This window comes from Scyliorhinus torazame, chromosome 5 (assembly GCF_047496885.1).
Source record: "Scyliorhinus torazame isolate Kashiwa2021f chromosome 5, sScyTor2.1, whole genome shotgun sequence".
NCBI lineage: Eukaryota > Metazoa > Chordata > Chondrichthyes > Carcharhiniformes > Scyliorhinidae > Scyliorhinus > Scyliorhinus torazame.
In genome coordinates, this window is record NC_092711.1 from 168,177,149 (window position 1) to 168,321,327 (window position 144,179).

General features: G+C 47.9%; 2 protein-coding genes and 6 long non-coding RNA genes across 10 annotated transcripts; 4 read left to right on the plus strand and 4 right to left on the minus strand.

Annotated features, from left to right (window-relative positions):
- Positions 1 to 221: 221 nt before the first annotated feature.
- On the plus strand, positions 222 to 76,431 carry LOC140418030 (uncharacterized). The gene is made up of 5 exons (XM_072501460.1): positions 222 to 643; positions 4,678 to 5,765; positions 6,474 to 6,568; positions 28,620 to 29,216; positions 74,814 to 76,431. Exons 2-5 carry the CDS (start codon positions 5,069 to 5,071, stop codon positions 75,852 to 75,854), a joined length of 2,430 nt encoding a protein of 809 aa, XP_072357561.1. The 5' UTR covers positions 222 to 643; positions 4,678 to 5,068; the 3' UTR covers positions 75,855 to 76,431.
- LOC140422314 (uncharacterized) lies at positions 21,012 to 25,569 on the minus strand. Its single transcript, XR_011947379.1, has 2 exons — positions 24,737 to 25,569; positions 21,012 to 21,379 (listed from the first exon to the last, which is right to left on the minus strand). It is a non-coding gene; the product is annotated as an uncharacterized lncRNA (long non-coding RNA).
- Positions 41,218 to 45,850, minus strand: LOC140422321 (uncharacterized). Its single transcript, XR_011947385.1, has 2 exons — positions 45,770 to 45,850; positions 41,218 to 43,357 (listed from the first exon to the last, which is right to left on the minus strand). It is a non-coding gene; the product is annotated as an uncharacterized lncRNA (long non-coding RNA).
- On the plus strand, positions 51,838 to 58,595 carry LOC140422311 (uncharacterized). Of its 2 annotated transcripts, none has more exons than XR_011947375.1 (2): positions 51,838 to 52,168; positions 52,447 to 58,595. It is a non-coding gene; the product is annotated as an uncharacterized lncRNA (long non-coding RNA). The 2 variants fall into 2 exon arrangements; XR_011947376.1 differs by lacking the exon at positions 51,838 to 52,168 and adding an exon at positions 52,177 to 52,357.
- LOC140422310 (uncharacterized) lies at positions 69,931 to 71,584 on the minus strand. Its single transcript, XR_011947374.1, has 2 exons — positions 71,349 to 71,584; positions 69,931 to 70,297 (listed from the first exon to the last, which is right to left on the minus strand). It is a non-coding gene; the product is annotated as an uncharacterized lncRNA (long non-coding RNA).
- Positions 76,432 to 81,061: 4,630 nt separating the features above from the next.
- LOC140420528 (uncharacterized) lies at positions 81,062 to 88,850 on the minus strand. Its single transcript, XR_011946427.1, has 3 exons — positions 88,634 to 88,850; positions 85,189 to 86,218; positions 81,062 to 82,656 (listed from the first exon to the last, which is right to left on the minus strand). It is a non-coding gene; the product is annotated as an uncharacterized lncRNA (long non-coding RNA).
- Positions 88,839 to 92,987, plus strand: LOC140420530 (uncharacterized). The gene is made up of 2 exons (XR_011946428.1): positions 88,839 to 88,937; positions 89,827 to 92,987. It is a non-coding gene; the product is annotated as an uncharacterized lncRNA (long non-coding RNA).
- A 31,401-nt stretch (positions 92,988 to 124,388) lies between these two features.
- On the plus strand, positions 124,389 to 135,522 carry LOC140422721 (uncharacterized). 2 transcript variants are annotated; one of them, XM_072507674.1, is made up of 2 exons: positions 124,389 to 124,469; positions 133,531 to 135,522. In XM_072507674.1, exon 2 carries the CDS (start codon positions 133,889 to 133,891, stop codon positions 134,813 to 134,815), a length of 927 nt encoding a protein of 308 aa, XP_072363775.1. In that variant the 5' UTR covers positions 124,389 to 124,469; positions 133,531 to 133,888; the 3' UTR covers positions 134,816 to 135,522. The 2 variants fall into 2 exon arrangements, 1 of the variants encoding a protein (XP_072363775.1); XR_011947564.1 differs by lacking the exon at positions 124,389 to 124,469 and adding an exon at positions 125,651 to 125,826 and having other exon boundaries at positions 133,531 to 133,549.
- Positions 135,523 to 144,179: the final 8,657 nt, after the last annotated feature.

Sequence of the window (144,179 nt, forward strand, 5' to 3'; positions counted from 1 at the left end):
TCAGAATGAGAAAAGAAATGGAAAGGGGGAGAAAAGAAAGTGTTTTACTCACAGATGTTGGAGACAGGAGGCCGTTTCAGCCTGTGTGAAGCTCAATCTTCATTAACACAAAGCTCGTGCTTCGATTGGCTGGAGCACCAAAGTCCTTCCGGTTGTTAGCATATTCCCATTGGTCAACATCTCAGCAGGAAGTTCAAGGGACGGGTTTTCCACTGCCCATGCGCAACTTCCCCTCTCTCTCTCTCTCTCTCCCCCCCCCCCGGACATGCGCAGTCCCGGGGGGGGTGAGAGATCTCACTCTGGCCGAAGTATCAGCCGATTGCCTCGAAACCTTGTCTCGAGAAGGTGCAGGAAGAGGGGACACAATCGGTGGGGGCGGGGTTCCCGTGTCCGCGCGCCCGGCCTGGAACCCGGAGACATCAGGGCGCAGCAGACTAATTGTTATTGGATGATTCAGGCACGGCGTCATTGTGACGTCACAAAGACTGCCCAGCACATGGTCGCCCATTGGGAACAATATCACTGATCCCGGTTGCACGGAGCTTGTCCACTGTCTGCCCAGCAAAGCTGCTGCTCCTCTGTCGCTGAGTGAAGATTGAGCTGCACCCAGACTGAAACATCCTCCTGTTTCCATCATCTATGAGTAAAACACTTTCTTTTCTCCCCCATTTCAATTTCTTTTCTCATTCTGACCTTCAATTGTTTAAATCCCCAGGCCCAGATGAGATGTATCCCAGGCTGCTGTGGGAGGCAAGAGAGGAGATTGCAGAGGCTCTGACAATTTTCAAATCTTTTCTGGTCACAGGAGCGGCGTCAGAGGACTGGAGGACAGATAATGTGGTTCCATTGTTCAGGAAGTAAAGTAAGGAAAAAAATGAAATTACAGGCCAGTGAGCCTAACCTCACTGGTAGGGAAACTTTTGAAAAAATTCTGAAGACCAGAATTGATCTCCACTTGGGGAGGAAAGGATTAATCAAGGATAGTCAGTATGGTTTTGTCAGGGGAGATCATGTCTCACAAATTTGACTTGACATTTTTCAGGAGCTGTAGTACAGTACGGTAGTACAGATCATGTAGACTACAGGGACTTCAGTGAAGCATTTGACAAGGTCTCACATGGGAGACTGGTCAAGAAGGTAAGAGCCCATGGGATCCAGAGCAATTGGCAAATTGGATCCAGAATTGACTTAGTGGCAGGAAGCAGAGGGTGATGGTTGAAGATTGTTTTTGTGACAGGAAGCCCGTGTCCAGTGGTCTTCAATATGGATCAGTGCTGGGGCCTTTGCTGTTGTAGTGTACATTAATGATCTGGATGTGGGGGGAAGTTAGGGCCTCGGCGTGGACCCCATTACGGGGGAACCACCGGTTCGCCCCAGGAAGAACAGGTGGAGGGTTTTCGGGGTGGCACAGGGCAGGCATACGTAAGTTAGGGGACCTGTTTGTGGACGGGAAGTTCTTGAGCTTGGGTGAGCTGGAGGAGAAGTACGGGCTCCCCCCGGGGAACACCTTCAGGTACGTACAGGTAAGGGCGTTTGCCAGACGGCAGGTGGTGGAATTCCCACGGCTACTGCCACACACAGTACAGGACAGGGTGCTCTTGGGGGGGGGGGGGGCTGGGATTGGGGAAGATCTTGGAAACTTACCAGGTGATGCAGGAGGAGGAGGAGGCCTCGGTGGTGGAGTTGAAAGGTAAGTGGGAGGAGGAGTTGGGAGAGGAGATCGAAGAGGGGACGTGGGCAGATGCCCTAGGGAGGGTGAACTCTTCCTTTTCATGCGCGAGGCTCAGCCTCATACAGTTTAAGGTGCTGCACAGGGCACACATGACCGGGACTAGGATGAGCAGGTTCTTTGGGGGTGAGGACAGGTGTGTTAGGTGCTCAGGGAGCCCAGCAAATCACACCCATATGTTCTGGGCACGCCCAGCACTGGAGGAATTTTGGAAGGGCGTAGCGAGGACGGTGTCGAGGGTGGTAGGATCCAGGGTCAAACCGGGCTGGGGGCTCGCAATATTTGGGGTGGCAGAGGAGCCGGGAGTGCAGGCGGCGAAAGAGGCTGGAATTCTGGCCTTTGCGTCCCTGGTAGCCCGGCGGAGGATTCTCCTTCAGTGGAAGGATACGAGGCCCCCAAGTGTGGAATCCTGGATCAGCGATATGGCAGGGTTCATTAAATTGGAGAGGGTGAAATTCGCCTTGAGAGGGTCGGTACAAGGGTTCTTTAGGCGGTGGCAACCGTTCTTAGACTTTCTGGCAGAACGCTAGACATTGGTCAATGGCAGCAGCAGCTCGGGGGGGGGGGAGGGGGTATACTTTATTTTTGTTTATGTTATTTACAGTGGAAGGGTCTGAGGGGGTGTATACACCTGTTGTCTTAAGTCGGGGTGTTAATGTTAATTTATTATTTAGGTACGGGGGGAGGGGTTTGGGGGGGGGTTGCTTTTTTAGATTGTGTTTTGTACTTACCCCTGTTGGGTTCTTTTTTCTTTCTCATTTTGTTATTGATATTTTATGAAAACCTTTAATAAAAATTATTTTTTTAAAAAATGATCTGGATGTGAATGGAGGAGGTATGATCAAGTAAGTTTGCAGATGATACAAAAATTGGTTGTATGATAAGTAGTGAGGAAAGATTAAAGGGTGATATAGTCGGGCTGGTTAAATAGACAGAACAGTGGCAAATGGAATTTAACCCTGAAAAGTGTGAGGCAGTGCATTTTGGGAGGATGAAAAGGCAAGGGAATATACAATGAATGGTAGGACCCTAGGAAGTACAGAGGGTCAGAGCGACCTTGATGTGCCTGACATAGATCCCTGAAGTCAGAAGGGAAGGTAGATAAGGTGGTGAAGACGGGATATGAGATACTTCTATTAGCTGAAGTATAAAATTTAAGAGTACGGAGGTTACGATGGAGCTGTATAAAACACTCGTTAAGCCATACCTGGAGTACTGAGTGCAGTTCTGGTTACCACACTAGAGGAAGGACATGATTGCACTGGAGAGGATGCAGAGGAGATTCATAAGCATGTTGCCGGGGCTTTTCAGCGATGAAGGGACCCTGGTTAGGAGTTTTCTGTGAGCAGTGGAGGCTGAGGGGATATGTGGTTTGGGCAGCATGGTAGCACAGACCTATGAAGGACATAGCTAGAGTAGATAGGAATAAAGCTTTCCCCTTAGTTGACAGGTCAGTAAACAGTGGGCAGAAGTGTAAGGTAAGGGGCAGGGGATTTAAAGATGTTTTGAGGAAAAGCATTTTACCAGAGGGTGGTGGGAATCTGGAACTCGCTGCCTGAAAGTGTGGCAGAGGCAGGAAACCTCACAACATTGAAGAAGCATTGAGATGAGCACTAGATAGGCCATAGCACACAAGGTTATGGTCCAAGTGATTGGAATTCATGCGTGCTTGATGGCTGGTGCAGAAATGATGGGCCAAAGGGCTTCTTGCTCTGCTGTAAAACTCTCTGTTTTCATCGAATCCCTACAGTGCAGAAAGAGGCAATTGGGCCCATCGAGTCTGCACCAACCCTCCAAAAGAGCACCTCACCGAGGCTCAAGCCCTCACCCTATCCCCATAACCCCAGCTAATGTTTTTGGACACTAAGGGGCAATTTAGCATGGCTAATCCACCTAATCTGCACATCTTTGGAATGTGGGAGGAAACACGAGCTCCTGGAGGAAACCCATGCAGACACGGGGATAAAGTGCAAACTCCACACAGACAATCACCCAAGGCTGGAATTGAACCTGGCTCCCTCATGCTGTGAGGCAGTAGTGCAAACCACTGTGTCTCACCATGTGTTATATGCTACAGATTAGATATATTACTGATGGTTCTGAAATAAAATACATTAATTATTCTTGTCTAGTACTGTAGCTACATTATATATTTCCAGTCAGATTTATAAAAGAAGAGGGCAGCACAGTGGCCCAGTGGTTAGCACTGCTGCCTCACGGCGCTGAGGTCCAGGTTCGATCCTGGCTCTGGGTCACTGTCCCTGTGTAGTTTGCACACTCTCCCCGTGTTTGCGTGGGTTTCACCCCCACAACCCAAAGATGTGCAAGGTAGGTGGATTGAACACGCTAAATTACCCCTTAATTGGAAAGAATGGATTGGGTAGTCTAAATTTTAAAAAAGAAAAAAAAAAGATTTATAAGAGAAGGAGTCCATTGGACATTTTGCGTCGAGGCCAACTCCTTGAGCAATTCTGTCAGTGTCGAGTGGATCCCATTCTGTAACCCTGCAGCACCCATCCAATTTCATTTAGAAATTACTAATCATCTCTGCTTGACTCCCCTCAGAGGCAGCAAGTTCAAGAACATGATCAGTCACAACCCCCTGTATCTTAACCAACTGGAACAATCCTAAACATCAAAACATTTTTAGTCCAGTAATATTGACATATATCTGCCTGTCAGCCTGCATGAAGATTTTCAGGTCTTCATGTCCAGGACAGGAAGCAGTGAGCAGGGATCTGTCAATCAGCCTGAATCAGCACCTTCAGGAGAATTGGGAGGGTGAATATTAGATACAGCAGAGTGAGAATGGAGGGTGAGTGTGTGGGATGGAGATTTACAGATTTGGGAAATGAGAGAGGAAAGAATGTTCCATAGAGACTAGAATTGTCTGTTCTTAATTTCTATCCTGTACTGACAGTGATGATTTTTGTAAACTCCTTTTACAGGATATTAGAAGTGTTCCAGAGCACTGACTGTGGAAAGAGCTTTAACCAGTTACACAGCCTGAAAGAACATCGCACCATTCACAGCGGGGAGAGAAAGTACCCGTATCCTGTGTGAGACTTTAACTGATTGTCCGACCTGGAGAGTCACAAGGACACCAGCAACTTGGAGAAACGGTGGAAATGTAGGGACTGTGGGAAGGGATTTAGGTTCCCATCTGTGCTTGAAACCCATCAACACAGTCACACTGGGGAGAGGCCGTTCACCTGCTCCGTGTGTGGGAAGGGTTTCACTCAGTTGTTTCACCTGCAGCGACACAATTTCACTCACACCAATGAGAGACCCTTTAAATGCTCCGACTGTGGGACTGGCTTCAAAAGCTCTCAAGAACTGATGTCCCACCAACGAATTCACACTGGGGAGAGACCGTTCAGCTGCTCTCAGTGTGGAAAGGGATTCGCTCACTTATCTAACCTGCGGAGACACAGTGTCACTCACACCAATGAGAGACCCTTTAAATGCTCTGACTGTGGGAGTGGCTTCAAAAGCTCTCGAGAACTGATGTCTCACCAGCGAGTTCACACTGGGGAGAGGCCGTTCACCTGCTCTCAATGTGGGAACGGATTCTCTCAGTTATCCACTCTGCAGAGACACCAGCAAGTTCACACTGGGGAGAGGCCGTTCACCTGCTCTGACTGTGGGAAGGGATTCTCTCGGCTATCCATCCTGCAGACACACCAGCGAGTTCACAGTGGGGAGAGGCCATTCACATGCTCTGATTGTGGGAAGGGATACACTCAGTTATCTGGCCTGCTGGCGCACCAGCGTTTTCACACTGTGGAGAGGCCACTCACTTGCCCAGACTGTGGGAAAGGATTTACTCTGTTATCCACCCTGCAGAAACACCAGCGAGTTCATACTGGGGAGAAGCCATTCGCCTGCTCTCAGTGTGGTAAGGGATTCAGTCATCCAGCCCACCTACGGAGTCACCAACGAGTTCACACTGGGGAGAGGCCTTTCATCTGCTCTCAATGTGGGAAAGGATTTTGTGTTTCATCGCACCTGCTGAGACATCAACAAATTCACAAGTGAACAAGGGGTTGGATTCTTCTGTTAATATTTCTGCTCTTAATTACAGCCAGGACTGCATTGTGGTCATTCTGTCAGTTGGTCAATGGGGAGGGTTGGAGGGTTTCTTTCTGCTGGACTGGCCGGTCTCACAACTTTGCCTCCAGTTGGTTGATGTCCTTTGAGCTTTGTTGTGAATACCTGGTTCCAAGTTTCACGAGGACCAGAGTGTTAGGGTATTTGGACGTTGGAAGATATTTTGTTCCCATTTCTGTTTGGAACCCCCAAAGCCAATGCCACATTGCCATGAAGATGGGCTATGGTGTTTACATGGTTCTTTTGTTTAATTTATCTGGGTGTTTCTCACAGAAGGAAACTGTCAACGTATGAGGGACAAGTTGTCTGTGGGCACATTGTGAACTTAAGACAATTGCTAGCATTTAAAATATTATTACATATTTACATCAAATATAAATTCCTTTAAGAAACAAAAATCCAACAGGAAACGTGAAGGAACCGTGGCAAGCAAAGTTTAAGATTCCCATTAGTTCAAAGGAAGAGATTCATAAAGTGGGTACGAGCATAGTAAGCCTGAGGATTGGGGACTTGTTTAGAATTCAGAAAAGGAGGTCCAAGAAACTGATGAAGAGAAATTAGAATATGAGAGCAAACTCCGAATAGTCAACATGGAGTTAGGAATAGGAAATCCTGTTTGAGCAACCTTTTGTAGTTTTTGAGGATGTTACTAACAGAATTGATGAAGGGGAGTCTGTGGACGAAGTACACTTGGATTTTCAGAAGGTTTTGATAAACACCCCACAGGAGGTTAGTTAGCAAAAGGAAAGCACATGGGATAGGAGGTAATATACTGGTGATGCAGTGGTTAGCCCTGCTGCCTATGAAGCTGGGGACCCGGGTTCGATCCTGACCCCAGGTCACTGTCCATGTGGAGTTTGCACGTTCTCCCCGTGTCTGCGTGGGTTAGGTGAATTGACCATGATAAATTGCCCTTAGTGACCACAAATGTGAGGAGGGGTTATTGTGTTACGGCGATAGGGTGTAAGTGAGGGCCTAAGTGGGTCGGTGCAGACTCAATGGGCCAAATGGCCTCCTTCTGCATTGTATGTTCTATGTTCTAAACCCCCGCAACCCAAAGATGTGCAGGGTAGGTGGATTGGTCACGCTAAATTGCCCCTTAATTGGGAAAAATAATTGGGTACTCTAAATGTAATTTTTGTTTTTAAAAAATGTCAATTTAGATTCTCTGCCATTTCTCTATTCCCCCTACTATGGCGAGAAACATAAAAAAACGACTGGTAAAGCTCCTATAGGAATGTGAAAAGGGGGGAAACGATTCGCAAAGACCAATGTGGGTCCATTCCAGGCAGAGACAGGAGAGTTTATAATGAGGAATAAGTAAATAGCTGAGAATTTGGAAATATTACATTGACTCTCCACACCCAAATCATTGTATAAACGGTGAACAGCTGGGGCCCAAGTACTGATCCTTGTGATACCCCACGAGTCACAACCTGTGAGAATGACCCATTTATTTGTGCTCTCTGTATTCTGCTGTTAGCCAATCCTCAATCCATGCCAGTATATTACCTCCCATCCCATGTGTTTTCATTTTGCTGACTAACCTCCTGTGGGATGTTTATCATAAACCTTCTGAAAATCCAAGTGTGCCACATCCACAGACTCCCCTTCATCAATTCTGTTAATAACATCCTCAAAAACTTCAAAAGGTTCGTCAAACCTGATTTCCTATTCCTAAATCCATGTTGTATTTTCCCAATACTGATGTCAGGCTAACAGGTCTGTAGTTCACCATTTTCTCTCTCCCTCCCTTCCTGAATATAGGGCTGACATTTACCACCTTCCAATCGGCAGGAGCCATTCCAGAATCTATAGAATTGTGGAAGATGATCACCAATGTATCCACTATCTCTATAACAACCTCTTTCAACACTCTGGGATGTAGAATATCAGGTCCTGGGGCTTGTCAACTTTCAGCCCCATTAATTTCTCCAATACAGCCTTCTTCCTAATACTCATTGCCTTCAATTTATCATTCTCCCATGTCCCTTGGATCACTAACTCTGGGAGATTTCTTGTGTCTTCCTCAGTGAAGACAGACACAGAGTAATCATTTAGATTCTCTGCCATTTCTCTATTCCCACTTCTATAAATTCTCCTGTCTCTCCCTGTAACGGACCCACGTTTGTCTCAGCCAAATATTTCCTTTTTACGTACCTATAGAAGCTTTTACAGTCCACACAAAACCACTACTGTTTGCAACTCATGTTTGCTGCCCTCTGCTGTTTCTTACCTCCACCTAAACAGTTTCCACATATTGTATTCCTGTTCTGAGATCCTCCCTTACTAATGTACTGACGCCACCCCTTGTTTTCGGCGCAGCATCACCTCTTTTTCCTTTTTGCCGCAGTATTAGCAAACGTAACGATCAGGCCTTCAGTCCCTTCATCAAAATCATTTATATAAATTTTAAAACGTTGAGGTCCCAGCACTGATCCCTGTGACACCCCACTCGTTACATCTTGCCAACCAGAAAATGACCTATTTATACCTACTCTCGATTTTCTGGTAGCTCACCAATCATTCGCTGTGAAAGACAGTTCTGGGGTTAAAGCATGCAGATTGGGAAAAGAAAAGAACGGAAACCTCGGGAATGAATAATCACTTTGGACTGGTTCTGAGACAATTAAGTTTCGACTTCCGGGGTAGAGTCGAGAATAATTGTGGAGTAGAATTTTAGATTGCGTAAAAGGGAAAAGTTATATTTTATACTTTAATGTATAGGTTTCCTTCAAAAATAATGTTTAGTTAATGTTGCTTCTATTTTGTTTGTTGCAGCAAAATCATCAAGGAGCCTTGTCATGTAATCCTTTAAATTGTTGACTGGGAATTAGATTTTTTAATATTAGTTACTGATCTTTACTGAGAACCTAATCCACAAGTTTTGACATCCCATTTGAGCCTCGGGCACTTTTCTGTCTCTCTATTGCTCACATCAGTGACTGTCAGGCAACGGAGCTGAGGACTGAATTTAGCTGGGACCTGCATCCCAGTTGGGAAATTGTCACGGGTGTGACACTAATAAAGAGACAGGAAGGTGCTGGAGGACAGACTGGAGAATGGACCCTCCAACCAACCTGGGTTCAGTGCTGGGGTAACTGGAGCTGATGGGGATGTGACCCCCCAGGTGCAGTGCCCCTGTGTCCAATGTGAGGAGTCACGGGAACAGAGTACAGGGGAGTTGAAGAGAAACATTTGGGTCTAGAACATTGTGAACATGTTTTTATTCTGTTTATTCTTTTACTCTGGTTGTCTTGGATCCTCAAGTCATTTTCTGACTTTTTTTAAACCCATATTCTGTTTAATTAATAAACTTGTTTCATTAAAAATAAATGTTTTTTTTTGGTCTTTTTCTGATTAAATTCATTCACTTTGGGGAAAGTGTGTGAGAGGGGTTGGCAGGCTCTTTAACAGAGAGTGAGCCCCTCAAAGGTAATTAGCAAAGGAGCCAGAGGGGTGGAGGAGACCTTTTCTTTTGACACACAATGTTTAAAAATGAGATTCAGGGATGAACTAATTTATCCAGGCTCTTTGAGGAGGTAACAAGGAATGTTAATAAAGGGAAACCTTGAGATGTGGTTTATCTAGATTTCCAGAAGGTATTTTCCAAGGGGCCGCATCAAAGGTTATTACACATAATACAAGCTCATGGTGTAGGGGGGTAACATATCAGCATGGATAGAGGATTGGTTAGCTCACAGGAAGCAGAGAGTAGGTATAAATGGGTCATTTCTGGGTTGGTAAGATGCGACAAGTGGAGTGTCAGAAGTGCTGGGCCCTCAACTATTTACAATCTATATTAATGAGTTGGGTGATGGGATTGAATGTATGGCGGCTAAATTTTCTGATGACGCAAAGATAGTTCAGAAAGTAATTTGTGAAGTGGACATAACAAGTCTGCAAAGGACGTTGAGTGAATGGACAAAACTCGACAGATGGAGAATAACGTGAGAAAATGTGAATTGTCCACTTTGGCAGGAAGGATTAAATTAAACAATATTATTTAAATGGTGAGACATTGCAGAACGATGAGGTACAGAGGGATCTGGGTGTCCGTGTACAGGAGTCACAATAAGTTAGTTTGCAGGTACAGCAAGCGGCTCGATCGAGTCCTTGAACAGTTTCATCAGGCTTTATCGAGTGAGTTGGAAGCAGTTCAGAGGAGGTTGGCCCCCGGATTCCTGGAATGAGGGGGTTATCCTCTGAGGAAAGGTTTGACAGGTTGGGACTGTATCCATTGCAGTTTAGAAGAATGAGAGGATTTCATGTGTTTCAATAAGATCATGAGTGGAATTGACAGAGAGATTGCTGAGAGAATGTTTCCCCCTTGTGGCAGAGACTAGAATTAGGGGATACTGCTTAAAAATTAGGGGTCTTCCATTTAAGATGTGGATGAGAATGTTGTTTTTCTCGGGAGGACTGTGGGTCTGTGAATCTCTCTTTTCCCAGAGGGTGCTGGAGGCAAGGTCAGTGAATATGTTTTCGGATTGAACTTAAAAGATTCTTTTTTAAAAAATTCTTTTTATTCAAGTTTTTCTTAAACAAAATGTTACATAACCAATAACAAAAAGGAGAAAATTTAACAAACAAGGTGGTTATAGTCCATTTACAAAAGAAGGGTATGCATTCCATACACAGTCCTCCCCCCCTCCCCCCAGATTGCTGCTGCTGCTGACCTTTCAACGTTCAGCCAGAAAGTCAAGGAACGGCTGCCACCGCCTGGAGAAACCCAGCAAGGACCCTCTTAAGGCAGACTTTCTCCTCTCAAGACTGAGAAACCCAGCCATGTCACTAACTCAGGTCTCCAGACTCGGTGGCCTCGTGTCCCTCCACATTAACAAGATCTGTCTCTGGGCTACCAGTGAGGCAAAGGCCAGGACGTCAGCCTCCTTTGCTTCCTGCACTCCCGGATCTTCTGACACCCCAAATATCGCAAACTCCGGACTTGGCTTTACCCGAGTGTCCAAGAGGGGCTGTTTAGCACAGGGCTAAATCGCTAGCTTTGAAAGCAGACCAAGGCAGGCCAGCAGCACGGTTCAGTTCCCGTGCCAGCCTCCCCGAACAGGCGTCGGAATGTGGCGACTAGGGGCTTTTCACAGGAACTTCATTGAAGCCTACTTGTGACAATAAGCGATTTTCATTTTCAAGACCTTGGACATAGCCTTTGCAAAGCCCTGCCAGAATTCTTTAAGCGCCGGGCACGCCCAGAACATATGGACATGCTTTGCTGGGCTCCCTGAGCATCTCGCACACCTGTCCTCCACCCCAAAGAACTTGCTCATCTCGCTGTCGTCATGTGTGCCCGTTGGACGACGTTAAACTGAATTAAGCTGAGCCTGGCACATGATAAGGAGGAATTAACCCTGCCTAGGGCATCAGCCCACAGGCCCTCATCCAGCTCCTCTCCCAGCTCCTCCTCCCACTTGCCCATCAGCTCCTCCGCCGAGACTTCCTCTGCCTCCTGCAGTTCTTGGTATATGTCCGAAACCTTCCCCTCTCCTACCCAGATGCCAGAGACCACCCTGTCCTGTATCCTGTGGTGGAGTAGTAGAGGGAATGCCACCACCTGTTTCTTCAGAAAAGCGCAGGCTTGGAGGTATTTAAAGGCATTCACGTGGGTAGACTAAATTTCTCCTCTAGCGCCTTCAGGCTAGGAAAAGTCCCATCTATAAACAGGTTCCCCATCGTTTTGATACCCATCCTCTGCCAACTTTGCTCAGAACAAATCTATGATTATGCTGTATCGGGGTCCAGACTGAGGCCCCTTCCTCCTTCCTGTGCCTTCTCCACTGACTCCAGATCCTCAGTACCACCATCACCACCGGGCTTGTGGTGTACTGTGCCGGCAAGAACGGCAGCGGTGCCGTTATCAGTGCCCCTAAGCTGGCGTCCTCGCATGACGCCGCTTCTAGCCGCTTCCATGCCGCCCCCTCCCCCATTACCCATTTCCTAATCACCACTATATTAGCAGCCCAATAATAACTGCAGAAGCTCGGCAGCGCCTGCCCCCCCCCCCCCCCCCCCCCGCCCCCGGCTGCGCTCAAAGAGCAGTCTTTTAACTCGCGGGATCTTGTTTGCCCACACAAATCCCGTGATAATCTCGTTCACCCGCTTGAAGAAAGATTTGGGGATGAAGATGGGAAGGCACTGGAAGACAAACAGAAACCTGGGAAGGGCCGTCATTTTCACGGACTGCACCCTACCCGCCAGGGAAAGTGGGAGCATGTCCCACCTTTTGAAGTCTCCCTCCATCTGCTCTACCAGCTGAGATAGATTGAGCTTGTGTAGGGCATCCCAATTCCTAGCCACCTGAAAACCCAGGTACCGAAAGCTCCTCTGCACCCTCTTGAGTGGGAGCTCCCCCAGTCTCTCCTCCTGGCCCCTCACATGGATCACAAATAGCTCACTTTTCTCCTGAGGATCTGCATGACCTCCCCCGTCCTCTCTAGTGGGTCCAAAATATACAGGAACAGGTTGGCTTGCTCCCCCAGCCACCCCCCCCCCCTCCCCCGAACCAGCCCCCTCCAGTTTCTTGAAGTCCTCAATGCCATGGCCAATGGCTCAATTGCCAGGACAAATAGTAGCAGGGACAGGGGGCACCCCTGCCTCGTCCACCGGTGCAGCTGAAAAATACTCTGACCTCAGTCGGTTCGTGGACACACTTGCTACGGGGGCCTGATACAGTAGTTTGACCCACCCTATGTATTCCTCACCAAATCCAAATCTACTTAACGCTTCCCACAGGTACTCCCACTCCACCCGATCAAAGGCTTTCTCTGCATCCATTGCAGCCACTACTTCTGCGTCTCCTCCTTCTGAGGGTATCATAATAATGTTTAGGAGCCTCCGCACGTTCATGTTCAATTGCCTGCCCTTGACGAACCCTGTCTGATCCTTGTCAATCACCCCCAGGACACAGACCTCTGTTCTGGTGGCTAAGATCTTAGCCAGCATTTTGGCATCTACATCTAGGAGCGATATCGGCCTGTAGGACCCACACTGCAACGGATCCTTGTCCCGCTTAAGGATGAGCGAGATCAAACCCCCGACATCGACGGGGGGAGGGTTCCCCTCTCCTTGGCCTCGTTCAAGGTTCTTAGCAGGAGTGTGCTCAGCAGCTCCGAGAATTTCTTGTAGAATTCTACAGGGTAACTGTCCGGTCCCGGGGCCTTGCCCGACTGCATATTCTCCAAGCTCTTAACTATCTCCTCCAACTCAATCGGGGCCCCCAATTCCTCCACCAGCTCCTCGTCCACCCTTGGGAACCTCAATCGGTCCATAAATTGCTTCCTCCCTTCCCTCCCTTCCAGGGGCTCTGACTCATACAGCTTGCTGTCGAACTCCTTGAAGACTTCATTGATCTCTTCCGGGCTCAGGACTATGTCACCCCCCTTATCCCTAACTTCCCCAATTTCCCTGGCCGCCTCCCTCCTTCGAAGTTGGTGTGCCAGCAGCCTACTCGCTTTCTCCCCATACTCATAGACTGCCCCTTTCACCTTCCTCAGCTGTGCCTCTGCTTTCCCTGTGGTCAGCAGGTCAAACTCCGCCTGCAAACTCCGGCGCTCCTTTAGCAGCCCTTCCTCGGGGGTCTCCGCATACCTCCTGTCTACCCTGAGTATCTCCCCCACTAACCTCCCTCTCCGCCCTATCCTTCTTCTCTCTGTGGGACCTGATAGAGATTAACTCCCCTCTGATAACTGCCTTCAAGGCCTCCCAGACTGTAGTCACTGTTACCTCTCCCGTATCGTTTGCTGTCACATAGTTTTGGATGCTCCTCCTAATCTGACCACAGACCTCCTCATCCGCCAACAGTCCCACGTCCAATCTCCAGAGAGGGCGCTGCCCTCTCTCCACCCCCAGTCTCAAGTCCGCCCAGTGTGGAGCATGGTCTGAGACCGCAATGGCCGAGTACTCTACCCCCTCCACCCCTGGGATTAGCGCCCTGCTCAACACGAAAAAATCAATCCAAGAGTACACTTTATGCACGTGGGAGAAGAAAGAGAACTCCTTCGCCCTTGGCCGAGCCAATCTCCACGGGTCCACTCCCGCATCTGGTCCATGAAACCCCTCAGGGCCTTGGCCGCTGCTGGCCTCCTCCCCGACCTGGACTTGGACCTGTCCAGTGCCGGGTCCAGGACTGTGTTGAAGTCACACCCAATTATCAAATTGTTTGACTCTAAGTCCGGTATTTTACTCAGCTTGCGCTTCATGAATTCCGCGTCATCCCAATTTAGGGCATAAACGTTCACTAGCACCACTCGGGCCCCCTGTAGCTTACCACTCACCATAATGTACCTGCCCCTATTGTCCGCCACAATACTTCCCGCCTCAAATGCCACCCGTTTGCTTAACAGGATTGCGACCCCCCTGGTCTTCGCATCCAGCCCTGAGTGGAACACCTGGCCCACCCATCCCATCCTCAGTCTAGTTTGGTCAGCGAGTTTTAAATGCGTCTCCTGTAGCATGGCTACGTCTGCCTTTAATCCCTTTAAGTGTGAAAACTGGCCCGTTACATTCCCGTTAAGGCCCCCCCCTCCCCGCCGACTAGCCATCTCCTTTTTCGCCCAGCCACGTGCCCGCACCCCGCGCTCACTCAAGCCCTCCCACCGGAGGCTCTCCGTCCCGACTCTCCGTCTGTTCCCGAAAGTTGGCTCCCCTTCAGCCAGCAAAGCAGCATCCCGCCACCGCCCCCCCCACCCCCCAATCTCAATCCCCCATGTCAAGCCCCCGCTTAACACTAACTCTCTCCCCATTGCGCTTCCGTAAGTCAGCTGACTTATGCTGACCCGGCCGCTCCCGTCTCTCCCTCCAATCCTCCTGTTGTCTCCTTCTTCAGGCCCCCAACCACCCCTCCCCACAGGGTAAGAGGGAGAGAGCCACCCCATTCTTCCCGTGCAACAAGAAAAAACAACGAACAAACTCCGGGCTTTACCCCGAACAACGAACGACCCCCCCCCCCCACCTGGCGAGCTGCCCTAACTGACGGGCCCATCTCCCCCTCCTGCGGCATGGCTCCGCGAAAGCAGAGGACTGGCAAAGGACCCCGAGGGCAAAAACAAAGAGAGAACGGGGCAAACCAACATAACATAGCTCCTCCAGCCGCCTCCCCAGCCCCCATGCAACTTACACTCTGCTTCCAATCTTACATTAGGGCAGCACTCGGTTACACCTCTTCACCCGGGCGTTCCAACAATGTGCAGCTGCCCATTAGTTCAAGTCCAACTTCTCATTCTTAATGAATGTCCATGCCTCGTCTGGCATATCGAAGTAGTGGTGCCGGCCTTGGTACGTGACCCACAGCCTCGCCGGATGTAGCAGCCCGAACTTCACCCCTTTGTTGTGGAGGGCTGTCTTGGCCCGGTTGAATACCGCACGCCACTAAACCAGATATGCTCCCCTGTCCTGGTCAATTTGAATCTCATAGTTCTCCCATTTATTGCTTCGCTCCTTCTTTGCCCACCGCAGGACGCGTTCCTTGTCTGTGAAGCGGTGGAATCTTATCACCATAGCCCTCAGCGGTTCGTTCGCCCGAGGACTCTGCGCACCCCATCCAGTTCCAGGGGCTGCGGGAAGGCCCCCACGCCCTTCAGCGACCCCAGCATCATGGTCACAAATGCGCTCGCATCCGATCCCTCCGCACCTTCGGGGAGGCCCAGGATTCGCAGGTTCTGCCTCCTCTACCTATTTTCAAGGTCTTCCAGTTTCTCCTGCCATCATTTGTGCAGGGCCTCGTGCGCCTCCACCCTGACCGCCAGGCCCAAGATCTCATCCTCATTTTCAGAGATCTTTTTTTCCACCTCTTTGATCGCCTTCTCTTGCATCTTTTGAGTCTCCACCATCCTTTCCATGGAAGCCTTCATAGGGGCCAGCATCTCCGTCTTGAGCTCTGTGAAGCAGCTTCTCAGGAATTCCTGCTGCTCCCGCGACCACTGGGCCCCACGCCTCCTGGTCCGCGCCGGCCGCCATTTTGTCGTTTCGCACCCGTGCCCCTCGTTTCACCGATCCAGCCTTCTTTACTGCCCCACTACTGGTCCACTCCATACAGCGCTGGGGGGAACCTCACCAGCGTTTACTGTCCCACCGGGGATCGCCGCCCAAGTGCCGCCAAATGTCCGATCTCGGCGGGAGCTGACGAATGTGCGACCACGACCGGAAGTCCACCAATTCCCTTTTCACTTGGCGCAGTCTTATCAACTGGTTGAACTGTTGATTACCAGAGGCAGCAGCAACACATCCAGCTCTACCTGGCCCTGCTTTCCTCTGCCTAAACTGGTCACTATTTCTGGATTGTTCCTGGAAGCAAGGACAACCCAGATTCTGTTCTTCATGATCATCTTCTTAAATCTCTCTCCTGACTTCAAACAAGTGCAAGGAGCTCATTGATTTCTTTGTCACCGACACTGAGATCATCCGTTCAGCTGAATCTACTTCCAAAAATTATTTGTGAACTCGCCTGTGTCTCATTAGGTTTTGTGACTGCGTGAATCTCTTCCCACACATGGAGCAGTTGAAAGGCCTCACCCCGATGTGAACTCGCTGGTGTGTTAGAAGGTCAGGTGAATTAGTAAATCTCTTCCCACACTTGAAGCAGATGAATGGACTTTCCCCAGTGTGACCACGTTTGTGTTTCAGCAGGTGTGATGAACTGCTGAATCCCTTCATACACACAGAGCAGATGAATGGCCGCTCTCCAGTGTGAATTCGCTGGTGAGTGCGAAGGTTGAACAATCGATTAAATTGTTTCCCACACATGGAGCAGGTGAAAGGTCTCTCCCCTGAGTGACTACGCAGATGAGTTTCCAGTTGGGATGGAGATATGAATGCCTTCCCACAGGCCCCACATTTCCATGGTTTGTCTGTGGTGTGGATGTCCTTGTGTCTCTCCAGGTTGGATGATTTCACACCTGTAGATTCCAAATTTCTGATAAAAAGAGTTTATAAACATCATCATTGTCAATACCGAATAAAAATGAAGGAGAGACAATTCTAGTTTGTTTGGAACAGGTTTTCTGCACTTCTTTCTGCGAAACAGTAAATCCTCATCACATCCATTCTCCGTCCTCCCTATGCTGGAATCCAAACCCCAGGGTGACAAACCAGCCCACATTTTATGGGCCATATTTGAATCCACTGAGATTTGCTGCTTGGGTGTCTGACTCGTCAACTGGACCTATGTAGAACTCTGTTCCAACCGTTCTGGCAGCCAACCACCCCCTCCCTGGCCTCACATTTCTGTCAGCAGCCCACCCAACACCGCCCACCTCTTCACACAGACCCGTGCAGGCTTACCTTTAATTTTCACCATGAGAGTTTGTCAGTCTGCCAAACCTTTCAAACCACCTTCAAAATTCCTTTCCTTACAGTTTACCCGCTCCTTCCACTCTGGCTGGGTTCAGTTCTCAAGTCCCTCTGTGTAGAGTGAGAATAAATCGGTAATTTTCTCTCCTGGTCACTGGAATCCTGATGCCCCGCCCACTCTGTTGTTTCACCAAGATGGCCGCAGCTGAAGCAAACAAGCCCCGGGAGCTGCAAAATCAGGATCTGTGGGCTCTTCTTGGCGGTTTGGGGCCTCCAGCGGGTGTTTGTGAATCCTCCCCACCCACCTCCCAGGGCTCCCTTCCTTTCCAGAGATCAGAGTCCTCATTGATTTGAGTGCAAAGTGTCAGCTCTTATTTATTGTCCCCCTCCCCCATCCTCTGATGTGAACCATCCTCCAGTCGCTGAAGCAGGATGGTGACCTTTAACCTGGGCCTGTTCCTAGGAGGGAGAAGCCCCGCAGCTGCAAATCAGGGAGCTGACAATGATTGTGAAGGGTTTACGGATCCTCCCTCCCACCGCCTGATGCTAACTTTGCTTCCGCGGGACAAAGGACTCTCCTCCAGACGAACAATAGCATTGCACCTGTGCGCTACTGTCTCACCTCATCAACCGCACTCCCTCCGTGTCCCGATCAGGCAGCAGAATGTGGCGACTTGGGGCTTTTCACTTCATTGTAATGTTAATGTGAGCTTACTTGTGACAAGAGATTATTATTATGAAAGACAGACCTTTCAAATGTCTAAACTGTGGGAAATGCTATAAAACGTCCAGTGAACTGATGTCCCATCAGCTTGTTCACACTGATGAGAGACCGTTCAGGTGCTCTCACTATGGGACTAGATTCAAGCGATCGGAGCAACTCACTGTACACCAGCGAATTCACACTGGGGAGATCCAATCTTTCCTCATAGTTAAAATTCTCCATCCCTGGTAGCATCATCATAAATCTCCTCTGCAGCGGGCAGGACCATGGCACAGTGGTTACATTGCCTCATGGCGCCGAGGTCCCAGGTTCGATCCCGGCTCTGGGTCACTGTCCGTGTGGAGTTTGCGCATTTGCCCCGTGTTTGCGTGGGTTTCGCCCCCCCACAACACAAAGATGTGCAGGGTAGGTAGATTGGCCACAATAAATTGCCCCTTAATTATGGGGAGCTGGTAGAAGGGCTGGGGGCCCCACTCGGGCTGGAGGGTTTGAAGGCCATGCAGTCGGGCAAGGCCTCGGGACCAGACGGGCACCAAGCCGAGTTCTATAAAAAATTGTCTGGAATATTGGGGCCGGTGCTGATGAAGGTCTTTAACGAGGCCAAGGAAAGAGGGGCTCTGCCCTAGACAATGTCACAGGCCATGATCTCGCTCATTCTGAAAAGGGACAAGGACCCGGGGCTATGTGGGTCTTACAAGCCGATTTCCTTGCTGAACGTAGATGCCAAACTTCTGGCCAGAATTTTGTCCTCCAGGATTGAGGTCTGTGTACCGGACGTTATAGTGGAGGATCAGACTGGGTTCGTTAAGGGCAGGCAGCTAGGGGCCAATGTAAGAAGGCTGCTAAACGTGATCATGGTGCCCCCGGAAGGTAGGGAAGTTGAAGTGGTGGTCGCGATGGAAAAAGCCTTTGACCGAGTCGAGTGGGATTACTTATGGGAGGTGCTGGAGTGGTTCAGGGTTGGAAGGGGCTTTGTTGACTGGGTTAGGATGGTGTACCGGGCTCTGGTTGCAAGTGTACGGACAAACAGGACGACTTAGGACTATTTCACACTGCACCGGGGGACAGGGATGTCTCCTCTCCCCACTGCTGTTTGTGCGGGGGATAGAGCCGCTGGCAATTGCTCGGAGGGCCTCAAGGGGCTGGAAGAGGTTGGTCCGGAGGGGTTGGGGACCGAGTCTCGCTGTATGCGGACGACCTATGTGGTAGCCACCACGCTCGACTGTTGTATGTCTCAGACCCAGAGGAGGGGATGGAAGAAATTATGGGAATTTTAGGGGAATTCGGCCGGTTTTCGGGGTACAAGCTTAATATGGGGAAGAGCGAGATGTTTGTGGTCCAGGCGAGGGGTCAGGTGAGGCGACTGGGGGAACTGCCGTTTAGAGTGGTAGGGGGCAGTTTTAGGTACTTGGGTATTCAGGTGGTGAGGGATTGAGGCAGGCTTCATAAATTGAACAAGGCCCGGTTGGTGGAACAGATGAAGGAGGATTTCCGGAGATGGGATGCGCTCCCGTTGTCTCTGGCGGGTAGGGTGCAGTTGGTAAAAATAATGGTCCTCCCGAGATTCCTATTTGTTTTCCAATGAACCATGTCCATATGTTCTGGGCATACCCAAAACTGAGGGGGTTTTGGCAGGGGTTTGCCGATGCCATATCCACGGTATTAAATACGAGGGTGGCAATGAGTCCAGAGGTGGCGATTCTTGGGGTGTCGCAGAATCCGGGAATCCAGGAGGAGAAAGAGGCGGACGTTCTGGTCTTTGCTTCCCTGGTAGCCCGGAGGCGCCTATTACTAGCATGAAGGGACTCAAAGCCCCCAAAATTGGAGACCTGGCTTTCGGACATGGCTGGCTTTCTCTGCCTGGAGAAAATTAAGGTCGCCATGAGAGGGTCTCTGTTAGGGTTCGCCCGGAGATGGCAACCATTCGTCGACTTCCTCGCAGAGAATTAATCGTCAGCAGAAGGGAAGGGGAGTTAGGCTCGCGTAGATTAGGGAGGTAAGTAATTGTAGGACCTGTGGGTGTGGGAGGCAGTATTTGTACTATGTTAATATTTTCCTTGTTATGTACATTGTTGATTTTGTTGCTGTTACAATGACAAAGAAATATCTCAATAAAATGTTTATTAAAAAAAAAAACCTTAATTGGAAAAAATTAATTGGGCACTCCAAATTAATAAAAATAAATAAATAAATCTCCTTTACTGTGCCTCTAGTGTAATCGCATCCTTCCTGTAATGTGGTGACCAGAACTGTCTGCAGTGCTCCGGCTGTGGTCTAACTGGTGTTTAATGCAGTTCCAGCACACTCTCCCTGTTCTTATATTCTTGGCCCTCGGCTATCAAAGGAAACTGTCCCACCTGCCTTCCTAAGCACTAATAACAGAGAGTGAGAGGCAGGTGAGAGTGACAGAGGGAGAGGAGGTAGCAGAGGGAATGAGAGGCACCAGAGAGAGAGAGGAACACCAGAGGCAGAGAGAGGCTGGAGCGAGAGGAGAGAAAAGAGAGAAATAGTCCAGTAAGTAACAAAAATAAGTAATGGAATTGAGTTCAGACACGGATCTGCATGAACTGACACCACTTTATTGACAGATTGCCAAGGTAGTCACTGTACTTGAATCAATGTTATTCACTTTTGGAATTGAATGAATTAAGGGTCAGATTAACTATATCACCCCAGTATCAGATAGGCCTGTTTAATACAGAACAGGGTTAAACCCAGTGTCCAATATTAGAGGTCTCTGTGGCTGTTGGATGCCTGGTTTCACTGTACAGCTGACAACCCACAGCTTCAGTGAACTCGTCGACCCAGGGTCTGTTTCTAAACCCTCATCACAATAGATTACCTGGTTAGCTATTTATATATGGTCATCATGGTCAGACAGTTAACACAAAGCTCAACCAGAAACGACGGTTCTTCTTTCTACTGATTCCAGTTCCGACAAGGGGTCACAGCATCTCCAGCCCTCAGCTCTGTTACTAGGCTGTCATTGACATGAGCAACAGAGAGACAGCAAGTTGCCTGAGGCTTAAATGGGAAGTTGAAACTTGTGACTCAAAACCAATTGTGTAAGATCTCTGAAAAGATCAGGAATTTTAAAAGATAAATTCTAACCCCAGTGAACAAATTAATGAGTCATAAGACAAAAACTTCAGGTTTTATGACTTTTACTGCAACAAACTAGAAACAACAATGCCTAAACACTATTTTTATAGGGAACGTATCCCTTAAACTATAAACAGAATGATGCCCTTTTACTTTTAACACAATCATAAATCACACTCCATGGTTACATCGCTGAAGTTGTCACTCAATTCTCCTGGAACCAGCCCAATGTGATTCTTCGTTCCTGTGTTTACTTCCATTCTGTTCCTTTGCCTGACAGGCAAACCTTCACCCCAGAAGTGTCTTTTGCAGTGATGGTTCTCCTGATGATATTCAGGTCCCGATAAGCCAAGTGACTCTTCCAAATCCTGAAGTGTCGTTCGGTTTTTTTCTGCAAGTCTTCATCTAATATCCTGTAAAAGGAATTTACAAATGGAAATTGAGAACAGGCAATTCTAGTTTCCATCCAACACACTCTCCCTCCATTCTCACTCTGTAATATTCATCCTCTTAATAGGACTTTAAACTAAAGATTGGGGGGGGAAGGGAAAGTCAGGGAACCAAGAGGTGAAGTAATCAGTGGGAAGCGTAGCTGCTTAGGAATACAAAAAAGCACGAAAAGACAAAACTCAGGAGAGGTTATGATAGTCCCCATCCCACAAAATATGACACAGTGTATGGAAAGGCTCAGTAAACCAAGGTCCACCACACTAAGAAAACAAAAAGGGACGGTCAATAGAGAATGAAAGGTGCTATATTTAAATGCGCGCAGTGTACGGAACAAGGTAGATGAGCTTGTGGCCCAGATTGTGACTGGCAGGTGTGATGTGGTAGGCATCACAGAGACGTGGTTGCAGGGGGTTCAGGACTGGCATTTAAACATCCAGGGATTCACAACCTATCGAAAAGACAGGGAGGTGGGCAGAGGGGGCGGGGTTGCCTTGTTAATTAGGAATGAAATTAAATCAATAGCACTAAACGACATAGGGTCAGATGATGTGGAGTCTGTGTGGGTAGAGTTGAGGAACCACAAAGGCAAAAAAAACATAATGGGAGTTATGTACAGGCCTCCTAACAGTGGCCAGGACCGGGGGCACAAATGCACCACGAAATAGAAAGTGCATGTCAGAAAGGCAAGGTCACAGTGATCATGGGGGACTTCAATATGCAGGTGGACTGGGTAAATAATGCTGCCAGTGGACCCAAGGAAAGGGAATTCATTGAATGTTTACAGGAGGGCTTTTTGGAACAGCTTGTGATGGAGCCCACGAGGGAACAGGCCATTCTGGACTTAGTGTTATGTAATGAGCCAGACTTGATTAAAGATCTTAAAGTAAGGGAGCACTTAAGAGGCAGTGATCATAATATGGTAGAATTCAATCTCCAATTTGAAAGAAAGAAGGTAGAATCAGATGTAAAGGTGTTACAGTTAAATAAAGGTAACTACAGGGGCATGAGGGAGGAACTGACGAAAATCGACTGGGAGCAGAGCCTAGTGGGAAAGACAGTAGAACAGCAATGGCAGGAGTTTCTGGGAGTAATTGAGGACACAGTACAGAGGTTCATCCCAAAGAAAAGAAAGGTTATCAGACGGGGGATTAGGCAGCCATGGCTGACAAAGGAAGTTAGGGAATGCATCAAAGCAAAAGAGAAAGCCTATAATGTGGCAAAGAGTAGTGGGAAGTCAGAAGATTGGGAAGGCTACAAAAACAAACAGAGGATAACAAAGAGAGAAATAAGGAAAGAGAGGATCAAATATGAAGGTAGGCTAGCCAGTAACATTAGGAATGATAGTAAAAGTTTCTTTAAATACATTAAAAACAAACGGGAGGCAAAAGTTGACATTGGGCCGCTCCAAAATGACGCTGGTAATTTTGTGATGGGAGACAAGGAAATAGCTGAGGAACTAAATAAGTACTTTGCGTCAGTCTTCACAGTAGAAGACATGAGTAATATCCCAACAATTCCGGAGAGTCAGGGGGCAGAGTTGAATATGGTAGCCATCACAAAGGAGAAAGTGCTAGAGAAACTAAGAGGTCTAAAAATTGATAAATCTCCGGGCCCAGTGGACTACATCCTAGAGTTCTAAAGGAGATAGCTGAAGAAATAGTGGAGGCGTTAGTTATGATCTTTCAAAAGTCACTGGAGTCAGGGAAAGTCCCAGAGGATTGGAAAATCGCTGTTGTAACCCCCTTGTTCAAGAAGGGAACAAGGAAAAAGATGGAAAATTATAGGCCAATTAGCCTAACCTCGGTTGTTGGCAAGATTCTAGAATCCATTGTTAAGGATGAGATTTCTAAATTCTTGGAAGTGCAGGGTCGGATTAGGACAAGTCAGCATGGATTTAGTAAGGGGAGGTCGTGCCTGACAAACCTGTTAGAGTTCTTTGAAGAGATAACAAATAGGTTAGACCAAGGCGAGCCAATGGATGTTATCTATCTTGACTTCCAAAAGGCCTTTGATAAGGTGCCTCACGGGAGACTGCTGAGTAAAATAAGGGCCCATGGTATTCGAGGCAAGGTACTAACATGGATTGACGATTGTCTGTCAGGCAGAAGGCAGAGAGTTGGGATAAAAGGTTCTTTTTCGGATTGGCAACCGGTGATGAGTGGTGTCCCGCAGGGTTCGGTGTTGGGGCCACAGCTGTTCTCTTGATATATTAACGATCTAGATGACGGGACTGGGGGCATTCTGGCTAAGTTTGCCGATGATACAAAGATAGGTGGGGGGGCAGGTAGTATGGAGGAGGTGGGGAGGCTGCAGAAAGATTTAGACAGTTTAGGAGAGTGGTCCAAGAAATGGCTGATGAAATTCAACGTGGGCAAGTGCGAGGTCTTGCACTTTGGAAAAAAGAATAGAGGCATGGACTATTTTCTAAACGGTGACAAAATTCATAATGCTGAAGTGCAAAGGGACTTGGGAGTCCTAGTCCAGGATTCTCTAAAGGTAAACTTGCAGGTTGAGTCCGTAATTAAGAAAGCAAATGCAATGTTGTCATTCATCTCAAGAGGCTTGGAATATAAAAGCAGGGATGTACTTCTGAAGCTTTATAAAGCATTAGTTAGGCCCCATTTAGAATACTGTGAGCAATTTTGGGCCCCACACCTCAGGAAGGACATACTGGCACTGGAGCGGGTCCAGCGGAGATTCACACGGATGATCCCAGGAATGGTAGGCCTAACATACGATGAACGTCTGAGGATCCTGGGATTATATTCATTGGAGTTTAGGAGGTTGAGGGGAGATCTAATAGAAACTTACAAGATAATGAATGGCTTAAATAGGGTGGATGTAGGGAAGTTGTTTCCATTAGCAGGGGAGACTAGGACCCGGGGGCACAGCCTTAGAATAAAAGGGAGTCACTTTAGAACAGAGATGAGGAAAAATTTCTTCAGCCAGAGAGTGGTGGGTCTGTGGAATTCATTGCCACAGAGGGCGGTGGAGGCCGGGACGTTGAGTGTCTTTAAGACAGAAGTTGATAAATTCTTGATTTCTCGAGGAATTAAGGGCTATGGAGAGAGAGCGGGTAAATGGAGTTGAAATCAGCCATGATTGAATGGTGGAGTGGACTCGATGGGCCGAATGGCCTTACTTCCGCTTCTATGTCTTATGGTCTTATGGACTTAATTCTCTGAAGGTGCTGATTCAGGCTGACTGACAGATCCCCGCTCACTGCTTCCCATCTTGGAGAGGCCTGAAATTCTCCATGCAGACTGCCAGATATAAATATGTCTATATTACTGAACTCAAAATGTGTGGAACATACTGACCAGATTCACTTCCTTTCTCTTCAGTTGCTGCAAGTTACCAATGACCCCTCAGAATGAGAAAAGAAATGGAAAGATAAAGTAGGCTTGGAGCGGCTGCTGCCTCTTGTGGGGCATTCCAGAACGAGAGGCAATCGTCTTACGAAAAGCGGTAGCAAATTCAAAACAGTTGCAATTTAAAACAATTTTTTTAAAATTCCAATTAAGGGGCAATTTAGTGTGACCAATCCACCTGCTCTGTACATCTTTGGGTTGTGGGGTGAAACCTACGCAGACACGAGGATAAAGTGCAAATTCCACACAGTGACCCGGGCCGGAATCGAACCCAGGTTCTCAGTGCCGTAGACAGCAGTGCTAACCACTGGGCCACAATGCTGCCCTATTCAAAACAGAGTTGAGGAAAAACTGCTTCTCCCAAGGGCTGTGAATATGTGGAATTCACTACCCCAGAGTGTGGTGGAGCTGGGACAGTGAGTAAATTTAGGGAGGAGTTAGACAGATTTTTAATCGGGTTGAAGGGTTCTGAAGAATTTTCAGGACGGTGGAGATAAGGCCAGGATGAGATCAGCCATGATGGAATGGCAGAGCAAACTCGATGGGCCAAATGGCCTAATTCTGCTCCTATATCTCATGAACTTCTGAAAGGGGGAGACATTGATTTGCCCCCAGATGTTGCCCAGAGGAGGAAGTTTTCGTCTGAAACCCATTGTTCAACCTCCACATTGTGACATCACAAAGGAACTCATCCTCTAAATCAGCCAATAGGAATCCATCCGCTCCGCGGTGACGTCACTGCTTTAGAGCACATTCGCCCCCACCCTCTGTTTCCTCTCCCCCAACACTTCCTTGAGACGGTTTCCAGACGGCTGACAGTTCCGGCCGTCGGTGATCTCCCCACCCCCAGACCCGGGACTGCGCATTTCTCAGGGAGAGGGGAAGCTACGCATGCGTAGGGAGCTCACTTCCGCTGTCCTTACCTCTCAGGAGTTGACCAATGGTAAGACTTGGAGGACCGGAAAGACTCTGCCCCTCCGCCAATCAGAGCTCCCCCATTGTCTCAATCCGGAAGTTGGACATGGAAGTTTCTGCCGAGCAAAGCTGTTGTTCCTCCAACCCTGAATGAGCTTGAGCTGCACACAGACTCCTGTCTCCAACATCTGTGAGTAAAACACTATCTTTTCTCCCCCTTTCCATTTCTTCTCATTCTGATCTTTAATTGGTCACTTGCAGCAACTGGAGGGAAAGGAAGTAAATACAGGGAGGGTGCAGACTCTGCAAAGCTTGGCCCAGGTCTCTCTCTCTCTCTCTTAAAGACATTGACATCCTTTGTTCCCTCAGCTTGACACATTTATTTGGCTAAAAGGATGGTCTCTTTCCTAATTTTCATAATTAAAGGACTGGTTTCTCCAGGAGATGGCTGACATTTAAGGGGTCAGTAAACAGGCCAAATCCAACTCAGCCAATTACTTCCCTGTCGGAATACTCTCCATCATCAGCAAAGTGATGGAAGGAGTCATCAAAGATCCTATTAAGTGGCACTTATTCTGCAATAACATGCTCCTGGATGCTCAGTTTGGGTTCCGCCAGGGTCACTCAGCTCCTGACCTCATTACAGCCTTAGTTGAAACTTGGACGAAATAGCTGAATGCCAGAAGTGAGGTGAGAGTGACTCCCCTTGACATCAAGGCAGCATTTGACTGAGTATGGCATCAAGGAGCCCCAGCTAAACTGGAGTAACTCATAAAGGTTCCTCAGACAGCACCTTCCAAACCTACAACCACTACCATCTAGAAGGACAAGAGCAGCAGATACCTGGGAACCCCACCACCTGGAGGTTCGCTTCCAAGTTGCACACCACCCTGACTTGGCAATATATTGCCGTTCCTTCACTGTCCCTGGGGCCCAAAATCCTGGAATTTCCTCCCTAACAGCACAGGGGATGTAGGACAGCATGGTGGAGCATTGGTTAGCGCTGCTGCCTCACGACGCCGAGGTCCCAGGCTCAATCCCGGCTCTGGGTCACTGTCCATGTGTAGTTTGCACACTCTCCCCGTGTTTGCGTGGGTTTCGCCCCCACAACCCAAAGATGTGCAGGGTAGGTGGATTGGCCAGCTAAATTGCCCCTAAATTGGGAAAAAATGAATTGGGTCCTTTAAATTTATAAAAACAATTTTTTTTAAAAAACAGCACAGGGGATGTACCTACACCTCAAGGACTGCAGCAGTTCAAGAAGGCAACTCACCACTACTTCGGAAGGGCAACTGGGGATAGGCAATAAATGCTGGCCTGACCAGCATTGTCCACATCCCATAAATTAATTTTAAAATATTTAATATCGGACAGAGATATGTCCAGTGTTGTTATATAGTATGTATTATAGATATTATTGATGGTGCTGTAATAAAATACATGTATTATTAGTTCTAGTTTTGTAATATAGTACTGTACCTACATGATATATTTCCAGTCATACAGACATTGCAGCACTGACAGAATCCATTTGGGAACTCAAGTCAATGCTGACTCTCTGTACAGCAATCCAGTGAGTCCCATTCCCCCTCGATATCCCTGTTCACCTGCAAGTTTATTTTCTTCAAGTGACTATCCTATTTTATTTTAAATTATTGATCATCTGGACTTCCACAACCCTTGTGGGCAGTGAGTTCCCTGTCATGACCACTCCATGACTAAATAAAATTCTTCCTCAGAATTTCCCTATCTCTAATCAGTAAATGTACTTATATGGAGATTCTCTACTCTTGTACAGGTTTTAGTGAGTTTAGAGTTGTTGATCACCTTCAGGAGAATTGGGAGGGGCAATATTAGATACAGCAGAGTGAGAATGGAGGGAGAGTGTGTGGGATGGAGATTTAGAGCATTTCAGGGAAAGAGAGAGGAAAGAATGTTCGCTAGAAACTAGAATTGTCTGTTCTGAGTTTCTATCCTGTACTGACAATGATTACTATTGTAAAAGCTGTTTACAGGAAGTTCGAACAAGAGGAGTTCGAGGGCAATATCTCAAACTAAATGTCACGTCAAGAACTGACTGAGTCACTCAATTCGTGGGATCATCAGCCTCTGACTCTAGAAGGAGAAATGTTTGTCTATTCTGTCTGCTTCAAGAGATTTTAATCATCAGTGTGTCTGCAAAAGCACTGAGACACACACCCGTGTGAGACTGTTACAGAGCACTGACTGTGGAAAGAGCTTTAACCAGTGACACACCCGGAAAAAATAATACACCATTCATAACAGGGAGAGACTGTATCGGTGTTCTGTGTGTGGATGAGGCTTCAACTGATCATCCAACGCGGTGAGGCGCAAGATCACCCGGACCATGGAGAAACCATGGAAATGTGAGGATTGTGGGAAGGGATTCAAAGGCCCGTGCGGGCTGGAAAGGCATCAATGCAGTCACACTGGAGAGTGGCCGTTCACCTGCTCTCGGTGTGAAAAGGGATTCACTGACATTGGCAGCCTGTGGAAACACGAACGAGTTCACACTGGGCAGAGACCATTCACCTGCTCTCAATGTGAAAAGGGATTCACTGACATTAGCAACGTGCGGAAACACGAACGAGTTCACACTGGAGAGAGACCGTTCACTTGCTCTGACTGTGGGAAGGGATTCACTCGGTTATCCCACCTGGAGACACACCATCGAGTTCACACCAGGGAGAGGCCATTCACCTGCACTGTGTGTGAGAAGGGATTCACTCAGTTACCCAGCCTGCAGAGACACAAGAGAGTTCACACCGGGGAGAGGCCATTCATCTGCACTGTGTGTGATAAGGGATTCACTCGGTTACCCCACCTGCAGAACCACCAGCGAAGTCACACAGGGGAGAAGCCGTTCATCTGCTCTGTGTGTGATAAGGGATTCACTCAATTATCCAGCCTGCTGAAACACAATGTCACTCACACCAAGAGCAGGCCCTTTAAATGCTCTGACTGCAGGAGGGGTTTCAAGAGCTCTCAGCTACTGATGTCCCACCAGCACGTTCACTCTGAGGAGAGACCGTTCAGCGGCTCTCACTGCTCAAAGAGGTTTAGAACCTCATCCAACCTGATGAAACACGAACGAGTTCACACTGGGCAGAGACCATTCACCTGCTCTCAATGTGAAAAGGGATTCACTGACATTAGCAACGTGCGGAAACACGAACGAGTTCACACTGGAGAGAGACCGTTCACCTGCTCTCAGTGTGAAAAGGGATTCACTGACATTGGCAACCTGCGGAAACACGAACGAGTTCACACTGGGGAGAGGCCATTCACCTGCTCTGACTGTGGGAAGGGATTCACTCGGTTATCCCACCTGGAGACACACCATCGAGTTCACACCAGGGAGAGGCCATTCACCTGCACTGTGTGTGAGAAGGGATTCACTCAGTTACCCAGCCTGCAGAGACACCAGAGAGTTCACACCGGGGAGAGGCCATTCATCTGCACTGTGTGTGATAAGGGATTCACTCGGTTACCCCACCTGCAGAGACACCAGAGAGTTCACACCGGGCAGAAGCCGTTCATCTGCACTGTGTGTGATATGAGATTCAATCAATTATCCAGCCTGCTGAAACACAATGTCACTCACACCAAGAGCAGGCCCTTTAAATGCTCTGACTGCAGGAGGGGTTTCAAGAGCTCTCAGCTACTGATGTCCCACCAGCGCGTTCACTCTGAGGAGAGACCGTTCAGCTGCTCTCACTGCTCAAAGAGGTTTAGAACCTCATCCAACCTGATGAAACACGAGCGAGGTCACACTGGGGAGAGCCCGTTCACCTCTCCGACTGGGAAAAGCTTCACTCAGTCATCACTTGCTGAGCCACAATGTCACTCACACCAATGAGAGACCCTTTAAATGCTCCGACTGTGGGAGTGGGTTTAAAAGCTCTCAGGTACTGATGGAACACCAGCGCATTCACACTGAGGAGAGACCGTTCAGCTGCTCTCACTGCACAAAGAGATTTCAAACATCATCCACATTGCAGAGACACCAGCAAGTTCACACTGGAAAGAAGCCATTCACCTGCTCTCTCTCTGAGGAGGGATTCACTCAGTCGTTCAACAGGCTGAGACACCAAAGGGTTCACAAATGATAACAGGTTAGATTCTGCTGTTATTCCTGCTGTTAATCACATCCAGGACTGAACCTGGAATGGGTGTAGGGATTTGCCTCCTCGTCAACTCCTCCTGGTGCTCGGACGTGGTGATCCTGGTGAACTACTGCTGCCCGGACCAGGAATACCCGACTGTGAAGTACCGTCCAGACTACCTTCCACGGAGTTCACGTCGGCCATCATCACGGCGGTCTACATCCCACCCCAGGCAGAAGTGAAGAAGGCGCTTGATGAATTGTAACCGCTATAAATAACAACAAAGCAGAATACCTGGCGGCCATGTTCATCGTGGACGGTACTTTAACCAGGTCAACCTCAAGTGTACTGCCAAAATTCCACCAACACACCTCCTGTCCTGACAGGGACCCCAACATCCTTGACCACTGCTACACAAACATCGAGGGCGTCTGATGATCCATCCCCTGACTGCACTTCGGAAAATCGGACCACAATACGGTGCTCCTTCTCCCGGCATACAAGCAGAAATTTAAGCGGGAGAATCCGTTTAAGAAGGTTGATGCAACGGAAGAGCTCCTACGCGACTGCTTGGAGTCAGTGGACTGGACCATATTCAAGAACAAGGGAAGCACGGTAGCAGAAGTGGATAGCACTGTGGCTTCACAGCGCCAGGGTCCCAGGTTTGATTCCCTGCTGGGTTGCTGTCTGTGCAGAGTCTGCACATTCTCCCTGTTTCTGCGTGGGGTTCCTCCGGGTGCTCCGGTTTCCTCCCACAGTCCAAAGACTTGCAGGTTGGGTGGATTGGCCATGATAAATTGCCTTTGTGACCAAAAAAGGTTCAGAGGGGTTATTGGGTGACAGGGATAGGGTGGAAGTGAGGGCTCAAGTGGGTTGGTGTAGACTCGATGGGCCGAATGGCCTCCTTCTGCACTGTATGTTCTATGTTAACTCCGCAGCCAACCTAGACGAGTATGCCAGCACCGTCACAGACTTCATCAGTAAATGTGTAGAAGATTGCGTGCAAAAGAAGGTAGTCTGTACATTACCCAACCAGAATCCATGGTTTAATTGGGAGATTCACTCCCGACTGAAGGTGTCCAAGGCAGGCAACCCTGACCTATTCAAGAAATCTATATATGACCTCCGCAAAGCCAACAGGGACTCCCAAGTGACAATACCAAACTAATCTAGAGTCGCAGACTAACGACTGGGACTCTCATTGGTTGTCCCAGGTCGTGCACCCAGATCCTGCGCTGACCCACTGGCAGGTGTGTTTGCGGACATCCTCAATCTCTCCCTCCTCCGTTCAAAGGTTCCCATCTGCTTCAAGAAGACCACCATCATACCAGTTCCGAAGAAGAACCAGGCAACGTGCCTCAATGGCTATCATCCGGTGGCCTTGACATTGATCATTATGAATTGCTTCGAGATGTTGGACACATCAACTCCATACTCGCAGCATTCCTTGATCCACTGCAATTCGCATACCGCCACAACCGGTCCACAGCAGATGCCATCTCCCTGGCCCTATACTCGCCCCCGAAGCATCTCGACAACAAGGACTCCTACGTCGGACTCCTACGTCAGACTCCTATTCATTGACTACAGCTCTGCCTTCAACAGGGGCAGCACGGTAGCCTTGTGGATAGCACAATTGCTTCACAGCTCCAGAGTCCCAGGTTCGATTCCGGCTTGGGTCACTGTCTGTGCAGAGTCTGCACATCCTCCCCGTGTGTGCGTGGGTTTCCTCCGGGTGCTCCGGTTTCCTCCCACAGTCCAAAGATGTGCAGGTTAGGTGGACTGGCCATGCTAAATTGCCCTTGGTGTTGGGTGTGGTTACCGGGTTATGGGGATGGGGTGGAGGTGTTGACTTTGGGTGGGGTGTTCTTTCCGGGAGCCGGTGCAGGCTCGATGGGCCGAGTGGCCTCCTTCTGCACTGTAAATTCTATGAAAAACCATAATCCTAGCCAAGCTCATATAAGAACTCCAAAACTTCGGACTAGGCTCCTCCCTCTGCAACTGGATCCTTGACTTTCTGACCCATAGACCACAATCAGTAAAGATAAACAACACCTCCTCCATAATGGTTCTCAATTCAGGAGCCCCGCAAGGCTGCACTGCCTATACACACACACGACTGCATGGCAAAATTTGGCTCCAAATCCATCCACATGTTTGCTGATGACACAACTGTAGTGGTTCGGATCACGAACATCTCCACGATAGTCCTCTATACCGGGGCCCCACAAGGCTGCGTACTTAGCCCCCTATTACACTCGTTATACACACACGACTGTGTGGCAAAATCTGCTCCCGCTCCATCTACAAGTTTGCTGATGACACGACGTCATGGGTCGGATATCAAACAACGATGAGTCAGAGTCCAGGAGGGAGATAGAGAACCTAGTGGCATGGTGTAATGACAACAATCTCTTCCTCAATGTCAGCAAAACTAAGGAGTTGGTCATTGACTTCAGGAAGCGAAGTATCGTACACACCTCTGTCTGCATTAATGGGGCTGAGGTGGAGATGGTTAGCAGCTTCAAATTCCGAGGTGTGCACATCACCAGCATTCTGTCCTGGTCCACCCACATCAACGCTACAACCAAGAAACATATACTTAGGAAACTAAGGAAATTCAGCATGCCCACACTGATTGCCACATGGGCGGCACGTAACACAGTGGTTAGCATTGTTGCTTCACAGCGCCAGTGTCCCAGGTTCGATTCCCGCTTGGGTCATTGTCTGTGCAGAGTCTGCACGTTTTCCCCGTGTCTGCGTGGGTTTCCTCCGGGTGCTCCGGTTTCCTCCCACAAGTCCCGAAGGACGTGCTTGTTAGGTGAATTGGACATTCTGAATTCTCCCTCAGCGAACCCAAACAGGCGCCAGAGTGTGGCGACTAGTGGATTTTCACAGTAACTTCATTGCAGCGTTAACGTAAGCCTACTTGTGACAATTATGAAGATTATCATTGACTTTTACCAATTATTACAGGTGCACCAACTTTTACAGGGGCACCATAGAAAACATCTTATCTGGCTGCATCACAGCTTGTGTTATGGGCCAGGGTTCACAAAACTCCAAAGTATATCATAGAGTTCACCTGACCTACAATTGTTCATTGACTTTGGTTCCGATGAGCACAAGGGCTGCCTTTCAGGTGTTATTCAACAGAGGCCTTCACCACTTTTAATCAAAACAAGATTTATTCTACGAATTTAGTTAACATTTTTATAAACACACACAGTAAGCATTTTTATAAATTACAAACATAAATACCCCACACAGCTACAGTAATCTATGTATAACCCTTAATAAATTCCCCCCTTTAACTGTTCCAATTTAATAACAAGATCCCATAAACCAGTACCGCCTTTTCAAAGGTGTGTCCCAGCGCACAGCACTCACTCTTGTTTTCTTTCCAAAACAGCAGGTTTGAATTCCTTCCAGAAAGCAATTATTTATTTTCAAGTTATCAAGCAGTCTGGAAACAGCTTTTAAAATGAAGATAGAGAGAGAGGCCAAAATACTCCTCTTTCTGAGTACAGCAGCCAAAAATGTGAAAGCGAAAGCAAAACACTCAGAGCCACAAAACAGCCCCAAACCAAAGCGAAAGTAAATCCAACTCCCAGAGCCACAGCCCAGCTCCACCCACACAATGACATCACTGAAGCCATGTGATAAGACAAAAACATTTCTTAAAGGGACACTCCCATGACACTTGGTATGGCAACTGCTCAGCCCAAGACTAAGAAACTACAGAGAGTTGTGAACACAGCCCAGTCCCTTACACAAACCCGCCTCCCATCCATTGACTCTGTCTACACCTCCCGCTGCTTTGGGAAAGTGGGCAGCATAATCAAAGACCCCCCCACCAAGGTTATTCTCTTTTCCAATCTCTTCCATTGGGCAGGGGTTACAAAGTCTGAGATCTCGCAATAACAGATTCTAAACAGCTTCTTCCCCACTGTAACCAGACTCCTGAATGACCCTTTTTTTGGACTGAACTGATCTCTCCACACATCTTCTCTACTGAGTAGCACTACACTCCGTATGCTTCACCCGATGGCTATGTGTTTATATTGTGTATTTACCATATGTCCTATGTTTTTTCATGTATAAAATGATCTGTCTATATTGTACGCAGAACAATACGTTTCACTGTACCTCGGTGCACATGAATAAATTTAATCCGATCAAACTTTCTTCATTCTGACACTTGGTGAAGTGGGAGGGTCGGAGAGCTTCTTTCTGCTGGATTGGCCGGTCTCACGACTTTGCTTCCAGTGGGCTGATGCTCTTTGAGCCTGGGGGAGAGCACATTTCCACTGGAATGATCCACAAAGGCTGAAGTACATTTATTTTATCCTGGATAGTAAATAGTGTTATTCCCCCACTACAGGTGGATCTAAAAGAAACCAACTGGGTATTTACAACTATCGACAATGCTTTCATGGTCATCAATGACTTTTAATTCCAGATTTTTAATTAATTTACATTTCACCATCTGCCGAACCTGGATCCCTATTGCATTACCCTGGGTCTCTGGATTACTGGTCTGGCTATTGTTTTCCGAGATGTGTTTTGTGAGAGATGAAGTCACTATAGCCAATAAGTGAGCTGTTTTCGAGTTGTTTCCTTGACGTCCTGTACTTTCCCACTAACTTACAGACAAAACAGCTGCAACTGTACTGTGTATAAACGTGTGTTATTGTAACTACTCCCAGAGAATCTTCGGTTCGCTGAAGCATTCCCTGCATGTTTGTAATAAAGATTCCTAAACTTTAACCAACTCTAGACTCCGAGTGACATTTGTCCCAAAACAACCTGGTGTCAGGAACAGGATCCACTGACGGCTCTGGTTAAAGGAAAGTCCCCGTGGACAGCAGATACCGGGGTGAGTATTGTTTGTTTTATACCACCCGTGTTTAGTTCAGTCAGACTGACCACTGGGGACTCCTCAGAACCTCAGGGATCTGTTTCTGGTCTGTTTCTTTGACATCCATTCAATGTAATTTCAATAACTGGAACATTTCAGGCAGGGAATTGGCGGTTTTACACCAAGGATATGTTTGGGGGGGATGCTGAAGTCCCTGTGACCGAGAGGGTTTTGTAGCTGCTGAAAAATGAGGGGAGAAAGGCATACGGGAGGCTAAACAGAAAGATTTGGCAGTTGGACAGAGTTTGGCGTGTGTTCAGAGGTCCCAGATAGGGGTCAGCCAGCATCATCACATCAATGGATCTGCATAGAAAAGGTCCAACCAGATGGCGCTTATAAGGCCCAAGGTGAGGTTAGTGGCGCGGGGATTTGAAGAAGCTTTGGGCGATAAAGAGGTCAGAGTGGACTCGCCCACAGTGGGAAAGGTAATTTTGAAATTTCTTTGGCCCTTTTCGTGACATTTTCCCGGAACTTTCAGTCAAGAAACATAAAAGCTGCATTTGCGCTGGGGGATCACCTCCAGAGGGCAGTGTTTCTGCAACCCCCCAAGGTGCCAGATGCATGGAAGACTGAAGAAGTTCAATAAGTTTGTCTATGTTTTGAACGATGTTTTGAACAATGTTTCAGAGTGTATGGCACTTCTCAGTTAGATCAGTTTTGTTCAAGTCGGGTTGTCTCTACCTGAAGGCAGGAGCTGCCGTGCTTTATTGGTACCATGGCAGGAAACTCTCGGGCATCTTTATGATGCATGTTGATGACTGCCTATGTGGTGGTACTAGTGAGTTCCAAAATAATGTTACTGACAGGATCAGAACAACATTTAAGGCTGGAGTCAGGCTTCTGGGACCTTTAAATAAATTGGATTGGAAATCGGGCAGTGTGGGTCTGACGTGGCTTTACATCAACAATCTCACGGAGACAGTATGAACCCTGTCACAGTCAATGGGGCCGGGGCCTCACAGAAAGATGAAGATGTTTCCAAAGCTGGGACTGAGCTGCTGCAAAGTTGAATTGACGAATGGGGCACACAGGCAAGGCCGGATACAAGTTTTGATGTCTTCGAGCTGAGTTCTGTAATGAAACGTCCAGAAGTCGAGGATATTTAACGGGTGAACAAAACATTAAAAAATACAAGATGGAGAAATGTGTGTTGAAATTTCCATCTTTGAGTGAGCTGCAAAATATAAAATGGATTTTTTTAGTGATGCCTCACTCGGATGAGCCTGGCTCAGTGTCTGTACACTGAGTGATGTTTAAAAATCTCTTTCAGCAGAAGAACAGACAAACATTTCTCATTTTAAATTCAAAGGTCGATGATATTCAGCTCCCATGAATCGAGTGACTCTGTCACATCTTGATATGATGTTTGGTGTGAAATTTCTGTCTGTAACTCCTCCCCTTCTAATATCTTGTAAAAGGAGTTTACAAAAGCCATCACTTAGTGCAGGAATGTGAAATTTGATCCTATTGTAAGATCCGGGTTTGGATCCAATCTCAATTGTAACACTCAAATCAATTACACGTCAGACTGTGTTGTGAAAGTTACCTGCAGCTCCTGACTAGTTACAGACCATTCCGGGTACAAGAATGTTGTCACAGAATTTATTAAGTTAATTGTAATAAGTACAAAATCACAATAATTAACAAAGGCAGTGGATCAGTCCGTTCACTCTGGATCACCAGCTCTCAGCTTCCAGGTGACTGTGGAGCTGTCTCTTGTTCTATTGGCTGAAGTCTATCCTCTTGCTTCATGTTGTGTTGTGCACCGAGCTCCAGAAAATTGTAGCTCATTAACCCTTTCTAGTACCTACCTCTACGCATGGCTGGTAGTATCCTGTGGTTCTGATTGGCCCAAGCAGCCCATGATCAGTCCCTGATTGGTTAAATGGGGTACGATCAATGTCTGATTGGTCTCTGAAGGATATCGGTCACCTTGCTGATGTGTGATGTCACTTTCTCATTGTGGTGTCACTTTCTCATGATTAATATTCGTCAGGCTCATCGTCCTAACTGATACCATAGCACCACTGAATCTCTAGAGTGCAGAAAGAGGCCATTCAGCCCACCAAGTCTGCACCGGCCCTCTGAAAGAGCACCTCATCTAGGCCCACTCCCCCACCTTATCCCCATAACCCCACCTAACCTGCACATCTTTGGACTGTTGGAGGAAACTGGAGCACCCAGAAGAAACCCACGCAGACACAGGGACAACGTGCAAACTCCACACAGACATTGACGCAAGGCCAGAATTGAACCCGGGTTCCTGGTGCTGTGAAGAGGTTGTGCTAGCCATTGTGCCACTGTGCCGAGATGATACATCTTCAGGTGTCATGTGTAACTTCTTCGTGATTGTCAATGACTGAAGCAAGTTACTTAAATACAAATAACTGAAAGTGCACAAGATACACAAACTTAAACTAATACAGCAATTCCTACTGAACACAAAATAAATTTGTGAAGGTGATCGGTGTGCTAAAGTTCGAGCAGCAAGATACACGTTACAAAATATCATTTTCTGTTCATAAATTACATGTTCACAAGAAATAAAAGTCACAGAAAAGACATAACTACAACACCATTACAGGAACTGATAAAACCACAATAATGCAGAAAATCTGTTGTACAATTTGAAGGAAAGTCACTATTTTGCAATAAGTTAAAAAGCAAATACAATTTAAGACAGCATTTCTCTAGCATCGACACGTAGTAATAATAATAATAATCGCTTATTGTCACAAGTAGGCTTCAATGAAGTTACTGTGAAAAGCCCCTAGTCGCCACATTCCGGCACCTGTTCGGGGAGGCCGGTACGGGAATTGACCCCGCGCTGCTGGTCTTGTTCTGCATTACAAGCCAGCTGTTTAGTCAAATCCTGCAATAACAGAGATTCTCATTCATCATTAGTCTTGTGGTAAAACCATAAAATTAAACCTACTTTGGCCGAAGACAATATGGCACAAGTCACTTGTCAAGGACGAGTGCACCTGAATACAGAGACTCAGAGTGAGATACCGTATTGAGTGAATTGATTCATACACTTTGATTCTGCGATAACTGAACATAACTAAAACAAAACTATTAAAATGAATAAACATTGACTTACATAATAATCTTTATTGTCACAAGTAGGCTTGCATTAACACTGCAATGAAGTTACTGTGAAAAGCCCCTAGTCGCCATATTCCACCGCCTGTTCAGGTACACAGAGGGAGAATTCAGAATGTCCAAATTACCTACCAGCACGTCTTTCAGGACTTGTGGGAGGAAACCGGAGCACCCGGACGAAACCCATGCAGACACGGGGAGAATGTGCAGTATTATGATCACTGTTACATAGATGCTCCATCACCACATATTTATTGATTAAGCCTGTCTCACTGCACACGGAGGTCTTGGATAGACTGCTCCCTGGTTGGCTCCAGAAGGAACTGCTCCAAGAAATTCTCCCCAAAAATCTTTATTAACCGATGTTCCAGGCTATCTCTGCCTATCTGACTCTCCCAATCTATATTCGATTAAAGTCACCCATGATTATTGTGGTACATTAATTACAAGCCTTATTTAATACTTCCTGTACACTCTAGCTACAATGTAACTACTGTTAGGAGGCCCATTAACTACTCACATGAGACCTTGTAACTTATTATTTCTTATCTCGAGCAAAGCTGATTCCACACCCTGAACCTTCAGGCTAAGTTGATCTCTCAGTACTGAACTAATGTAATCCTTAATGAACAGGAGCAATCCCATCATCTTTTCCGAGCTTCATGCATTCCAATATGTCAAATACCCTTCAACATTTAGATTCAGCCTTGGTCACCTTTCAAACAAGTCTCTGTAATGTCTATCGGGACACACATTTATCTCTCTCTGTGCTGACAATTCTTTTTTTATAATTTAGAGTACCCAATTCATTTTGTCCAATTAAGGAGCAATTTAGCGTGGCCAATCCACCTAGCCTGCACATCTTTCAATTGTGGGGGTGAAACCCATGCAAACACGGGGAGAATGCGCAAACTCCACATGTCAGTGACCCAGAGCCAGGATCGAACCTGGGACCTCAGCGCCGTGAGGCAGCACTGCTAACCACTGCGCCACCGTGCTGCCCCATCTGCGCTGACAATTCATCCAAACTCTGTCAAATGCTGCGTGCATTTTCAATCCATTTTCAGGGGTTCAATAATCCAATAGGGATTTCAACTGAAACCTCTTTACCCAGCGAGTGGTGAGAATGTGGAACTCGCTACCACAGCGAGTGGTTGAGGTGAACAACATGAATACTCCTGTATCTTGACAAGGGAGAAAGGAATAGAAGGATATGCTGATGGGGGAGATGAAGAGGGGTGAGTGGAGGCTCATGTGGAACATAAATACTAACAGAGACCAATTGAGCCGACTGGCCTGGCCCTGTGCTGTAGACTCAATGGAACAGAGACAAATGTATTTATTTTAGATCTACCTGTAGAAGTATGATTTTAAAAAATTCTTGGGATGTAGGCATCACTGGCTGGGTCAGCATTTGTTCCCCAATCATAATTGCCCTTGAACTGAGTGGCTTGCTAGGTCATTACAGTGGGGGACAGTTAAAAGTCAACCACATCTGTGTGGCTCTGGAGTCACATGTGGGCCAGACCGGGTAAGGATGGCAGATTTCCTTCACTAAAGGACATTAGTAAACAGATGGGTTTTTACAACAATTGATAATAGTTTCATGGTCATCATTAAACTTTGAATTCCAAATTTTTATTGAATTCAAATTTCACCATCTGTCCTGGTGGGATTCGAACCCCAGAATAATACCTGGGTCTCTGGATTACTCGTCCAGCGGCAATACCACTAGGCCACTGCTTCCCCCATACTATCCAGGATAAAATAAACACAAAGCCGTGAGACTGTCCAGAATGTACCTGTTGTATAGAACATTGGTCAGACCGCAGCTGGAGGACTGTGTGCAGTTTTACTGCCCTGGTCGCCAGAGGGAAAGGGCAACAAAGGTTCACCAGACTTGTTCCGGGGATGGCAGGACTGCCCTTTGAGGAGAGATTGGGGAAACCTGGCCTGTGTTCTCTAGTGTCAAATAATGAGAAGTGATCACAATGAAACCTACAAAATCCATAAAGGAATAGACAGGCGAGATGCAGGTGAGATGTTTCCCCTGGTTGGGGAGTCTGGAACCAGTGGACACAATTTCAAAATAAGGGGGAAGCCACTTAGGATGGAAAGTGAGTGGGAAAAGATCTGGGAAATGGAGAACATTGTGGGAAAATGTGAAATTGTCCATGTTGGCAGAAAGAATAAAAAAGCTTATTATCTGAATGGTTAGAGATTGCAGAGCTCTGAGATTCAGAGGGATCTGGGTGTCCAAGAGCATGAATCACAAAAGGCGAGTATACAGGTACAGCAAGTAATTAGGAAAGCTATTAGAATGTTATTGTTTATTGTGGGGGAATTGAATACAAAAGTAGGTTATGCTTCTGTTCGCATGAATGAATCCAAAAGAATCCCTCGACATTCAGGTCTGCTTCAAACATCACAGTTTATTGTTGTAACGCCGGCGGGGAGTAATTCTCTGGGCAAAGGCAGATACCTCTCGACTGAACAAAGGGAATCATCATTTTTTATACAATTTCAAATAGTTAGTCAGCCCAACTCAGCCGGACACGATCCAATCACAATGATTGTAGGTTGCACACATTGACTGGTAGATCCAATGAAAGTGGTTACTGGGCAGCAGGGAACTGAGTGATCAGCTCATGGACAGCTAGGGGGTTACTCATGAACTCATGATGCCTTCCAGACCCCCTCATCGACCGTCCTTGGGTCTTGAGTATACATAACTCCCTTATCTTAACCTTGTTACTGGCTGGTACCACTGTCAGAATTTCGTAAGAGCATCCCCCTTTGTGAGAAAGAGAGAGAGAGCTGACTGGTGGTGATTTAATCTGAGGGTCACCACACCTCAGACGAGGGGCAATGTTGAGGAGGCAGGGCCTTCTTGGATGACCTCAGCTGGTATGGAGTAGAACCCACGCTGTTGGTGTCGCTCAGTATCACAAACCAGCCATCCAGCCAACTGAGCTAACCAATCCCCTGTAATATTAGTTATTGCCTGTCTCCCATCACACCATTTAATGTTGTTTCTCAGTCCATGTCAGACAACCTGCCCCATAGCTTGATAATTTTCTTCTGCGAGAAACACCGAGATAAATTAAACAAAAGATCCATGTACCCTCCATTGCCCATCTCCATGGCAAGGTGGCATGCTTTAGGGGGATCCAAACAGAAATGGGAACTAAATATCTTCCAACCACTGTTGCTATATTTACTTGCTATAAATATGGCAGCTAATAAGGTTGCCCTTCTTAATCTAGATATGAATAGGATATGCTTTCAGAGTCACCAGGTATCAAATGATACCGCCACAAGGTTCAATCGGATATCGATCAAAGACCCAAACAACCAGTTAGTTAGTTCAAGATCAATAATACTTTATTTACACACAAGATTAACTTACGCATGCAACATAAACACTACGAGCTAAATTACACCTATCACTATGACAACCTGTACTTAACTTCAGGCATCCGGCTTAGGTCAGAGGAACAGTGGTCTTTGCTCGAATCTGGATCTGCTGGGTCTGGAGAAGTAACTGTGGTTCAGCTCGGCTCATCCGCATGGTAGCGAGCGTTGAACTTGAACTTGCTTCTGGTCGTGGTGCTACAGATGGAGTCCGACGTTGCCGGAGCGCCAGGTCCAAAAGAGACCGAACACATGGCAGTGTCTCTCTTTATCCTTGGGGGGGGGGGGGGGGGGGGGGGGGGGGTTCGCACTCTTTTGGGCGGTCCTCCAGTTTGGACCCAATAATTCGGCAGTCCTCGATCACTGCCTTCGATTTGAGCCAATAAAGGAGCGGGTGCTTTGATGGCTGGGCGGGTCCTGAGTTTATGCTTCCCGAGTAAAGGGAGTGGCACCGAAATGTCTGGAATTGTATTGGATACCTGAGTACCAGTTCCTTTATCTTAGGGAAATGGGTCATTAGCATGCAAATCGGCTGGCGGTTTCGATCCCGTCTGCTTCTGCTTACAAATATACATTTAGGCTCTGAGCCTGCCTGAATCTTACATTGGCCATATTTCCCTTGAGGCTTTGCAAATGTCCATGTTTCTTTGTAAGTGGCCATCCCAGATGGCTACACCACCAAACACTATTTCGCTCTGTGATCCTCGTGAAAGTTGAAGCCAGGAATTCACAACATGGCTCAATGATCATCAGCCGACTGGAGGCAATTTTGTGAGACAAACCAGTCCAGCAGGAAGAAACCCTCCGCCCATCCCTATTGATCAACTGACACAATTAACAAAATGCAGTCCTGGATGCGATTGAGAGCAGACCAGCGGAATCCAACCCCTGTAATCAATTGTGAACTTGGTGTGTGAGCATGTGCGATGAAACACAAAGTCTCTCCCACACTGAGAGCAGAAGAACGGCCTCGCCCCATTGAGAACTTGGCGGTGTCTCCATAGTTGGGATGGATCACTGAATATCTCACCTACTCAGAGCAGGTGAACGGACTCTCCCCAGTGTGAACTCGCTGGTGTGTCCGCAGGCTGGATAACCAAGTGAATCCCTCCCCACAATGAGAGCAGATGAATGGCCTCTCCCCAGTGTGAACTCGCTGATGGCGCTGCAGGGTGGATAACCGAGAGAATCTCTTCTCACACTGAGAGCAGGTGAATGGCCTCTCCCCAGTGTGAACTCGCTGGTGTGCCTGCAGGTGGGATAACTGAGTGCATCCCTTCCCACACTGCGAGCAGGTGAACGGCCTCTCCCCAGTGTGAACTCGCTGATGTTTCTGCAGGTCAGATAATTGAGTGAATCCCTTCCCACACTGAGAGCAGGTGAACGGCCTCTCCCCAGTGTGAACCCACTGGTGGCTCCGCAGGTGGGATAACTGAGTGTATCCCTTCCCACACTGAGAGCAGGTAAACGGCCTCTCCCCAGTGTGAACTCGCTGATGTTTCTGCAGGTCAGATAATTGAGTGTATCCCTTCCCGCACTGAGAGCAGGTGAACGGCCTCTCTCCAGTGTGAACTCGCTGGTGTCTCTGCAGGTCAGATAATAGAGTGAAACCTTTTCCACACTGAGAGCAGGTGAACGGCCTCTCACCAGTGTGACTGCGTCGATGAATTTCTAGCACAGACGGTGCTATGAATCCCTTCCCACAGTCCTCACATTTCCATGGTTTCTCCATGTTTTGGGTCGTCTCATGTCTGTCCAGTTCGGCCAATCAGTTGAGGCTTCGTCCATACACAGAACACGTGTACAGTCTCTCCCCGCTGTGAATGGTGCGATGTTTTTTCAGGCTGTGTAACTGGTTAAGGCTCTTTCCACAGTCAGTGCTCTGGAACACTCTCACTCGGGTGTGTGTGTCTCGGTGCTTTTCCAGTCACAATGGTGTTTAAAATCTTTTCAAGTTGACAGATGAGGCAAACATTTCTCCTTTAGATTCGAAGGCCAATGATATTCAGGTCCCAAGGAATTGAGGGACTGTCAGATCCAGACGACATGTATTAGATTTCTGTCTGTAATTTGTCCTCTTTGAATCTCCTGTTAAAACAATTTACAAAAGACATCACTGTCAGTGCAGGATAGAAATTCAGAACAAACTATTCTAGTTTCTCTGGAACTTTCTTTTCTCTTGCATTCCGCAACATCTGTAAATATCCGTCCCACACATTCTCCATCCATTCTCACTCTGCTGTACCTAATATTCACCCTCCCAATTCTCCTGAAGGTGCTGATTCAGGCTGATTGACAGATCCATGCTCACTGCTTCCTGGCCTGGACACAGGGACCACAACAAATCGGAGCTGCAGTCGGCCATTTGAACCTGCTCAACCATTCAATGAGAGCATTGGCCGATCTACCTCAGCATCATTTTCCAAAACTATCCCCCATATCTCTCGATACCTTCACTCCCTGGTTCTGGGAGAGAGGAGTGAGGGGGAGGGCAGAGGTGTGGGAGATGGGTCGGTCACGGTTGAGAGCCCCGTCGACCACAGTGGGTGGGAAGCCACGGTTCAGGAAGAATGAAGACATGTCAGCAGCACCGTTTTGGAAAGTGGCATCATCGGAACAAATGCGACGGAGGTGAAGGAACTGAGAGAATGAGATGAAGTCCTTACAGGATGTGGGATGTGAAGTGCTGTAGTCGGCGTAGCTGTGGGAGTCGGTAGGTTTGTGGTGGATATTAGTGGACTGTCTATCTCAGAAATTGAAATAGAAAGGTCAAGGAAGGAAAGGGAAGTGTCGGAGATAGACCATGTGGAGGTGATAGAGGGGTGCAAACCGAAGCAAAATGAATATATTTTTCCAGACTTTGCAGAACACCTCCGGTCCATCCGCAAGCAGTTCTCAGACCTTCCTGTCGTTTGCCATTTCAACTCACCGCCCTGCTCTCAGTCCTCATGTCCGTCCTTGGCCTGCTGCAATGTTGAGGTGAAGCCCAGCGCAAACTGGAGGAACAGCACCTCATCTTCCGATTAGGCATGTTCCACCCTTCCGGACTTAACATTGAGTTCAACAACCTCAGACTCTCCACCACCTTTACCCCATTTTTATCTATCAATTTATTTTTGTTTTAATTTCTTCCATTGATCGTTTTTTCCCTCCCCATTATTCTCCTCCCCTCCCCCCATTCGAATTATTTCAAGTTGCCCTTTGCACACTGCTCACCTTTATTCTGCCATTCACACATTCTAACCTTTTTATGTACCACTATCAGCACCCTACTTAGCCTTAATTACCACCATTTGCATTCCTTTTATCTTCTGTTCTCGACATCTTTGTCTATATCTCCACCTATTGCTGGTCCTTATCCAGCCCCACCGCTCTATTCCACCCCCACCGCTCCATTCCACCCCCACCGCTCCATTCCACCCCTCCCCCACTACAGTACAAATCTGACCCCATTTCCAGTTCTCTCTAACTGTCACAAAGAGTCATCCAGACTCGAAACATTAGTTCCCTTTTCTCTCCACAGATGCTGTCAGACCTTCTGAGATTGTCCAGTATTTTCTGTTTTTGTTTACGATTCCAGCATCCACAGTAATTTATTTTCATAATATATCTAATCTGTACCATGTAAAAACACTCGACATATCTCTGTCCGACATGTATTTACTGTTCCTTTAAATTTTAGCCATCTCCAATAATAATAATAATCTTTATTGTCACAAGTAGGCTTACATTAACACTGCAATGAAATTATTGTGAAAAGCCCCGAGTCGCCACATTCCGGCGCCTGTTCTCGAATTTACAGTGCAGAAGGAGGCCATTCGGCCCATCGCGTCTGCACCGGATCTTGGAAAGAGCACCCTACCCAAGGCTATACCTCCACCCTATTCCCATAACCCAGTGACCCCACCCATCACTAAGGGAAATTTTGGACACTAAGGACAATTTAGCATTACCAATCCACCTAACTTGCACATCTTTGGATTGTGGGAGGAAACCGGAGCACCCAGGGGAAACCCATGCATACACGGGGAGAACGTGCAGACTCCGCACAGACAGTGACCCAAGCCGGGAATCGAACCTGGGACCCTGGAGCTGTGAAGCAATTGTGCCAACCACTATGCTACCGTGCTGTTCCGGTACACAGAGGGAAAATTCAAAATGTCCAAATTACCAGACAGTACGTCTTTCGGGACTTGTGGGAGGAAACCGGAGCACTTGCAGGAAACCCGCATAGACACAGGGAGAACTCTGGGGAAACCAACCCTTTTAATTGTGAACATTAGGAAAGAAACCACCCTTTTAGCCAAACAAATAGATGTGTCAAGCTGAGGGAGCAAAGGATGTCAATGTCTTTAAGAGAGAGAGACCTGGGCCAAGCTTTCCAGAGTCTGCACCCTCCCCGGATTCACTTCCTTTCCCTTCAGTTGCTGCAAGTGACCAATTGAAGGTGAGAATGAGAAAAGAAATGGAAAAGGGGAGAAAGGAAAGTGTTTTACTCACAGATGTTGGAGACAGGAAGAGGTTTCAGTCTGTGTCATGGTCAATCTTCATTAACACAACGTCTGCCTTCTGATTGGCTGGAGGACCAAAGTCCTTCCGGTCCTCCCAGTTTCCCATTGATCAATACCTCAGCAGGAAGGCCAGGGGCGGGCTTTCCTCCACACATGCGCAGCTTCCCCTCAGCCTTGGACATGCGCAGTACCTGATCACCCGCCCGTGCGGTGAATAGAGCGGTTTCCCTAGCGCGGGGGATTGTGGGAGCTGCGGCCGACACTGTCCAAACTCCTGGGACTGGGGTGAAAAGTGGAGGAGGGGCAGTGACCTCACCCTGACACAAAGTACATGTTAGTCGTCACGGGGATTGATTGTGACGTTCGCCCTCAGCACCTGGGGAGGGCAATAGGTGAGTGTGAAACTGAATCCGAGAGTCAGCATCTTCACGGGAGGAGACTTGGGGGAAAGCAGGAGGACAGAAGGATAAATTAGTGTCAAAATCAATAATGAGGAGAGCATGGGTGGGGGTCAAATATTTATAGTTTGAGAGGAAGAAGGATTTTCCGTAACAACTAGAATTGTCAGTTGTGAATTTCTATTCTGTAATCACAGCGATGACTTTAAAAAAAAACATTTTTTAATATAGATTTCGAGTACCTAATTATTTTTTTCCAATTAAGGGGCAATTTAGCATGGCCAATCCACCTAACCTACACATCTTTTTGGGTTGTGGGGGTGAGACCCACGCAGACACGGCGAGTATGTGCAAACTCCACATGGACAGTGACCCAGGGCCGGGAGTGAACCCGGGTCCTCAGCACCGTGTGGCAGCAGTGCTGACCACTATGCCACCCTGATGATGTCAATCCTATCACACCCATTAAAGTCTCTATCAGGTCAGTCTTCAACCTTCTCTTCCCCAGGGGAAATATCCCCAACCTGTTCAATATCTCCTGAAACTTAAACATTCTCAGTTCTGATATCATCCTTGTTAATCTTTCTTGCACATCCTGGAGACCCTATCTCTGTTTTAAAGGGTATATAATTAATATTTAGATTTGGTTTAATTTGGTTGAAGGTGCCTTATTTACTCAGCTCCAAACTGACCCTCTAAAATGCTTCAATTCGAAAGAGGCTTAACAATCAGGCAAGAGAGGACTCTGAAATGTCAATGTTTATTTTTTTAAAGCAGTATACTGATGAAGTACACAAGTGACGTTCACCACCAAAATTGGGTGACCTGTTCTGGTAGAAGTGTGAATCTTCTTCAGGTTCCTGAACCAACAGTGTTTTCCTAAATTCCTGCCCAGGAGCACTCAGTGTCTCCACGACTAGAGTCCAACTTACAAAACCCAGGATCACTCACAAATCCCACTTTTACCTCTTGAATTAACATGACCTCATCTTGAATAAGACCTGTTGTAATCAGACAATTGGTCATGATTGTCACTGGGTTAATTTTATTGGATTTAACCATTGATGTAAATTGTTCCATGGAGCAGAATAATGGGACTGTTCAGGATCTTTCTAATATCTGAGTTCAGACAAAATCATGAATGGTTTGCATAGAGTACATAAAGAGAAACTGTTTCCACTGACAAAAGGATTGTTAACCAGAGGACAAGATTTAAGGTTATTCACAAAAAAGCCAGAGGGGAAATGAGGACGATGAATCTGTACACAGTGAGGTGCTGTGATCTGGAATGCACTATCTGACAGGCTGGTGGAAGCAGATTCAACACCAGGAGTTGGATAAATATTAGAAAGGGACTAGTTTTCAGGGTTCATGGGGAAAGGGAGGATAGTGGGACTAATTGAGTACTTCTTTCAAAGAGCCAGCACAGGCACGATGGGCCGAATGACCTGTGTGGTGAGATTCTGTGATCAAAGATGAATAAATGTGTGTCTGCAATATGTATAGTGATGTCAATAATGTCTGGAATTCCCCTTTCCCCGTTTCAGTTGTCTCCCTTTCCTTCCAATTTGATTTTAGACAGAGAACAGAAGCAAATGGCTTTCAGTACATTGAGCAGCCCCGCTCTCTATTCTCAGCCAGCGTTACACAGAGGGGGAAGGGGTGGATTCTCAGACCAGCGAGTCAAGGCAGCCTCTTTAAATGGGCAGTTCCCACAATGTATTCATTGACCACACTGGGAGCTCCTGTCCTCTCCAGTCAGCTGGCTCGTGCCAAGGACCCGGGTTTGATTCCCGGCTTGAGTAACTGTCTGTGCAGAGTCTGCACGTTCTCCCCATGTCTGCGTGGGTTTCCTCCAGGCACTCCAGTTTCCTCTCAAAAGTGCAGAAAGACGTGCTTGTTATGTGAATTCGACATTCTGAATTGCCCCTCACTATACCCGAACAGGTGCCGTAGAGTGGCGATTCGGGGATTTTCACAGTAACTTAATTGCACTGATAACGTAAGCCTACTTGTGACACTAATAAAGATTTTTATTATTAGGTGGGATGAAGTATTGAATCTCTTCCCACAGTCAGAGCAGGCAAACGGCCTCTCGTCAGTATGAACTTGCTGGTATGTCCACAGGTTGAATGGAACACTGAATACCTTTCCCACACAGAGCAGCAGAATGGTCACACCCTGAGTGTGAATGTGTCAATGAGTTTCCACTGTAGACGGACAACTAAACCTTGCTGGTGTCTCCGCAGTGTGGATGACCTTCTAAACTTCTTTGTGCAGTGAGAGCAGCTAAACGGTCTCTCCCCAGTGTGAACGCACTGGTGCATTTCCATTGTTTCTCCATCGTGCGGGTGTTTCCTGCTGTCCCTCCAGGTTAGACAATCAGTTGAAGGCTCACACAGGATACGTGTATGGTCTCTGCCCGCTGTGAATGGTGCAATGCTGTTTCAGGCTCTTTCCACAGTCAGTGAACTGGAACACTCTCACTCGGGTGTGTGTCTCTGTGCTTTTCCAGTCACACTGATGTTTAAAACATTTTGAAGCACAAGGAACAATCAAACATTTCTCCTTCTGGATTTAAAAGCCGTTGATATTCAATGAATTGAGTAACGTTGTCAGATTTTGAAGTGAAGTTTGTTTTTAAAACAAATATTTTTATTCAAGTTTTCAACATTTTAACATTTGTACAACACACAAACAAACAAACCCAAACCTCAACACCTCTCTCCCCAACCACAAACTGCCCCCCTACTCTTCGAAGGCCACCAGATCCCCAAAATATAACACAAATAAAACCCATCTCTGGTGGAACCCCTCATCTGCCCCTCTCAGAGCAAATTTCACCTTCTCTAAATACAAGAACAAGAACTCCATTGGATCCTCCAGCCACGTCGAGGCACCGGTGCAGCGGGAGGGGAGCAAGTTGGTCTCCACCTCAACAGATCCTGCCTGCAGGCAATCAACAAGGCGAAGGCTAAAACATCTGCCCACTCACCCATCTGCAGCTCCGGCAGGTCTGACACCCCAAATACGGTCACGAAGGGACCCGGCTCCAAATGCTCATGCAGAACTTTAGACATGGTGCTGAACACTGACCCCCAAAATTTCTCCAACTTTGGGCAGGACCAGAACATATGGACTTGATTGGCTGAACCCCTCCCACACTGCTCACAGCTATCCTCCCACCTCCTTGAACAACCATCTCATCCTCACCTTCATTAAGTGCACCCTGTGCACAACTTTCAATTGAATCACCCCCAGCCTCGCACACGAGGTTGAGACGTTAACCCTCTGCAGCACCTCACACCATAGTCCTCCCTCCAACACCATCCCAAACCCTTCCTCCCACTTGGTCTTAATCCTTTTCATGGACTCCTTGTTCTCTGCCATAATCCTACCATAGATCGCCAAAACAACCTCACTCTCCAGCTCCCCCCACCCCCACCCCCCCACCCCAACCCCCCCCACCCCATCCCCCCACCCCACACCCCCCCCCACCCCCCACCCACCCCCCACACCCCCCCTCACCCCCCCAGACAGAGAGACTGTGCAAATAAACAGTGGATCAGTCGACATCAATAATTTTAAACTGCCTGTGATAAAGGAAATCTATGTGCTGTGTGTGATGGGAGGAAGTGGGCTCTGTGTCTGACCATCACCAAACTTGTTTCCCTCAAATTGGCAGATAGTGACATCCTGACAGATGTAAACAGATGTCCTTCTGGGTTTAATATGACTGTCAGCTATGCTCCGACAGACGAACTGTCAGTCTCTGCCTGACTCTCCTACAGCTTCCTCTCATGGTTGAGTTGGACAAGGAACACTCATCACTTGAGCTGGGAAAAGCCATTGACTGCTGAGCAATGGGTGAACATGGATTCAGATCCGCTTCTAAGTTTTGTGTCATCTGCAAACTTTGAAATTGTCCCCTGCAACCACGATCTAGATTATTAATATGCACCAGGAAAAGCAAGGGTCCAAATACTGACCCCTGGGGGACACCACTACAAACCTCCCTCCAGCCTGAAAAATATCCATTGACTGTTATTCTCTGCTTCCTATTATTCTGTCACTTTTTGTGTCCACCGTACCACTGTCTCTTTTATTCCATGAGCTATAATTCTTCCCACAAATCTGTTGTGTTGCATTGCATTGAATGCGCACTGAAAGTCAATGTACACTACATCAACGGCATTACCCTCGTCAACCCTTTCTGTTACCTCCTTAAAAAATCCAGCAAGTCAGTTAAACACGATTTCCCCTTTAGAACTCCATACTGGTTCTTGCAAATCAGTCCATATTTTCCATGTGGCATTTAATTCAATCTGGAATAATTGATTCTTGAAGCTTGCCCACCAATGATGTTCAACTAACTGATCTGTAATTGCTGGGGCTATCCTTTTTGAACAAATGCATAAGATTTGTAATTCTCCAGTGCTCTGGCACCTTCAGCAAAGACTGGGAAATTATTGCCAGCTGCCCTGTAATTTATATTCTTACTTTAACACTTCCACCTTATCAATTTTGAACCCATCTAGGGACAAAGTTTGCTAGTCTGTCTCCATGGCCTGGGTAGCATCTATCTCCTTGGTAAAGACAAACAGCAAGTTTAGTTTTATTTTGAATAGGGTGTCAGTTACTGTTTCTCATTCTTTAAAAGCTCCTTCTTCACATTTAAACAGGTAATGGTAAGAGGGAGAAAACTGATACACAGTGACCCAAAAACAAGATACTGTAAACATTCAGATAAAAGCAAGTTACTGCAGATGCTGGAATCTGAAACAAAATCAGTAAAAACTCAACAATCTCAGCAGGTCTGACAGCATCTGTGGAGAGAAAGGGAGCTAATGTTTCAAGTCTGGATGGCTTTGACAAAGAGTCATCCAGACAAAATATTTGCTCCCTTTTCTCTCCACAGATGCTGTCAGACCTGCTGAGATTGTCCAGTACATTATGGTACTGTAGTCATTCCCTGTCTACCCAGCTTTATTTTGAAGTCAGCCCCTGAATTGTGTGGACACAGTTTCAGATTTCCACATTTGAGGAACAAACATTGAAATATTTGCTCCAGATCCACAGGGTTTCATCTGTTTAAAGCCACAAACAGGAAGGTCCAGTTTTCTCCTGGAGTTTGAGACAAATCAGCTCAAAATGATGCAGAGCTCCAGCCAATGTGGGAGATTCCAGCTGATCCCCGCCCCTCACGCACTCCGACTGGTTGGAGGACCAGCTGCTCCCGTTGAGTCATCCAGGTCCGTCCCCTCTTTCTATTGGTCGGGGGCTGCCGTCAGTCAACCTGGCATTGTGATGCAGTGCATGCGCAATGTGGCTGCTATAGTTCGACATCAGTGCGCAGGCGCGGGAACGGAGTTTGGAGCATGCGCAATTCCAGTGTAGGCCTCGGGAAGGGACTCCTTTGTCCCGGAGAAGCGGAGTCAGCGTCAGGTGGTGGGTGGGAGGATCTGCAAACCCTTCAGAATCATTGTCAGCTCCCTGATTTGCAGCTGCCGGGACCAGGCCCAGGTTAACCCTCCTACTTCAGCAACTGGAGGATGGTTCACACCAGAGGAGGGGGACAGTGAATAAGAGCTGACACTTTGGACTCAAATCAATGAGGATTCTGATCTCTGGAAAGGAAGGAAACCCTGGGAGGTGGGCGGGGAGGATTTACAAACACCCGCTGGAGGCCCCAAACCCCCAATAGGAACCTGCAGGTCCCGAGTTTGCAGCTCCCGGGGCTTGTTTACTTCTTGTCTGCCCAAGTGAGCGGGCATCAGGGTCCCAGTGACCAGGACAGAAAATGAGTGGTTAATTGATTTTATTCTCACTTTGCAAAGAGGCTTGAGAATTGAACCCAGCCAGAGTGGAGGCAGGAGGTAAACTGTAAGGAAAATAATTGTGACGGTGCTGTGCTGGGTTTGACGGGCTGACCAACTCTCATGGTGAAAATTAAGGGTGGTGTTTGCCAGAGCTGTTGGAACATAGAAGCGGTAAGGAACATGGTTTTGTGCATTGATAAAGATCCAATTTATAGTACAGCCAGCATCCAGGCAGCATGCAGACTGGGACAGTGGACTCAGATACATTTCTGTAACATATGGGACTATTAAACACCCTGGGATTTGCATTCAGCACAGTGAGCAAGAGAGTGTATGGGAGTAGGATTTACTGTTTTGCAGGTACAAATGAGGAAAATATGTTGTATAGAAAATAGTATTGTATGTTCAGGATTTCTCTCTGTATAACGTTTTGTAAACTTCTTTTCCAGGGCACTAGAATGGGTGGATTTACAGACAGGAAGCTCAAACTGAATATCACAGCATGATCTGACAGAGTCACCGAGTCGCCACGGCCAGAATATCATTAGTCATTGAATTTGGAAGGAGCAATGTTTGTGTGTTCTGCCTGTGTGACACCATTTCAAACATCATTGTGACTGGAAAAGCATCAGGACACACACTGGAATGAGAGTATTCCAGTACATTGACTGTACAAAGAGCTTTAACCAGTAAAACAGCCTGTAAAAAAATCACACGATTCGCAGCAGGGAGAAACCATACAGGTGTTCTGTGTATGTGGACAAAGCTTCAACGGACCGTCCAAGCTGGAGAGATATGAGGAAACTGGCACCATGGAGAAACCGTGGAAATGTGAGGACTGTGGTGAAGGATTCAATTCTTCACCCCGGCTGGAAATCCATCGACGCGTTCACACTGGGGAAAGGCCGTTCAGCTGTTCTGTGTGTGAGAGGAGATTCACTCAGTCATCTGCCCTTTGCTTGCACCAGCGAGTTCACGCTGAGAAGAAACCATTCAGCTGCACAACCTGTGAAGAGAAATTCAAGTCTTTATCCATCCTCACTGAACACCAGCCAATTTACACGAGTCAGAAACCATTCATTTGCTTTGTGTGTGGGAAGGGATTCACTCAGGTATTCACCCTCCAGACACACCACCAAATGCACACAAACGAGGAACCATTCAGGTGCATCACCTGTGGAGAGACTTTTAGTCAGTCAACTGACCTCAGTGAGCACCAACACACTCACACTGGGGAGAAGCCGTTCACCTGCTCCGTGTGTGGGATGGGATTTCCTTGGGCATCCCAATTGCTGACACATCAGTGGGATCACACCGGGGGGAGACGGTTCTCTTGCTCCTTGTGTGGAGCGGGATTCACTCAGTCACAACACCTGCTGAGACACCAGCGAGTTCACAAATGACTGCAGGGATTGGAATCTGCTGTTTTGCTGCTGCTAATCGCATCCAGGATTGATAGTCTGACAATATCTGGTTTGATTCTGCTGATGTTAACAATCTCTATAACTGGCTGCAGTTTAATATTCTGAAAATGTCACTGATTTTTGGGGCTGCAATGTCCCTAATCAGTGTCTAAAAGGTTCCACTGATTAACATCTCCAATTACAAACTGCAGATTAATCCTTGCTGACAATTCTTACTGACTTCTTCAGTGTTCTGTCCATTATGATATTAAATTGTGAAGGAAGCGAAACAAACAGTGAAATATTATACAGGTACTGTAAAAACGTACATAGAAATCTTAACATCAACATGTATACTGATGAAGTTTGGAAGTCGCTGAGTTGAATCATTTCTGACACAGCAGCAGCAACATTTGGTAAAGGTGGAACCCACAACAAAGACTGGTTCAGACTCACTCAGCCGAGATGACATCTGTCATTGAAGCAAAAAGCAAAGTCGACCTGATGTGCAGCATAAACCCAACAGCTAGAACACTGCATTACTTGAACGTAGCCAAGACAGTTGTGTAAATATCAGGGAGATCCTGTGCAAATAAACATTGGACCAGCCTCTGTCAATAATTCCAAGCTGCCTGTGACAATGGAAATCTACGACTGATGGGGTCAAGAGGGATCTTTGTCCGACCATCACTAAAGTTGTGCGACTGAAATTGGCAGCTGGTGAAGTTCTTACCAACAGAAGTAAACAGATGTCCTGCTGGGTTGATCACGACTGTGAGCTGGACATCTCCCAGACTCTGATTGCCTCTATTGCAGCTTCCATGTTGAGTTGGAGAAGGAACCCTCACCACTTGAGCTGGAAGAGGCCATTGATTGCTGAGCAAGCAGAAAGGCACCCGGCAAGGATGGGATTCCAGCTGATCTGCTTACACACGGAAAGTCCCTTCGACTGTCGCACCTTCATGACCTCCGACGTCTCTGATGGGTGACAGGAACCATTCCATACGTGTGATGCAAAATCATCACAACATATAAAATCAGCAGTGACAGAGGAGATTCCAACAACTACAGGGACATCTCACTCCTTAGCATCACTGGGAGGTCCTTCACTAGGGTCATGTCTAAAAGATCCATCTACTTGCAGACTGATATATCCAGAAGTATGTGGTGAACCACTGTAATAGGAGATGTAAGGTAGGACCTGCACTACAGGTTCGCCGGTAGCTCCTGCCGGCTGGCTCCGCCCACGGAGAACTGTATAAATATGCATGACCTCCAGTGCCCTGCCATTTCGCCAGCTGCAGCAGGAGGCCATGCATCTGACTGTAATAAAGCCACAGTTCTACCCAACTTTAGTCTTTGTGCAATTGATCATGCATCAATTTATTACGGTCAGATTTTCCACAGAATGGATATCAGAATTAAGCCCGATCGCCTGCAGCTAGATCCGCACTCGCCCGACGCCAGAAGAGACTTTACTCACTGGCTAGCATGTTTTGAGGCCTACATCAAGGCTGCGGACCCCGAGCCAACGGAGGCTCAGAAGATAAACGTCCTGTACTCCAGACTGAGCTCCAGCGTGTTCCCGTTGATCCAAGACGCCACGAATTACACAAAAGCAATGGAACTCCTTAAGGAACACTACGCGCAGAAGGCGAACACGCTCTTCGCCAGGCATGTACTCGCCACCCGCTCGCAACTACATGGTGAGTCCATCAAAGACTTCTGGCGGGCCCTAAATCCACTCGTCCGGGACTGTGACTGTCAGGCCGTTACGACCGCCGAACACGCAAATCTCCTCATGCATGATGCCTTCGTGACGGGGATTGCGCGGACCGCATCCGAGAACAATTACTGGAAGGGGCCACGCTCGAACTGGCGGAGACAAAAACTTTGGCGCTCTCCATGACGGTCGCATCCCGTAACGTATAATTGTACCCCTCCCGCCGCGCTGCCCACCCTTCTACTCTTTCCTACCCCTCCTGGACCCCGCTGATGACCTCCTCAGCTGGGGCCCTGCCTTCCCAATACGCCGCACGCCGATCCGCGCACCCCGGGGGTCCCCGCTGCTACTTCTGCGGTCAGCAGAAGCACCCCCACCAACACTGCCCGGCCCGCACTGCAGTTTGTAAAGCCTGCAGTAAAAAGGGCCACTTAGCGGCTGGGAGCCAGGCCAGCACAGTCGTTGCGATCGCGCCCGCTATTGCCCCCTACCCCATGCCAGACGCACAATGGGAGCCACAATCTTCTCCTCCCGGGTCCATGTGCGACCAATGGGCGCCGCCATCTTGTCCCCCTTCGTCCATGTGCGCCCTGTGGGTGCCGCCATCTTGTCCCGATCCCGCGATGTGCGCACCATGGGCGCCGCCATCTTGTCCCGACCCCGCAATGTGCGCACCAGGGGCGCCGCCATCTTGTCCCCCACAGGGTCTCCAGACATCCCTCGTGCATCAAAGCACAGTGCGCTTTCTCTGCTGACAGGTCTGCAGTGAACATGATCTTCTCCACATACCAGCTACAAGAGAAGTGAACAATTGGTATTTAATCTAAAATGTCTATGCTGAGAAAAGTGAAACGTTATCATTACTGAGTGAAAGTGAACCTTTCAATGTGAATCACAATTTAATTGTACAATTGGAAAAGGCACCAAAATGTTTGATTCCCTCAAGACAAACTTCAGCCTTACATAGAAACATATAAAATAGAAGCAGGAGGAGGCCATTCGGCCCTTCGAGCTTGCTCCATCATTCATTATGATCATGGCTGATCATCCAACTCAGTAACCTGTTCCCCACTTTCCCTCCACATCCTTTGATCCCTTTTGCCCGAAGAGCTGTACCTAACTGCTTCTTGAAAGCAGACAATGTTTTGTCCTCAACTCTTTCTGTGGTAGTGAATTCCCCAGGCTGACCACCCTCTGGGTGAAGAAATTTCTCCTCGTCTCTGTCCTAAGTGGTCTACCCATATCCTTCGACTATCACACATGGTGCTGGACTCCCCCACCATCGGGAATATCCTTCCCACATTTACCCAGTCTAGTCCTGTCAAGTTTATAGGTTTCCATAAGATCCCTCTCATTCTTCTGAACTCCAGCGAACATAATCCTAACTGGCTGAATCTCTCCTCATACGTCAGTCCCACCATCCCAGGAATCAGTCTGGTAAACCTTCACTGCACTCCCTCTATAGCAAGAATATCCTTCCTCAGATAAGGAGACCAAAGCTGCAGACAATACCCCAGGTGTGGCCTCACCAAGGCCCTGTAAAATTGCAACAAGACATCCCTCATCTAAATCATGAATATATATTGTGAATAGCTGAGGTCCTAGTACCGATCCATTCGGAAAAATACTTGTTTATTCCTACTCGTTTATTCCTACTCTTTATTTCCTGCCTGCCAACCAATTTTCTATCCATCTCAATACACTATCCCCAAACCCATGCGTTTCAACTTCACATGCTAATCTCTGATGTGGAACTTTGTTGAAAGCCTTCTGAAAGTCCAAATAAACCACATCCACTGGCTTCCCCTCATCGACTACTAGTTACATCCTTGAAGAATTCCAATAGATTTGTCAAGCATGATTTCCCTTTCATAAATCCATGTTGATTCTGTCCAATTCTGTCACTGTTTCCTAAGTACTTCGCTTTAAAACCTTTGATCATGGACTTTAGAATTTTCCCCACTGCCGTCATCACGTTGATTGGTCTATAATTCTGTTTACTTTCTACCTCCCTTTTTAAAGAGTGGGGTTACATTAGCCACCCTCTAATCTGTAGGAACTGTTCCAGAATCTGTACAATCTTGGAAGATGACCACCAATGCATCCACTATTTCTTGAGTAGTCTGGTATGTAGATTATCAGGCCCCAGAGATTTATCGACCTTCAATCTCATCAATTTCCCCAACACCATTTCTCTACTCTGATTTCCTTAAGTTCCTCACCTCTCTGAACCCTACATTCCCCAACATTTCTGGTATGTTATTTATGTCGTTCTTTGAGAAGACAGAAGCAAAGTATGTATTGAGTTGCTCAGCCATTTGTCTTCACCAATCTCTTTCTCATCACGGATCTATAGAAACTTTTGCAGTCAGTTTTTTATCTTCCACGCCAGCTTACTCTCGTACGCTATTTTCCCCTTCCTAATCAATCTCTTGGTCCTCCTTTGCTGAATTCTAACCTGCTCCCAATCCTCAGGTTTGTTATTTCTCCTGGCCAATTTGTGGGCTTATTCCTTGGATCTTGAAGTAATATTTCAGAACTCACAAACTGTGGGAAGCTCCGCCCTCTTTAAGAAGGTTGAAGCTTACCTGTGAAAGCTAATGTTCTTGCTTTATTTTTCTTCAGGTTTATTCCTGTGATTTGGAAAGGTGCCTCAAGGAGAATGGGGGAAACAGTCACAATTGGGCAAAGCTGAAACCCCCTTCCCAAAAGAATTGGAAAACAAAGTTTAAAATGGTGTTTGGTTCATCTTTGATCTGAAAAGAAAAGTCACCTAAAGTCAGCACAATTGGGCACAGTTAGAAATGTTTGCTCCAATCCCTTTGCAAACAAACAGAGAAGTTAACCCTTTCCACTGACAGCATGGTGACAATTTGCCTTTTGGCTTTATCCCATTTCTTATCTTTCAAAACAGGGTGTTTGAGAACGGGAGATATGGGAGTCACCTCCTAACTGATTTCAAATACTTGTGTCTCTGATATACAAAGACAGGAAGATTTGTTAAGAAATAAATGATAAAATATGAAGCATTTATTGAATATTATAGGAATGGCTCACTTCCTTTCAACGAAACGAAATCTTCCACAGCAGTTTGCTGGGTGACAAACACGGGACAGGCCTGTTCTTTCTGCCCAGGACTGGTCTCTAACACAGGCTCTTAAATTGACATTTCTAACCCTGATATGATTGGATCTCAGGATCCATCCGCAAACCATTTGTCTGTGTAAAGGTTAAAACAGGAAGAGATTTCTAAAAAGATCCATACTGGCTTCACCCAACACCCACACTGGCTCACAGCAGTGAACCATCCAGAGGAGACTGCAGCCACTAGTAATGGAGACCAGTACTCATTCTGCATCATCCGTCTGTCCTCTGGGACTGGGAAATCATTCTCAGGCTGTATGATGTTTTGTGTGTCCATTATGCATCATTTTTAAACTGTTGTTTCTTAATAAACCAGCGTAAAATCGCACATTAGCTTGGTCCCATTTTTGGGGTTATCTGTGACTCTTGGATCAAGTATCTCACCGATCACTGCATGCTGTTCTGGTCACGATATTATAAAATGATACCAAGGCACTGAAGAGGGTGCAAAGAAGATTTATAATTGTGAAACCAGAAATGTGTAGGTACATATAAAATATCAGGAAAGGATTGACAGGCTGGGTCTCCTCTGTCCTTAGAAATGAAGGCGGAGGGGATAACCTAATAGAAATGTTTAAAATAATGGAAGGTTTTGTGAGAGAGGATATGGAGAGAATGTGGGGAAGAGCATAACTAGAGAACATCAATACTTTATACGCATGATATGGAGACACCAATCCATATCTACACGTGTTCCAGATTTTAATGTAATTGTCCAATACAGAAAACACAGTATTTTGTGTCTGTGTGGGTCTCACCCTCAAACCCAAGGAAGTAATAAGGTATGAGAATTGAAATAATATAGAGTTAGAAAGGAGAAAAGTCCAAAAAATGGAGCAGTCTGCGACAGGACACAAATTAGTTGCCTCTTATCCTGGAGAAATTAAGGACCCAACAAAGTGTGTGTCTGAAACATTAATTTATTTGACAAATATCAAAATATTAAACTCCAACTGGTATCAGGGATTATTATCAACAGAAACAAACTCCAGCTGTCAGAATGAACATGGTTCAGTCCTGGATGTGATTAACAGCAGCAATAACAGCAGAATCCAACCCCTGCAGTCACTCGTGAAGTCTCTGGTGTCTCAGCATGTGGGATGACCAAGTGAATCTCTTCCCACGCACAGAGCAGATGAACGGCCTCTCCCCAGTGTGAGTGCGTTGGTGTTTCAGCAGATCAGATGTAGTTTTATAGCTCTTTTCACAGTCAGAACATTTAAAAGGTTTCTGATCACTGTGAACAAGTTGATGTGTAGCAAGGTTCCAGAAGTGAAGGAATCTCTTCCCACACTCAGAGCAGGTGAACGACCTCTCTCCAGTGTGAACTCTCTGGTGTCTCTGCAGGTTAGATAAATGATTAAATCTTTCGCCACACACAGAGCAAGGGAACAGCCTCTCCCCAGGGTGAACTTGCTGGTGTGTGAGCAGCTTGGCTGACTGAGTGAATCCCTTCCCACACTCGGAGCAGGTGAATGGCCTCTTTCCGGTGTGAACTCGCTGGTGTCTCAGCTGATCCATTTCACTTTTGAAGCTCTTCTCACAGTCAGAACATTTAAAAGATCTCTTATTACTGTGCACAAGTTGATGTTTCATAAGGTGTGCTGACTGAGTAAATCCCTTTCCACACAGGGAGCAGGTGAATGGTCCCTCACCAGTGTGACTGCGTTGATGAGCTTCCGGCAGGGATGGAGATTTGAACCCCTTTCCACAACCTCCACATTTCCACGGTTTCTCCATGGTGCCGATGACCTTGTGTCTGTCCAGATTGGAGCCTCATTCACACACAGAACATCGTGTACAGTTTCTCTCTGCTGTGAATGATGGGATGTTTTTTCAGGCTGTGTAACTGGTTGAGGCTCGTTTCACAGTCAGCTCACTGGAACACATTCACTTGCATATGTATGTGTCTCGGTGCTTTTTCCAGTCACACTGACCTTCCCACAGATAGAAGACAAACATTTCTCCTTCCACATTCAGGGGCCGATGATATTCATATCCTGACAAATCAAAAGGCTCTCAAATCTTGAGTTTGCTGCCTGTAAGTTTTTCCATTCCATACCCTGTAAAAAGAATCAAAGTAGAATGAAACTCAATGGACAGCACAAAAACAGGTCACTGTACCCAGTGTCAGTGTATATATTCCCCATGAGCCTATCACTTCTCTCTGTCTGGAGGTCTTTCTATTCCTTTCTCTCTTGTGTCTGCAACTTGCTAAGTGCATTCATGCTGTTTTCCTCAACCAGTCCCTGTGACAGCAAGTTCCACACCCTCTGGATAAAGACATTGAATCTAACCAGTACTATCCTGTGTGGCCGAAGAGCGATGCTGCCTCTTCTCTCAATTTCCTGCAGAGGCCGAATCATTGTTGATGAAAAAGCGTTGAGCCCAGCAGCATTACTCTTGTCTGATCATCTCTGGAAAGCAGGCGTACCAGCAAAGGTAGCTCAGTCTTCACAACAGTCAGAATAAAGCCGATACCTTGTCAAGGAACTGCAATGAACCGCAAACAACTATTTGTAGGAATCCCTGCCTGCCTATCCTCCGGTAAAACATCTTGAGATGTTAGTGGCGATATGTGAATAAGATGAGGTGTTTCTTCATTCAAGTTTGTCAATTGGAATTCGACATCCTTGAAGGCTGTGGATGCTCAGTCGCTGAGTATATTCAAGACTGAATTCAAGAGATTATTGGATACAGAGGGAAAGAAGGAAAATGGCGACATGGAGAAAAAGTGGAGCAGGCTCTATGTCCTCCAACTGCTCCTGTTTATTCTGCTCTTAAGTGGCTCTTGATGGACAGTGTACTCTTTACATTTAGTAAAATGACCAATAACGATTTCAAATTTTATTTTGGTTCCATTCAGGTTCCGAGAATCGTAGAGGTGCATTGCACAAGAGGGGGCGATGGGGGTTGTTCAGCCCATCTTTCCTGTGCTGAATTTTAGAAAGAACGGACTTGTTCAGTCCGTCATTCCCATTTCATGTCCCTCGCCATGCACCTTCTCATACTCAGGTAACTATCCACCTCTCTTTTAAAATTAATTAGTGAATCATACCGCTGCATTTTCAGGCAGATCCTGGAACTCACTGAGTTTTGCTCAACTGCCATTGTGATACAGGTAGTTCAATGAAGGTTTTGCAGTGGGCAGTACGAGAGTATTTCAAAAATGTCAACTGAAAAATATGTTTGAATATTAAAATTATTGGATGGGAGGGTAGAGCTGGTCCAGGGTTCAGAATGATTTTTCTCCTGGTCACTGGGACCCTGAAGCCTCCACTTCCGGTTCCTTCACCAAAATGGCCACACATGCGCCACTTCTACCAAGTTTCTACTTTGTTTCTACCAAGATGGCGGCCGGTCACCTGGGTCAGAGGGCCGACACTAGACTCTGGACACTTTGGGAGCAGAAGGGGACAAATAGAAGTGGAGAGACAAGAAGTGAAAGAGACAGATTTTATACAACTACAACTTCATCCATGATTGAATGGTGGAGTGGACTCGATGGGCTGAATGGCCTTACTTCCGCTCCTATGTCTTATGGTCTAACTTGAACAATAACTTTGACAGAATCTCAAACCCCCAACTTCCGCAAAGTAAGAGGTGTATATGAAAACCACCACCTCCAATTCACACATCGTCCTGACTTGTCTGACATCCAGAATTGGGTGAGCAGACATTTCCTCCAATTAAACATTGGAAATAGCGAAGTCATTGAGTTTGCACATTCTCCCAGTGTCTGCGTGGGTGTCGTCCCCACAACCCAAAGATGTGCAGCGTGGGTGGATTGGCCACGCTAAATTGGAAAATAATAATTGGGAACTCGAAATTTATTTTAAAAAATAAATAGTGAAGCCATTGTCTTATGGCCCTGCTACAAACTCCATTCTCTAGCCACCATCCACCTCGCTGGAAACTGTGTTTATTTTATCCTTTCACAGGGAGTGGATATTGCTGGGAGAAATCATTGCCCACTCCAAATTGCCCTCGAGAAGATGGTAGTGAGTTGTCTTCTCAAACCGCTGTAATACATGATGTGTAGGTTGAGTCACAGCATAGCCAGGGTGGGAGTTCCAGGATTTTCACCCAACAACAGTGAAGGAACAGTGACATAGTTCCAAGTCAGGATGTTGTGTGGCTTGGAGGGGAACCTGCAGGTGATGATGTTCTCATGTGTCTACTGTTCTTGTCGTATGAGGTGGTCAAGGGTTGAAAAGTACTGTCTAAAGAGCCTGATGAGTTGCTGCAGTGCATCTTGTAGGTGATACACGCACTGTGTGCGACTAATGCAGATTTCAATGTCATATTTGACCAGATGAGCTTTTGACTACATATTTGCACCATCACTAAGACTGTTTATATCTAGCTCAATAATATTACCTGACCTAGCCCTCACCTCAGTGTGTTTGCTCTGAAACCAACATCTATGCAACTGTTATCTTTAAACTTGATGATTCCAACACACTCCTGACCAGCATCCCAACTTTTATCATCTGTAAACTTGAGATCATTTGCTGCCCATTTTCTCACTCTTACCAATTCCCTTTTCACTTGGCGCAGTCTTATCAACTGGTTGAACTGTTGATTACCAGAGGCAGCAGCAACACATCCAGCTCTACCTGGCCCTGCTCTCCTCTGCCTAAACTGGTCACTATTTCTGGATTGTTCCTGGAAGCAAGGACAACCCAGATTCTGTTCTTCATGATCATCTTCTTAAATCTCTCTCCTGACTTCGAACAAGTGCAAGGAGCTCATTGATTTCTTTGTCACTGACACTGAGATCACCCGTTCAGCTGAATCTACTTCCAAAAGTTATTTGTGAACTCGCCTGTGTCTCATTAGGTTTTGTGACTGCGTGAATCTCTTCCCACACTTGAAGCAGATGAACGGTCTTTCCCCAGTGTGACCACGCTTGTGTTTCAGCAGGTGTGATGAACTGCTGAATCCCTTCATGCACACAGAGCAGATGAATGGCCGCTCTCCAGTGTGAATTCGCTGGTGTGTGCGAAGGTTGAACAATCGATTAAATTGTTTCCCACACATGGAGCAGGTGAAAGGTCTCTCCCCTGAGTGACTACGCAGATGAGTTTCCAGTTGGGATGGAGATATGAAGGCCTTCCCACAGGCCCCGCATTTCCAAGGTTTGTCTATGGTGTGGATGTCCTTGTGTCTCTCCAGGTTGGACGATTTCACACCTGTAGATTTCAAATTTCCCATAAAAAGAGTTTATAAACATCATCATTGTCAACACCGAATAAAAATAAAGGACAGACAATTCTCGTTTGTATGGAACAAGTTTTCTGCACTTCTTTCTGCGAAACAGTAAATCCTCATCACATACGTTCTTCCTCTTTCCTATGCTGGAATCCAAACCCCAGGGTGACAAACCAGCCCACATTTTATGGGCCATATTTGAATCCACTGAGATTTGCTGCTTGGGTGTCTGACTCGTCAACTGGACCTATGTAGAACTCTGTTCCAACCGTTCTGGCAGCCAACCACCCCCTCCCTGGCCTCACATTTCTGTCAGCAGCCCACCCAACACCGCCCACCTCTTCACACAGACCCATGCAGGCTTACCTTTAATTTTCACCATGAGAGTTTGTCAGTCTGCCAAACCTTTCAAACCACCTTCAAAATTCCTTTCCTTACAGTTTACCCGCTCCCTCCACTCTGGCTGGGTTCAGTTCTCAAGTCCCTCTGTGTAGAGTGAGAATAAATCGGTAATTTTCTCTCCTGGTCACTGGAATCCTGATGCCCCGCCCACTCTGTTGTTTCACCAAGATGGCCACAGCTGAAGCAAACAAGCCCCGGGAGCTCAAAATCAGGATCTGTGGGTTCTTCTTGGCAGTTTGGGGCCTCCAGCGGGTGTTTGTGAATCCTCCCCGCCCACCTCCCAGGGCTTCCTTCCGTTCCAGAGATCAGAGTCCTCATTGATTTGAGTGCAAAGTGTCAGCTCTTATTTATTGTTCCCCTCCCCCATCCTCTGATGTGAACCATCCTCCAGTCGCTGAAGCAGGATGGTGACCTTTAACCTGGGCCTGTTCCTAGGAGGGAGAAGCCCCGCAGCTGCAAATCAGGGAGCTGACAATGATTGTGAAGGGTTTGCGGATCCTCCCTCCCACCGCCTGATGCTAACTTTGCTTCCCCGGGACAAAGGACTCTCCTCCAGACGAACAACAGCATTGCGCCTGCGCGCTACTGTCTCACCTCATCAACCGCACTGCGCATGCTCCAGATCACAATGCCCAGGGGAATGATTGATGGCGGCTCCGGACCACTAGTAATAGGGGGCGGGACTGGAGGACTGAATGGAAGCAGCTGGTCCTCCAACCAATCGGAGCGAATGAGGGGCAGTGAATGAAGCATGCACAATGCGGGAAATGGTGAGGGGTGGATGCTTTTTTTCTTGGATCTGTAATTTGTAAGCGGCAAATTGCAGATCGGAGCGTATGATGGAACCGGCTTGTGGACGGGACGATTTCTATAAAGGTTCTGTCATCTACAAACTCCCTCAAAAACTTAGCAATCCCATTTGTACTGAGCGGGGCCAAAGATCCCTAAAGTCGTCCCGGTTAATGATCACCATCTTTATTGGGGGCAATGTGCAGCACTGAGCATGTGCGGCCGCCATCACGTTGGGGGCAATATTTTCATAGCTGGGTGGAGCTTGTCCCCCATTGTTTCGAATAGAGACAAACTGTCCATCAAACTGGGTCACCCTTTGTGTCCCAGTGTCTTAATGAGGAGGCAGGGTGGAAGCAGGGAAGGAAAGAAAAGGATGTAACTCCTGCTCTCTGGATCCTACTACCTCAAGGGACGTCCTGCCTTAAGTGCCCAGAAATCTGTGGCAAACGTACCCTAAAACATATGGAATTATGCTCACTACTCCCAAAATGTTCCCCTACTGGAACCTCAACCACCTGTCCAGGCTCATTCCCCAATACCAGATCCAGTACTGCCCCTCCCCTCGTTGGACTATCTACATATTGCACCAAGAAGGGACTGCTGACAATGACAAGGGGTAAAGTTAAGTTCAGTAGGGCACACGAGTGGTCATCCTAAGTTAGAATTATATTCACACCCAAAGATGTGCTGGTTGGGTGGATTGGCCATGCTAAATTGCCCCTTAATTGGAAAAGAAATATAATTGGCTTCTCTAAAATATTTTTTAAAAGTTAGAATTATAGAATCCCTGTTTCTGGAAGGGCCGTTTATGAGCTTTGACGGGCTGACTGAGCTGTTTGGGTTGGCGTGGGGAGAATGTTTTAGGTACATGCAGGTGCTGGACTTTGCAAGGAAGGTCTTCCCGATCTTCCCAATAGTGCCTGTCTCCTCTCTGTTGGAGGTGGTGTTGTCAGCGGACAAGGTGAGGGGGTGGGGGGGGGGGGGGGGGGGGGGTGGCGACAGGGAATCGTCTCGGTGATTTACAGGAGGGTTTTGGAGGAGGATGGGGTGTCCATGGAGGGGTTAATGCGAAGTGGGAGGAAAAGCTGGCTGTGGCGCTGGAGGAGGGGTGTGTGCTGCGTAGGCAAAACGCCTCGATTTTGTGTGTGACGCTGATACCGCTGAAGGTGGTGTACAAGGTGCACCTTACAAAGTCTTGAGGTCTTGACACCTTCAGGTGATGCCACCTAAGACAGAGTAAATAAAATCAGGAATACTCAGGAAGTATCAATTTGAGGATCATAGATGTCCCAGAGATAACAAAGGAATAGATCAGAGTTTTAGCAACAGATGCTCTGAGCCTTGGGTGGAGTCAGGCGATGTTACTGAGGTGGAATCCAGTCTTCAAGATGATGTAAATATGTGGTTGGGAGCAAGTCACGAGGTCAAATATCACACCAACCATTTGGACAATCTCTTTCAACCTCAATCTCAAAACAATGACCAGGGTGAGGGATGGAGTCAGTGGCTAATAAAGGAGTTTGTTACAGGGGCTGAACGCAATGTCTTCCCAATACTGAAGTGGAGAAAGTTTCTGCTCACCCATTACTTACTGTCAGAACTGTGTGTGCCTTGGAGGGAAACCTGGATGTGATGGTGTTCACAGACCCGATATCTTGGTCCTTCAAGGAGGCAGAGGTTGAGGGTTTGGGAGATTCTGTCAATGTTCTGGTTGAATTTTGGAAATATAAATTCCCTCTCCTTCTCCGCCTCTGCTCTCAATCGTTTCTCACTCTCCCCCCACCACAGAGGCCCGAAACGTTTCTGGCCCAGACCTGCGGAAGGTTCCCTTCCCTGAACGATATCAGTGAATCAGTTGTTCTTTTGTGAAAATCTGGCAGTTTTCAAGGTCACCTTTTCCGAGTGCCGGCCTCACAGGTTTTGAACATAACATAAGAACATAAGAACTGGAAGCAGGAGTATGCCACCTGGACCTTCGAGCCTGCTCCGCCATTCAATGAGATCATGGCTGATCTATTGTCGACTCAGCTCCACTTTCCCGCCAGAACACCATAACCCTTTATTCCTTTATTCTTCAAAAAACTATCTATCTTTATCTTGAAAACATTGAATGAAGGAGCCTCAACTGCTTCACTGGGCAGGGAATTCCATCAATTCACATGGAAGGAAAAAACACCGTTCACAGTGGAGAGAAACCATACATGTGTTGTGTGTGTGGACGAGGTTTCAGCCAATCTTCTGGCCTGTCAAGACACAAGCGCATTCACACTGGCGCGAAACCGTGGAAATGTGGGGATTGTAAGGCAGCATTTGGTTTCCCGTCTGAGCTGGAAACTCATCGACGCATTCACACTGGGGAGAGACCATTCATCTGCTCCGTGAGTGGGAAGAGATCTACTTGGTCATCAAACTTGCTGACACAACAGCGGGTTCACACTGGAGAGAAGCTGTTCACCTGCTGTGTGTGTGGAAAAGGATTCACTGATTCATCCAAGCGACTGAAACAGCAGCGAGTTCACACCGGGGAGAGACCATTTGCCTGAACTGAGTGTGGGAAGGGATTCACTCATATATCCACCCTACTGAGACACCAGCGAGTTCACACTGACAAAATACCTTTTAAATGTCTGCACTGTGGGAAGTTCTTTAAAAGCTCTGGAAAACGGATGTACCATCAACATGTTCACACTGATGAGAGACATTTTAAATGCCCAGACTATGTGAAATGTTATAAAGTCTCCTGGGAGCTGATGGCCCATCAACATATTCACACTGATGAGAGACCGTTCAGGTGCTCTCGCTGTGTGACTGGGTTCAGGCGATCATCTCAACTCACTGTCCACCAGCGAATTCACACTGGGGAGAGGCCATTCATCTGATTGTGGGAAGGGATTCATGCAGTCATCCGCCTTGCTGAAATACTAGTGGGATCATATTGGGGTGGTACAGTAGCACAGTGGGTAGCACTGTTGCTTCATAGTGCCAGGGTCTCAGGTTCGATTCCCGGCTTGGGTCACTGTCTATGTGGAGTCTGCACGTTCTCCCCGTGTCTGCGTGGGTTTCCTCCGGGTGCTCCGGTTTCCTCCCATGAGTCCCGAAAGAGATGAACATAGAATAATACAAGAGCAGCACGATGGCGCAGTGGTAGCATTGCAGTCTCACGGCACCGAGGTCCCAGGTTCAATCCCAGCTCTGGGTCACTGTCCGTGTGGAGTTTCCACATTCTTCCCGTGTTTGCGTGGGTGTCACCCCCACAACCCAAAAGATGTGCATGGTAGGTGGATTGAACATGCTAAATTGCCCCTTAATTGGAAAAGGTGAATTGGGTACTCTAAATTTAAAAAAAAACAGAACAATACAGCACAGGAACAGGCCCTTCGGCCCTCCAAGCCTGCGCCGACCCTGGTACCTGCCTAAACTAAAACTGTCTGCACCTATGGAGTCCATATCCTTCCATTCCCACCCTATTCATATATTTATCTAGTTGTCCCTTAAATGCCGCGACGGTACCGGCTCCCACCACCTCCCCAGGCAGCACGTTCCATATATTTCCCACCCTGTGTAAAAAACCTGCTCCGCACATCTGTTCTGAACATTTCCCCGTGCACTTTAAACCTATGTCCCCGAGTACTTGGCTCTCCTACCCTAGGAAAGAGCACCTGACTATCCACTCTGTCCATACCACTCATAATCTTGTAAACCTCTATCAGCTCGCCTCTCAACCTCCGTCGTTCCAGTGAGAACTGACCGAGTTTATCTAACGTGCTGTTGGGTAATTTGGACATTCTGAATTCTCCCTCCGTGTACCCGAACAGACGGCAGAATGTGGCGACTCGGGGCTTTTCACTTCATTGCAATGTTAATGTGAGCTTACTTGTGACAAGAGATTATTATTAAAGACAGACCTTTCAAATGTCTAAACTGTGGGAAATTCTATAAAACGTCCGGGGAACTGATGCCCCATCAGCTTGTTCACTGATGAGAGACCGTTCAGGTGCTCTCACTGTGGGACGAGATTCATGCGATCGGAGCAACTCACTGTACACCGGCGAATTCACACTGGGGAGATCCAATATTTCCTCATAGTTAAAATTCTCCATCCCTGGTAACATCATCATAAATCTCCTCTGCAGCAGGCAGCATGAGGTCCCAGGTTCGATCCCGACTCTGGGTCACTGTCCGTGCGGAGTTTGCACATTCTCCCCCCGTTTGCGTGGGTTTCACCCCCACAACACAAAGTTGTGCAGGGTAGGTCGATTGGCCAAAATAAATTGCCCCTTAATTGGAAAAATTAATTGGGAACTCTAAATTTAAATAAATAAATAAATAAATCTCCTCTGCAGTCTCTCTCGTGTGATCACATCCTTCATGTAATATGGCTGTGGTCTAACTGGTGTTTGATGCAGTTCCAGCACAATCTCCCTGTTCTCATAATCTCAGCCCTCGGCTACCAAAGGAAACTATCCCACCTGCCTTCCTAAGCACTGAAGAGAGAGAGTGATTGGCAGCTGAGAGAGACAGAGGGAGAGAGAGGAAGCAGAGGGAGTGAGAGGCACCAGAGAGAAAGGAGCACCAGAGACTGAGAGAGGCAGGAGAGAGAGAGGAGAGAAGAGAGAGACAGTCTAGTCAGTAACAAAAATAAGTGATGGAATTGAGTTCAGACATGGATCTGCATGAACTGACACCACTTTACTGACAGATTGACATGGTAGTTACTTTACTTGAATCAATGTTATTCAATTTTGAATAAAGGCTAAGATTAACTATATCACAATCACCCAGTATCAACTAGGTCTCCTGTTTAATACAGAACAGGATTAAACCCAGTGTCCAATATTCGAGGTCTATGTGGCTGTTGGATGCCTGGTTTCACTGGACAGCTGACGAGCCCACAGCTTCACTGAACTCGTCTACCCAGGGTCTGTTTCTAAACCCTCATCACAACATATTACCTGGTTAGCTATTGCATATATCATCATGGTCAGACACCTCACACAAAGCTCAACCAGAAACAACGGTTCTTCTTTCTACTCATCCCAGCTCCTACAATGGGTCACAGCATCTCCAGCCCTCAGCTCTGTTACTGGGCTGTCATTGACATGAGCAACAAAGAGACAGCAAGTTGCCTGAGGCTGAATGGGAAGTTGAAACTTGTGACTCAAAACCAACTGTGTAAGATCTCTGAAAAGATCAGGAATTTTAAAAGATAAATTCTATACCCAGTGAACAAATTAATGAGACATAAGACAAAAACATCATGTTTTATGATTTTTACTGCAACAAACTAGAAGCAACAATGCCTAAACACTATTTTTATAGGGAACGTATCCCTTAAACTACAAATAGAATGTAGCCCTTTTACTTTTAAGACAATCAAAAATCACACTCCATGGTTTTGTCGCTGAAGTTGTCACTCAATTCTCCTGGAACCAGCCCAATGTGATTCTTCATTCCTGTGTTTACTTCCATTCTGTTCCTTTGCCTGACTGGCAATCCTTCACCCCAGAAGTGTCTTTTGCAGTGATAGTTTTCCTGATGATATTCAGGTCCTGATAAACCAAGTGACTCTTCCAAATCCTGACGTGACGTTCGTTTTTTTTCTGCAAATCTTCATCTAATATCCTGTAAAAGGAATTTATAAATGGAAATTGAGAACAGGCAATTCTAGTTTCCATCCAACACACTCTCCCTCCATTCTCACTCTGTAATGTTCATCCTCCTAATTCTCTAAAGGTGCTGATTCAGGCTGACTGACAGATCCCTGCTCACTGCTTCCCATCTTGGAGAGGCCTGAAAAGCTCCATGCAGACTGCCAGACATAAATATGTCTATATTACTGAACTCAAAATGTGTGGAACATATAGACTAGATTCACTTCCTTTCTCTACAGTTGCTGCAAGTTACCAATGACCCCTCAGGATGAGAAAAGAAATGGAAAGATGAAGTAGACTTGGAGCGGCTGCTGCCTCTTGTGGGGCATTCCAGAACAAGAGGTAATAGTCTCACGGTCAGCGGTAGCAAATTCAAAACAGTTTTAATTAAAAAAAATTTTTTTTTAGAGTAACCAATTATTTTTTTTTCCAATTAAGGGGCAATTTAGTGTGGCCAATTCACCAACTCTGCACATCTTTGGGTTGTGGGGGTGAAACCTACGCAGACACGGGGAGAAAGTGCAAATTCCACACAGACAGTGACCCGGGGCCGGGATCGAACCCAGGTCCTCAGCACCGTAGACAGCAGTGCTAACCACTGGTCCACAGTGCTGCCCTATTCAAAACAGAGTTGAGGAAAAACTGTTTCTCCCAAGGGCTGTGAATATGTGGAATTCACTACCCCAGAGTGCGGTGGAGCTGGGACAGTGAGTAAATTTAGAGTTGGACAGATTTTTAATCGGGTTCAATGGTTCTGAAGAACTCTCAGGACAGTGGAGATAAGGCCAGGATGAGATCAGCCATGACCGAATGGCAGAGCAGACTCGATGGGCCAAATGGCCTAATTCTGCTCCTATATCTTATGAACTTCTGGTTAAAGTCCAACAGGTTTATTTCGATGTCACTAGCTTTCGGAGCTCTGCTCCTTCCTCAGGTGAAGGAGCAGCGCTCCAAAGCTAGTGACATCGAAACAAACCTGTTGGACTTTAACCTGGTGTTGTAAGACTTCTTACTGTGCTCACCCCAGTCCAACGCCGGCATCTCCACATTATGAACTTCTGAAAGGGGGAGACATTGATTTGATTCCCAGATGTTGCCCAGAGGAGGAAGTTTTAGTCTGAAACTCATTGTCCAATCTCCACATTGTGACATCACAAAGGAGCTCATCCTCTAAATCAGCCAATAGGAATCGATCCGCTCCGCGGCGACGTCAATGCATTAGTGCGCACACGCAGGCGCGCGGACGCGCGAGCCCCGTCCCCACCCTTTGTTCTCTCTTCCCCAACACATCCTCGAAACGGTGTCCAGGCAACCGGCTGACAGTTCCGGCCGTCGGTGATGTCCCCCTCCCCTGACCCGGGACTGCGCAAGTCTTAGGGAGAGGGGAAGCTCCGCATGCGCAGGAGAGCTCACTTCCGCTGACCTTTCCGCTCAGATGTTGACCAATGGAAAGACTGGGAGGACCGGAAATAATCTGCCCCTCCGCCAATCAGATGCGGAAGTTGGAAAAGGAGGTTTCTGCGGAGCAAAGCTGTTGTTCCTTGAACCCTGAATGAGCTTGAGCTTCACACAGACTCCTGTCTGCAACATCTGTGAGTAAAACACTTTCTTTTCTCCCCCTTTTCTCATTCTCACTTTTAATTGGTCACTTGCAGCAACTGAAGGGAAAGGAAGTGAGGGTGCGGACTCTGCAAAGCTTGGCCCAGGTCTCTCTCTCTCTCTTAAAGACATTGACATCCTTTGCTCCCTCAGCTTGACACATTTATTTGTCTGGCTAAAAGGATGTTCACAATTAAAGGGCTGGTTTCTCCAGGAGATGGCTGGCATTGATGGGGTCAGTAAACAGGCCAAATCCAACCCAGCCAATTACTTCCCTGTCGGAATACTCTCCATCATCAGCAAAGTGATGGAAGGAGTCATCAAAGGTCCTATTAAGTGGCACTTATTCTGCAATAACCTGCTCCTGGACGCTCAGTTTGGGTTCCGCCAGGGTCACTCAGCTCCTGACCTCATTACATCCTTGGTTCAAACTTGGACGAAAGAGCTGACTGCCAAAAGTGAGGTGAGAGTGACTCCCCTTGACATCAAGGCAGCATTTGACCTAGTATGGCATCAAGGAGCCCCAGCTAAACTGGAGTCAATGGGAATCGGGGGATAACTTTCCACTGGTTGGAGTCATACCTGGCACAAAGGAAGATGGTTGTGGTGATTGGAGGTCAATCATCTCAGCTCCATGACATCACTGCAGGAGTTCCTCAGGGCAGTATCCTAGGCCCAACCATCTTCAGCTGTTTCATCAATGATCTCCCATCATAAGGTGAGAAGTGGTGATGTTTGTGGATGACTGCACAATGTTCAGCACCATTCTCAACTCCTCAGATAATGAAGCAGTCCATGTCCAAATTCAGTAAGACCTGGACAATATCCAGACTTGGGCTGATAAGTGGCAAGTTACATTCGCGCTACACAAGTGTCAGGCAATGACCATCTTCGAAAAGAGAGGATCTAACTACCACCCCTTGACATTCAGTGGCATTCCCATCGCTGACACCCACACAACCAACATCCTGGGGGTTACCATTGATCAAAAACTGAACTGGACTAGCCATATTAATACTGTAGCTACCAGGGCAGATCAAGGGTTGGGAATCCTACGACGAGTAACACGCTTCCTGATACCCCAAAGCCTGTCCACCAGACATCTACAAGCACAAGTCAGGAGTGTAATCGAATGCGCTCCACTTTGCTGGATGAGTGCAGCTCCAACAACAAAGAAGCTCTATCCAGGACAAAGCAGCCTAATTGATTGTACCCCCTTCCATAAACATTCAAATCTTCCACCACCGACAAACAGTAGCAGCCGTGTATACCACCTACAAGATACACTGCAGTAACTCCGAAAGGTTCCTCAGACAGCAACTTCCAAACCCACAACCACTACCATCTAGAAGGACGAGCAGCAGAAACCTGGGAAGCCCACCACCTGGAAGTTCTACTCCAAGTTACTCACCACCGTGACTTGGAAATATATTGCCATTCCTTCACTGTCCCTGAGGCAACATCCTGGAATTCCCTCCCTAACAGCACAGGGGATGTACCTACACCTCCAGGACTGCAGCAGTTCAAGAAGGCAGCTCACCACTACTTCGGAAGGGCAACTGGGGAAGGGCAATAAATGCCGGCCTAACCAGCATTGTCCACATCCCGTAAATTAATTTTTAAAAATTTAATATTGGACAGAGATATGTCTAGTGTTGTTATATGGTATGTATTGTAGATATTATTGATGGTTCTGTAATAAAATACATGGATTATTATTTCTACTTTTGTAACGTAGTACTGTACCTACATTATATATTTCCAGTTATAGTCATTGCAGCACTGACAGAATCCATTTGGGAACTCAAGTCAATGCTGACTCTCTGTACAGCAATCCAGTCAGTCCCATTCCCCCTCGATATCCCTGTTCACCTGCAAGTTTATTTTCTTCAAGTAACCATCCTATTTTACTTTAAATTATTGATCATCTCGACTTCCACAACCCTTGTGGGCAGTGAGTTCCCTGTCATGACTAAATAAAATTCTTCCTCAGAATTTCCCTACCTCTAATCAGTAAATATACTTATATGGAGATTCTCTACTCTTGTACAGGTTTTAGTGAGTTTAGATTTGTTGATCAGCGCCTTCACGAAAACTGGGAGGGAAAATAAGTGAATACAATCTGTATATTACACACATTTTTCATCCAGTAATATCGACATATATCTGTCTGGCAGCCTGCATGAAGATTTTCAGGTCTCTGTGTCCAGGACAGGAAGCAGTGAGCTTGGATCTGTCAATGAGCCTGAATCAGCACCTTCAGGAGAATTAGGAGGGTGAATATTAGATACAATGAAAATGAAATGAAAATCGCTTATTGTCACAAGTAGGCTTCAAATGAAGGTACTGTGAAAAGCCCCTAGTCGTCACATTCCGGCGCCTGTTCGGGGAGGCTGTTACGGGAATTGAACCGTGCTGCTGGCCTGCCTTGGAGTGTGTGGGATTGAGATTTACAGCATTTCAGGGGAAGAGAGAGGAAAGAATGTTCGATATAAACTAGAATTGTCTGTTCTGAGTTTCTATCCTGTACTAACAATGATTACTATTGTAAAATCTGTTTGCAGGAAGTTCGAACAAGAGGAGTTTGAGGCCGATATCTCAAACTAAATATCACATCAAGAACTGACTGAGTAACTCAATTCTTGGGATCATCGGCCTTTGAATCTAGAAGGAGAAATGTTTGTCTATTCTGTCTGCTTCACGAGATTTTAAACATTAGTGTGTCTGGAAAAGCACTGAGACACAAACACACCCCGTGTGAGACTGTTACAGAGCACTGACTGTGGAAAGAGCATTAACCAGTGACACAATCTGAAAAAGTACTACACCATTCACAGCAGGGAGAGACTGTATAGGTGTTCTGTGTGTGGACGAGGCTTCACTGATTGGCCAACGCGGTGAGATGCAAGATCACCTGGACCATGGAGAAACCATGGAAATGTGAGGATTGTGGGAAGGGATTCACAGCCCCACACGAGCTGGAAAGGCATCAACACAGTCACACTGAAGAGAGACCTTTCACCTCTCAGTGTTTAAAGGGATTCACTGCCATTGGCAGCCTGCGGAGACACGAACGAGTTCACACTGGGGAGAGGCCATTCATCTGCACTGTGTGTGAAAAGGGGTTCACTGACATTGGCAGCCTGCGGAGACACGAACGAGTTCACACCGGGGAGAGGCCATTCATCTGCACTGTGTGTGATAAGGGATTCACTGACATTAGCAGCCTGCGGAGACACGAAAGAGTCCACACTGGAGAGAGGCCTTTCACCTGCTCTCAGTGTGATAAGGGATTCACTGACATTGGCAGCCTGCGGAGACACGAACGAGTTCACACCGGAGAGAGGCCATTCATCTGCACTGTGTGTGATAAGGGATTCACTCATTTACACAACCTGCAGACCCACCAGCGAGTTCACACCGGGGAGAGACCATTCATCTGCACTGTGTGTGATAAGGGATTTACTCGGTTACCCCACCTGCAGAGACACCAGAGAGTTCACACCGGGGAGAAGCCGTTCATCTGCACTGTGTGTGATAAGGGATTCACTCAGTTATCCCACCTGCAGAGACACCAGCGAGTTCACACCGGGGAGAAGCCGTACATCTGCTCTGTGTGTGATATGGGATTCACTCAATTATCCAACCTGCGTAGCCACAATGTCACTCACACCAAGAGCAGGCCCTTTAAATGCTTTGACTGCAGGAAGGGTTTCAAAAGCGCTCAGCTACTGATGTCCCACCAGCGCATTCACACTGAGGAGAGACCGTTCAGCTGCTCTCACTGCACAAAGAGGTTTCAAACATCATCCAGATTGCGGAGACACCAGCGAGTTCACACCGGAAAGAAGCCATTCACCTGCTCTCACTGTGGGGAGGGATTCACTCAGTCGTCCAACATGCTGAAACACCAAAGGGTTCACAGGTGATGTTGGGTTAGATTCTGCTGTTAATCACATCCAGGACTGAACCTGGAGTGGGTGAAAGTGTTTGTCTCCTCGCCAACTCCTGGTGCTCGGACGTGGTGACCCTGGCGAACTACTGCTCCCCGGATCTGGAATACCCGACTGTGAAGTGCCGTCCAAACTACCTTCCATGGGAATTCTCTTCTGCCATCATCACGGCGGTCTACATCCCACCTCAGGCGGAAGTGAAGAAGGCGTTTGATGAATTGTACACCGCACTGCTATAAATAACAATGAAGCAGAATACCCGGAGGCCTTGTTCATCGTGGCCGGGGACTTCAACCAGGCCAACCTCGAGTGTACTGCCAAAATTTCACCAACACATCTCCTGTCCCGACAGGGACCCCAACATCCTTGACTGGAAGTATCGGCAGTATCAAGGTGCTAAAGTACATCCTGTACTTTCCCACTAACCTGCAGACAAAACAGCTGCAACTGTACTGTGTATAAACGTGTGTTATTGTAACTACTCCTTGAGATGCTTCGGTTCGCTGAAGCATTCCCTACATGTTTGTAATAAAGATTCCCAAACTTTACCCAACTCTAGACTCCGAGTGACATTTGTCCCAAAACAACCTGGTGTCAGGAACAGGATCCACTGACGGCTCTGATTAAAGGAAAGTCCCCGTGGACAGCAGATACCGGGGTGAGTATTGTTTGTTTTATACCACCCGTGTTTAGTTCAGTTTGACTGACCACTGGGGACTCCTCAGAACCTCAGGGAGCTGCTTCTGGTCTGTTTCTTTGACATCCATTCAATGCAATTTCAATAACTGGAACATTTCAGGCAGGGAATTGTCGGTTTTACACCAAGGATATGTTTGGGGGCGATACTGAAGTCCCCGTGACCGAGAGGGTTTTGTAGCTGCCAAAATATGAGGGGATAAAGCCGTACGGGAGGTGAAACAGAAAGAGTTAGGCAGTTGGACAGAGTTTGGCGTGTGTTCAGAGGTCCCAGATAGGGGTCAGCCAGCATCATCACATCGATGGATCTGCACAGAAAAGGTCCAACCAGATGGAACTTATAAGGCCCAAGGTGAGGTCAGTGACGCGGGAATTTGAAGAAGTCTTTGGAGAGAAAGAGGTCAGAGTGGACCACAGCGGGAAAGGTAAATTTGAAATTTCTTTGGCCCTTTTCGTGACATTTTCTCGGAACCTTCAGTCAAGAAACATAAAAGCTGCATTTGCGCTGGGGGATCTCCTCCAGAGGGCAGTGTTTCTGCAACCACCTACGGTGCCAGATGGAGATCGAAGACTTTGGAAGTTCAATAAGTTTGTCTATGTTTTGAACAATGTTTCAAGTGTATGGCACTTCTCAGTTAGATCAGTTTTGTCCAAGTCAGGTTGTCCCTACCTGAAGGCAGAAGCTGCCGTGCTTTATTGGTACGAAGGCAGGAAACTCTCGGGCATCTTTATGATGCATGTTGATGGCTGCCTATGTGGTGGTACTAGTGAGTTCCAAAATAATGTTACTGACAGGATCAGAACAACATTTAAGGTTGGAGCCAGGCTTCTGGGACCTTTAAATAAATTGGATTGGAAATCGGGCAGTGTGGGTCTGATGTGACTTTACATCAACAATCTCAGGGAGACAGTATGAACCCTGTCACAGTCAATGGGGCCGGGGCCTCACAGAAAGATGAAGATGTTTCCAAAGCTGGGACTGAGCTGCTGCAAAGTTGAATTGATGAATGGGGCCCACAGGCAAGGCTGGATACAAGTTTTGATGTCTTCGAGCTGAGTTCTGTAATGAAACATCCAGAGGGCAAGGATATTTAACGGGCAAACAAAACATTAAAAAATACAAGATGGAGAAACGTGTGCTGAAATTTCCATCTTTGAGTGAGCTGCAAAATATAAAATGGATTTTTTTAGTGATGCCTCACTCGGATGAGCCTGGCTCAGTGCCTGTACACTGAGTGATGTATAAGAATCTCTTTCAGCAGAAGAATAGACAAACGTTTCTCATTCTAAATTCAAAGGTCGATGATATTCAGCTCCCATGGATCGAGTGACTCTGTCACATTTTGATATGATGTTTGGTGTGAAATTTCTGTCTGTAACTCCTCCCCTTCTAATATCCTGTAAAAGGAGTTTACAAAAGCCATCACTGTTAGTGCAGGATACCCAAATGAAATGTGAAATTCGATCCTATTGTAAGATCCGGGTTTGGCTCCAATCTCAATTGTAACACTCAAATCAATTACATGTCAGACTGTGTTGTGAAAGTTACCTGCAGCTCCTGACTAGTTACAGACCATTCCAGGTACAAGAATATTGTCACAGAATTTATTAAGTTAATTGTAATAAGTACAAAATCACAATAATTAACAAAGGCAGTGGATCAGTCCGTTCACTCTGGATCACCAGCTCTCAGCTTCCAGGTGACTGTGGAGCTGTCTCTTGTTCTGTTGACTGAAGTCTATCCTCTTACTTCATGTTGAGTTGTGCACCGAGCTCGAGAATTGTAGCTCATTAACCCTTTCTAGTACCTACCTCTACGCATGGCTGGTAGTTTCCTGTGGTTCTGATTGGCCCAAGCAGCCCATGATCAGTCCCTGATTGGTTAAATGGGGCACGATCAATGTCTGATTGCTCTCTGAAGGATATCGGTCACCTTGCTGATGTGTGATGTCAGTTTCTCATTGTGGTGTCACTTCCTCATGATTAATATTCGTCAGGCTCATCGTCCTAACTGATGCCTAAAGTCACCCATGATTATTGTGGTACATTAATTACAAGCCTTATTTAATACTTCCTGTACACTCTACCTACAATGTAACTACTGTTAGGAGGCCCATTAACTACTCACACAAGAGACCTTGTAACTTATTATTTCTTATCTCGAGCAAAGCTGATTCCACACCCTTAACGTTCAGGCTAAGTTGATCTCTCTGTACTGAACTAATGTAATCCTTAATGAACAGGAGCAATCCCATCATCTTTTCCGAGCTTCATGCATTCCAATATGTCAAATACCCTTCAACATTTAGATTCCAGCCTTGGTCACCTTTCAAACAAGTCTCTGTAATGTCTATCAGGACACACATTTATCTCTATCCGTGCTGACAATTCTTTTTTTTAAATTTAGAGTACCCAATTCATTTTTCCAATTAAGGGGCAATTTAGCATGGCCAATCCACCTAGCCTGCACATCTTTCAATTGTGGGGGTGAAACCCACGCAAACACGGGGAGAATGTGCAAACTCCACATGTCAGTGACCCAGAGCCAGGATCGAACCTGGGACCTCGGCGCCGTGAGGCAGCACTGCTAACCACTGCACCACCGTGCTGCTCCATCTGCGCTGACAATTCATCCAATCTCTGTCAAATACTGCGTGCATTTTCAATCCATTTTCAGGGGTTCAATAATCCAATAGGGATTTCAAGTGAAACCTCTTTACCCAGCGAGTTGTGAGAATGTGGAACTCACTACCACAGTGAGTGGTTGAGGTGAACAGCATGAATGCTGCATGAACAGCTGTATCTTGACAAGGGAGAAAGGAATAGAAGGAGATGCTGATGGGGGGAGATGAAGAGGGCTGGGTGGAGGCTCATGCGGAACATAAATACTGACAGAGACCAATTGAGCCGACTGGCCTGGCCCTGTGCTGTAGACTCAATGGAACAGAGACAAATGTATTTATTTTAGATCCACCTGTAGTAGTATGATAAAACTTTTTTCTTGGAATGTAGGCATCACTGGCTGGGTCAGCATTTGTTACCCATTCATAATTACCCTTGAACTGAGTGGCTTGCTAGGTCATTACAGTGGGGGACAGATAAGAGTCAACCACATCTGTGTGGCTCTGGAGTCACATGTGGGCCAGACTGGGTAAGGATGGCAGATTTCCTTCACTAAAGGACATTAGTAAACAGATGGGTTTTTACAACAATCTCTCCTCAAAGGGCAGTTTCATGGTCATCATTAGACTTTTAATTCCAAATTTTTATTGAATTCAAATTTTACCATCTGTCCTGGTGGGATTCGAACCCCAGAATAATACCTGGGTCTCTGGATTACTCGTCCAGTGGCAATACCACTAGGCCACCGCCTCCCCCATACTATCCAGGATAAAATAAATGCAAAGTCGTGAGACTGTCCAGAATGTACCTGTTGTGTAGAACCTTGGTCAGACCGCAGCTGGAGGACTGTGTGCAGTTTTACTGCCCTTGTCGCCAGAGGGAAAGGGCAACAAAGGTTCACCAGACTTGTTCCGGGGATGGCAGGACTGCCCTTAGAGAGATTGGAGAAACCTGGCCTGTATCCTCTGGTGTCAAATAATGAGAAGTGATCACAATGAAACCTACAAAATACTGAAAGGAATAGACAGGGGAGGTGCAGGTGAGATGTTTCCCCTGGTTGGGGAGTCTGGAACCAGTGGACACAATTTCAAAATAACGGGGAAGCCACTTAGGACCGGTCTTGGAGGAGATATTTTTTTACTCAGAGTGTTGTGAATCTTTGGAATTCTCTACCCCAGAGGGCTGTGGAAGCTCAGTCATTGAGTGTGTTTAAAGCAGAGACTGACAGATTTCTAAATACCAATAACACAAAGGGATATGGGGATAGTGTGGGGGACCCAGACTCACTCACTCACTCACACGGACTCACTCACTCACACAGACTCACTCACTCACACAGACTCACTCACTCACCCAAACTCACTCACCCCCACATACTCACTCACCCCCACATACTCACTCACACAGACTCACTCAAGTGGATGATCAGCCATGATCGTATTGAATGTTGGCGCAGGCTCGATGGACTGAATGGCCAAGTCCTGCTCCTATGTTCCAATGATACAAAGAAAGGTAGGAAAGTGAATTGTGAAGAGGACATAAGGAGGTTACAAGGTGATATAGATAGGTTAAGTGAGTGGAAAAAATATGCAAAATGGAGAATAATGTGGGAAAATGTGAAATTGTCCATTTGGCAGGAAGAATAAAAAAGCTTCTTATCTAAACGGTGAGAGATTGCAGAGCTCTGAGATTCAGAGGGATCTGGGTGTCCAAGAGCATGAATCACAAAAGGCGAGTATACAGGTACAGCAAGTAATTAGGAAAGCTAATAGAATGTTATTGTTTATTGTGGGGGAATTGAATACAAAAGTAGGTTATGCTCCTGTGAGCGGGAATGAATCCAAAAGAATCCCTCGACATTCAGGTCTGCTTCAAACATCAAACAGTTTATTGTTGTAACGCCGGCGGGGAGTAAGCCTCTGGGCAAAGGCAGATACCTCTCCACTGAACAAAGGGAATCATCATCATTTATACAAATTCAAATAGTTAGTCAGCCCAACTCAGCCGGACACGATCCAATCACAATGATTGTAGATTACACACATTGACTGGTAGATCCAATGAAAGTGGTTACTGGGCAGCAGGGAATTGCGTGATCAGCTCATGGACAGCTAGGGGGTTACTCATGAACTCATGATGCCTTCCAGACCCCCTCATCGACCATCCTTGGGTCTCGTGTATACATAACTCACTTATCTTAACCTTGTTACTGGCTGGTACCATTGTCAGAATTCCATAAGAGCATCCCCCTTTGTGAGGGAGAGAGTGAGCTGACTGGTGGCGATTTAATCTGAGGGTCACCACACCTCAGACGAGGGACAATGTTGAGGGGGCGGTAGAATCCAACCCCTGTAATCACTTGTGAACTTGTTTGTGTCTCAGCAGCTGCGATGAATCACGGAATCCCTTCCCACATTCAGAGCAGGTGAACAAACTCTCCCCAGTGTGAACTCGCTGATGTGCCTGCAGATGGGATAACTGAGTGAATCCCTTCCCACACGGAGAGCAGGTGAATGGCTTCTCCCCAATGTGAACTCGCTGGTGTCTCTGTAGGTTGGATAACCGAGTGAATCCCTTCCTACAATGAGAGCAGGCGAATGGCTTCTCCCCAGTGTGAACGCGACGGTGTGCCCGCAGGTTGGATAACAAAGTGAATGTCTTCCCACACTGAGAACAGGTGAATGGCCTCTCCCCAGTGTGAACTCGCTGGTGTGTCTGCAGGTGGGATAACCGAGTGAATGCCTTCCCACACTGGGAGCAGGTGAATGGCTTCTCCCCAGTGTGAACTTGCGGGTGTGTCTGCAGGTGGGATAAGCGAGTGAATCCCTTCCCACACTGGGAGCAGGTGAACGGCCTCTCCCCAGTGTGAACTCGCTGATGTGACTGCAAGTTATCGAACCGAGTGAATCCTTTCCCACACTGGGAGCAGGTGAACAACCTCTCCCCAGTGTGAGTTCGCTGGTGTATCTGCAGGCTGATCAACTGAGTGAATCTCTTCCCACACTGAGAGCAGGTGAATGGCCTCTCCCCAGTGTGAATGCGTCGATGAATCTCCAGCGCAGATGGGACTCTGAATCCCTTCCCACAGTCCCCACATTTCCATCGTTTCTCCATATTTTGGGTCTATTTGTGTCTCTCCAGGGCGGACAATCAGTTGACGCCTTGTTCACACACAGAACACGTGTACGGTCTCTTCCTGCTGTTTTTTCAGGCTGTGTAACTGGTTAAATCTCTTTCCACAGTCAGTGCTCTGGAACACTCTCACTCGGGTGTGTGTGTCTCGGTGCTTTTCCAGTCACACTGATATTTTAAAATCTTCTCAAGCCAACAGACGAGGCAAACATTTCTCCTTCTCGATTCAAAGTCCGATGATGTTCATGCCCTAATGAATCGAGTGACTCAATCTGATCGAGACGTTTAGTTTGAGATATCTGTCTGTAATTCCTCCTTTTCTAATATCCTGTAAAAACAATTTACAAAACATATCAGTGTCAGTACAGGACAGAAACTCAGAACACACGTGGACTTCCGGTTGCGACATGTCGGGAGCGGCCGCATATGAGGCAGCTCTCATCCGGGGACTTTGTTTTCCATCATTTTCACCCGGTCTTTGAGGGGGTTTGGGGATATTTCAAATTTGTCAATGGGATAAAGCTCAATTACTGTGGAAATGTCCAAGAAACCAAGTTTGAAGAAGCCAGCGGGCAAAGAATTGTCATCCGATTCAGATTCTTTTCCAGGCTCATTGAAAACAAAATGGCGGCGGCTGCTGCCGAAGCGAAAGTTATAGTGTTGTCAGTTGAGATGCTCATGGGCATCTTAGCAACAGCCGACTATCTCCGAGGATTTCCCTATATCAACCGAGGAGCCCCCAGCTCCTATTCAATTGATAAACGGTAAAGGGTGCAGGGCATGGGGGTGGCTCTTTCGATGAAGAGCAAGCGGATTGTCTCTTTAGAGGCTAAAATGGTCTTTTGGCTGATAATAACAAATCTCTATGTGCCAAAGTAGACAACTTAGAGAATCGCTTCAGGAGACAAACTCTTTGCGTTATGGGGCTGCTGGAGGGATTGGAGGGCCCGCACCCGACTGAATACACGTCCAGGATGTTTGGGAAGATGGTGGGGAGGGTGAACAGTTGTTCCTTCCTGAGCTGGTTGGGGCCCATCACTCGCTCTGTCAGACGCCTTGCCCAGGAGAGCCACCTCGGGCAATTACCGTCAGGTTCCACAGTTACCGGGATAAGGAACAAGTCCTGAGGTGGGCGAATGATCACCGTAACTACAAATGGGATAGCCATGCCATCAGGCCCCATCAGGATGTGGGGGCGGAGCTGCCAAAAAAGAGGGCGGCATTTATCAAGGCCAAGGCTGCACTTTTCATACGTGGTGTTCGGTTTGGGGTGGTTTACCCCGCACACCTCCCAGTGAGTTGTAATTCAAAAGACCACTACTTTTGAGGCGCTGGATGATGCCGATGCTTTTGTGAGGAAGCTCAGGCTCGGTATAGTTTGTATTATATATGGGGTCTTGTTGTTTTTGGAGAGGGATTGTGGTTTTGGGGTCTTGTTGGGGTTTCTTGTACCAGTTTGTATTTGACTGTTTTTTTTGTGGGGGTGGGGGTTTCCTTTATTTAAAGTTGGGTGCAGGTGGGAGGGGGGGGGGGTTGTTATGGTTATTCAGTTTTATATGCCCCGGGGGGGAGCTGCCCTGCGAGCTGAAGAAGGTAGTTAATGGGAACGAAGTGGTGGGGGTAACTGCAGCTCATTAACATAGTATAGGTTTTAGATAATGGGCTGAGTGCGCTGGTTCTGTTTGGGGTTAAGGATTGTTGAGCTAAGGGTCTGGGGGGGTTCTTCGGGCTTTTGGTTGTGGTTTTAATGAGAGGCAGGGAGCTGGGGGATGGGGAGCTGGGGGATGGGGAGCTGGGGGATGGGGAGCTGGGGGATGGGGAGCTGGGGGATGGAGAGCTGGGGGATGGGGAGCTGGGGGATGGGGAGCTGGGGGATGGGGAGCTGGGGGATGGGGAGCTGGGGGATGGGGAGCTGGGGGATGGGGAGCTGGGGGATGGGGAGCTGGGGGATGGGGAGCTGGGGGATGGGGAGCTGGGGGATGGGGAGCTGGGGGATGGGGAGCTGGGGGATGGGGAGCTGGGGACGGTTTATCGACAGCGACTACAGCTTGCTCTTTGCTCTGTTTTGTTGGGGGCCTGGTGGCCGACTCAGGTGGGCTCGATGCCGATACTTTTTCAGTCATTTTAGAATGATCTCTTTTGGTGGATATGGCTGACTGGGGTATGGGGTGGGTGGGGGTAAACCCTCAATCCGACTGGCCATTTGGAATGTGAGGATGTGAGGGGGTTGAACGGTCTAGTGAAGAGATCAGGGATATTCGCTTATGTGAGGAGTTTGAATGCGGATGTGGTGTTTTTGCTGGAGAGCCATTTGCGGGTCAGGATCCGACACGGTTACGGAAGGCTTGGGTGGGACAGATGTAGGTCCCAGGGGACCGCAGTGTTGATAAGTAAAAGCGTTTCTTTTTCAGCTTTTCGAATTCTGACAGATCCGAATGGGAGACACGTGATTGTCAGTGGGTCTTTGGTGGGCACCTTGATAGTCCCAGTACATGTGTCCACTCCGAATTGGGACGATCACAGTTTATATTAATAAATTACTGACCTCTATTCCTGACTTGGACACACATCAGCTAATCTTGGGGGGAGACTTTAATTGTGTTTTGGATCCTAGTCTGACCGATCTATGCCCAGGTCTGTGATTCCTTCGGGGTGGCCAAAGTGGTGGTGACTTTCATAAGACCATATGACATAGGAGCAGAATTAGGCCACTCGGCCCATCGAGTCTGCTCCGCCATTCAATCATGGCTGATATTTTCTCATCCCCATTCTCCTGCGTTCTCCCCATAACCCCTGATCCCCTTATTAATCAAGAACCCATCTAACTTAATGGAGCAGATTGGGGGGCAGAAATTCATACCTTGGATCCGTTTGTTAAAAGGCCTCCACCACTAGTGTTTATACAAATATGCTGAGCTCAGGTTATTTTCAGTTGGATAGGGGCACAAGGCAGTGTTGCCCACTGTCTCTGCTTCTGCTTGCCTTGGGGTGGCATGGTGGCACAGTGGTTAGCACTGCTGCCTCACAGCACCATGGACCCGGGTTCAATTCCAGCCTTGGGTGACTGTCTGTGTGGAGTTTGCACTTTCTCCTCGTATCTGAGTGGGGTTCCTCCTGGAGCTCCGGTTTCCTCCCACAGTCCAAAGATGTTCAGGTGAGGTGGACCGGTCGTGATAAACATCCCCCTAGTGTCCAAAAGGGGGTGGTTGGGTTATAGGAATAGGGTAGAGGTGTGGGCCTAGGTAGGATGCTCTTTCAGAGGGGCGGTGCAGACTTGATGGGCCGAATTGCCTCCTTCTGTACTGTAGGAATTCGATAATACTGTGAATAAAGCCATTGGCTACTATGTTGAGGTTTTCCGGGTGATGGACAGGGTTAGAGCGCGAGGGAGAGAGCACAGGGTGTCCCTGTATGCAGATGATCTGCTTCTTTATATCATGGACCCAGTCTCCATGATGGATGAGATAATGAAGCTTCTGTGGAGTTTTGACTCCTTTTCTGGGTACAGAGTAAATCCGGACAAGAGCTCATATTATCTGGTGATCCCCCAGAGAGGGGGGCTGACCTGGGGATGTTGCCTTTTAACCTTGCCAGATCCAGCTTGGTTATCTGGGAATCCAGGTAGCCCACGAGTGGGCCTCTCTTCAGAAATGTCAGTTTGCTCGGCTGGTTAATGAGGTCAGGGCAGATTTGCAGAGGTGGCAACCTCCCACTGTCTTTGGCCGACAGGGTTCAGATGGTTAACATGAACATCCTTCCGAGGTTGCTGTTTCCTTTCCAATGTCTCCCTATCTTTTATCTTTCTTCCCAAATCATCCAATGTTAAAATCAATACGCTGATTACTTCTTTCATTTGGGTGGGAAGGACCCCGAGGATTTGCAGGACATTCCTGCAGAGAGAGAGAGACAGGCTTAGCCATATTTCATCTGTTTAAGAAGGGTAGCAAGGATAATCCAGGGAACTACAGGCCGGTGAGCGTTACATCAGTGATAGGGAAATTACTGGAGAGAATTCTTCGAGACAGGATCTACTCCCATTTGGAAGCAAATGGACGTATTAGTGAGAGGCAGCATGGTTTTGTGAAGGGGAGGTCGTGTCTCACTAACTTTATAGAGTTTTTCGAGGAGGTCACAAAGATGATTGATATAGGTAGGGCAGTGGATGTTGTCTATATGGACTTCAGTAAGGCCTTTGACAAGGTCCCTCATGGTAGACTAGTACAAAAGGTGAAGTCACACGGGATCAGGAGTGAGCTGGCAAGGTGGATACAGAACTGGCTAGGTCATAGAAGGCAGAGAGGAGCAATGGAAGGATGCTTTTCTAATTGGAGGGCTGTGACTAGTGGTGTTCCGCAGGGATCAGTGCTGGGACCTTTGCTGTTTGTAGTATATATAAATGATTTGGAGGAAAATGTAACTAGTCTGATTAGTAAGTTTGCAGACGACACAAAGGTTGGTGGAATTGCGGATAGCGATGAGGACTGTCAGAGGATACAGCAGGATTTAGATTGTTTTGGAGACTTGGGCGGAGAGATGGCAGATGGAGTTTAATCCGGACAAATGTGAGGTAATGCATTTTGGAAGGTCTAATGCAGGTAGGGAATATACAGTGAATGGTAGACCCCTCAAGAGTATTGAAAGTCAGAGAGATCTAGGTGTACAGGTCCACACACAGGTCACTGAAAGGGGCAACACAGGTGGAGAAGGTAGTCAAGAAGGCATGCAGTATGCTTGCCTTCATTGGCCGGGGCATTGAGTATAAGAATTGGCAAGTCATGTTGCAGCTGTATAGAACTTTAGTTAGGCCACACTTGGAGTATAGTGTTCAATTCTGATCGCCACACTACCAGAAGGATGTGGAGGCTTTAGAGAGGGTGCAGGAGAGATGTACCAGAATGTTGCCTGGTATGGAGGGCATTAGCTATGAGGAGCGGTTGAATAAACTCGGTTTGTTCTCACTGGAACGACGGAGGTTGAAGGGCGATCTGATAGAGATCTACAGAATTGTGAGGGGCATAGACAGAGTGGATAGTCAGAGGCTTTTCCCCAGGGTAGAGGGGTCAATTACTAGGGGGCATAGGTTTAAGGTGCGAGGGGCAAGGTTTAGAGTAGATGTACGAGGCAAGTTTTTTTACACAGAGGGTAGTGGGTGCCTGGAACTCACTACCGGAGGAGGTGGTGGAAGCAGGGACGATAGTGACATTTAAGGGGCATCTTGACAAATACATGAATAGGATGGGAATAGAGGGATACGGACCCAGGAAGTGTAGAAGATTGTAGTTTAGTCGGGCAGCATGGTCGGCACAGGCTTGGAGGGCCGAAGGGCCTGTTCCTGTGCTGTACTTTTCTTTGTTCTATTATTGGGCAGCCAATATTGAAAGGGTGCTGGGGTTATTCAGAGATCTGAATTCTATATGGGGGCAGATGGAGACAGGCACTTGTCAGGGTCCAGTTTACGGGCCTTGGTTAATGCATTGCTTCCGTTTTCTCCTATGAAATTTACCTTGAGCCCTGTGGTGGTGGCTACACTGAAGGTTTGGAGACAGTTCAGGCAACGCTATTGGCTCAGCTCAATATTGTTGTTGGCCCCTCTCTATGGGACTCACCACTTTTTGCCTACGGATTTAGATTTAGGTCCTGGAGGAGGGAAGCTCTGGAGAAGTTTGGTGACTTGTTTGTGAACGGCAGGTTTATTGGTTTTGATGAACTGGTGGAAAAATTACAACTCGCGAGCTCTAATTTTCTTAGATGCATGATTTCCTACGTAAGGAGATCTCGGCGTTTCCTTTAGCACCCCTGCCGTCTCTGATGATTTGGATTCTATCTCTTGCTGACGTGGGTGAGGGTAGGATTTCAGATATCTACAGTCTGCAGAGCAAGCTCCACTGAATGAGGTGAGGAGAAAGTGGAAGGGTGAATTGGATCTGGTTTCTGTGGAGGGGGTGTGGAGTGAGAATGTACAGGGTCAACACAACCTCCTCCTGTGTTAAGTGGAGCTTGACAGGGGGCATCTGACTAGGTTGTGTGGTTTTGTTCTCGGGGGTGGAAGACAGGTGAGCTTGGTGTTCTCGGGTCTGGCGAATCATAAAAGGTACCATCCTTTTAGCCAGACAAATAAATGTGTCAAGCTGAGGGAGCAAAGGATGTCAATGTCTTTGAGAGAGAGAGAGACCTGGGCCAAGCTTTGCAGAGTCTGCACCCTCCCTGGATTCACTTCCTTTCCCTTCAGTTGCTGCAAGTCACCAATTAAAGATCAGAATGAGAAAATAAATGGAAAGGGGGAGGAAAGAAACTGTTTTACTCACAGATGTTGGAGACAGGAGGAAGTATCAGTCTGGGTAAAGCTCAATATTCATTCACACAAAGCCCGCGCTCTGATTGGCTGGAGGGCAAAAGTCCTTCCGGTGGCCCACTCTTTCCTTTCGTCAACATTTCAGCGGGAAGTCAGGGCGGGGGGAGGGTCTCTGCACATGCGCAGCTGCCTCTCTGTTATGGACATGCGCATTACCGGTCGACGTTTGGAAGCAAGCGGAATTGTCGGTGTTTGGAGCATGCGCATTCGGAATAATGGGCCTGTTCGTTTTGGAAAGCCCGAGCAAAACTAAGGAGGTGGGTGGAAAGATTTGGAAATACTCTGTGGAGCCGCAAAACCTGATGAATAGTTGTCAGCTCCCTGATTCTGGTTCGGGAAATTCTTTCCCAGGTCCAGGCTCAAGTTAATGCCCAAAATATTTGTTCAGTGAGTGGAGGAAGGGGAGGGGAAAACAATCAGGTTAGACCCCGCCCCTCATTCACTCTGACTGGCTGCAGGTCCGAGCGGCTGTCTCCGTCCTCTAGCCCCGCCCCTCATTCTCTCTGATTGACTGGAGGACCGAGCGGCTCTCTGAGTCCTCCAGACCCGCCCCTCATTCACTGCGTGCTGGAGGACCATGCGTCTGTCTCAGTCCTCCAGCGCCGCACCTCATTAACTCTGACTGGCTGGAGGGCCAAGCGGCAGTCTCAGTCCTCCAGGCCCGCCCCTCATTATCTCTGATTGACTGGAGGACCAGTCGGCTCTCAGTCATCCAGCCCCGCCTCTCATTCACTCTGATTGGCTGGAGGACCAGTCGGCTCTCAGTCCTCCAGCTCCGATCCGTTACCTGGAGACTGGGCAGCGCATTCCCAACGTAAGATATTCAAATTCCGGCTCCAAAATCACACCCTGGCGAGTAGGCCGTGAATCCCCAAGGAAAGGTTTTTTCATTGAGCTCCGAAAATCCGGACCTCTCAGTCCACTCCCTGGAAACTAGGCCGTGAATCCCCGAGGAAAGGTCTTTATACTGACTGCTCCGAGACTCTGCCCCTCCAAGTCCGCTCCCTGAAGACAGGGAGAAAGAGGCGTTAGAGACTCGGTATTGGGGAATGAGAGAGGAAAGAATGTTCTCCAGGAACTAGAATTGTCTGTTCTGAATTTCTATCCTGTGCTGACAGTGATGTCTTTTGTAAACTCCTTTTACAGGATATGAGAAGAGGAGGAATTATAGACAGAAATCTCAAACGTAACGTCTCGATCTGACAGTCACCAGATTCCTTGGGAATCTGACTATCATCAGCCTTTGAATCTACAAGGGAAGAAGAACTGTTTGCCTAATCTGACAGCCTCTAAAGGATTTTAAACATCATTGTGACTGGAAAAGCACTGAGACCCCCTGCCCCCCCCCCCCCCCCCCCCCCCATGAATCAACATTGTGCCATTCACAGCGGGGAGTGACACGTGTGAACGAGACTTCCAACTAATTTTCTGACCTGGAGAGACACAAGGAGACACAAAACATGGAGAAACCGTGGATATGTGGGGACTGTGGGAAGGGATTCAATGCACCATCTCAACTTGAGATTCATCAACGCAGTCACACAGGGGAGAGGCCGTTCACCTGTGCTCAGTGTCGGGAGGGATTCACTGTGTTATCCCGCCTACAGACACACCAGCGAGTTCACACTGGGGAGAGGCCGTTCAACTGCTCAGGGTGGGAAGGGATTCACTCAGTTATCCCATCGACAGACACACCAGCGAGTTCACACTGGGCATAAGCCATTCAACTGTTCAGTGTGGGAAGTGATTCACTCAGTTATCTCACCTGCGGAGACATCAGCAAGTTCACACTGGGGAGAGGCTGTTCACCAGCTCTCAGTGTGGAAATAAATTCTCTGAGTTATCCAGCCTGCAGACACACCAGTGAGTTCACACTGCGGAGAGGCCTGAGAAAGATGGAAAACAAAGTCCCCGGATGAGAGCTGCCTCACATGCGGCCGCTCCCGACATGTCGCAACCGAAGTCCCCGTCTGTTCTTAATTTCTGCTGTACTGACACTGATGTCTTTTGTAAATTGTTTTTACAAGATATTAGAAAAGGAGGAATTACAGACAGATATCTCAAACTAAACGTCTCGATCAGACTGGGTCACTCGATTCATCAGGGCCTGAACGTCATCGGACTTTAAATCTAGAAGGAGAAATGTTTGCCTCGTCTGTCAGCTTGAGAAGATTTTGAACATCAGTATGACTGGAAAAGCACCAAGCCACACACACCCGACTGAGAGTGTTCCAGAGCACTGACTGTGGAAAGAGCTTTAACCAGTTACACGGCCTGAAAAAAACATCACACCATTCACAGTGGGGAGAGACCGTACACGTGTTCTGTGTGTGAACAAGGCGTCAACTGATTGTCCGCCCTGGAGAGACACGATAGACCCAGAATATGGAGAAACGATGGAAATGTGGGGACTGGGAAGGGATTCAGAGTCCCATCTGCGCTGGAGATTCATCAACGTAGTCACACTGGGGAGAGGCCCTTCACCTGCTCTCAGTGTGAGAAGGGATTCACTCAGTATTCTGACCTGCAGACACACCAGCGAGTTCACACCGGGGAGAGGCCGTTCACCTGCTCTCCGTGTGAGAAAGGATTCAGTCAGTTATCCAGTCTGCGGACACACCAGCGAGTTCACACTGGAGAGAGACCATTCACCTGCTCTCAGTGTGGGGAGGGATTCATTCAGTTGATCAGCCTGCAGATACACGAGCGAGTTCATAGCGGCAAGTGGCCGTTCACCTGCTCTCAGTGTGGGAAGGGATTCATTTCCTCATCCAACCTGCAGATACACCAGCGAGTTCATACTGGGAAGAGGCCGTTCACCTGCTCTCAGTGTGGGAAGGGAGTCACTCAGTTATCCCACCTGCAGTCCCCGCATATCCACGGTTTCTCTCACCTGTGGAGACATCAGCGAATTCACACTGGGGAGAGGCTGTTCACCTGCTCTCAGTGTGGAAATAAATTCTCTGAGTTATCCAGCCTGCAGACACACCAGCGAGTTCACACTGGGGAGAGGCCGTTCACCTGCTCTCCGTGTGAGAAGGCCATCACCGTGTTATCCAACCTGCGGAAACACCAACGAGTTCACACCAGGGAGAATTAACTCAGTTGGCTGAATGGCTGGTTTGTGATGCAAAGCGACTCCAACATCAGGGGGTTCAACTCCCGTACCGGCTGAGGTTATCCATGAAGGCCCCACCTTTTCAACATTGCCCCTTGCCTGAGGTGTGGTGACCGTCAGATTCAATCACCACCAGTCAGCTCTCTCTCTCTCAAGAGGGCAAAGCAGACTCTGGTCCTCTGGGACTTTGGCGACTCTTATTTCACACAAATACAACAAACATAGATTCCTTTAAGGAGCAAAAATCCAACAGGAAAAGTGATGCAACCGTGGCTAACAAGAAATGTTAAAGATTCCATTAGATCAATGGAGGAGACTCATAAAGTGGCCAAAATAGTCGTAAGCCTGAGGATTGAGAACTTGTTTGAGAATTCAGCAAAGGAGGATCAAGAAACTGATCAAGAGAAAATAGAATATGAGAGCGATAAACATAAAAAACGACTGGAAAAGCTCCTATAGGAATGTGAAAAGGAAAAGATTAGCAATGACCAATGTGGGTCCATTCCAGGCAGAGACAGGAGTGTTTTTTTTTTTAAATTTAGAGTACCCAATTCATTCTTTCCAATTAAGGAGCAATGTAGAGTGGCCAATTCACCAACTCTGGACTTCCGGTTGCGGCTATGGAGGGAGACTTCCGGTGGCGGCTGTGAAGGAGTAAGTTGCACATTTGGTGGCTCCCGCTCTGGTCGGACTTTCGGACCTTTCCCCTGGACTTTTTTCTGGTTTTAAACGGTAAATTCAAAGGCTGAATCAATTGGGCACTGTTTCCACGTATTCGTGTATGGAGCAAAGAACCAGAAGTGCACGAAAAGGCAGAAATAAAAAGTTAGCCAAGAGCTGTGTTGAAGCTGCAGCAGGAGACAGCATGGCCGAGGACCAGACGCCTGGGGTGGTGGCGCTGCGACCATCGGAGCAGTTGATGCAGGTCATCCAGGATGGTTTCGGGGTATAAGCTCAATATGGGGAAGAGCAAGATGTTTGTGGTCCAGGCGAGAGATCAGGAGAGACGACTGCGGGATCTGCCATTCAGAGTGGTAGGGGACAGTTTCAGGTACCTAGGTATCCGAGTGGCGATGGATTTGCGACTAAATAGAATTTGGCCCGACTGGAGGATCAGATGAAGGAGGGATCCGGAAATGGGATGCGCTCCCGTTGTCTCTGGCGGGCAGAGATTAAACGGTAAAAATGACGGTCCTCCCAAGATTCCTATTCATTTTTCAATGTCTTCCCATCTTCATCCCGCAGTCCTTTTTTCAGCGGGTCAATAAAGTTATTGTGGGCTGTGTGTGGGGGGGGCAAGTCCTCGCGGGTGAAGAGGGCAATGCTTGAGTGGAGTCAGGGGGATCGTGAGCTGGCGCTGCCGAATTTCAGCAGTTATTACTGGGCGGCTAACATAGCCATGGTGAGGAGGTGACTGGTGGGGGGGGAAGCCGGCGTGGGTGCGCATGGAGACGGCTTCTTGGAAGGGCACAAGTCTGGGGGCGTTGGTAACAGCGCCTCTACCATTCTCGCCAGCGCGGTACTCCACCAGTCCGAGTGGTGGTGGCGGCCTGAGAGTCTGGGGGGAGTGGAGGAGACATGTGGAAGCAGAGGGGGCATCGGTGTGGTCCCCAATCTGCAATAATCACTGCTTTGCCCTGGGGAGGATGGACGGGGGGGGGTTCCGAATTTGGCGGAGAGCGGGGATCGAGAGGATGGGCGACATGTTTATAGAGGGGAGTTTTCCGAGTAGGAGGGCGCTGGAGGAGAAGTTTGCATTGGCGGGGGGAAATGAATTTCGATATCTGCAGGTGCGGGACTTTTTGCAGAAGCAGGTACCAACCTTCCCACTCCTGCCGCTAAGGGGGATTCAGGATAGGGTGGTTTCTAGAGGATGGATAGGAGAGGGAAGCGCCTCGGACATATATAAAGAGCTTATGGGATTGGAGGAGACGCAGACTGAGGAGCCAAAGCAAAAGTGGGAGGAGGAGCTGGGGGGAGAGTTAGAGGAGGGCCTTTGGGCGGACACGCTGAGTCGGGTCAACGCGACCGCAACATGTGCCCGGCTCAGCCGGATCCAATTCAAGGCCGTTCACCGGCCCACATGACAGTGGCTCGGATGAGCAGATTCTTTGTGGTGGAGGACAGGTGTGCGAAGTGCGCGGGGGGGCCAGTGAACCATGTCCACATGTTCTGGGCATGTCCAAGGCTGAGGGGATTTTGGCAGGGGTTTGCCGACGTCATGTCCAAGGTATTAAATACGAGGGTGGCAATGAGTCCAGAGGTGGCGATTTTCGGGTTGTCGCAGGATCCGGGAATCCAGGAGGAGAAAGAGGCAGATGTTCTGGCCTTTGCTTCCCTGGTAACCCGGAGGCGGATATTACTGGCATGGAGGGACTCAAAGCCCCTGAAATCGGAGACTTGGCTTTCGGACATGGCTGGCTTCCTCTGCCTGGAGAAAATTAAGTTTGCCATGAGAGTCTCTGTTAGGGTTCACCCGGAGGTGGCAACCGTCCGTCGACTTCGCGGAGAATTAATCATCAGCAGAAGGGGGGGGAGGAGGGGGTTAGGCTCGCGTAGATTAGGGGGGTAAGTAATTGTAGGACCTGTGGGAGAGGGAGGTGGTATTTGCACTAGGTTAATATTTTCCTTGTTATGTACATTGTTATTTTGTTGCTGTTACAATGCCAAAGAAATACCTCAATAAAATGTTTATTTTAAAAAAACGGGGTGAGGGGGGGCGGGGAGGCCTCGGGGTGGCACCAAGTTGAGGTGGGGGGGGAGATTTCTGGGGGGGGGGGGTGTAAGGATGTTGTGGCTGTTCGCTGTTGCCATGGTTATTTTGTGTTTTTCTTCTTTGTTAAGTATATATTTGAAAATGCCTCCAATAAAATTTTTAAACAAAAAGAATCCCGCCGCCGGCGAATGGCGCGCCGCCGAGAACCCCACGCCCTATCTCTCTCGGTACATCCAGACCATCTAACTCGCCCTATCTCTGTTACCAATTCCAATCTCTGCAACGATCCCCATCAATCTCACATTTTCCTCCCACTAGAACCCTCCAGTTCTCTTTACGATCCACTAAACCTTCGCCCCTTCTGATCTGAGTTTGTCATTCAGAGGCTACATCCTATATCCTCCAGCTCCTACAACCCTTCCTATCTCTGTGACCTCCTCCAATCCCAAAACTATCCCTATTTCTCCAACCTCATTAAGAGGTATAACCCTGTTTATCGTTGTAATATTCTTCAGTTCCTACATCCCCTCCACCCTCCATAACACCCGTTAGCTCAACTCTTAGATAGCACATCAAATTACAGCAATCTCCTCCAGATGCTGCAACCCTAAAGCCCCTGCAACCCTACCTTATCTCTAAAACCACTTTAACCCCCTCCAACCTCTTTTTTTCTGTTAAATCCTCGATGCCCCCACAATGCACACAGTGCTGTAATCTTCCCCAGCCTCTAAAAATACTCACTATTGCTGTATCCCCTCAATTGCTCCCTTGTCTGATAATCCCAATAGCCATAAACTCTCTCCATCCCAGTTACTGTGTTGAGACTCTTAATACCACCCCATGCCTGTTACCTTCTCTCAACTGTACAATTCTCCCTGTCTCTGTCACACCCTCCAGCCCCTACAACTCTCTCTATCTCTGTAGCTTCCTCCCATCCCTACACCGCTTCCTATCTTTGAAACCTCCTATTGATTTTACACCCCACCTGAACTTTCATACTTCATACAGTCCCACCAACCTTCCCTATCTCTATAATAGTTCCCTCCCCTACAGTAAAGTAAGTCGCAATAGTTGCAGATGACCATAGGCTGCTTTCCCCTTTGAGGGGGAGAGCTAACTTGTGGTGATTTAACCTAACCGTCATGCATTACCCTACATCCCCCACAGCCCTCCCTCTGCCCCGGCACCCTTCTGTCCATATAAGTTTCCCTCTCTGTGTAAAAATTATTTTAGCCCCGAAGACCCTCTCTGTCGCTGTAACATTGTCTACCCCTACAACACTCCTGAATTCTGCAACCACCTTCAGCACCTGTGACCCTCCCTATCTCTGTAACCTCTGCTGTTCTCCTGCTGTGTTCTTCTCCTTTGTAGTTAATATAAACTCCGTATCCTTAAATCTGTCTCATCCGGTTCTGGTAACTTACCGATTTTCAGTAAATTCAGCCTATCAAATACCTCACTGTCAACGTTTAACCCATCAGTGTCTCGACTGCCTCCTTTTTCACTCTGGCTTGGAAACCAAGTTCTTTTTTAAAATAAATTTAGAGTAGCCAATTATTTTTTACAATTAAGGGCCAATTTAGCCTGGCCAATCCAACTACCCTGCACATCTTTTTTTGGGTTGTGGGGGTGGGACCCACACAGTCACTGCGAGAATGTGCAAACTCCACACGGACAGTGACCCGGGGCCGGGATCGAACCAGGGTCCTCGGTGCCGTGAGTCAGCAATGCCTTGGACACCAAGTTCTGTGGTAAAGGCAGATACTCATTCGGTACCAGTCGCCCTCCCTTCATGTCGAAATCCCCTTTCAGTTCCATATTCAGCTCCATGCTCCTTTTACAGCTTTGGGAGCAAAAATAGTGAAGCAGATTATTATTTGAATGGGTGTAAATTGTGTGAGGTGGATACTCAGCGAGAACTTGGTGTCCTCGTGCATCAGTCGCTGAAAGTAAGCGCACAGGTACAGAAGGCAGTAAAGAAGGCAAATAGTATGTTGGCCTTCATAGCGAGAGGATTTAATTATTGGAATCGAGATGTTTTACTGCAATTGTATAGGGCATTGCTGAGGCCACACCTGGAATATTGTGTGCAGTTTTGGTATCCTTATTGGATTGGATTTGTTTATTGTCACGTGTACCGAGGTACAGTGAAAAGTATTTTTCTGCGAGCAGCTCAACAGATCATTAAGTACATGAGAAGAAAAGGGAATAAAAGAAAATACATAATAGGGCAACACAACATATATAATGTAACTACATAAGCACTGGCATCGGATGAAGCATACAGGGTGTAGTGTTAATGAAATCAGTCCATAAGAGGGTCATTTAGGAGCCTGGTGACAGTGGGGAAGAAGCTGTTTTTGAGTCTGTTCGTGCGTGTTCTCAGACTTCTGTATCTCCTGCCCGATGGAAGAAGTTGGAAGAGTGAGTAAGCCGAGTGGGAGGGATCTTTGATTATACTGCCCGCATTCCCCAGGCAGCGGGATATGTAGATTGAGTCAATGGATGGGAGGCAGGTTTGTGTGATGGACTGGGCGGTATTCACGACTCTCTGAAGATTCTTGCGGTCCTGGGCCGAGCAGTTGCCATACCAGGCTGTGATGCAGCCTGAAAGGATGCTTTCTATGGTGCATCTGTAAAAGTTGGTAAGAGTCAATGTGGACATGCCAAATTTCCTTAGTTTCCTGAGGAAGTATAGGCGCTGTTGTGCTTTCTTGGTGGTAGCGTCGGCGTGGGTGGACCAGGACAGATTTTTGGAGATGTGCACCCCTAGGAATTTGAAACTGCTAACCATCTCCACCTCGGCCCTGTTGATGCTGACAGGGGTGTGTACAGTACTTTGCTTCCTGAAGTCAATTACCAGCTCTTTAGTTTTGCTGGCATTGAGGGAGAGATTATTGTCGCTACACCACTCCACTAGGTTCTCCATCTCCTTCCTGTATTCGGACTCATCGTTATTCGAGATCCAGCCCACTATGGTTGTATCGTCAGCAAACTTGTAGCTGGAGTTGGAACCAAGTTTTGCCACGCAGTCGTGTGTGTACAGGGAGTAGAGTAGGGGGCTAAGTACGCAGCCTTGCGGGGTGCCGATGTTGAGGACTATTGTGGAGGAGGTGTTGTTGTTCATTCTTACTGATTGTGGTCTGTTGGCCAGAAAATCGAGGATCCAGTTGCAGAGTGGGGAGCCAAGTCCTATGTTTTGGAGCTTTGATATGAGCTTGGCTGGGATTATGGTGTTGAAGGCTGAGCTGTAGTCAATAAATAGGAGTCTAATGTAGGAGTCCTTGTTTTCGAGATGCTCCAGGGATGAGTGTAGGGCCAGGGAAATGATGTCTGATGTGGACCGGTTGCAGCGGTATGCGGATTGCAGTGGATCAAGGCGTTCTGGGAGTATGGAGGTGATGCGCTTCATGATCAACCTCTGGAAGCACTTCATTACGACTGAAGTCAGGGCCACTGGTCGGTAGTCATTGAGGCACGTTGCCTGGTTCTTCTTTGGTACCGGTATGATGGTGGTCTGAGGAAAGATGTTCTTGCTGTGGAGAGATTGCAGCGAAGATTTACCAGGTCGATTCCAGGGATGGCGGGACTGTCATATGAGGAGAGACTAAATCAGTTAGGATTAAATTCATTGGTGTTTAAAAGAGTGAGAGAGGATTCCATAGAAATTACAAAATTCTAACAGGATTAGACAGGGTAGATTCAGAAAGAATGTTCTCAATGGTGGGCGAGTCCAGAACTAGGGGTCCTAGTTTGAGGATAAGGGGTAAACCTTTTAGGACTGAGGTGAGGAGAAATTTCTTCACCCAGAGAGTGGGGAATGTGTGGAATTCGCTAACACAAAAAGTAGTTGAGGCCAAAAGGTAGTTGTGTAATTTCGAGAGGAATTAGATATCGCTCTTGGGACTAAAGGGATAAAGGGATATGGGGAAGGCAGGATCAGAGTATTGAACTTGATGATCAGCCATGATCATAATAAATGGTAGAGCAGGCTCGAAGGGCTGAATGGCCTCCTCCTGCTTCTATTTTCTATGTTTCCACCCTGTCACTTTTTAGATGCCAGTTGAAGTTTTTTGTGTTGATTTGCATGCTAACTGGCAGTCACCACCCACAGTATTTTGGCCTCGGAGAAGGCAGTGCTGTGAGCAGAATGTTCTCAGACCGAGGCAGTGGGTGGTGCGGTCACAGAGGCTCAGGCCCCAAACAGTAGTGACTGAGACCAAGGCTGTGAGTGGCTCAGTAATGGGATGGGGGGATAGGAGCAGTGCAGTCACAGAGGCCGTGGCCCTGAGCCGAGTGGTGACTGAGGCCGAGGCTGTGAGCGGCTCAGTGGTGGGATGGGGGGATGGGAGTAGTGGAGCCACAGAGGCCGTGGCCCTGAGCCGAGTGGTGACGGAGGCTGATGCAATGAGCAGAGCATTCATAAAGTCGGAGTCTGTGAGCGGTGTGAACAAAGAACAAAGAAAAGTACAGCACAGGAACAGGCCCTTCGGCCCTCCAAGCCTGTGCCGACCGTGCTGCCCGTCTAAACTAAAATCTTCTGCACTTCCGGGGTCCGTAGCCCTCTATTCCCATCCTATTCATGTATTTGTCAAGATGCCCCTTAAACGTCACTATCGTCCCTGCTTCCACCACCTCCTCCGGTAGCGAGTTCCAGGCATCCACTACCCTTTGTGTAAAAAAACTTGCCTCGTACATCTCCTCTAAACCTTGCCCCTCGCAACTTAAACCTATGCCCCCTAGTAATTGACCCCTCTACCCTGGGACAAAGTGTGGTGACAGTGGGTGAGACTTTGAGCAGAGCGGGCACTGAAACAGAGGCCATGAGGGAGCAGACACTGAGCAGGCTGTGAGCAGAGTTCTGTCAACAGGGCCCGAGGCCTTGAGTCTTTCTCCCACACTCTCACTCTCTCTCCTTCTCTTTCTCATTTTTCTCTCTGTGAGTGTGTGATTGGAGCTGGAAGAAACATTCACATCGATCATCACAACACAAGGAGGCTTGTAGGGTTAAATCTGTAAACATTGAATTTAATATAAACAACGCTAATGCAAGCTAGATCAATTAATTAATTAAAAACAAAAATGTAAACCTAATTAAAAAGTAAACTTAATTAAATACATAACATTAAAATTTCTATTTTACACATTGTGTATCTATGAACAAAGGCAAATTATATCAGTAAACATTTTGAGTTTGTCTACATACAACTACATTTGTATGAAGAAATTGGATTAAACACAAGTTGAATTTGAGCAAATAATCTGTTTCAGTGGAGCGTTTATCCACGCTGCTGGTCTCCCGCTCGCTGTCTCACTGCTCCGTTATCCTCCTCGCTGATCGAGCGATCGCTGCTCTCACCGCTCCGTTAGCCTCCTCACTGATCTAGCGATCGCTGCTCTCACCGCTCCGTTATCCTCCTCCCTGATCCAGCGATCGCTGCTCTCACTGCTCCGTTATCCTCCTCGCTGAGCGACCCTGCAGCTACCCTGACCACCCTGGGGTCTCTGATGACCCGCGAGACCCCCTGGGTGCCATTCTGCCTGGTCCACCCCAGGGTGGCACTGCCAGGGGGCAAGGGGGCCTTGCCCATAATATGAGGGCGGAGGGAGGGTTTGAAGGGAGGGGGAGTACAGGGCAGGTAAGTAGGGGCCTACGGGAAGTTGGGAGTGGGTGATGGGTGGGGGTCCTGAAAGGGAGACGATGCTCTTCAAAATGGCGGCCTGATCTCTGAGTTCAGCTCCCCAGTGCCAACAGAAATTCTGGGCCTAATCGTCCGGCCTCATTACACCTGTGCTCAAGCGTAACGAGGCCGAGAGATAGCGGGAAAGGCCAAAAACGGTAACCCCGCCAGGTGCCAAACAGTTTGCGATGCAACCGGCCTGCTCCCGTCGGTGAATTCGGAATCCCGCTGTAGCGTGGCAGAAACCAACTATCACCGATTTAAGGCCCATTTCCATACAATTAACGAGAGCCACCTGTCATCCAACGGCCTCCTGTCATTTCCCGGCCTCCCCAGCAAGTGGTCACGCTGGCGCCCATCGATACTCCTTTTTCAAAACGTGAACCTGGCGGAAGGGTTTCCGTGGGGAGCCGAGAAGGGGAGCAGCAATCTTTGTGCACAGGAAAGAGACCGGGGGGGCTGGTCTTGCCACCCCAGTGCTCGGCGGGGTGTGGGGACCCTCCGCAGGGGTGGGCCATGATGGGAGGGTAGAGGGGAAACTGGGGGGGACAATCCCTTGAGGCACCACCATGCCAACCCTTGAATCCCAATCCCATGCCAACCCTTGAATCCCAATCCCATGTGTCATGCCAAGTGGGGCCATGTAGCATGTGGGAGTCATTGCCTCGTATTCCAATCAAACCTTGATGCCTGGAGACTGTGTGGGGGTCAACACCACTCACGCAGCAGCCAACATCCGAACACCCAGGGGCTGGGACACAGCTCCCGGGAGATGATCACGGCCGGAGGGTGGGTTGGTGCCAGGGAGAGGGGGGATTGTCTGGAGAGACAGGCAAAGTGTCCGGGGGTCAGCCCGCATTGCGGAGGAAAGTGACAGAGGCATCAAAATGTTTGTGCAAAGAGTTGTTTAATGTGCTGCACAATATCCCATTTCCGAGAGAGCACCCCCCCCCCAACCCTCCCGACCCCACTCCCTCATCACCCTCTACCTGGCCCCTCCCCCCTACCCCAGTGCCCTCTGATCCTCAACGTGCCTGGCCCTCCGAGCTCTACCTCGGCGAATCAACTGGCGAGCCGGCATTCGGGGCGGAAAGCACTCTCGGAAATGGAATATTGTGCAGCACATTAAACAACTCTTTGCACAAACATTTTGATGCCTCTGTCACTTTCCTCCGCAATGCGGGCTGACCCCCGGACACTTTGCCTGTCTCTCCAGACAATCCCCCCTCCCCCTGGCACCAACCCACCCTCCGGCCGTGATCATCTCCCGGGAGCTGTGTCCCAGCCCCTGGGTGTTCGGATGTTGGCTGCTGCGTGTGTGGTGTTGACCCCCACACAGTCTCCGGGCATCAAGGTTTGATTGGAATTCTGGGCAATGACTCCCACATGCTACATGGCCGCCTACCCACGGGAATCCACTTGACGTGTCAAGTGCCCACTTAACCACAATTGCCAGTTCCCTATTATTGACAGCCTTCAGCCACACAGCCAGAGGCCTCACCAGTCGGTGGGGGTTATGGCTGATCAGTGGGGCAGACGGACAGGGACAGGGGCTGCCCCCGGCATGCGGTTGGGATCCAAGGGTTGGCATGGTGGTGCCATGAGTGATTGCACCCCTCGTGCCTCCCCCCCCCTCCCATGGTGGCCCACCCCTGCGGAGGGTCCTTCACCCCCCGCCGAGCACTGGGGTGGTAAGGCAATCACCCCCGGTCTCTTTGCCTTGGCGCAAAGATTGCTACTCCCCTCCTCGGCTCCCAACGAAAACCCTCCGTCGGGCTCCCATTTTTAAAAAGGAGTACCAATCAGCGCCAGCGTGACCACTTGCCGGTGAATGACAGGAGGCCGTTGGATGACAGGTGGCTCTCGTTAATTGTGTGGAAATGGGCCTTAAGTGGTGATAATTGGTTTCTGCCACACTCCGGCGAGATTCTAAATCCACCTACGGGAGCAGGCCCTGCATCACAAACTGTTTGGTGCCTGGCGTGGTTCCCCTTTATGGCCTCACCTGCTATTCACCGGCCACGTTACGCTTAAGCGAGAGCATAACGAGGCCGGAATATCGTGCCCTAAATTAATTTGTGGCAGTTTTTTCAGGGAATTTCCCTCCGGCTCTGCCAGCGAGTTCCCCACTGCTATTCAATGACACTTAGCCACTTTTTCGTGCCCCGGGGAGTTTCTCACCGGTTTAGCCCACACTTAGGGCCACGAATGCCACGGGCGGGCCCGGTACAATGGAAAAGTCCATTGTCCTCAGGCGGGATGCTCCAGTCGCTGGCCGGACATAGCCAGAGAGTCCTGCCCTTAGGGGGCGGGATTCTCCGTTGCAAGGATTCTCCATTCCGCCGGAAGCGCTCCCGCGTCCGGGCATTTCCCGACGGCGTGGGGTTGCCCACACTGGGAAACCCCATTGGCTGGCTGGCAAACGGAGAATCCTGTGCAGAATGTTTTTAGCACTGGGGAGCTGAACTCCGAGATCGGGCTGCCATTTTAAAGGGGTGCCCTGATCTCTCAGAGAGCTGTGGGTTCCTCACACCCCCCACTCATGGGCAATGTCAACCCCACACACATGGACAGTACCCCAAACCCCCCCAAGTGAAAACACCCCACTCTGGGGTGCTGGGGGTCTCCCCTGCTCAGGTCCCCCCAAGCCCCCTTCCAACATCCCTTCCGTGACCCCCACCCATCAGCCCCTATGTACCTGCCCTGCACGCCTCCACCCTTCAACCCGCCCTCCACCCTCATTTCATGGGCATGGCCCCTCGCCCCCTGACCCTTGACAGTGCCACTCTCACACTCGGGCACCCTTGAACGGTTTCTGCAGGGTGGCAGTGCTAAGGTGCCAGCTGGGCAGTGCGAATGTGCCCACATTCCAGGGGAGGGCCAGGGATTCATCTGTACTTACCTGACCTCCCAGGGTTCTCCGGTGGCCCCCCTCAGGGGCCACTCCGCCTGGTCCACATTTGAGTGGACCAGCACTGATCGTCACCGGCTGCAGCAAATTAGACATGTGGGCAAGACTGGGGAGAAACTCGCCAACGCCAAAACAACACAACCTATTACTATTCTCAATGATCAATATTTTTCTACAAATGCACTGAAACAAGAATATTAAAAGTTAAAATTCACTTTCCTGTTGGGCATTTCCCCATTCCAGTCTGGGCCTCTGATGAGTTTAATTCTTCGGTCCTCTTCCCAGCCGCCCTCGGATTCTCTCTTCAACTTCGACCTTCCACCTTCTGACGCAAACTGCCGAGCGTTCAACGATGTTCCTGGTGTCTGAAGCGACTTGACTTTTTTTCAGTCCTTTCTTCACTTGAGCTGATTTGTCAGCCAACCAAGACTGCATTCTCTCAACAGAATGTGTCAGTAATGGTCTCCGAGTACACTGCTCACTCTCAGTGTCACTCGGGAACTGCAAGCATAAACGTCCGGTGAAATTGTAGGTCTCTGAGTCCAACAGCGATTCCAGGTCGATGTTGTCGTCCATTCCTCTCGCTGTGGTATTGTCCATTATGGCTCCCTCAATGTTGCTCAGCAGTGAGTCATTCTCACCGCTGCTCGGGAATTGCACAAATAAAAATCCGGTGGACCTGAAGCTCCCAGCGTCCGACGCGGATTCTAGATTGATACTGTCCATTTCTTCATCATCTATGAAGAAGATGGGGTATTTTCCACAGTGGCTCCCTCAGTGTTGCTGAGCAGTGAGGTTTGGTCCTCTGGATGATGATCGATGGCAACAGAGGAGACCTCACCGGCAGATCTGTCTTCCACATCACTACTACCAATGACGCTATTTTCCTGCAGTTCAATGTGGCATTCAATGTCATCAAGATTAACAGCTGGAGTAAGAGATTCAACCATTGGTTCAGGTGCGCTGCTTGTCCACTCGATCATTTTACAGTCTCTCACACCTTCGCTGATCTCCAGGGAAACTCCCAGATCCTGCTGGTCATTCTGGCCGCTCGGTACCAGGATCACCCTCCTCCACAACAGCTGACCTTTGATCTCTGACACGAGGGCCTGGAGGTTCAGCTCCTCTTCTGGCTGTTCGGTTCCAACTTCAATCTCCTGTCCAGACACAACAGCAGCTGAGGTATTTTGACTGTTTACATGTTATGCCTGATCTCCATCGGGGATAATTTCTACAGTATTCACTTCATCAATCTTTGTGATAGAAACGGAACAAACTGCTCCGTGTATCTTACCATTTGCCCAACAATATATAATCCACGTAGTCACGATCATTGTTCTGAGTGCTTGGATAAAATGTTCACTCTTAGCAATAGTTTTCTGTATGAGCAGTTGGCTCAATGGTAAAGATTCTGTCAACAGTGAGTTAAACTGGGTAACTATGGAAACAGGTGATGCGGGATGACGTAAACAAACATGGTGGGTACCGTGACATCACAGAACTCTGTCACAATCGCATCATACCCGACAGTGTGATGTCACAGGGACCACAATTCCCCAATTTAGAGAATCAAGTCAGGAAGCAAAGAACAAGGGGCAGAATTCTCTGTTCGAGAGGCTAAGTGTAGACACCAGGACTGAATGGGAGGTGTTCCCCGGTCCTGATGGGGGCGTGACTGCCGGAGCCATTGAGGACATGCTAATGTGGCAGCACTCACACCACGTGGCACTAGTGCAATTCCAAAGCAGGCCCCGAGATTCACGGATACAGAGCTCGAGCTTTTACTGGATGCCATGGAGGAGAGGTAGGGCACGCTGTTCTCCGAGGTGGGAAGGAGGTGGTCACCCACAGTATGAGGCAGGAGAAGTTGGCCCACAACAGATGGGAGAATTCCCAGACAGGCGGTGGGGTGCCGGATATCAGAGTCCTCACCTCCTACGAGGAACAGGCCCTGGAGGTCGCGGGGGCTGCTGTGGACAGATCTGTCATCGACGTAGAGGTCGCCGTTCCACCAGCCCTCACCCAGGTGACCTGTCACACGTGAGTTGTTAATGCCATACAGCCTGACCCATCCCTCCCACTGACCACATATGTCCATTCTCCTGCAGGCTCCTCATCTGACGGTACCGGCCCATCCAGGGTGGTACCCCCTCACCCCCCAACCCCGAGTGTATCAAGACCAATGACCTTCACAATTCGATTACCACTTTGCAGTGGATTGAGCAAAGCCTCACCTTTATGGTTCAACACCGCACTGAAATATATCCAATCACATCCCAGTCTTGACTTGCGAGGAAGTGCAACCTGGTCCGCTGATGAAAATGGAGTAATGGCCTGTGGCAGTGTGACTGTTCTCAGTGTGGCTCCCACTTCTGAACACTTGTGCCCCTCCCTCTGTCAGATCTGGACAAGCTGCCTCCTGTCCTAATGACCAAGTCTCTCTAACACACTGCTGCTGCCTCACAGAGCCAAGGACCCGGGTTCGATCCCGGCCCCGGGTCACTACCTGTATGGGGTTTGCACATTCTCCCCGTGTCAGTGTGGGTCTCATCCCCACAACTAAAAGCTGTGCAGGGCAGGTGGATCGGCCGCGCTCAATTGCCTCTTTAGTGGATGTTTTTTAATGTCTCTCTAACATTCTCCAACCCCTGATTCTATCCTCAGCTCTTGCAACCCTCCCCATAACTGTAACTTGATACAGAGCCAACGATCCTCAACAACTGCGTCAGCTTCTTCAGCCGTTATTACACTCCCTGGGCGGAATTCTCCATAGCTGACACCAAAATTGGGATTCGCTATAGGGTGGAGAATGGCTTGCGACGCCAGAGTCGGGGCAGGCGCCGGTTTGACGCTGGTTCACGATGCTCCGCCCCCTCCAAATTGGCATCATTGGGATGCGTGGCACGCACAGTCGCAAGGCCGTTGCCACATTATCAGCTGGCCCACCCGCGATGATCCGTCTCCGATGGGCCCAGTTCCAAACGGCACGGGCCACGTGTGGTCCCAGCGGTCGCGAACCTGGTGTGCCGGCCGCGAACATTGGCCCAGGATCCGTGCCGCTGGCCGGGGGCGTCTGCTAGGGCTGGAGGGAGTGGTGGGGGGTGGCCAGGGGGTGGGCTGTGAGGTTGAGGTGGGTGGGTATGCAGTCCAGCACGGCCGGCGGCATGTTTTCCAGCACGCCCGGTGCAGCTTGTCGGCCCTGCGCATTCGCGGCCCGGGACCCGGCCATTCTCCAGCCGGTTTCTGCACGATCCATGGGTGTTCCACGTGACGCTGGTGCTAGCCTCTCCCCGGGACCGGAATCGTTGAGGGGTTCGTGCCAATTTTCCCATCGTCAAAAATCCGCAGATCCTCCGTTGGCACCGGCACTTAGCCTCAGGAATGGAGAACTCCGCCCTCTATCTCTATTACCACCTCCAGACCATCGATCTCTGTTCCCAACTCCAACCACTACAACCCTCCCAATCAATTAACATTTTCACCCCTTGATCCCTCCATTTCTCTTTAAGATTCTCCAAACCTACGGCCCTTCTGATCTGCATTTGTCATTCAGAGGCTACAACCTATATCCTCCAACTCCTACAACCCTTCCTAGCTCTGTAAAATCCGTCAATCCCTATAACTGTCCCTATTTCTGTAATCTCATTCAGAGACTATAACGCTCTCTATCTTTGTAATATTCTGCACCTCCTACAACCGGTACAACATCTGCAATACTGTAAGAACACCCCCAGTTGTTTTAAGCTCTTCCTGCCTGCTTTGTGTATTCTCTTGTAGCTCTCCTCTGAGATAGCACATCCTATCTCAGCAATCTCCTTCAGATCCTATAACCCTACAGTCCCGACAACCCTACCTACCTCTGTAATCTTCTCCAGCGCCTCCAACCTTCCCTACCTCCCGTAAAATCCTCTAATTCCCCACAATGCACACAGTGCTGTAATCTTCCCCAGCCTCTAAAAATATTCACTATTGTTGTATCTCCTCAATTGCTTTCAAATGCTCCCCTTTGTCTGAAATCCCCAATAACCATAAACCCCTCTCCATCCCAGTAACTGTCTTCGGTCTCTTAATACCGCCAATGTCTGTAACCTTCTTGTCAAGCTCCCGGTATTTCTTCCTTTATACTCCGTGTATGGTTTGGGTCCTGTTAGGCGGCCTGGCCACCACTCCCACAATGACTTCTGGCATTCATCATTTCTGATCGCTACACAAAACCCTTTTCCTGTACGTTGTCTTCCCTCTCTACCGTGCTAATACCACCATTAATTAACAGAGCCACCCAGCCAATGTTTCCTACCTCCTGTCCTTGCTAAATGTCATCAGTTGTTGTTACAATTCTGGAATCAATTATTAAGGAAGTCTTAACAGTGCAATTTGTATTGTATGATTAAAACAAGTCAACACGGTTTTACCAAAGGAAACCCTGTAAGTCAACGTTATTCGAGTTCTTTAGAGGATGTAAATAACAGGTGAGGTAAAGAACAGTAGATGTAATCTACTGGATTTCCAAACTGCATTTGATAAAGTGGCACAGAAATGGTAAAAAGGCAAAATAAGGGCTCACGGAGTTGGGGGCAAAATGGTTCGAGGATTGGTTAGAATAGTAATCAGAAACTGGGCATATGGAGAGCATTTCCAAGTTGGCAGACAGTAAACGTTCCGTACCACAAGAATCAGTGCTAAGGTCTCAGCTATTTACATTTATATTATTACTTAGAAAAAGAGACAGAGTAACGTATGTGTGATAAACCTCACGAGGACCACGGGGGATCGCTGATTGATCTCCCCATGGGATTTGTAGAATACAAGTTCCCGTGGTGAGTGGGCGGAGGCGGCCCCACTGGGGTTTGTTCAGATCTTTAAATGTAGCCCCCAGAACCAGACCGACAGTTGCCGATAGTCCAGGGCTGGGACGTTTGTTTTGTGCTGCGATAGCGGTTTTATTTTCAGTTTAAAATAAACCAGTTTGGCCTTTCACTCCGCTCATCCTGGAATTATTACAATGAGCAAGTTTTCTGATGATACAAAGCTCAGTGGAAAGGTAAGCTATGGGTGGGTATGGAAACTGCAAAGAGACATGGACAGGTAAATGGAGTGGGCAACAAGATAGCAGATGGAGTATCATTTAGGAAAGTGTGAAGTTATTTATTTTGGTTGTCAGAAAAGAACAGTAATGTATTTGTGAAGAGATGAGAAATTTGTATGTTTTGATGTTCATTAGGACTGGGGAATGCTGGGACAAGGAACACAGAAAGTTAGCGTGAAAATACAGCAAACAATTCGAAAGGTAAATGGCATGTTGGCCTTTGTTGCAAGGGAATTGGAGTTAAGGAATAAAGATGTGCAGGACTTTTATAGATCACATCTGGAGTACTGGGTGCAGTATTAGATTGCACATTTAAGAAAGTGTGTATTTGCATTGGAGACCATAATCATCCAATCACATCATTGATACAACACAGAAGACGGCTATTTGACCCATCATGTCAGTACTATCTCTCAGAATGGACATTTCAATTAATGCCCTTCTCCTGCCTTCTCCCCATAACTTGGCAAATTGCTGCTTTTCAAATAACAATCCTTTTGATTGCATCGTTTGAACCTGCATCACCACATTCTCAGACAATGCATTTTAGACCTACTCTCTGCGGAGGAAAAGATGTTCTCATTATACTTGGATCTTGTAAAACTGTGAACCCTGTGCTGTCTAAGTGAATTTTACTTGGATTCACTGAGGGTGGTGTGAATCTTATGGATTTTCTCATTATACTTAGTTCACCAGCAAAGTGTCAGTAAATTGGTCCTTGTGATGCGAGTCTGAGTGTATATTGGGCCTATATTGGGCAGATGATACTAAGTGTAGCGCACAAGTCATGTGGGACTGGAAGCCCTAATGTCATTGGCTGACAGATCCCGGGTCCTGGTTGGCCGTTGACCTCAAGCTCCGCTAAGAAGCCGGTGTCTTCCCCCGCAGGCCAGTTCACTATCGCGCTGCTGGGGAACAGACACGCTTAATAAATTGTAGCGCACAAAGACTCCATGAGACGAATATAGTGAAGTCGATGAGGCTTTATTAAGCGTGTCTGTTCCCCAGCAGCTCGATAGTAAACTGGCCTGCGGGGGAAGACACCGGCTTCTTATACTCCGCCTTCAGGGCGGAGCTTGAGGTCAACGGCCAACCAGGACCCGGGATCTGTCAGCCAATGACATTAGGGCTTCCAGTCCCACATGACCCCCAATACATACTACCACACTAAGCTAAGGAGAAGAGTGAATTGTGAGGATGACGCTGAGCGACTTCAGAGGGACATTGATAAGTTGGCCAAATGGGCAGACACCTGGCAGTAGAACTTCAATGCAGTAAAATGTGAGGTAATGCATTTTGGTCGAAGAAACATGGGGAGACAATATAAGCTCAATGGTACAACTTTGAGGGGAGTGCAGGAGCAGAGGGACCTTGGGGTTAGAACATAGGAAAATACAGCACAGAACAGGCCCTTCGGCCCACGATATTGTGCCGAACTTTTGTCCTAGATTAAGAACAAATTAATCTACACCCCCTCATTCTACCGTAATCCATGTACCTATCCAGTAGCCGTTTGAAGGTCCCTAAAGTTTCCGACTCAACTATTTCCACAGGCAGTGCATTCCATGCCCCCACTACTCTCTGGGTAAAGAACCTACCTCTGACATCCCCCCTATATCTTCCACCATTCAGCTTAAATTTATGTCCCCTTGTAATGGTTTGTTCCACCTGGGGAAAAAGTCTCTGACTGTCGACTCTGTCTATTCCCCTGATCATCTTATAAACCTCTATCAAGTCGTCCCTCATCTTTCTCCGTTCTAATGCGGAAAGGCCTATCACCCTCAACCTTTCCTCATAACACCTACTCTCCATTCCAGGCAACATCCTGGTAAATCTCCTTTGCACCTTTTCCAAAGCTTCCACATCCTTCCTAAAATGAGGCGACCAGAACTGCACACAGTACTCCAAATGTGGCCTTACCAACGTTTTGTACAGCTGCATCATCATCTCACGGCTTTTGAATTCAATCCCTCTGCTAATGAACACTAGCACACCATAGGCCTTCTTCACAGCTCTATCCACTTGAGTGGCAACTTTCAAAGATCTATGAACATAGACCCCAAGATCTCTCTGCTCCTCCACATTGCCAAGAACCCTACCATTAACCCTGTATTCCGCATTCATATTTGTCCTTCCAAAATGGACAACCTCACACTTTTCAGGGTTAAACTCCATCTGCCACTTCTCAGCCCAGCTCTGCATCTTATCTATGTCTCTTTGCAGCCGACAACAGCCCTCCTCACTATCCACAACTCCACCAATCTTCGTATCGTCTGCAAATTTACTGACCCACCCTTCAACTCCCTCATCCAAGTCATTAATGAAAATCACAAACAGCAGAGGACCCAAAACTGATCCCTGCGGTACGCCACTGGTAACTGGGCTCCAGGCTGAATATTTGCCATCCACCACCACTCTCTGACTTCTATCAGTTAACCAGTTTGTTATCCAACTGGCCAAATTTCCCACTATCCCATGCCTCCTTACTTTCTGCATAAGCCTCCCATGGGGAACCTTATCAAATGCCTTATAAAATCCATGTACACTACATCCACTGCTTTATCTTCATCCACGTTCTTGGTCACCTTCTCAAAGAATTCAATAAGACTTGTGAGGCAAGACCTACCCCTCACAAATCTGTGCTGACTATCCCTAATGAAGCAGTGTCCAGATGCTCAGAAATCCTATCCCTCCGTACCCTTTCCATTACTTTGCCTACCGCCGAAGTACGACTAACTGGCCTGTAATTCCCAGGGTTATCCCTATTCCCTTTTTTGAACAGGGGCACGACATTCGCCACTCTTCAATCCCCTGGTACCGCCCCTGTTGACAGTGAGGACGAAAAGATCATTGCCAACGGCTCTGCAATTTCATCTCTTGCTCCCCATAGAATCCTTGGATATATCCCGTCAGGCCCGGGGGACTTGTCTATCCTCAAGTTTTTCAAAATGCCCAACACATCTTCCTTCCTAACAAGTATCTCCTCTCCAACAATATGGCCCCTCTCATTTGTAAATACTGAAGAAAAGTACGCGTTCAAGACCTCTCCTATCTCTTCAGACTCCATACACAATCTCCCGCTACTGTCCTTGATCGGACCTACCCTTGCTCTAGTCATTCTCATATTTCTCACATATGTGTAAAAGGCCTTGGGGTTTTCCTTGATCCTACCCACCAAAGATTTTTCATGCCCTCTCTTAGCTCCCCAAATCCCTTTCTTCAGTTCTCTCCTGGCTATCTTGTATTCTTCCAGCGCCCTGTATGAACCTTGTTTCCTCAGCCTTACATAAGTATCCTTCTTCCTCTTAACAAGACATTCAACCTCTCTTGTCAACCATGGTTCCCTCGCTCGACCATCTCTTCCCTGCCTGACAGGGACATACATATCAAGGACACGTAGTATCTGTTCCTTGAACAAGTTCCACATTTCAATTGTGTGCTTCCCTGACAGCCCATGTTCCCAACTTATGCACTTCAGTTCTTGTTTGACAGCATCGTATTTACCCTTCCCACAATTGTAAACCTTGCCCTGTTGCACACACCTATCCCTCTCCATTATTAAAGTGAAAGTCACAGAATTGTGGCCACTATCGCCAAAATGCTCCCCCACTAACAAATCTATCACTTGCCCTGGTTCATTACAAAGTACCAAATCCAATATGGTCTCTCCTCTGGTCGGACAGTCTACATACTGTGTGAGAAAAGCTTCCTGGACACACTGCATAATCACCACCCCATCCAAACTATTTAATCTAAAGAGTTTCCACTCAATTTTTTGGAAGTTGAAGTCACCCATGACTACTACCCTGTGACTTCTGCATCTTTCCAAAATCTGTTTCCCAATCTGTTCCTCCACATCTCTGCTGCTATTGGGGGGCCTATAGAAAACTCCCAACAAGGTGACTGCTCCTTTCCTATTTCTGACTTCAACCCATACTACCTCAGTAGGCAGATCCTCCTCCAACTGCCTTTCTGCAGCTGTTATACTATCTCTAATTAACAATGCCACCCCCCTAATCTTATTGAAACATCTATAACCAGGAACCTCCAACAACCATATCTGCCCCTCTTCTATCCAGGTTTCCGTGATGGCCACCACATCGTTGTCCCAAGTACCGATCCATGCCTTAAGTTCACCCACCTTATTCCTGATGCTCCTTGCATTGAAGTATACACACTTCAACCCATCTCCGTGCCTGCAAGTACTCTCCTTTGTCAGTGTTACCTTCCCCACTGCCTCACTACATGCTTTGGCGTCCTGAACATCGGCTACCTTAGTTGCTGGACTACAAATCCGGTTCCCATTCCCCTGCCAAATTAGTTTAAACCCTCCCGAAGAGTACTAGAAAACCTCCATCCCAGGATGTTGGTGCCCCTCTGGTTCAGATGCAACCCGTCCTGCTTGTACAGGTCCCACCTTCCCCAGAATGTACTCCAATTATCCAAATACCTGAAGCCCTCCCTCTTACACCATTCCTGCAGCCACGTGTTCAACTGCACTCTCTCCCTATTCCTAGCCTCGCTATCACGTGGCACCGGCAACAAACCAGAGATGACAACTCTGTCTGTCCTGGCTTTTAACTTCCAGCCTAACTCCCTAAACTCGTTTGTTGCATCCACACCCCTTTTCCTACCTTCGTCGTTGGTACCAATGTGCACCACGACTTCTGGCTGCTCCCCCTCCCCCTTAAGGATCCTGAAGGCACGATCCGAGACGTCATGGACCCTGGCACCCGGGAGGCAACAAACCATCCGAGAGTCTCGCCCGTGCCCACAGAACCACCTGTCTGTACCTCTAACTATTGAGTCCCCTATAACTACTGCTCTCCTAATATCTCCCCTTCCCTTCTGAGCCCCAGAACCGGACCTCGTGCCAGAGACCCGGTCACTGCAGCCTACCCCTGCTAGGTAATACCCCCCAACTGTACCCAAAGCGGTATACTTATTGTTGAGAGGAACGACCACAGGGGATCCCTGCACTGACTGCTTCCTCCTCTTCCCACCTCGAACTGTTACCCAGCTACCTTTGTTCTCAGGTGTAACTATGTCCCTGTTGCTTCTATCTATCATCCCCTCAGCTTCCCGAATGACCCTCAGTTCATCCAGCTCCAGCTCCAGTTCCCTAACACTGGTCTGTGAGGAGCTGGAGATGGCTGCACTTCCCGCAGGTGAAGTCAGCAAGGACAGCGGTCGTCTCCCTTACCTCGAACATTCTGCAGGAGGAACATTCCACTGCCCTCGCTGCTATCAACTCTACTTCGTCTCCCAGTAAAAATGAAAGAAAAAATAGCTTACCTGCTCACAGCACTGAGTCTTTTTTTTTTAGGTTAGAGGAGGCGGGAGGGTGGGAGACACTACACATGTAATGTCTCTGGTTTCCTCACCTTTCAAATTTATTGGGTAATACAACCTTCCCAGGTCTCCCCACGGCCGACTTCTGGTTTCCTGCTCCGAAAAAGTAAGTTAAAAATCAAAAACACAGCTTAGCTTCCAGCTCTCCCCTCCAAAAATCGCTCCCCTCTCTGCCCGCTCCGCTGGAAGAATGAGCTTCCAGCTCATTCAAGTCCATAATTCTCTGAAGGTGGCAAGGCAGGTTGAAACAGGTGTTAAGAAGGCTTGTAGCTGGTGCGGCGCATGGGCTAGAGGCGGGCCCAAGAAAGGGGATGGCTGACTGGCGGGGGGGGGGGGGCTTTGCCCCTTTGTGGGGGGGGGCCCTTTGCCCCCCAACTAGGCTGGTCACCTGGAATGCCTGGGGGCTAAATGGGCCGGTAAAGAGGGCACGTGTGTCTGCGCACCTGAGGAGACTGAAGGTGGACGTGGTGATGCTGCAGGAGACACATCTTAAAGTAGTGGATCAGGTCAGGTTGAGGAAAGGTTGGGTTATCAGGTTTTCCACTCGGGGCTGGATTCAAAGACAAGAGGGGCTGCGATTCTGATTAACAAGCGGGTGGCATTTGAGGTGGGGAGGATAGTCTCGGATGTGGGAGGCCGGTATATCATGGTTAGTGGCAAGCTGCACGGGATGAAGGTAGTGCTGGTCAACATATACGCGCCACATTGGGACGATGGGGATTTTATAAAGAGGGTGCTGGGGAAGATTCCAGACCTGGAATCGCACAGGCTGATTATGGGTGGGGATTTCAACACGGTTATTGATCCAGGCCTGGATCGGTCATGCTCGAGAACGGGCAAGGTGCCAGCAATGGCAAAGGAGCTGAAAGGGTTCATGGAGATTTAGGCAGCCGAGGGCCAAGGAATTTTCTTCTTTCTCCCACGTACATGGGGTGTACTCCCGAATAGATTTCTTTGTTGTGGGCAGGGCTCTGATGGCGGGGGTGGTGGACACAGGTTATTCGGCGATTACGATCTCAGACCATGCTCCGCACTGGATGGACAGGTCACTATGGATAGCAAGCAGCACCCGCAATGGAGTTTGGATGTGGGGCTGTTGGTGTGCGAGAGGTTGAGGAAGTGCATGCTGAACTACCTGCAGGTAAACGACACGGGGGAGGTCTCAGCAGCGGTGGTCTGGGAAGCGCTGAAGTCAGTGGTGAGAGGAGAGCTGATCTCGATCCAGGCTCACAGGGACAGGACGGATAGGGCAGAAATGGACCGACTGGTAAAAGAGATTCTGCGAGTGGATAGGAGGCATGCGGAGGCTCCAGAGGCAGGGCTGTTAAGGGAACGCCGGAGGCTGCAGGCGGAATTTGGTTTGTTCACCACAGGAAGGGCAGTGGAGCAGCTCAGAAAGGCGAAGGGGATGATTTACAAGCATAGGAAGGCCAGTAGGATGCTTGCACAGCAGCTCAGAAAGAGAGAGGCAGCTAGGGAAATAGGGAAAGTTGTTGATGGGGATGGGAACCCGGGGACTCGGCAGGCGTGAGCAAGACCTTTCGGGACTTTTCTCGCAGGTTGTATAGGTCGGAACCCCCTGCGGGGCCGGATGGGATGAGGCACTTTTTGGATGGGTTGACTTCCCCGAAGGTGGATGGGGAGCTGGTAGAAGGGCTGGGGGCCCCGATCAGGCTGGAGGAGATAGTGGAGTGTTTGAAGGGCATGCAGTCGGGTAAGGGACCGGGACCGGACGGGTACCCAATCGAGTTCTATAAAAAGTTCTCCAGAATATTGGGGTCTGTACTGTTGGAGTTCTTTAATAAGGCCAAGGAAAGACGTGTTTTACCCCAGACGATGTCACAGGCCATGATCTCGCTCATTCTGAAAAGGGACAAAGACCGGAGCTGTGTGATTCGTATAGGCCAATAGCCTTGCTGAACGTGGATGCCAAACTTCTGGCCTCTAGGATTGAGGACTGTGTACCGGACGTTATAGGGGAGGACCAGACAGGGATCGTTAAGGGTAGGCAGCTGGGGGCCAAAGTAAGAAGGTTGCTAAACGTGATCATGATGCCCCTGGAAGGTAGGGAAGTTGAAGTGGTGGTTGCGATGGACGCGGAAAAAGCCTTCGACCGGGTCGAGTGGGATTACTTATGGGAGGTGCTGGAGCGGTTCGGGTTTGGAAGGGGCTTTGTTGACTGGGTTAGATTGCTGTACCAGGCTCCGGTAGCTCGTGTACGGACAAACAGGACGACTTCAGAATATTTCAGGCTACACCGGGGGAAGAGACCGGGATGTCCCCTCTCCCCACTGCTGTTTGCGCTGCCGATAGAGCCGCTGGCAATTGCTCTGAGGGCCTCAAGGGGCTGGAAGGGGTTGGTCCGGGGTGGGTGGAGCACAGAGCCTCGCTGTGTGCGGATGACCTACTGATGTATGTCTCAGACCCAATGGAGGGGATGGGGGAAATTATGGGAATCTTAGGGGAATTCGGCCGGTTTCCGGGGTACAAGCTAATATGGGAAAGAGCGAGTTGTTTGTGGTTCAGGCGAGAGGTCAGGAGAGGCGACTGGGGGAACTGCCGTTGAGAGTGGTAGGGGACAGTTTTAGGTACTTGGGTATTCAGGTGGCGAGGGATTGGGACAAGCTACATAAATTGAACCTGGCCCGGTGGGTGGACCAGATGAAGGAGGATTTCCGAAGATGGGACACACTCCCGTTGTCTCTGGTGGTCGGTCAAAATGATGGTCCTCCCGAAGTTCCTTTTTGTTTTCCAGTGCCTCCCCATCTTCATCCCGCGGTCCTTTTTTAAGTGGATCAATATGCTTATGGTGGGCTTTGTGTGGGGGTGGCAAGCCGCCGCGGGTGAAGAGGGCACTGCTCGAGCGGAGTCGGGTGATGGTGGGCTGGCGCTGCCGAATTTCAGCAATTACTACTGGGTGGCTAACATAGCCATGGTTCGGAGGTGGTAGGTGGGGTGGGGGGGGGGGGGGGGGGTGAGCCAGCGTGGGTGCGCATGGAGGCGGCTTCATATAAGGGCACAAGTTTAGGGGCATTGGTGATGGCGCCGCTGCCGTTCCCGCCGGCGCGGTACTCCACCAGTCCAGCGGTGGTGGCAGCCCTGAGAGTCTGGGGGCAGTGGAGGAGACATGTGGGAGCAGAGGGGGCATCGGTGTGATCCCCAATCTGCAACAACCATCGGTTTGCCCCAGGGAGGATGGACGCGGGGTTCTGAATTTGGCGGAGAGCAGGGATTGAGAGGATGGGTGACTGGTTCTTGGAAGGTAGCTTCCCAAGTATGAGGGCACTGGAGGAGAAGTTTGCAATGGCTGGGGGGAATGAATTCCGATTTTACAGATACGGGACATTTTGCGGAAGCAGGTACCAACCTTCCCACTCCTGCCGCTAAGGGGGATTCAGGATCGGGTGGTCTCTAGAGGATGGATAGGGGAGGGGAGCGTCTCGGACATATATAGAGAGCTTATGGGTTCGGAGGAGACGCAAACTGAGGAGCTGAAGCAAAAGTGGGAGGAGGAGCTAGGGGGAGAGATAGAGGAGGGCCTCTGGGCGGACGCGTTAGGAAGGGTCAATACTACCGCAATGTGTGCCAGGCTCAGCCTTATCCAATTTAAGGTTGTTCACCGGGCTCACATGACAGCAGCCCGGATGGGTTGGAGGACAGGTGTGCGAAATGCGCGGGGGGTGGGGGGTGGGGGGGGGGGGGGGGGGGGGGCAGCGAATTATGTCCATATGTTCTGGGCATGTCCAAAACTGAGGGGATTTTGGCAGGGGTTTGCCGATGCCATGTCCACAGTATTAAATACGAGGGTGGCAATGAGTACGGAGGTGGCGATTTTTGGGGTGTCGCTGGATCCGGGAATCCAGGGGGAGAGAGAGGCGGATGTTCTGTCCTTTGCTTCCCTGGTAGTCCGGAGGCGGATATTGTTGGCATGGAGGGACTCAAAGCCCCCGAAATCGGAGACCTGGCTTTCGGACATGGCTGGCTTCCTCTGACTGGAGAAAATTAAGTTCGCCATGAGAGGGTCTCTGCTGGGGTTCGCCCGGAGGTGGCAACCATTCATCGACTTCCTCGCAGAGAACTAATCGTCAGCAGAAAGGGTGGGGAGGGAGGGGGAGGGAGGGGGTTAGGTTCGCGTAGGTTCGGGGGGTAAGTAATGGCAAGACCTGTGGGAGAGGAAGGTGGAATTTGCACCATGTTTATATTTTTCTTGTTATGTATATTGTTGATTTTGTTGTTGTTGAAATGCAAAAAAAAAAACCTCAATTAAACGTTTGTTAAAAAAAAAAAGTTTTTTTTAAACTTTGTATTGGATGTGAGTTGTCAAGTCTTTGACATCTTCTGGATTATGCGCAAAAGCTTGTTGAAAGGGTTAATTTTCCTGCAGAAACAAAAATGGGCGTATAATGGGTGGATACCTTGGAATTATGCCATTTGCATCTCAACGTTTTTTAAAAATGTCACTCAAATGGACTGGGAGTAAAAGTTGGATTGCTGCCAAATTCCCTTATCAAGTGTCTTCGAACAATGTGTTCTCTCCATGGATTTGTTTTTAATCAGAGTTACTTTCCTTAAAAACACCTTACACATTGTCTGAAGTTTTAATTTTCAAGCTAATTTTAAACATTTATTTTAAAATATCAAACACAATTTATTGAACATATGACTGAACCAATCTTGCGCTGAATGAACTTGGTTTTGTGTATATCAATTCATCGATTCTGTTAAAGGGAGTACTGCTAACAAGATTTGTTACTTTCCTAAAATTAACAAAGCAACATTCAAAATAATGACAGTTTTCTCAAGTTAACAGTTCTTGGCAACTTTTACGATACGTGACTTGGGGCGTATCCCTGTAGCCAGGGGGTGGGCCTTCATCATAGGAGACCAGTTTGTAATCATGAAATCTGAAACTCGCAAAATGGCCGTCTTCAACACGAGAAAGGAATTTCATATCTCTTATGGACAGATTTGTCGGTAACGGAGGAGGAGAGGCGGTTTCTGACTGAGGTCTGGGTAGGATCAAGTTTAAAGCTGCAGACAGTTCTGGTTTTAAACCAGTGACAAAATGGTTTTTTGATAGATCTTTTAAATGGTTTACAACCTAGGTTGTTGTCTTTATCACTTCAACTCCAAGTTGTTTGGTGCTTAATGGGTTAAGTTGTATTACACTTTGTTTGCCATGAGGCTCGTTGCTTAACCGAATAGGCTTTTCTTGTTTAAAAATCTCACAGTCTATTAAAGCTGCCATGAGAAGCTTTTGGATTGGTGCCAGCAGCATTTTGTGGTCGGTCTCAAGAGTAAGAATTAGGTTTGTTCTGTGGTAAAAGTGTCCTTGACAGATAGTTCATTTTGCCAGACTCCCCCTGTGGAACTTCGATCAGTGTATTCATTGTTTTCATGTCAGTAGCAGCTTGCAATAATATAGGATTTGGTTTAGATATCACTGGTATATCTTGGGCCTTAGTTAAAATCATTTCAACTCTTCCCGTTGGTGTCGCTGTTTGCTTTGGAGAGTTCAGCTGATTTATTAAAGACAGATTTGAAGGCTTTTGAGCTGTTAATTTGTCTGTCAGTAATTTGTTCTGACATTTCATGGTGTCCTTGTCATTTTCCAACATACATTTTTCCTCAAATAACTGGCAATTTTGACTTTTAAGACCATCATTTTCTGATATTAACTGTTGAAGTTTGGATTCTGAGTCAGTATCTTTCTTTTGAAGTTCATCAATTTGAAATGATTGTTGTTGAACTTTAAAGGTTTCATTTTCTAATAATGTTTTAATCTGATCACATTGTTCAAGTTTAGATTTTGCATCGCGTAATTCTTCAACAACTGCTGCTAGTTGGTCTTTAGTGAACTTAAGGTCATGATCGAATTTAGCTTTTGCGATTGTCTCTTGATGTTTTTGGAGTTGTGCCATTACTGCAAAAGACCATTTCATACGTTTTACTCCATTTAAACGTGTGGTTTTTCCCCATGCCTTCTTGATATTATCAAGGGACCACTGTCCGATGGGGATATCACATTTTGATTCAATCTTTCTTGCAACTTCAGACAGTCCATATTATCGACAAATCAAAGATCTAAGATCACCCAATATATCGTCAATAGAGACATCCGGTACAGCGCGACCTCCCTTGGACATTGTGGGAACTTGTTCTCTACCATTTGAAGGTCCTAAATCTATTTTAGGAGTCATGTCTGCCATAAACTCAGCCTTACTTTTTGGTTGCCAACTATGTTTGTGTATCTGTGTCCACTAGCCCGACTATTCTTTCAGTCCTGTTTTATTTTAGTTTCAACGACCAGCACCCGATTGAATTAACACAGTCTATAAAAAGGTCCTTTCTAGGGATCGAAGCACTGCTTGAGGCGGCTTTAAGACTTTTAATGGGTGAAAAAGATATTTCTTACCACAGTCTAGCCGTTTTTATTTGGGTCTTCCGTCCTTCTGGTCTTTCTTCAGTCTTCTGATTTCATCCTGGCTGGCTCCTCCCCTTTTGCCAAACGACGCCAGTTGTAGAGACCTACCATGTGGATTTAGTGGCACTTGCGACACTAAAACTCAGTAGAAATTTGAGTTAAAATTTATTGGGTGCAAACAAGAATCGTTTATTGCCTCTATTTGTTTACAATTGAGAACCACTTAAATCTTATTCTCTAATAAGTCCGGCTAGCAAAAAGGACTTAAAAAGAAGCAACTTGTACACAATTTAACTTTGAAATAATACAGAAATGGTTTCTTGCTTATGGCAAATCAGATTGCATTTACTTCAACAGCTAGAGTGGAAAAGTGAAAGTATAGAGACAGCGAATAATTTAGATCAAAGTATAGATGATTCATGAATAAAGATGGCCATACGGACCCGCACGGTTATACAAAATCATATCAGTCTTTAGCCATCTACACCCCTATGTAATCCCAATTGGTTTAGGTTAGAATCAAATGAGTTTGATTTGACGATTAGCTGTCAATCTTCAATGTGCAACATTAGCTTTAAATGTTTCATATCTGAATACTTGTGTATGTTATGGAATGCGATTCTGTGCGATTATCACAACCAGTTTAAACTAGACTTAGAATAATAGAATTTACAGTGCAGAAGGAGGCCATTCGGCCCATCGAGTCTGCACCGGCTCTTGGAAAGAGCACCCAACCCAAGGTCAACACCTCCACCCTATCCCCATAACCCAGAAACCCCACCCAACACTAAGGGCAATTTTGGACACTAAGGGCATTTTATCATGGCCAATCCACCTAACCTGCACATCTTTGGACTGTGGGAGGAAACCGGAGCACCCGGAGGAAACCCACGCACACCGGGGAGGATGTGCAGACTCTGCACAGACAGTGGCCCAAGCCGGAATCGAACCTGGGACTCTGGAGCTCTGAAGCAATTGTGCTGTTCGCAATGCTACCGTGCTGCCCTCGCTATTTTGCACATTGTGGACACTAGTGTCAGACTTCTGCTAACTTTGCTATTTTGCACATTGTGGACACTAGTGTCCGACTTCTGCTGACTTTGCTATTTTGCACATTGTGGACACTAGTGTCCGACTTCTGCTGACTTCGCTATTTTGCACATTGTGGACACTAGTGCCTGCCCTGTCCTTGGAATGATATCTGGTACGGCTTGTGTTTTAATGTCACACTGTCTTACAAATGTATTTGTTAGAACAATGGAGCTCAGTAAAAGTGCTGTTTTGATCTATAATGGAATTATGCTGTGTCGTGCTGTTTTGTGTGTCTGTTCTGTTGAAGCTATATGTTTTGAGATGACCTGAGGTTATGAGTGTTGAAATCCTTAATTTAAAATGGGTATTTAAAACTGGGGCTTAATATTAACGTTAAATAGCTATCTTTTAACTATCAGGTGTATTAGAAAATAGTTGGTTTCTACAGAAGCCATGTTAAACTCTAACGTGTGACGAGATCTTTATTTCAGAAATTAATACTGTATAAACGTGAATGCTTCGACGCTGCTGAGTGAGCATTAATTGTTGAAATAAATAAATTCTTCAATAATTTTGACAAGAAAGAGAACATTAAATTGTGCCAATGTCTGGCTCAACCACAAGGCTATTTGTTGAATCCAATCAAGATGAGTAAGAAATAAAGCTATTGTCTTTCACAAACTGTCTTTTTGAATCAGTGTACCTTGGAGTGACCAAATATATTAATTAAAGATTACTGTTTTATTTAGCCACCAATCAGTAACAGATGATTGATCCTTAATTCAGTTACAATGAATGAATCAATAATGAATCAGCAGTTCTCGTAAAAGACTGATTTTTATTTGCTGTAAAAATGCAAAAGCAGGGCAGCAGAGTAGCACAGCGGTTAGCACTGCTGCCTCACAATGCCAAGGTCCCAGGTTCGATCCAAGCTCTGGATCACTGTCCATGTGGAGTTTGCACATTCTCCCCGTGTTCGCATGGGTTTCGCCCCCACAACTCAAAGATGTGCAGGGTAGGTGGATTGGCCACGCTAAATTGCCCCTTTGTTGGAAAAAAATGAATCGGGTACTCTAAATTTCTTAAAAAGCTTAATTGCTGTATATGTAAAGAATGTTTTGGGCTGCATGGTGGTGCAGTGGTTAGCACTGCTGCCTCACGGTGCCGAGAACGGGTTAGATCCCGGCCCAGGATCACTGTCCATGTGGAGTTTACACATTCTCCCCGCGTCTGCGTGGGTCACACCCCCACAGTCCAAAAAGATTGTGCAGGATAGGTGGATTGGCCACGCAAAATTGCCCTTAATTGGAGAAAAATAGTTGGGTCGTTTAAATTTATAAATTTTTTAAAAAGGAATGTGTAATGAAGGTAAAAGTACTGGCAAGAGAGACCTTCAAGGTCAGATTAACCTCATCATATGATATTGTAAAATAAGGGATTCTATAGAAGCAGATAAAAGGACAGTATGAAACAGTTCTATTGTATTTCTGCCTAAGTTAATGAGAGAAGGAGGTGTCAGTAATTGGGGATCCAATTCAATTAATCTAGTGACCAAATTGACCAATTGTCATGTTATGAGGTAATGGTCACTTTGGTGATAAAAGTAGAGGTTCTGAACGCCTTCCTTGTTGGCCAAGTACTGAAGACTCCTGAGGCCGAGTTCCAAGGAAATTACTGTCAAAGAAGGAGCCAGACTTCCGAGGTTGAATTCCACAAGAATTACTGTCAAAGGAGTCAGAGAGGGTTACGCTTCTACAGACTGATCCCCCACATGAAGTTGGAAAAGTCAATGCCTTAAAGTTCAGTAAACCTTTTTCTTTTCATAAACTTATTTTTGTATTTACTATCCAGAAAATTCTGCCTTTGTCTTAATTGATTTAAATGCTGTCCAAACTAAAGTGAATTTATTAAATGGTAAGTTGGGGGTGGCTGAAATTAATTATGTTCTCGATAACAAGATCAGTATCTTCAATTAAAAACCTTGCATTTCTATAGCACCTTTCACAACCATAGGGCGCCCCAAAGTGCTTCACAGCCAATTAAGTACTTTGAAGTGTCATCACTTTTTGTAATGTAGGAATCGTGGCAATCAATTTACACACAGCAAGATCCCACACACAGCAATGTGATAATGAGCAGGTGATCTGTTTTTAGTGATGTTGATTGAGGGATAAATATTGACCAGGACACTGGGGTAACTCCCCTGCTCTTCTTCAAAATAGTGGCCGTGGGATCTCTAACATCCATCTGATAGGGATAGACAGGGCCTCAGTTGAACATCTTATTTGAAAGAAGGCTGTTCTGACAGTGCAGCACTCCCTCAGTGCTGCGAGGAGGAATGTTGGATGTAATTTTTGTCCTCCAGTCCCTGAACTGGGACTTGAATCTACAGCCTTCTGACTCAGAGGTGAGAAAACTGCCCACTTAGCCACGGCTGATACTATAGACAATACAAAGTTAGAAAGTTAAAGCTACCCTTTAAAGCCCCCATCCTTTGCCTCCAGTGCCTAAATGTAATAATAAAAACCCCAGTATAAATAACATGGATTTGACTGACAAATGTTGAGGTGTTGGTTTCGAGTCACAAGGTTTGACTTCCCATTTGAGCCTCGGGCACCTTTCTGTCTCTCTGTTGCTCATGTCAATGACAGACAGCGATGGAGCTGAGGGCTGAATTTAACTGAGAATAACGCTCCAGTTGGCAAACTTCCATGAATGTCACACAATTTATGTAAAGGGCTAAATCCAGATTTAGAGAAGACAGATTTTTAATGGGTTGAAGGGTAATGGAGAACTGGCAGTACGGTGGAATTAAAGCCAGGATGAGCACAGCCATGATAGAATGGCAGAGCAAACTGGTTGGGCCAAATGGCCTAATTCTGCTCCTATATCTTATAACTTATGAAAGGGGGAGACATTGATTTGCTCCCAGATGTTGCCCAGAGGAGGAAGTTTTCGTCTGACACTCATTGTCGAACCTCCACATTATGACATCACAAAGGAGCTCGTCCTCTAAACCAGCCAATAGGAATAAATCCGTTCCGCAGTGGCGTCACTGCATTTGAGCGCACAAGCCCGGCGCGCGGCCACCACCCAGGGTGCCGATCCCCCCCCCCCCCCCCCCCCGGAGGTCCCTCTTCCCCCAGCACATCGTCGAGACGGTTTCCAGGCAACCAGCTGACAGCTCCGGCCAGAGCGAGAAGCCCCTCCCCCAACCCAGGACTGCGCATGTCTCGGGGAGAGGGAAATCTGCGCATGTGCAGGGTGAGCTCAATCCCGCTGACTTTACCGCTGACTTGTGCCCAATGGGAAGATAGGAGGACCGGAAGGACTCTGTTTCTCCGCCAATCAGAGCTCCCCCATTGTCTCAATGCGGAAGCTGGACATGGAGGTTTCTGCCGGGGAAAGCTGTTGTTCCTCTAACCCTGAATGAGCTTGAGCTGCACACAGACTCCTGTCTCCAACATCTGTGAGTAAAACACTTTCTTTTCTCCCTCTTTCCATTTCTTTTCTCATTCTCACCTTCAATTGGTCACTTGCAGCAACTGAAGAAAAAAAAGTGAATCCAGGGAGGGTGCAGACTCTGCAAAGCTTGGCCCAGGTCTCTCTCTCTCTCTCTCTCTTAAAGACATTGACATCCTTTGCTCCCTCAGCTTGACACATTTATTTGTCTGGCTAAAAGGATGGTCTCTTTCCTAATGTTCACAATTAAAGGGCTGATTTCCCCAGGAGATGGCTGACATTTAAGGGGACAGTAAGCAGGGCAAATCCAACTCAGCCAATTACTTCTCTGTGGGTCTACTGTCTATCATCAGCAAAGTGATGGAAGGAGTCATCAAAGGCCCTATTAAGTGGCACTTGTTCTGCAATAACCTGCTCCCGGACGCTCAGTTTGGGTTCCGCCAGGGTCACTCAGCTCCTGACCTCATTACAGCCTTGGTTCAAACTTGGACGAAAGAGCTGAATGCTAGAAGTGAGGCGAGAGTGACTCCCCTTGACATCAAGGCAGCATTTGACTGAGTATGGCATCAAGGAGCCCTAGCTAAACTGGAGTCAATGGGAATCGGGATAACTCTCCACTGGTTGGAGTCATACCTGGCACTAAGGAAGATGGTTGTGGTGATTGGAGGTCAATCATCTCAGCTCCAGGACTTCACTGCAGGAGTTGCTCAGGACAGTTTTCTCGGCCCAACCATCTTCAGCTGCTTCATCAATGATCTCCCTTCCATCATAAGGTGAAAAGTGATGATGTTTGTCGATGACTGCACAGTGATGTTTGTCGATGACTGCACAATGGTCAGCACCATTCTCAACTCCTCAGATAATGAAGCAGTCCATGTCCAAATTCAGTAAGACCTGGACAATATCCAAGCTTGGCCTAATAAGTGGCAAGGTACATTCGTGCTACACAAGTGCCAGGCAATGACCATCTCCTACAAGAGAGGATCTAACCACCACCCCTTGGCATTGAGTGGCATTTTCATTGCTGAATCCCCCACAACCAACATCCTGGGGGTTACCATTGATCAAAAACTGAACTGGACTAGTCGTATTAATACTGTAGCTCCCAGGGCAGGTCAAAGGCTGGGAATCCTACGGCGAGTAACACCACCTGATGCCCAAAGCTTGTCTACCAGCACAAGTCAGGAGTGTAATGGAATACGCTCCACTTTGCTGGATGAGTGCAGCTCCAACAACACTCCAGAAGCTCAACACTATCCAGGACAAAGCCGCCTGATTGATTGCGTCGCCTTCCACAAACATTCAAACCGTCCACCACCGACAAACAGTAGCAGCTGTGTATACCATCTACAAGATATACTGCAGTAACTCATAAAGGTTCCTCAGACAGCACCTTGCAAACCCACAACCACTACCATCTAGAAGGACAAGAGCAGCAGATTCCTGGGAACCCCACCACCTGGAGGTTCGTTTCCAAGTTAGACACCACCCTGACTTGGAAATATATTGCCGTTCCTTCACTGTCCCTGGGACAACATCCTGGAATTCCCTCCCTAACAGCACAGGGATGTAGGGCAGCATGGTGGAGCAGTGGTTAGCGCTGCTGCCTCACGGCGCCGAGGTTCCAGGTTCGATCCCGACTCTGGGTCACTGTCCGTGTGTAGTTTGCACACTCTCAAAGAACAAGAACAAAGAAAAGTACAGCACAGGAATAGGCCCTTCGGCCCTCCAAGCCTGTGCCGACCATGCTGCCCGACTAAACTAGAATCTTCTACTTCCTGGGTCCGTATCCCTCTATTCCCATCCTATTCATATATTTGTCAAGATGCCCCTTAAATGTCACTATCGTCCCTGCTTCCACCACCTCCTCCGGCAGCGAGTCCCAGGCACCCACTACCCTCTGTGTAAAAAAGCTTGCCTCGTACATCTACTCTAAACCTTGCCCCTCACACCTTAAACCTATGCCCCCTAGTAATTGACCCTCTACCCTGGGGAAAAGCCTCTGACTATCCACTCTGTCTATGCCCCTCATAATTTTGTAGACCTCTATCAGGTCGCCCCGCAACCTCCGTCGTTCCAGTGAGAACAAACCGAGTTTATTCAACCGCTCCTCATAGCTAATGCCCTCCATACCAGTCAACATTCTGGTAAATCTCTTCTGCACCCTCTCTAAAGCCTCCACGTCCTTCTGGTAGTGTGGCGACCAGAATTGAACACTATACTCCAAGTGTGGCCTAACTAAGGTTCTATACAGCTGCAACATGACTTGCCAATCCTTATACTCAATGCCCCGGCCAATGAAGGCAAGTATGCCTTATGCCTTCTTGACTAACTTCTCCACCTGTGTTACCCCTTTCAGTGACCTGTGGACCTGTACACCTAGATCTCTCTGACTTTCAATACTCTTGAGGGTTCTACCATTCACTGTATATTCCCTACCTGCATTAGACCTTCCAAAATGCATTACCTCACATTTGTCCGGATTAAACTCCATCTGCCATCTCTCCGCCCAAGTCTCCAAACAATCTAAATCCTACTGTATCCTCTGACAGTCCTCATCGCTATCCGCAATTTCACCAACCTTTGTGTCGTCTGCAAACGTACTAATCAGACCAGTTACATTTTCCTCAAAATCATTTACATATACTACAAACAGCAAAGGTCCCAGCACTGATCCCTGATGAACACCACTAGTCACAGCCCTCCAATTAGAAAAGCATCCTTCCATTGTTACTCTCTGCCTTCTATGACCTAGCCAGTTCTGTATCCACCTTGCCAGCTCACCCCTGATCCCGTGTGACTTCACCTTTTGTACTAGTCTACCATGAGGGACCTTGTCAAAGGCCTTACTGAAGTCCATATAGACAACATCCACTGCCCTACCTGCATCAATCATCTTTGTGACCTCTTCGAAAAACTCTATCAAGTTAGTGAGACACGACCTCCCTTTCATAAAACCATGCTGCCTCTCACTAATACGTCCATTTGCTTCCAAACGGGAGTAGATCCTGTCTCGAAGAATTCTCTCCAGTAATTTCCCTACCACTGACATGAGGCTCACTGGCCTGTAGTTCCCTGGATTATCCTTGCTACCCTTCTTAAACAAAGGAACAACATTGGCTATTCTCCAGTCCTCCGGGACATCACCTGAAGACAGTGAGGATCCAAAGATTTCTGTCAAGGCCTCAGCAATTTCCTCTCTAACCTCCTTCAGTATTCTGCGGTTGATCCCATCAGGCCCTGGGGACTTATCTACCTTAATATTTCTCAAGATGCCCAACACCTCGTCTTTTTGGATCTCAATGTGACCCAGGCTATCTACACACCCTTCTCCAGACTCAACATCCACCAATTCCTTCTCTTTGGTGAATACTGATGCAAAGTATTCATTTAGTACCTCGCCCATTTCCTCTGGCTCCACACATAGATTCCCTTGCCTATCCTTCAGTGGGCCAACCCTTTCCATGGCTACCCTCTTGCTTTTTATGTACGTGTAAAAAGCCTTGGGATTTTCCTTAACCCTATTTGCCAATGACTTTTCGTGACCCCTTCTAGCCCACCTGACTCCTTGCTTAAGTTCCATCCTACTTTCCTTATATTCCACACAGGCTTTGTCTGTTCCCAGCCTTTTAGCCCTGACAAATGCCTCCTTTTTCTTTTTGCCGAGGCCTACAATATCTCTCGTCAACCAAGGTTCCCGAAAATTGCTGTATTTATCCTTCTTCCTCACAGGAACATGCCGGTCCTGAATTCCTTTCAACTGACACTTGAAAGCCTCCCACATGTCAGATGTTGATTTACCCTCAAACATCCGCCCCCAATCTAGGTTCTTCAGTTCCCGCTTAATATTGTTATAATTAGTCTTCCCCCAATTTAGCACATTCACCCTAGGACCACTCTTATCCTTGTCCACCAGCACTTTAAAACTTACTGAATTGTGGTCACTGTTCCCAAAATGCTCCGCTACTGAAACGTCTACCACCTGGCCGGGCTCATTCCCCAATACCAGGTCCAGTACAGCCCCTTCCCTAGTTGGACTGTCTACATATTCTTTTAAGAAGCCCTCCTGGATGCTCCTTACAAACTCTGCCCCGTCTAAGCCCCTGGAACTAAGTGAGTCCCAGTCAATTTTGGGGAAGTTGAAGTCTCCCATCACAACAACCCTGTTGTTTTTACTCTTTTCCAAAATCTGTCTACCTCTCTGCTCCTCTATCTCCCACTGGCTGTTGGGAGGCCTGTAGTAAACCCCCAACATTGTGACTGTACCCTTTTTATTCCTGATCTCTACCCATATAGCCTCACTGCCCTCTGAGATGTCCTCCCGTAGTACAGCTGTGATATTCTCCCTCACCAGTAGCGCAACTCCTTTTACATCCCCCTCTATCCCGCCTGAAACATCTAAATCCTGGAATGCTTAGCTGCCAATCCTGCCCTTCCCTCAACCAGGTCTCTGTAATGGCAACAACATCATAGTTCCAAGTATTAATCCAAGTCTAAGTTCATCTGCCTTACCCGTAATACTTCTTGCATTAAAACATATGCACTTCAGGCCACCACTGTGTTCAGCAACTTCTCCCTGTCTGCTCTGCCTCAGAGCCATACTGGCCCTATTCCCTAGTTCTCCCTCAATGCTCTCACCTTCTGACCTATTGCTCCCGTGCCCACCCCCCTGCCATACTAGTTTAAACCCTCCCGTGCGACACTGGCAAACCTTGTGGCCAGGATATTTATGCCTCTCCAGTTTAGATGCAACCCGTCCTTCTTATACAGGTCACACCGACCCCGGATGAACTCCCAGTGGTCCAGATAACGGAAACCATCCCTCCTACACCAGCTGTTTAGCCACGTGTTTAGCTGCTCTATCTTCCTATTTCTAGCTTCACTGACACGTGGCACAGGGAGTAATCCCGAGATTACAACCCGAGAGGTCCTGTCTTTTAACTTTTGCCCAGCTCCCTGAACTCCTGCTGCAGGACCTCATGCCCCTTCCTGCCTATGTCGTTAGTACCAATATGTACAACGACCTCTGCCTGTTTGCCTTCCCCCTTCAGGATGCCCGCTACCCGTTCGGAGACATCCTGGACCCTGGCACCAGGGAGGCAACATACCATCCTGGAGTCTCTTTCATGTCCACAGAAGCACCTATCTGTGCCCCTGACTATAGAGTCCCCTATGAGTATTGCTCTTCTGCGCTTTGACACTCCCTTCTGAGCATCAGAGCCAGCCGTGGTGCCACTGCTCTGGCTGCTGCTGTTTTCCCCTGATCGGCTATCCCCCCCCGACAGTATCCAAAGGGGTATACCTGTTCGAGAGGGGGACAACCACAGGGGATTCCTGCACTGACTGCCTACCCTTTCTGGTGGTCACCCATTTATCTGCCTGCACCTTGAGTGTGACCACATTTATATAACTGCTATCTATGACGCTTTCCGCCACCTGTATGCTCCTAAGTGCATCCAACTGATGCTCCAACCGAACCATGCGGCCTGTGAGAGCTCCAGTTGGGTGCATTTTCTGCAGATGAAGCCATCCGGGATGCTAGAAGCCTCCCGGACCTGCCACATTCACAGTCAGAGCACTGCACCCCTCTAATTGACATTGCATCAATTAATTAGTAAAGTAAATTTAAAAGTTTTAAAGAAAAAAGTTATTGTTAACTATATGTTTCCTAGCACTAGATTTCTACTATAAATGTGAAAGCTAAATACAGTACTCTCCGATCTCTGGCTTAGATACCCCTCTAAATTATAATTAAGTAATTATGTTTAATTAGTTTATCAATGCTTAATTTTTTAAATTTCGTGTAGATTCCCAACCAGCCAATCAGGTCACAGCTTTCTGTGATGTCATTTCAGTTTCGCCCCCACACACACAATTTGAAAAGGTAATAAAAGTTAAAATGAATAAAAATCACTTACTGACCTTCCCAGGGTCTCAGATGCTCTCTGGTTCTCTCCCTGCAGATGTACATTTACAGGCCAGAAGAAAGAGAGAGAACAAAACAATAGGGAACAAGCACCTTCTCCCACTATGCACCGAATTACCTCACTGCACCAAATTACCAAGTTCCAAATTCCCACTCTGGATATGTCTCACTCCGGCTGTGTCTCCTTCACTTGCGCAAATCCGTGTTTGCGTGGGTTTCGCCCCCACAACCCAAAGATGTGCAGGGTAGGTGGATTGGCCACACTAAATTGCCCCTTATTTGGAAAAAAAATGAATTGGGTACTTTAAATTTATAAAAAACAATTTATAAAAAAAAAAAAACCAGCACCGGGGATGTACCTACACCTCAAGGGCTGCAGCAGTTCAAGAAGGCAGCTCACCACTACTTCGGAAGGGCAACTGCGGATGGGCAATAAATGCTGGCCTGACCAGCATTGTCCACATCCCGTAAATTAATTTTTAAAAATTTAATGTCGGACAGAGATATGTCTCGTGTTGTTATATGGTATGTATTGTAGATATTATTGATGGTTCTGTAATAACATCCATGTATTGTTATTTCTAGTTTTGTAATATAGTACTGTACCTACATTATATATTTCCAGTCATACAGTCATTACAGCACTGACAGAATCCATTTGGGAACTCAAGTCAATGCTGACTCTCTGTACAGCAATCCAGTCAGTCCCATTCCCCCTCGATATCCCTGTTCCCCTGCAAGTTTATTTTCTTCAAGTGACCATCCTATTTTATTTTAAATTATGAATCATCTCAATAACTTCCACAACCCTTGTGGGCAGTGAGTTCCCTGTCATGACCACTCCATGACTAAATAAAATTCTTCCTCAGAATTTCCCCATCTCTAATCAGTAAATGTACTTATATGGAGATTCTCTACTCTTATATAAATCAAAAGAGTGGCTAAGGTAAATATTGGTCCTTTCGTGATGAGAAGCGAGATTTAATAATGGGAGATGAGGAAATGGCTGAGGAACTGAACAGGTTTTTTGGTTCGGTCTTCACAGTGGAACACACAAATAACATGCCAGTGACTGATGGAAATGAGGCTATGACAGGTGAGGACCTTGAGAGGATTTTTATCACCAAGGAGGTAGTGATGGGAAAGCTAATGGGGCTAAAGGTAGACCAGTCTCCTGGCCCTGATGGAATGCATCCCAGAGTGCTAAAAGAGATGGCTAGGGAAATTGCAAATGCACTAGTGATAATTTACCAAAATTCACAAGACTCTGGGGTGGTCCTGGCGGATTGGAAATTCGCAAACGTGACACCACTGTTTAAAAAAGGAGGTAGGCAGAAAGCGGGTAATTATAGGCCAGTGAGCTTAACTTCGGTAGTAGGGAAGATGCTGGAATCTATCATCAAGGAAGAAATAGCGAGGCATCTGGATGGAAATTGTCCCATTGGGCAGACGCAGCATGGGTTCATAAAGGGCAGGTCGTGCCTAACTAATTTAGTGGAATTTTTTGAGGACTTTACCAGTGCGGTAGATAACGGGGAGCCAATGGATGTGGTATATCTGGATTTCCAGAAAGCCTTTGACAAGGTGCCACACAAAAGGTTGCTGCATAAGATAAAGATGCATGGCATTAAGGGGAAAGTAGTAGCATGGATAGAGGATTGGTTAATTAATAGAAAGCAAAGAGTGGGGATTAATGGGTGTTTCTCTGGTTGGAAATCAGTAACTAGTGGTGTCCCTCAGGGATCAGTGTTGGGCCCACAACTGTTCACAATTTACATAGATAATTTGGAGTTGGGGACCAAGGGCAATGTGTCCAAGTTTGCAGACGACACTAAGATAAGTGGTAAAGCAAAAAGTGCAGAGGATACTGGAAGTATGCAGAGTGATTTGGATAGGCTAAATTAATGGGCTAGGGTCTGGCAGATGGAATACAATGTTGACAAATGTGAGGTTATCCATTTTGGTAGGAATAAAAGCAAAAGGGATTATTATTTAAATGATAAAATATTAAAACATGCTGCTATGCAGAGAGACCTGGGTGTGCTAGTGCATGAGTCGCAAAAAGTTGGTTTACAGGGGCAACAGGTGATTAAGAAGGCAAATGGAATTTTGTCCTTCATTGCTAGAGGGATGGAGTTTAAGACTAGGGAGGGTATGCTGCAATTGTATAAGGTGTTAGTGAGACCACACCTGGAGTATTGTGTTGAGACTTGGTCTCCTTACTTGAGAAAGAACGTACTGGCACTGGAGGGGGTGCAGAGGAGATTCACTAGGTTAATCCCAAAGCTGAAGGGGTTGGATTACGAGGAGAGGTTGAGTAGACTGGGACTGTACTCGTTGGAATTTAGAAGGATGAGGGGGGAATCTTATAGAAACATATAAAATTATGAAGGGAGTAGATAGGATAGATGCGGGCAGGTTGTTTCCACTGGCGGGTGAAAGCAGAACTAGGGGGCATACCCTCAAAATAAGGGGAAGTAGATTTAGGACTGAGTTTAGGGGGAACTTCTTCACCCAAAGGGTTGTGAATCTATGGAATTCCTTGCCCAGTGAAGCAGTAGAGGCTCCTTCATTAAATGTTTTTAAGATAAAGATAGATAGTTTTTTGAAGAATAAAGGGATTAAGGGTTATGGTGTTCGGGCCGGAAAGTGGAGCTGAGTCCACAAAAGATCAGTCATGATCTCATTGAATGGTGGAGCAGGCTCGAGGGGCCAGATGGCCTACAACTGCTTCTAGTTCTTATGTTCTTGTACAGATTTTAGTGAGTTTAGATTTGTTGATCAGCACCTTCAGGAAAATTGGGAGAGAAAGTAAGTGTCTGTATATTACACACGTTTTCCATCCAGTAATATCGACATATATCTATGTGGCAGCCTGCATGAATATTTTCAGGTCTCTGTGTCCAGGACAGGAAGCAGTGAGCGTGAATCTGTCAATCAGCCTGAATCAGCACCTTCAGGAGAATTGGGAGGGTGAATATTAGATACAGCAGAGTGAGAATGGAGGGAGAGTGTGTGGGATTGAAATTTGGAGCATTTCATTGAAAGAGAGAGGAAAGAATGTTCGATAGAAACTAGAATTGTCTGTTCTGAGTTTCTATCCTGTACTGACAATGATTATTATTGTCAAATTTGTTTGCAGGCAGTTCGAACGAGAGGAGTTTGGGCCGATATCTCAAACTAAATATCACGTCAAGAACTGACTGAGTCACTCAATTCTTGGGATCATCGGCCTTAGAATCTAGAAGGAGAAATGTTTGTCTATTCTGTCTGCTTCACGAGATTTTAAACAACAGTGTGTCTGGAAAAGCACTGAGACACACATACACACCCGTGTGAGACTGTTACAGAGCACTGACTGTGCAAAGAGCTTTAACCAGTGACACAGCCTGAAAAAATACTTCACCATTCACAGCAGGGAGAGACTGTACAGGTGTTCTGTGTGTGGACGAGGCTTCAACTGATCGTCCAACGTGGTGAGACGCAAGATCACCCGGACCATGGAGAAACCATGGAAATGTGAGGATTGTGGGAAGGGATTCACAGCCCCACACGAGCTGGCAAGGCATCAACACAGTCACACTGGAGAGAGGCCGTTCACCTGCTCTCACTGTGAAAAGGGATTCACTGACTTTTACAGCCTACGGAGACACGAACGAGTTCACACTGGGGAGAGACCGTTCACCTGCTCTGACTGTGGGAAGGGATTCACTCAGTTATCCAACCTGCAGACACACCAGCGAGTTCACACTGGAGAGAGGCCTTTCACCTGCTCTCAGTGTGAAAAGGGATTCATTGACATTGGCAGACTGCGGAGACACGAACGAGTTCACACTGGAGAGAGACCTTTCACCTGCTCTCAGTGTGAAAAGGGATTCACTAACATTGGCAGACTGCGGAGACACGAAAGAGTTCACACCGGGGAGAGGCCATTCATCTGCACTGTGTGTGATATGGGATTCACTCGGTTACACCACCTGCAGACACACCAGCGAGTTCACACCGGGGAGAGGCCGTACATCTGCACTGTGTGTGATAAGGGATTCACTCAATTATCCAGCCTGCAGAGACACCAGCGAGTTCACACGGGGGAGAGGCCGTACATCTGCTCTGTGTGTGATAAGGGATTCACTCAATTATCCGGCCTGCGTAGCCACAATGTCACTCACACCAAGAGCAGGCCCTTTAAATGCTCTGACTGCAGGAGGGGTTTCAAAAGCTCTTGGCTACTGATGTCCCACCAGCGCATTCACACCGAGGAGAGACCGTTCAGCTGCTCTCTCTGCACAAAGAGGTTTCAAACATCATCCACATTGCGGAGACACCAGCGAGTTCACACTGGAAAGAAGCCATTCACCTGCTCTCACTGTGGGGAGGGATTCACTCTGTCGTCCAACATGCTGAGACACCAAAGGGTTCACAAGTGATGTCGGGTTAGATTCTGCTGTTATTCCTGCTGTTAATCACATCCAGGACTGAACCTGGAGTGGGTGAAAGTGTTTGTCTCCTCGCCAACTCCTGGTGCTCGGACGTGGTGACCCTGGCGAACTACTGCTCCCCGGACCTGGAATACCCGACTGTGAAGTGCCGTCCATACTACCTTCCACGGAGCTCACTTCTGCCATCATCACGGCGGTCTACATCCCACCCCAGGCGGAAGTGAAGATGCCGCTTGATGAATTGTAACCGCTATAAATAACAATGAAGCAGAATACCCGGAGGCCCTGTTCATCGTGGCCGGAGACTTCAACCAGGCCAACCTCGAGTGTACTGCCAAAATTCTACCAACACATCTCCTGTCCCAACATCCTTGACCACTGCTACACAAACATCAAGGGCGCCTGATGATCCGTCCCCTGACTGCAATCGGACCACAAGACGGTGCTCCTTCTCCCGGCATACAAGCAGAAACTTTAAAAAAAAAAATTTATTAAGAATTTATAAACAACATTTTCAACCATACAAACAAACCCCCCCCTGTAACAAAAAGAAAAGAAAGCTCGCATAGCAAGACATAAACATGGCAAGTCAATATGATACAGAACCTTGTACATTGGATTCCTCCCGTACATATCAGTTTTCCGGATCCTTTATGTATTTTCTTGCTCAGATACCCCCCAGAAAAAAAAACCTTCCCCCCTCTTCCCCCCCCCCCCCCCCCGCAAGAAAGATATCCCCCCCCCCGGGTTGCTGCTGCTGACCGAACTCCATCTAACGCTCCGCGAGATAGTCTAGGAACGGTTGCCACCGCCTGAAGAACCCCTGCGCAGACCCTCTCAAGGCAAACTTTATCCTCTCCAACTTGATAAACCCTGCCTTGTAATTTATCCAGGCTTCCACACTGGGGGCTTCGCATCTTTCCACACTAACAAGATCCTCCGCTGGGCTACCAGGGACGCAAAGGCCAGAATGCCGGCCTCTTTCGCCTCCTGCACTCCCGGCTCATCCGCTACTCCAAATAATGCTAGCCCCCAAATTGGCTCGACCTGGACTTTCACCACCTTGGATATAGTTCTCGCAACTCCCCTCCAGAACCCATCCAGTGCCGGGCACGACCAAAACATATGGACATGATTCGCCGGGCTTCCTGAGCACCCCCCACAACTGTCCTCCACCCCAAAGAACCTACTCAGCCTCGCCCCCATCATGTGCGCTCTGTGAACAACCTTAAATTGTATTAGGCTAAGCCTGGCACACGAGGAAGAGGAATTAACCCTACTTAGGGCTTCAGCCCACAGACGCTCCTCAATCTCCTCCCCCAGCTCCTCTTCCCATTTACCCTTCAGCTCCTCTACCAAAGCCTCCCCCTCTTCTTTCATCTCCTGGTATATCGCCGACACCTTGCCTTCTCTGACCCATACGCCCAAAATCACCCTGTCTTGAATCCCCTGTGCCGGGAGCAGCGGGAATTCCCTCACCTGCCGCCTCACAAACGCCCTCACTTGCATGCACCTGAAAGCGTTTCCCGGGGGTAGTCCAAACTTCTCCGGCGCCCATAAGCTCGCAAACGTCCCATCGATGAACAGGTCCCCCATTCTTCTAATCTCTGCCCGATGCCAGCTCTGAAACCCCCCCGTCCATCCTTCTTGGGACAAACCGATGGTTATCTCTGATCGGGGACCACACCGAGGCTCCCATCGCACCCCTGTACCATCTCCACTGCCCCCTGATCTTTAGCGTTGCCGCCACCACCGGACTCGTGGTGTACCTTGTCGGCGAGAGCGGCAGCGGTGCCGTCACCATCGCCCCCAGGCTCGTTCCTTTGCAGGACGCCATCTCCAGCCTCTTCCATGCCGCCCCCTCTCCCTCCATCACCCACTTACGGATCATTGCCACGTTGGCTGCCCAGTAGTAGCCACCCAGATTCGGCCACGCCAGCCCTACTCTATCTCTACTACGCTCCAGGAACCCCCTCCTTACCCTCGGGGTCTTACTCGTCCCCACAAAACCAATAATGCTCCTGCCTACCCTCTTAAAAAAGGCCTTGGTGATCACAATTGGAAGGCATTGGAATACAAAACGAAACCTCGGGAGGACCACCATTTTAATCGACTGTACCCTGCCCTCTAGCGAGAGTGGCAACATGTCCCACCGTTTAAAGTCCTCCTCCATCTGCTCCACCAGCCGCGTCAAATTAAGTTTGTGCAGGGTCCCCCAGCTCCTAGCTACCTGGATCCCCAAGTATCGAAAGCTCCTTTCCGCCCTCCTCAACGGTAGGTCGTCTATCCCTCTTCCCTGATCCCCCGAATGCACCACAAAGAGCTCACTCTTCCCTACATTGAGCTTGTAGACCGAGAAGTCCCCAAACTCCCTTAGGATCTGCATGACCTCCACCATCCCCTCCACTGGGTACGCCACATACAGCAACAGGTCGTCTGCGTACAGCGACACTCGATGCTCCTCTCCCCCTCGAACCACCCCCCTCCATTTCATGGACTCCCTTAATACCACGGCCAAAGGTTCAATTGCTAATGCAAACAACAGGGGGGACATGGGGCACCCCTGCCTCGTCCCTCGATACAGCCGAAAATACTCCGACCTCCACCGATTCGTAACCACACTCGCCACCAGGGCTCTGCATAGGAGCTTAACCCAACTGATAAACCCCGCCCCAAATCTCCGCAGCACTTCCCAGAGATACTCCCACTCTACTCGGTCAAAGGCCTTCTCCGCGTCCATAGCTGCCACTATCTCCGCCTCTCCCTCCACCGATGGCATCATTATCACATTTAGGAGCCTCCGCACATTGGTATTTAACTGCCTGCCCTTTACAAATCCCGTCTGGTCCTCGTGAATCACCCCCGGGACACAGTCCTCAATCCTCGTAGCCAACATTTTTGCTAGCAACTTAGCACCTCCATTGAGGAGCGAGATCGGCCTATACGACCCGCATTGCAGTGGGTCCTTATCCCGCTTCAGGATCAAAGAGATCGTCGCCTCCGACATTGTCGGGGGCAGGGTCCCCCCTCCCTTGCCTCATTGAAGGTCCTTACCAGCAACGGGGCTAACAGGTCTACATACTTCCTATAGAACTCCACCGGGAACCCATCCGGTCCCGGGGCCTTCCCTGCCTGAATGTTCCCCAGTCCTTTAACCAGCTCCTCCATCCCAATTGGCGCCCCCAAACCAGCCACCTGCTCCTCCACCCTCGGGAACCCCAGCTGGTCCAAGAATCGTCGCATCCCCTCTTTTCCCCCTGGGGGCTGGGACCTATACAGGTCCTCTTAGAAGGCCTTGAATGCCTCATTCACTTTCACCGCACTCCGCACCGTAGTTCCCTTTCCATCCTTGACTCCACCTATTTCCCTCGCTGCCATCTTACGGAGCTGATGTGCCAGCATCCGGTTCGCCTTCTCCCCATACTCATACATCGCCCCCTGTGCTTTCCTCCACTGTGCCTCTGCCTTCCCTGTGGTCAACAGGTCGAACTCCGTCTGGAGACTTCGTCTCTCCCTGAGTAGTCCCTCATCAGGGGCCTCTGCATATCTCCTGTCCACTCTTAAGATCTCCCCCACTAACCTCTCCCTTTCCCTGCCCTCTCTCTTCTCCCTATGAGCCCTGATGGAGATTACCTCTCCCCTGACCACCGCCTTCAGCGCCTCCCGTACTACTCCCACCTGCACCTCCCCGTTGTCGTTGGCCTCCAGATACCTTTTTATGCACTTCCGCACACTTCCTCGTCTGCCAGCAGTCCCACATCCAACCGCCACAGCGGGCGTTGGTCCCTCTCCTCCCCCAGCTCCAGTTCCACCCAGTGCGGGGCGTGGTCTGAAATGGCTATGGTCGAACACTCCATTCCCTCCACTTTCGGGATCAATGCCCTGCCCAGAACAAAAAAATCTATCCGGGAGTAGGCCTTGTGTACATGGGAGAAAAAAGAAAATTCTCTGGCCAAAGGCCTGGCAAATCTCCACGGATCTACTCCCCCCATCTGATCCATAAACCCCCTGAGCACCTTGGCTGCAGCCGGCCTCTTTCCGGTCCGAGATCTGGAGCGATCCAGTGCTGGGTCCAACACCGTGTTGAAATCCCCACCCATTATCAAGCTTCCTACCTCCAAGTCCGGAATACGGCCCAACATCCGTTTCATGAATCCAGCATCGTCCCAATCCGGGGCGTATACATTTACCAATACCACCCCCGTCCCCTGCAACCTACCGCTCACCATCACATATCGGCCTCCATTGTCCGCTACTATGTTCTTGACCTCAAACAACACCTCCTTCCCCACCAGTATTGCCACCTCTCTATTCTTCGCATCCAGCCCCGAATGGAACACCTGTCCTACCCATCCCTTCCTTAACCTGACCTGATCTGCCACCTTCAGATGTGTCTCCTGAAGCATGACCACGTCTGCCTTCAGTCCCTTTAAGTGCGTGAACACTCGGGCCCTCTTAACCGGCCCACTGCCTCCTGCTGACCCCGGCTTCCCCCGCCTTCCCGTTGACCCCCCCCGTGTGCAAATCCGTCCTCCTCCTTACGCTCCTCCATCCCCCCCCCTCCCTAACGCGGGAAAAAGCCATCGCTTTCCTGAGCCAGCCCCGCCCCCTGTGGCGCAGCTCCTGTTGCGGCCTTATCCAAATTCCCCCATCCCCGAGTCTCACCTCCCTCCAGCACCGACACCCACATTCCTCATTGTCCCCCCATCAAGAACTCTTCCCCCATCCCTATCCATCGTCCCACCCGTGAAACATTCTTTACCCATATTTACAACCCTGTATAGTCAACATCTCCCCCACATCCACAGTCCCTCAGTTCGAGTCCAATTTTTCCGTTTGGATAAAGGTCCAAGCCTCTTCTGGCGTTTCAAAATAGTGGTGTCGGTCCTGATAAGTGACCCACAGTCGCCCTAGCTGCAGCATTCCGAATCTCACCCTTTTTTTATGCAGCACCACCTTGGCCCGGTTGAAGCCAGCTGTCCTCTTTGCCACCTCCGCGCTCCAGTCCTGGTATACTCGGATCACCGCGTTCTCCCATCTGCTGCTCCGCTCCTTCTTGGCCCATCTCAGGACACTCTCTCTGTCTGCGAAGCGATGGAACCTCGCCACTATCGCCCTTGGCGGCTCGCCAGCCTTGTGTCTCCTCGCCAGGACCCAGTGAGCCCCTTCTAGCTCCAGGGGGCTCGGAAAAGCCTCTGCACCCACCAGCGAATGGAGCATCGTGCTCACATACGCCCCGGCATCAGCCCCCTCCACTCCTTCGGGGAGACACAGAATCTGGAGATTCTTCCTCCTCGACCTGTTCTCCAGGACCTCGAGTCTCTCGGCCCACCTCTTGTGCAGCGCCTCGTGCGCCTCCATCTTCACCGCCAGGCCCAAGATCTCGTCCTCGTTCTCGTTAGTTTTGTCCTTCACCTCTCTGAGCTCTACGGCCTGGGCCTTCTGGGTCTCCTTCAGTCCCTTGATCGCCAACAGCATTGGCGCCAGCGCCTCCTTTTTAAGCTCCTCCATGCAGCGCCTGAGAAACTCCTGCTGGTCCGGCCCCCATGCTGCTCGATCTCCGACCTCCGCCATCTTGATTTTCCCCCCTCGTTTCTGCCGCTGCTCCAGAGCTTGTTTTTTGGTCGTTCACTGCTAATCCCCTCCATACGCCGGAAGGGGGACCTTACTTCACCTTCCCACACGGGATTTAGTCCAAAACAAATTCCGTTGGGGCTCCTCCGGAGAGCCCAAAAGTCCGTTATAGCGGGAGCTGCCGAAATGTGCGGCTTAGCTCCGCATCACCGCAATTGGAAGTCCTACAAGCAGAAACTTAGCAGGAGAATCCGGTTAAGAAGGTTGATGCAACAGAAGGTCGATGCAACGCGACTGCTTGGAGTCAGTGGACTGGTCCATATTCAATAACAAGGGCAGCACGGTAGCACAAGTGGATAGCACTATGACTTCACAGCACTAGGGTCCCAGGTTCGATTCCCTGCTGGGTCGCTGTCTGTGCGGAGTCTGCACGTTCTCCCTGTTTCTGCGTGGGTTTCCTTCGGGTGCTCCGGTTTCCTCCCACAGTCCAAAGACTTGCAGGTTAGGTGGATTGGCCATGATAAATTGCCTTTGTGACCAAAAAAGGTTAGGAGGGGTTATTGGGTTACAGGGATAGGGTGAGGGCTTAAGTGGGTCAGTGTAGACCCGATGGGCCGAATGGCCTCCTTCTGCACTGTATGTTCTATGTTAACTCTGCAGCCAATCTAGACGAGTATGCCAGCACCGTCACAGACTTCATCAGTAAATGTGTAGAAGATTGCGTACAAAAGAAGGTAGTCTGTACGTTACCCAACCAGAATCCATGGTTTAATTGGGAGATTCGCTCCCGACTGAAGGTGTTCAAGGCAGGCAACCCTGACCTATACAAGAAATCTATATATGACCTCCGCAAAGCCAACAGGGACTCCCAAGTGACGATACCAAACTAATCTAGAGCCGCAGACTAACGACAGGCACTCTCATTGGTTGTGCCAGGTCATGCACCCAGATCCTGCGCTGACCCACTGGCAGGTGTGTTTGCGGACATCCTCAATCTCTCCCTCCTCCGTTCCAAGGTTCCCTTTGGCTTCAAGAAGACCACCATCATACCGGTGCCAAAGAAGAAGAGGCAACGTGCCTCAATGGCTACCATCCGGTGGCCTTCACATCGATCATTATGAATTGCTTCGAGATGTTGGACACATCAACTCCATACACGCAGCATTCCTTGATCCACTGCAATTCACATACCGCCACAACCGGTCCACAGCAGATGCCATCTCCCTGGCCCTATACTCGCCCCCGAAGCATCTCGACAACAAGGACTCCTACGTCAGACTCCTATTCATTGACTACAGCTCTGCCTTCAACACCATAATCCCAACCAAGCTCATATAAAAACTCCAAAACTTCGGACTAGGCTCCTCCCTCTGCAACTGGATCCTCGACTTTCTGACCCACAGACCACAATCAGTAAAGATAAACAACAACACCACCTCCGTGATAGTTCTCAATTCAGGAGCACCGCAAGGCTGCACTGCCTATACACACACACACGACTGCATGGCAAAATTTGGCTCCAAATCCATCCACATGTTTGCTGATGACACGACTGTAGTGGTTTGGATCACGAACATCTCCACGATAGTCCTCTATACCGGGGCCCCACAAGGCTGCGTACGTAGCCCCCTACTACACTCGTTATACACACACGACTGTGTGGCAAAATCTGCTCCCGCTCCATCTACAAGTTTGCTGATGACATGACGTAATGGGTCGGATATCAAACAACGATGAGTCAGAGTCCAGGGGGGAGATAGAGAACCTACTGGCGTGGTGTAATGACAACAATCTCTCCCTCAATGTCAGCAAAACTAAGAAGCTGGTCATTGACTTCAGGAAGTGAAGTATCGTACACACCCCTGTCTGCATTAATGGGGCTGAGGTGGAGATGGTTAGCAGCTTCAAATTCCGAGGTGTGCACATCACCAGCATTCTGTCCTGGTCCACCCACATCGACGCTACGACCAAGAAACATATACTTAGGAAACTAAGGAAATTCAGCATGTCCACATTGATTGCCGCATGGGTGGCATGGTTAGCACAGTGGTTAGCATTGTTGCTTCACAGCGCCAGCGTCCCAGGTTTGATTCCCGCTTGGGTCATTGTCTGTGCAGAGTATGCATGTTCTCCCCGTGTCTGCGAGGGTTTCCTCCGGGTGCTCCGGTTTCCTCCCACAAGCCCCGAAAGACATGCTTGTCAGGTGAATTGGACATTCTGAATTCTCCCTCCCAAACAGGCGCCAGAGTGTGGCGACTAGGGTATTTTCACAGTAACTTCATTGCAGCGTTAACGTAAGCCTACTTGTGACAAGTATGAAGATTATCATTGACTTTTACCAATTATTACAGGTGCACCAATTTTTACAGGAACACCATAGAAAACATCTTATCTGGCTGCATCACAGCTTGTGTTATGGGCCAGAGTTTAGAAAACTCCAAAGTATATCATGGAGTTCACCTGACCTACAATTGTTTATTGATTTTGGTTCCGATGAGCACAAGGGCTGCCTTTCAGGTGTTATTCAACAGAGGCCTTAAGCACTTTTAATCAAAACAAGCTTTATTCTATGAATTTAGTTCACATTTTTATAAACACACACAGTCAGCATTTTTATAACTTACAAACATAAATACCCCACACAGCTACAGTAATCTATGTATAACCCTTAATAAATTCCCCCCTTTAACTGTTCCAATTTAATAACAAGATCCCATAAACCAGTACCTCCTGTTCAAAGCTGTGGCCCAGCACACAGCACTCAAGACCTGGTTTGGATGCTCTTGTTTCCTTTCCAAAACAACAGGTTTGAATTCCTTCCAGAAAGCAATTATTTATTTTCAAGTTATCAAGCAGACTAGAAACAGCTTTTAAAATGAAGATAGAGAGACAGGCCAAAATACTCCTCTTTCTGAGTACAGCAGCCAAAAATGTGAAAACGAAAGCAAAATACTCAGAGCCACAAAACAGCCCCAAACCAAAGTGAAAGTAAAACCAACTCCCAGAGCCACAGCCCAGCTCCACCCACACAATGACATCTCTGAAGCCATGTGATAAGACAAAAATATTTCTTAAAGGGGCACTCCCATGACAGTTGGTATGGCAACTGCTCAGCCCAAGATTAAGAAACTACAGAGAGTTGTGAACACAGCCCAGTCCCTCACACGAACCCGCCTCCCATCCATTGACTCTGTCTACACCTCCCGCTGCTTTGGGAAAGCGGGAAGCAAAATCAAAGACCGCTCCCACCATGGTTCTTCCCTTTTCCAATCTCTTCGATTGGGCAGGAGATACAAAAGTCTGAGAACTCGCAATAACAGATTCTAAACAGCTTCTTCCCCGCTGTTACCATACTCCTGACTGACCCTCTTATGGACTGAACTGATCTCGCCACACATCTTCTCTACTGAGTAGCACTACACTCTGTATGCTTCACCCAATGTCTATGTGTTTATATTGTGTATTTATCATATGTCCTATGTTTTTTCATGTATAAAATGATCTGTCTGTATTGTACGCAGAACAATACGTTTCACTGTACCTTGGTGCACGTGAATACATTTAATCAAATCAAACTTTGTTCATTCTGACACTTGGTGAAGTGGGAGGGTCGGAGGGTTTCTTTCTGCTGGACTGGCCGGTCTCACGACTTTGCTTCTAGTGGGCTGATGCTCTTTGAGCCTGGGGGAGAGCACGTTTCCACTGAAATGATCCACAAAGGCTGAAGTACATTTATTTTATCCTGGATAGTAAATAGTGTTATTCCCCCACTACAGGT

Bases quoted from the DNA above. Each gene is read 5' to 3' on its own strand.
- LOC140422721 (XM_072507674.1), top strand. From the start codon at position 133,889: ATGGAGAAACCATGGAAATGTGAGGATTGTGGGAAGGGATTCACAGCC.
- LOC140418030 (XM_072501460.1), top strand. From the start codon at position 5,069: ATGTCCCACCAACGAATTCACACTGGGGAGAGACCGTTCAGCTGCTCT. The intron at 5,766-6,473 runs GAACAAGGGGTT...AACCTTTTGTAG, and splicing joins ACATCAACAAATTCACAAGT to TTTTTGAGGATGTTACTAAC. The intron at 6,569-28,619 runs GTTAGTTAGCAA...AAGGGATTCACT, and splicing joins TGATAAACACCCCACAGGAG to CAATTATCCAGCCTGCTGAA.